Source organism: Lycorma delicatula, chromosome 9 (genome assembly GCF_047948215.1).
Source record: "Lycorma delicatula isolate Av1 chromosome 9, ASM4794821v1, whole genome shotgun sequence".
NCBI lineage: Eukaryota > Metazoa > Arthropoda > Insecta > Hemiptera > Fulgoridae > Lycorma > Lycorma delicatula.
This window is the reverse complement of record NC_134463.1, coordinates 76,970,060-77,114,238: the sequence shown is the minus strand read 5'-3', so window position 1 is coordinate 77,114,238 and position 144,179 is coordinate 76,970,060. Positions and strand designations below refer to the sequence as shown.

The following is a 144,179-nucleotide window of genomic DNA, read 5'->3' as shown; positions in this document are numbered from 1 at the left end:
TGCACAATGAATGAGAATTGAAAAGTTGTGTCCCGACAGTTACTTTCCCTCAGTTACTTACTGCTTACTTACTTTACTTACTGTCGACAAGTAGTAATAAGTATCAAGAGAAGGAAGAAGAACAGAGGAAAGAGAAAGGATTGGTCTACTAATAGAAACACTAAACAATTTTCACCCCCCCCCCCCCACACCTCTTCTTTCACTAACCTCAGCAATCATAAACTTCTTTAACGTGTAATCTATATACGAGTATATACACGTGTATAAACTTCTGTGATAAACTAATAGAAAAAGTTGGAAAATCGATAATAATGAGTAAACTTGTGATTTTATCAGCTTTAAGTTGTGCTTTATTTTATAATAATAATAATAATAATAAAAAATTTCAAATTATTTTACACTACTTTTAAAAATAAATTCCTGTTTGATCATACCACCATTTTATAAATTATTATTTTGTTAACTTGTTGTTATTATTATTCAATGAAAAGTATCCTTTTATATACTGATTTTTTTATTATTTACTAAATAATCTAAAAGTTCTTGTACATGGGAATAAGGGATGGATTTCTGTAGCGTACTAAAAAACTAATCTTGATCATGATTCAAACTTGGGATCTTTGACATAAAAGGTCAAAAGTGAAGTTACCATACCATCATGAAAGTTGGCAAAATAATAATTATTACTATTATTATTATAGTAAAATATATTTTATGTTTGATTTTTTCTATTTTTTGTGTGTTTTTTTTAGTATTTCCGTTTCTTAAATTACTTTCCGTAATTAAATCACAATAAATATTATTTTCAGAAATAATAATTGCAGGGGAGACATAAATAGAATAGATAAAGAAAAATAATTAAAAGTAGAATGTGTTATATTGAATCAGGAGGACTTTACCCCGTAAATATTTTAATTCTAAATTTAATTTTTTGTAAATCAGCGGATATTATAACAAAGTTCTCTTCTTAGAAAGATCCATAGGCTAGAAACTTCTTATCAAACAACACAAATACCGTAAAAGGATTTCATGTCCTTTGTAAGAATCGATTGGCAGATTAGTCAAACTCCACAAAAAAAAATTACCGAGGAGGGATAGATTAACGTTAAAGAAAAATTTAGATAATAAGAAAAGGATAATCTATAGAAGGACTGTGAAACGAGACAAAAAAATCCTTCCGCCCAAAATTTCCTCGGGAAATATTGTCGCGTGTTCGAACCGCGAACACGCGACAAACATTGAGAGACTTATAAACTAAAAATTTCTTATAAGTACAATTTATTACCTTAAGGACATAAAAACATGCTTTTTTTGAAAAACAGCGCTATCTGTTGGACGTAAAAGCAACACACGCTATACTAAATATTTTACGATTCCACTTCAATGTTTCCGATATGTGTGTCCGTTATAGACGAAAAAACTACTTGACCTATTTACGCGCGGGAAAAATCGGAAAAAGAGAAATCGAAAAAGGTAAAAGGGAAGTAGGGGAAATGGAAAAAAGAAAATGGGGTAAAGGAAATGAAAAGGGGAAAGGAGAAAAAAGAAAAGGTGGAGGGGATGAGGAAAGGGTAAGAGAAATGGGTTGAGGAAAGGGAAAGGGGAAAATGTGGGAAATAGAAAGGGAATATGGTAAAAATGAAAATGGGAAAAGGGAAACTGGGGAAAATTAAAGGGGAAATGGGAAAAGGGAAAAAGGGAGAGGTTAAATTTTGTGAAGTTCCGTAATGCTCATTTTGTTTGTTTCGTCAAACTTTCAATTGTGTTCACTGAAATCTAGCAAGCATTGCCTGGTCTGCTAATGATAAATAAAAATTAAAGCCTGTTCAATTTATAAAAGCCATCAGCGTATTGTAATTTCTTCAAAATAATTTGGTAGGCATAGGACCTGAAACTTTGAGTGATCTAAAAATGTGGGTTTAAAACGTCAGCCTCCATCTTAAAAATATTAATTATAACTGGTTACCCGTACTTCGTTGGAGTAAAAATGTATTTAGCGGTTATTAGCTTTACCCGACAAGCACCACTAGTATGTGACCGTAATTCGTTTCTCATTTTTTTTTTAATTTTTTAATTTTTTTAATTACTTTTATTTCATGTTTCTTAGTCAAGTAACCGGAGGAAGATGTAGTCAGTCACGTTTTTATTACATACAGTAACAGTGGCTGTATTGGTTGAACACCCCTTAAAAAATCGATATTCAAAAAAACCGAAAATGATTTTTTGGATATTTACCTGAAGAGTATTTGTAAACCTTAATCAAGTAAATTTTTTGTGTAGTTGGAAATGGCGAAAATTTGCAATCATTGTTCAGATTTTTTTTTTACCTTTCTTTACTCCTTTCATGGAAACTGGTTTTAGATATTTATATGAAAATTACTCGCACCAAAAATCAATTCAATATCTTCATTTGTTACCGAGAAATTTAAAAAATAGTAAATTTCGATGTTACTCTATTTTAATTCTTTAACTCTGAATTTAAAAAAAAACTCCTTTGTTAGTGTGCACCGTAAGAAGAACATGTAAAGAAAATTTCATCAATTTATTTTTTAGTTGTTTTTGCTGGGTGTTATTATAAATGACTCATTACGTGTTATTTTATGTATATATATATATATATATATTTTTTTTTTTTTTTCACGAATCGACTTTATAAAGGCCACGCAATTATTAATTATAATTAAGAACCACGCATATTATTTCAATTTTCCTTTTCTTTTCTTCCATATCTCCATCACTTTATTGTGATTTTCTCTTCTCTCTTAGACCACTGATGTTTCTGGTCTTTCTCTTCTACCACAAGTCCATCTGCGTTGTGTAGTATTTCTGTAATTTTTTTTTATCAAAGCAGTCTTTTTCTGATATTTTATATTTCTTCAGTTCTTCTTTCATTTGTTTAATACATCTAATTTATCAAAAAGGGTTTTGTTTAATTGTTTTGGGTACATCATGGACTCAAGATATTTAATTTTTTTTTTTTAAATTGTTCTGCCTAAATGTTTTTAAATATTTCATTGCTTGATTTTAATCTATAACCTTCTTTTGTCTTATTTGATCCATATAATTTCTACAAAATCTTCTTTCGATTTTCACTAAGTTCTCTATTTTAGTTATCTATTTCAATCTCATACGATGTGTTACTGATTCTATCACAATACATTATAACATTTTCGTAACGATTTATAATAATTTTCGCATTGCTTGAAAGATTTTTTTTGTTCTTCGTCATTATATATATATATATATTTCTAGACTAATTTATTTATTTTCTAAAGCTATTTTATCCACAATATAGTTCGTGATAATTTCACGGAGATATTAAAATTTTCTATCAGATCTATTTTTCTGTATTTTTGTTTTATATATTTTTTAGTATATTTTTTAATTGTTTCTGTTTTGAATACTGGAACCCCCAACTTTTCTGCTATTTAAGTCATTTACTTGAGAAACTTGTTCTCCTCCAGAGCCTGCTGAAAGAAACAGATCATCTGTAAAATATCACGTTCATTTATTTTCTATTATTGTATTTTCTAAAAAATTTTCATAATCTTATCTAGACCAGTTATATTTATTTACTTTGTATTTACTTTTTTTCTAAATATTACTTTTGTTGTTTTTCGTATTCTTCATTAGTGGTCATAAAACATTTCGGAGATTCTGTATAATGTAGGTTCAGACCATGGGGATGTCCTATGTAGAGTTTATTATCGGCCTCCAACAACAGCTAAACACATCTTCCTTAATACGAAATCCATCAGAAGAAACGCTTCTATTTCTTCTTCTAGAATATTCTTTCGTAGAGTTCAAATGTTCCTAAATCAATTGGAAAAGTTTTGATTCTTATTAGAGATACAAAACTGAAAAGATTAGGTTAGTTTCTTCAAGAAAGCCTTATAAGAATCATGGCTGAAGAGCGTTAAAGATTTAGCTCTGCTCATTTCATAATAATTTAAGAATTTTAAACAGTAATGGACAATCTAATTAACCAGCCAAAAGCCTTCAGATTAATATAGCTTCTATATAGGAGTGGGAATGGTTTGTTAAAATATTTTCAATTGTATTATTTTAACATTGATATTTCTTTCTAAGTTGTATTCTGTTTAAATAGAATCACTCACGGGGGACGTTTTCATGAAGCAAAATTTCTTTCAAGATAAAGAAAATCTTAGTAATTTTTATAAAAACAAAAGACTTCAACAAGCGTTCGTATAGAATTTTAGCGACAAAAATAAATTACTGGATTCTTTTTTAATCATTTTTTTTTTTTTTTTTTAAGTATATTATTACTGTTATTTCTACACCCACTGCTACGAAGTAAAGTCCCATTGTTTAACACAACATAGCACGTTGTTATAAGCCCTTGGTATTTCCTTAAGCACTATTATTCCCTTCTCTAACTTGTTATTTACTTCACTTGCTTAGTCAGTAGTCTGGTTAGTTACTTGCATCCAGTATAACGCTTGTGGTAGAATAATGTACCAGATCTACTTCAATGTGGTACTTCTATCTACACGACTAAGTCAAGCCAGTGTGTTTTGCAACGCAATCTGGATAATGGAAGTTGAACATAAAGGACCGTCCTTGTCTGCCCCATACTGTCGCAACTCCATATCTCAGATTAGTAGACACCGATCTATTGAAGCGGAGTAAATGGGGTTAACGGGTGAAATACAAGGACGCTAACAGTAAAGGTGGATTTTACGTAAAGTAATGACGGGAAAACCTTTATAATTTTCATTCTTACTATTGTAACAAAGTAATTCATAGCAGTTAGTTATATTTAACATATATATATATATATATATATATATATATATATATATATATATATATATATATATATATATATAATAAATAAAACAAATGCTCAAAGAAAATCCTCTAAAAGAATGTTATTTTGATTAGAAAAAAAAAATACTTTTAGCAGTTTTATTGTTATGATGACGTTGAATTCTACTTAGAAATATTTTACTTATTTCATGTTTTATAAACCCATAAATTAGTAACAAATTCTTTAAATATTTTAATATTTTATATTAGTAAATATTTTAAATATATTTCATCTAAAAAATGTATAGTATGACAAAAATTACAATGAAACAATTCTCGCTTCAACTACGAAATGTAATATGAATCATACACATTATTGTCAATGAGTTTGACTGTAAAGTATAGGCTGTCCAGGCTAAAGGTATCTAGCCATCGGGTTGGTCTAGTGGTGAACGCGTCTTCCCAAATCAGCTGATTTGGAAATCGAGAGTTACAGCGTTCAAGTCCTAGTAAAGCCAGTTATTTTTACACGGATTTGAATACTAGATCGTGGATACCGGTGTTCTTTGGTGGTTGGGTTTCAATTAGCCACACATCTCAGGAATGGTCGAACTGAGAATGTACAAGACTACACTTCATTTACACTCATACATATCATCCTCTGAAGAATTATCTAAACGGTAGTTACCGGAGGCTAAACAGGAAAAAGAAAAAGAAAGTCAGTCAAGATGTGCACTCCACAACAGAAGGGTCAGTACATACATTGGTTAGCGAAGTTTCAGTTAGTTACGCGTGTTCAGCGGCGTTTTCGAACCGAATGGAACATCGATCCACCTACATCCATGTGTATTCATCAATGAAGATACGACTTTAAGAAAGACCAGAGGCTTGGTTTCACGAACTGGAAATTATCCAAAAGTTTCAGTTAATAACGACATTGGATCGTATACGTGATGAATTCACTGCCAGTCCGAGAAAGTCAATTAGGCGAGCAAGTTACGAACTGCAAATTGCTCGTTCCACTGTTCACGATATTGTTCATAAGCGACTCCGTTTGCGAGCATAAAGTTACAACTCCTACATTAAACTAAATGATCTCCGCCTACGATACCAGTTTGCTGCATAGTAATGCATAGTGTCGAAAACAATCCTAATTATCTGGATACGTTGTTATGTAATGATGAGGTAATCTTTCGTACATGCAAGTTAACAGTCACAAATGTCAAATTTGGGTACTGAAAACCCCCCTTATAGTAACCGAAAATGAAAAGGACAGACTGAAAGTCAATGTCTGTTTAGGACTGCACAAAAATGGCGTCTGTTTTTTTCATGGAGCCTACTCTGATAGGACACACATACCTCAACATGCTTGAGAACTTTGCTGTCCCAGAGATTTCTGAAGGCTTCATTTTCCAACAGGATGGTGCTCCACCACACTTTCATTAAAATGTTACCATGTTCTTGAACAAAATTTTCCCCGGATGTTGGATCAGACAAGGAGGTTCAACTGCACGGCCACCTAGATTTTCAGATAACACTCCTTTGGACTTTTTTGCTTGGGAATTTATTAAAGGTTGTTGAACCAGAGAAAAATTCAAGATTTGGATAATTTAAAACAGAGAACTGTTGAAGCAGTAGGTCTAATAATCTCAGAGATTCTCCTAAAACCTAGCAAGTGTTAGATTATTGTCTAGATGTCTGTCGAGCTACAAAATGTACACACATCGAACTTACACTAAAACTAAACTACATTAAAACGAACCTACATTAAATACATTACCACTATAACATACATTACCATTATAACTTGATGAATTGCTGTGTTTAATTACACGTAAATATTAAATTATATTAACTGTTTCTGTAGATAGAAGCTGTTACTTTTGGATACCTTTAGCTCAGATACCCAGTATAGTAACTTGCCTTCAAACAAACTGATAATAAATACCATGGAATATCAGTTTTAATAGAGATCATTAATTGTATAATTCAAATTTGTCTCCAAAAATTTGAGAAAGAAAATCAAAAATATCATTTGAATATTTTTAAAGGCAATATGATTTTTCAAATACTGTGAAATGCCAAAAAAAAAATTAAAAATATGGTTTATTGACTACTAATAATTAATGTTTTTTTCTTGAAAAAAAGGGTATTTAAGGGGAAATTCTTTATGTTTAACATTCATTAATTAGATTCCATTGTAAAACACACCGACTTGACTTATTCGTGCAGATAGAATTGCTACTTTGAAGTGCATTTGGTAAAGTACTCTACTACACAGGTATTAAACTGGGTACAACTAACAAACCAGACAGCAGACTAAGCAAGTAAGCTAAGTAACAAGTTACAAAGCGACTAATAGTGCTTATGGACATACTAAGAGCTTTTAACAATGTGCTCTATTATGTTAAACAATGGCATGTTACTTTGTAATTATGGGTATAAAAATAATAATAATGTACAAAAAAAATAATAATTGTTAAAAAAAAAGTAAATTATTTTTTGTAATTAAAATTCTGTATGGCTAAATATATATATATATTAGAAATTATTGATTGTTGTGTAATAACATAATATTGCTTTAAATAGCCCAAGTTAAAAATTAAATGTTTGCATAAATTGATTCTAAACACTGAATATCACCTCTCAGACTAGTCACTATGCTTATTATTTTAAAAAGGTATACTCCCTCTCTCCCTCTCCCTCTCCCTCACCCTCTTCACCCCCCTCCCCCGCCTCTCTCTCTCTCTCTCTCTCTCTCTCTCTCTCTCTCTCTCTCTCTCTCTCTCTCTCTCTCTCTCTCTCTCTCTCTCTCTCTCTCTCTCTCTCTCTCTCTGTGTGTGTGTGTGTGTGTGTGTGTGTGTGTGTGTGTGTGTGTGTGTGTGTGTGTGTGTGTGTGTGTGTGTGTGTGTGTGTGTGTGTGTGTGTGACCTTACGTATTATAAACATGTGTTCTTCAGTCCAGTAAACTAATCTAATTTGCAGCCTGCCCCAACTTGTTTTTTTAATTAATCAATTGAATACAATAATTTAGCAAACACAAAATACTGATCACCAAATCATTATTATATTGTATAATAATTTAAAATTCATTTAATTTATTACTAAAATATTTTATTTTTGAATTAATATATTCAAATAAGATTTAAATTTTGATAATGCTCCTCAATTCATTTAGTATAACAATATTATGGGTTGGGCAAAATGTAACATCATCCAAGGATTACAGATCATGCTGTCTTTTGTGGTCTCACAAGACACCGCAGGTTGTGAATCTCTTCGAAGACACAGAGTTAAAGGGGTAGAATTTAGTAGAGGTAGTTATATAATAGCAGTAATACCAGTAACTGGAGCCATAGTTGAAGACACAGTGGATAGCATCGTCGTTAAACATTAATCTTTGGTACTGGTTGTGGTCACGTCAGACCAGACATTATATATATATACTACTAGACAGAATGCTGCATGTACTACCACTACAACAACATAACTATTGTTACAATCTTGTTTTCAGTGTTACCAACTTATTTAAACTAAAAACATTAAAGTCATACTGAATAACATAACAGAGTAGGGATTAAAACTGCTCCTCATCAAAAACATCTTAAACAAACAGTAAACTTTATAAGTAGATAAAAAACCTTTTCTTTTAAAATTTTATGAATTTTTACTTTATTATTAATAAAACAATTATAATAACAAGTGATAAATATTGAAAATTAAAAAACATGACTGTTGAAAAAAAAACATTGCTGACAAATATTGATCTTTAATATTAGATAATTGAAGAACATGCACATGACAATTTTGTATAAATCTTTTTTTCAAATTATATCTAAATCAGTTCAGCAGTTGAGCTGCTATGGTAGAACAAACCGGGTGTTTATACACCCTAAAAACATTACACTTCTTTTTGGGCAGTTGTGTAAAAAGGAAAAAATCACATTACAATCATTAGAACCTAATATTTCATCACACAAAAATAAAGTTTATATAAATTGATCATAATGTATGGTTTTTCATAATACTTAACCATTTCAAGAAGGAAATTAACTTAAAATCTCAATCTTTGAATACTTATTTGTTTTTTTCATGCTTCAGTTAAGAATATCAGAACTGATCTTAACTAAACTTATGATATGAATTAAAATTAAGCCTCAATTTAAATTTAGGCTATATTTAAAATTAAAAAATTTACTTGAGAGCAGTTACTCTTAGCAAAAATTATTTCTTTTATTATAACTATTTACATCCTACATCATAGGAGGGTTTAGATGAACAATTTAATAATTTAGTTGACTATTCATTCCCTCATACCACATAATTCCAGAAATGCATGACAAAATTTCTTTTGTTGTTATTAAGATAATAATTACTACCATTTTTTTTTTCTAAGATTGCTATAGTTTCTTAGTTGAGTACTGCTTACCTTTCTTAGCTTCATTCTTTTATCACCTGTTGACGCATTTCAGAACCACTCCATCGTCAAAACTTATTGTACGGTACTTTTAAATTTCTATTAATCTTATATAGCGTGTAGTCAATTCCCCTCCCTATATTTAACATTATGCCTTCTCTGGCCTTCTTGTTTATTTGTTATTAATGATTATGCTTATCTTTTAATTTTATTTATCTCTTTCATGTTTTCAATAAATTGAGGTTCTTTAAAAGAACATCACCTTGATTGTTGATTTGTTCATTTATGATTGTTTTATTTGTTACTTGTTAATTTAAAGATTTCTAAATTTTCTAAACTGTTCATTCTTCTTCCTATAACACATTTGTGAATTAATTTCATTGATACTTTCATTTTCATTGGGGTATGTGCTTCTTTTATTAAATGTACTGCATATTTGGAATTTTTTTTTTTTTTTGAAAGATCTCATACGTTCGTTATATCTTAATTTTTATTTTCTTTCCATTTGCCCATTGTATGTTGCATTGCATTTACATTTTATTTTGTATATCCTATTAATGTTGTATGTATCCTCTACTGTGTTACTATTAATAGTCTTTTTTAATGTATTATTTGTATATATAGCCATTTTTGTATTATATTTATTAAAGAATTGTTTAATTGGGTAAATTTCTTTACCAGTAAACGTTAATTTACTCCATTTAAATGTTTCTTTGTCATTCATTGTTTTAATTTCATTTAAGTTATTTCTGGTTTTTTTTCATTTTCTGATCATTTCTTTTTATACCCATTATTTTCTACTATTTGAAAAATAGTGTATAATTTTTTTTAAATGCTGGTTTCTTTAAGAGTAATTTATGTAATCTATCTATCATGTATCTCAAAGCCGTTAATTTATGCGCCATTGGATGATTTGAATCGTAAGTTATGATGTTATCTGTATAGGTTCCTTTTGTATATATTTCAAAATCTAAATTATTATTTCTTTTTATTGTTAGATCTTCTTTTCCTGTTTAGCTTCCGGTAACTACTGTTCAGATAATACTTCAGATATGTATGAGTATAAATGAAGTGTAGTCTTGTACATTCTCAGTTCAACCATTCCTGAGATGTGTCGTTAATTGAAACCCAACCACCAAAGAACACCGGTATCCATGATCTAGTATTCAAATCCGTGTAAAAATAACTGGCTTTACTAGGACTTGAACGCTGGAACTCTCGACTTCCAAATCAGCTGATTTGGGAAGACGCGTTCACCACTAGACCACTAGGTGGGTTTATTGTTAGATCTAAAAAAATTAATAGTTTCATTTTTCTGTTTTTCCATTGTATATTTAATGGTATGGTGGAATTTGTTCATTTCTTATGCTTCAACAAGCGATAAAGGAATGAAGCTAAGAAAGGTAAACAGTACTCAACATAGAAAATTTCTTTTCATAACCTAAGCTTGTTCTCAGTTGGCTTTTTAATTACTAGACAAAAATAAATTTTTATTGCAACATAAATTTTTAATCTAGTCATACAAAATCAATAATGTGTTATTATCTTGAATAAAATAAAATGAAATAAATACCTTTTGCCTTATTTTAAGAGCAAATGCATCACAACTGTTTAAGAAGGTATTCGGACTTAAGAATACAATTTTAATACTGTTTAACCCATTTAATGATTACTTTTTAAGAAACTTTCTTACCATGAATTAGGTATTTCTCCAAGTATTGTTGAATTAAATATCCTAACAAATTTCAGTATGGTATCTCAACTAGAATAAAATATGCAGGTATTAAAAATTTCACCAATTTCATTCCATAAAGAATTTATGAGAAAATATCTGTCCGTAGATAGTTTTGTACCCAATGGCAACATTCCTGCTAGGTTTCACACTCCCAGTTCTTATAAACTGGTAAAAACACTATTTTGAATAATTTTTTTAGTTTAGGTTGTTAAACAAATTTTGCTAACTTTTCCCAAAGACATCCTTAAAAATAACATTACCAAATGTCAGTATTGTAGCTACGTAAGAAATAAATGAAATGAATGACTAAGTAAGGGCTCTCCCATTTTATGACATATGAAAACTTTACTCTCCAATTTTATCTTTTTCATTTAATGTATTGTTATTCATACCACACAATGTAATCTTGACAATATACTTTTTGATATATTATTTATTGTATATATAATTCAAGCCGTTTACTATTTTATTCATTCTTTTGTCATATGTGTTACACAATATATATTTCAATTTTGATATTGCATTTAGATGATATAACAATGGCTGTCATGTTTGAATTGTTTTTTTTTAATAGAAGATAAAGTTTTTTTTTTATCAAAAATATATTCCAATAATGTTTATTATAAATTTATCAGTAATTAATTTTTTAGAAATGTAAATTAAATGTTTAAGCAACCAATTTAGAAAAAAGTATTATAAAAAAAATATTACAATATAAAAATATTTTGTTTTTTTAATATTGTTTATAAATTATTTTTTTTTTAAAGTTATTTTTTTTCAATTTTTTTTTCAACCATTATAAATTTCTTATCATTGATAAATATTTATCTGTAGATGCCGTTTACTATTTTATTCATTCTTTTGTCATATGTGTTACACAATATATATTTCAATTTTGATATTGCATTTAGATGATATAACAATGGCTGTCATGTTTGAATTGTTTTTTTTTAATAGAAGATAAAGTTTTTTTTTTTATCAAAAATATATTCCAATAATGTTTATTATAAATTTATCAGTAATTAATTTTTTAGAAATGTAAATTAAATGTTTAAGCAACCAATTTAGAAAAAAGTATTATAAAAAAAATATTACAATATAAAAATATTTTGTTTTTTTAATATTGTTTATAAATTATTTTTTTTTTAAAGTTATTTTTTTTCAATTTTTTTTTCAACCATTATAAATTTCTTATCATTGATAAATATTTATCTGTAGATAGATCATAGGCTTTAAAGTAAAATATAAATGTTCTGGATTTGACCCCAATTCCTTTTGAATGAAAGGAGACTTTGTGAAGTCTTTCATGAAGATCAGTGATGTGGTACTAAACTACACAGATAACTTTTTTTTAAATCGCATTAATTTAAGTTATTTTTTATAAAACCTATTCTAAATAGGAGCTACAACAGAAACAAATGTTTATTTGTTAAAGAAATATTTATTAATATTACATATTGTAAAAAAAATTAAATATAAAAGTTTAAGTTGTAAATCTATTTTATTTTCCTTACTATTTAATTTAATCAAATATCTTACTAAAGAATTGTAAATTCTTGTATACAATAGATGAATAAGAAATCTACATCTGAAAAGTATTGAATTAAACTTTCATGAATCATATCTTTACAAATTAACTTCGTATAAAAAATTTTGTCTTTTTATTTGTTATTACAATATACCTATTACATATATATTGTTTACTTTTTTGTTACAGATTGTGGATGGGAATGCAAAAACAGATCTTAGTAATAGAAAAGAACCAGGTTTATTTTGTGGTGAAACAGAGCAACCACAAACATTTATATCTGAGACAAGTTTTGTAAAATTATTATTTCACGTCGATAATTTCACAGATCAAACGTACTTCAGTTTTGATTCAAGAGCAGAACAACAATTTGATGTTTACCTAAGATATGGTCAACATCCTGAATTATATCCAAATAGGAGAGGTCAAGTAGTACCAGGGTAAGTTAACATAAACTGATATTTGGTTTTTATTAAACTATAAATATTATACAGAAAAACCAGTTATTACTAACAAATGTGATTTTTTTATTGATTTATAAACAGAATTTTTCAGTCCTTTTCAGTTATATTTATTTAATTTCTGCTTCAAGATTATAATGACTCAACATGCTATACATTCAATCATTTACTTTTCAACCAACAAAGTATCCTATTCCAGTATTTGTGTAACTTTTATTTGTAATGTTATATGAAGTACAAGTACATATGAGGATACGGCCTTGGTTTTTTTTTTTTTAGCATAAACTCAGAAAAAGTGGAACAATTATAGAAATAAAGACAGTCTCTCAGGCATCAAAGTGAACATTGATTTGCTAAACCTATGATAAAATGCTTAGGACTGTATTCAGTTTAAATGCATATAAGCATATGCACCTTGCTTCTCACACAAATGCTCAACAGTTGAAAAGTGAAATATAGGACATTTATTTGGCTAATCAATGATAAATGTATTTGCTTGCTTACTTAAACGTAGCTCTATTGCTTTTGATTAAATTTTCGTAACATGGCACCATTGGTATTTTATATACAAAATATAAATAATTACAGTTCAGCTTATCAACAATTAATTAACTCTATTGTTGCACAAATTAAATGCTGAGAGCAAGTGAATCGCTTGATGTAAACAAAAAATGTTTCCATTGTACTTAGCTTTGGATAAAATGGGAAGGGGTGAATAACACTTAAATGTATTAACATTAGTAACAGGTATCAACCCGCTAAATTCATTTAGCTGTGTGAAAATAATTCAAGTAATTTGAAAATAAATATTTTACTGACCTTCAGAATTTTATCAATTCTCATCACAAAAATTCACAACCCTATTTTACTAAGGACAATGAGAATCTAAATAAATGCATAAGAAATATGTAAACAATTAAAAAACACAGTTAAAATGAATCTCCTACTAAGTGATGCATTGTACATAATGCAATGAAAGTTTACCCAAATTTCTGTATTGATTATTATGCAATCAGTTTAAACTGAATGCGAATGTTACTTTACTGTGTTATTTCTTGTGTAGACATTTTTTGAGACTAAGTAAATCAAGGTTGGTCATATATAACTGATTGTAGTCTAAGAGATTTTAGAAAAAGGATTGAATTTGTGTAAGAATTTATTTAAATCAGTTCACTGTAGTCAATAACTTATTTGTTTTTAAACAATAATGCATACCATTTCAAACAAAACCAATCAGCTTGAATGGTTTCATTGATGAATCAATATTTTAATTTCCCGTTGGTATCTAAGAAGCTTAATAGTTATATTTTAGATATAAAGAGTAAACATTCAGTCTATATTGATGAAATTCCCTGTATTTTAAAAGTAGTAGTTGGTGCTATTATTTGCCTCTTACAAGTTTAATAAATGAATCTTTCAACTGTGGATTATTTCCTAGCTGCCTACTTCTGTTATTTCCCTTCTTAAGAAGGTTCGACATGTAATTTAGAAAACAAAAGGTCAATTTCATTATTATCCGTATTTTCTAAAGTGTTGAAAAAATTATGAAAAATAAAATAAATTTTTAACATTTCTTAAAAAGTATACCATTTAATAAACTATCAGCATGGTTTTATGAAAAACATTGCCTGACACTTATGAAAAAAGTCTTTAGCTCATCAGGCTGGTCTAGTGACAAACTTGTCATTGCAAAGCAGTTATTTTTCACATCACCAAGAAGGGATTTGGATTTTGTTTATATTAAAAAAATACTTTTCTGACAAATGTAATAATGTACTGTTTCTAAATAAAATTCAATTTTTTTTTAACCTTTCTCTTTATTGAACTAACTTATCATACATAATTTTATTCAGAATTAAATCCTGTACAAGTTTAATTTTAATGTTTTATATTATTTACCCATTTAACAAAGGTATTGTACATCAAACATAAAAAAACATGGTTTTTTACCCCCAATTTATTGGTTTTTATCCCTGATTTCTAAAAAAAACTACTGCAAATATGGTTCTGCAACCTATTCAATTCAATTTTTCAGGTCAAAACCCATAAGAATCAATCATTTTGCCCCTTAATTAACGTTCTAAAAATTTCACTATGACCTCTTTTCACCAAGGAAGCTGAAATCCAAGCGAAATCGTGTGTGTGTGTGTATGTGTGTGTGTGTGTGTGTGTGTGTGTGTGTGTGTGTGTGTGTGCACATACAAATAATCACGTAGTCAGATCAGATGACCGTGGAAGCCACCGCTATCAAGCTTTATCATTGAATTCATGCCGACCAATCCTGTAATTACAGATTCACATTTAGCAAATTTTAAAATACAAAAGGGATTTGTTTAGAAGTCACCATCTTTGCTACTGGCACTGTAAATAGGAAAGATAGTGAATCAATCTAAGGCCAAGCATAAAACTAAAACTGTCCAAGAGATATAACAGATTAAAACCCTGATATTCTTTTTTTTTACATCCAGTTATGTACATCCCAACCTCATAGGGGAAGACACCTGCCTTGTGACACTTCCGGTCGCCATACCACTCCCCCATTTCAGTTATGTACATCCCATGCCAAATTTATAATGTGCATGAGGAATGGTGTTTATTGCCTCTTTCATTGGGCCAAATATATTACTGCATTTCAGCAAGCCAAGCTTCTGATATTGAAAGTACAAGTGATACTTTCTGTTCACCATATGGAATGGCTGTATGTGTACACCATTATTCTCAAAGAGAGACTGGTTATTATTACTATGTTCCTCACATGCTTTACATGCATCACAGTTGCAATAATGATGAGAGATATTGTAAAGAACTAAATTAATACACCCCTTTTTATGAGGAGAAAAGACACACTGTCTTCACTCAGTAGTGGAAAACTACTAAAACTATGGGACTTTAATAGAACTTACAGCCTGCTGTGAAGGAGTATAACTTCATGTAAAAATAAAGTAAGAAATTCATATTGAAAATTATTTTTATTTTTAAAATTATTACATTGAATAAGTATTTTTCTTGTTTTTAACAGATGCTAGTTTTGATGAAATAGTATATTCAATTATGCAATTTATTTGACGTTATTGATATGGTGAAATTCAACTTTATATATTGTAACAATTAGAAAGAATGTAAACTATAGTTTTTCATGTTAAAGAAATGAAGTGTAGTGTAACTTAATACTGTACATTTATAAATTAATTTAAGTTAAATGAAGTAAAATAAGTTGCAGTATAAGAACAAACAATATTGTTTTATTTTTTATTAGTCACAAAATGGAAATAATAAATGGATGAAATGGAATAAAATGAGATTTGCTCATTCAGTGTGAGTGTAAAATGAAACTGGTAGAATATAGCAGTAATACTAAATTCTATAGAAGTCATTTAACAATCTTCTAATTAATCAAAAGTTTTCATTCTTCTCTGTTACTTTGTTACTTTACTTACTTCTTGGCAACGCAGAACATTGCCATTAGTCCACATTATATCCTTCTTTGACTTTATCCCAACAAAATTTTCTACCATTTATTATAAAATGGTAGCCAATATATAAGATTGCAGCCTTTTAATTTTTCTTTTGTTTTTATAATTTATTAACTTTTTTCTTTCTTTGGATAATTAATTTACCATATAAGCTGTTCCAGCTTGTGCATGAAATGGAAATTTTGTAGTATATGAAAGATGCCATGCTTGACTGGGATTCGAACCTGAAACCTCTGGATGAAAGGCTAAGATAATATCATTCCTCCATGAAGATCAACATTGTAATTTACATTAGATCTATATGCATTTTTTAATTTTATTTTAATGTAATACTAAAATAAATAAATCTAATCAATTGGTGGAGTATTAATCAGCATTTAACTAATTAAATAAGGGTAAGTAACTAATATTACTACCCTCTAGGAAGTTGTGTGATCCAGGTATAACTTCAATAAAAGGTATGATTAATTGTATCAGGATTTTAATAAGTGCATTATGGTATACTTGGGTCAATGATGTTCAGTTAGTGGTACTCTCACAGGATTTAGCTGTAGCAAGTTCAATTAGTACTGAGTCTTTGCACAACATCAAGTATGATGTTTTTAAGAACATAACTACTACAGCAGGTTCAGCTTGTCATATTTACTAATAACATAGCATTGTTCATAGTCATCAATTAGTATTTATAGGAGAATGTCTTACATGAACAAGAAGAGTTAAGATTGAACTTGCAAATCACAGAATGGGAGTTTTTTAACTATCATTAAAAAAGACAAGAAATCAGTTATGTTGATTCTGTGAAAAACATCTAAGTATAAAGTTATTTTGGGATGCAGATTGATACTAGATAACTTCAAGGAAGAGAACACCTCAGAATGGTGTTTGTGTGCGATCACTTACTGCAGGATGCCAGAGAAAACTCAGTGTGCTTTTCCCAGATAACATCATACAGAATTTGCTGTGGACAGACAGGTGTGGCATGCAGTGTCCACGATGTTGGTCAAAGTTATCCATATGAAGATGATGGAAGAAGTACATGGGAGAATAATTTCCTCAAATCTCCCTTGGGGCTGTATTCATATTAAATCAGATCCAGCCCTGAGCTGGTGTAATAAACAAAAAAACAAGGTAGTAACATCTGGCTTTTTGAAGATGATGGATATAAAACACCGATGTCCAAAATTATGTTTAATAAACAAGTAGTACCTGTAGATCGTTGAAGTCGAATTGTGCCAAGTATGTTTTCATTTTATACTGTTGGCATTTATTAGCGACAAAATGACTGTAATATCAATACTTGATGTGATGATATGATTGATAGGGAACATTCTTGCTTGAGAATTAATATGGGAGACCACAGTATTGGTGGTAAGTAGGTTCCCAACACTCATTACATCTTTCAAGTTTATAACAACCTCTCATTTTAGGTCCAGAAATTTAATTAACTTGGGAGCTGGATTACCAGAACTGTAGAACCTTGGCAGAAATTACAACTCTCACAAAAATGAACAGAAAAATCACTACTCAATATGAGTTACTTATTTGTAAACAGAAAACTTTTATTTTATGTAAGACAGATTCATTAAGACATGTATTTACTCTGTATAGAAAGGTAAACCCTACTAATGCAGTTTATGTGCAGTTGGAAGGCCTTTATTTTCAAATGTTGATATTAAGAAGTAGAGGATTTAATAGAGAACATGCCCTTAATAAGGAGATTCTAAGATGTACAGATGAGATCGAAAGTTTCTGACATCAAAAGACAAAACTTTTTACTTTAGTCATATGTATTTAGGAAATTAATATGGTTCATTACAAGGAAACTATATGGAAGTCAAACAATGGAAGAAGAATTATCTAGAATAATATTGATTAATGTCTCTTAAAATTAAAAAAAAGATAAATAATTAAGAAAGAATAATGGTTCTTTTTTTAACTGCATAGTTAGCTAATCTTCATATACTTTTTATTTCTTTTTTCTATTAATTCATGTGAAATGAATGAAGGAAAAGAGATTTTTATAAAATGGAAATTTTTGTACTCATACTCCTACAATTCAGACCCTAAGCTGCTAAAAAAAAAATGAGATATTCTTTAACTTTTCAAGGTCTCATTTTTTTTCAATTTGTTATAGAATGTATGGCATGCTTTTTACTGCATGCTTAATTTATAATTTTTTTTTTTAATTCATATGAGAGCTTATAGATCTAACCTAAATGTCATCATCATCATCGTCATCTTCAATATCTGGTGTTAAAATTCCACTTCCTCTAACCAGATGTACAAAACCAATTTCCTTTTCTTTGTATACTTTCCACATAAATGCTTTTTCTTCTTTAATCCTGCACATAACTTACTCATTCCTCACTTTAAGCTAAGTATAAAATAATTAAGAGTCAACCAGGTAGGTTTTCTATTACTAGATTTACTTACAGTTTAAAATTTCTACGTATAATGTTATATAGTCAAAATTTTATTTATTTAAATCTCTGTTACACTATTATGTGTATAAATTAATGAAGATGACAGTAATAATAATTTATAACAAGGTATGATGGCAACAATCACTTTCAATAAAGTGTAATGAAAATAATAACTACATAAGTTATTATTACAAAGTTACAAAGTTATTTCAAAATGTTCTCTACAGACTACATTAACATAAAAACTTAGAAATCAAGGAATGTAGAAATGGAAACTGTTAAAAAATCATTCAGCGAGTTGTAATGTGCTAATTGATAATGTTAATGTGCTATATTGAATTGATAAATTTTTTTTCCCATTAAAATCAGTTCATTTGTCTGAAAATATTATTCTTACCTATGCAATTAGCAGTAAGGTAAGATTTACATAACCATATTACAGGTGTTTTTTTTTTTTACTTTCCCTGTTTTCTGAAGTCTTTAAAGATGTTGCTTTAAAAGAAAAATTATTCTGCTCTTATTACTGTTGACCTATTTCCATTATAATTCTTGTTGAACTAAGAAGGTCTTAGTTCAATATAAGGCTTAATATAAGCCTTATATTTAGAACAAAATAAAAAATAATTATGAAAAGCAAGTATAACTAAATTAATATATTTTTACTTTTATTAGTTGTCTTTTAAATTTAGCTAAAATTAGCCAACCACTAATCCTAGATTAGATAAAATTTATTTTTGAATGAACTGTTTAATTATGAGTTCCATACTTTTCCAAAAAAATTTATTTTCAACCATGAAACAGCAATTTATTGAAGAATAAAAATCTACAAATCATATCTGTAAAACCATTTACAATTACTGAAAAAAAAATTATATATTTATAATGTATATAATGAAAATAAAAGCTTGTGTTGGAGCAGGTCGAAACTGCATTACTATTGAACCTGAAAACATCTACAGCCATCTAATAGGACAACAAGAATAACAACCGTTGTACTTTTATTTATGCACATTTAATTTATTACTTAACTGTAAAAACAAGAATTTTACTTTAGGTATATTTTTAAACTAAAAAAATCCTAACTAGTTTTTAAATGTTATTGTATTCATAAATACACTAAATCAGATGTTCAGTTCTCCTTGTTCAATATTTAGAATTTCTTCATACACACTGTAGTTAAATATTTTCAGTTTAAAATATTTAATACTTCACCAATGAATTTTTTTCAAAATATGAAATTAAAAGAAAGTAGATTTATCAAGTTATAATTTTTTTATAAATTAGAAAAGACTGAATGAATTGAAACAAGTTAAAAAGCTTTCAATTCAATTTATTATTTTATTCTTTTTTTACATACAAAGTTACACAAAACATAATACATTTTATTTTTACTGATGATAATTCTCTTGATTTTTTTTTTAATACTGAAAATGCTATTTTATTTAAATTAAATTCCCTGCAAATTTTATTCAGTATGAGTTTTTGCTTCTTTACATTTTGCTTCCTGTAAAATTTATTTATTTGCATTTATCTTATGGAATGGAAGCCTTCAGGAGGTTTAGACAATCACTAAAATTCAGAGAAAAAGATTTTAACTTATTTCAACCATTACAATTATATCATACTTTCAATTTTAATTAAAGGATTCAATAAACTACTCCCATTAAAATATTGTCTATCAGATGTTTTTGTTTTAGATTAGGTAACATCACTGTTTATAGTCACATGTTATAACATTGTATATTACAGAGGTCTTCATATATCTAATGCACCTTTTTTATCTGGGGCTGCATTTCTTATTGGTGTGTAATGATTGTAATTATAGCTCATCACTTTCATAGATTCCTTGGCTAGGATGTTATTATTCAAACCAGCAACATAATAACAACTGGAAGACAGTATTGAGCAGCCATTAGTATTGAAATTTGTGTGTGTGTGTGTGTCTCTGTGTGTGTGTGTGTGTGTGTGTGTGTGTGTGTGTGTGTGTGTGTGTGTGTGTTTATTTCTTCTTTGTACAAATTAAAGGAAGTATTGTGAATCACAAAAAATTTTGGTTTTCCAGATTTCAATGGAAATATCCATTTTGATCATCCCTGAATCCATTTTGACTAGTTTTGGTGTGATGTCTGTATGTACGTACATATGTATCTTGCATAATTAAAAAAACGATTAGTCGTAGGATGTTTAAATTTTGGATTTAACACTGTTGTAACATCTAGTTGTGCACCTCTCCTTTTTAATGCAATCGACTAGACCAAAAGTATCCAAAAAAGCCCAATTTATTTGGATTTTGGACTTTTTCCTAACTGCAGTATAATAAGCCCTCATTGAGAGCTTTTCAAAGATATATCATAAGTGATACTTATTTTCATTGGTTCCAGAGTAATAGCCAAGTAAAATTTTAATTAATGAAATATTTGGATCTTACAAGGGAAAGGCATATCGGTTTGAATCAGACTTCATCTCCTTCTTTTTAACTTTTTTTTTAATTTAAATATATTGATTTATTAATAGTTATTAACCTCTGATTGTAAACAAAAATTATGTTTTTATTTAATAATAATTCAATAACAACAAAAAAAAATATAAAAAATATCAAAGTTATTAATAAAATAAAATTTTATGTACTTTTCATTTAAAAAAAAAATGTGTGTATGTAATTTAATAGGTATACAAGGAAATTATGTGGTGTCCACATCAGATTTTAATTATCCATATACATATGTGTGAGTGTGCATGTGTATAGAACATTAGTAGCAATATAAATTAAGAATTAAGTTGTACTGATGGACCAGTAACTTTATTTTGGTCATTTTTTCAAGTAACTATTTGAAGAGCATCAAGTTTTTGTCAGTTTTTCATAATTTTATATGAAGTACTGTTTCCAACCTCCATTTTTGTTTAATAATTATTATTTATCATTTAAATAAAGTATATTTTAAGTATTAAATAACTTGAAGCATGTATACCACAATAATGCACAAAGGCTATTCCAGTTGGTTATTGAATAAACGAGTTTCTATAGCAACATATCATGACAGCTACTAGCAGTTTATAATCTCATGACAAATCCATTTAATCCTTTTTCTTCAGTGTTGGTAAAATACTGAAACCTTATCATTTATATACCTACTAATTGTGAAGTAAATAATGTGATTCACTGCATGCAGGCAGTAGGAATAGTAGGACCCTAAACTAATGAGATGCAGTGACAATTTTGTCATGTTTACATTTAATATTATTGTGAGTAACAGTGAAGTAAGAATAGTAGAAATTCAAAAAGAAGCATACTGGGAGGAAACACAACGCTCAACTCTCTGGCTGATGAATGTGTGTGAAATGTTTATCACATTATGAATGATAAATGTTGTTTCATATCAAATTCAGTGTATATTCAGGCCAAATCTTACCACTTCTTTCCTTTCCTAAAAATCTGGCCAACTAATCAGCCACTTTAAAAGCTTATAGATGGGAAAGTGGCTGGCTATAGATGGGTTGCAGCAGAGTTATTTAATAGAATCTTGCATTTCATTGTGCAGTTAGTGCCTGAATGTGGAAGGCAACTGTAAGAAATACTGTAGATTTATAGTAACTTATGTAACAGTTAAGTCTTTTTCTCTGTGTTTTTTTATGTACAAGACTTTAATAAGAGTGAATATTAAAACATCTATCCTCTTGTATTGAAGAAAATCCTTATATTTTTACTCCAAATCATTGTATCTCTCCAAAGCGCAGTATGACTTTACTTTTGGAGTACATTTTTATTTTTTTAATTTTTCAAAATAATTCCACCACATTATACACTTCTACTCCCTTTGAAACCAATCTTCAATAAAACTGTGCCATGTTTCATTGGAGATCTGGGCATAACCATTATCTAAGGCCCTTAGGAGGTCATCATCGCTCATAAAATGCCTCCCTTTCAGTCTGTTCTTCACGTAAGAGAGCAGTGTAAAACCACATGAATCAAGGTCAGTACTAGGAAGGGTGCTCTAAGAGTTTTATTCCAATGATGGCCAAACACTTGGAACAAACTTTAGAACAATGCACTGGAGTGTTAATCGTGGTGAAGAAACCATGTTTCCATCCTTGAGTTTGGGCACAGCTTTTTGAGAGCTTCGACAACTATATGCAAACATTCCTCAGTATACTGTTACCTGTAACTATTTTCTGAATTTCCAACTCAAAACAGCTTAAAACTCCTCTAACACTAAAAAATACAGCCACCACTCTCTTCTTCATTGATCTGTATTTTTGAACAGCCACATGGTCTCCTCATCTTCAAACATTCACAATTTGTTTTGAGCCTTGGTCAGGATATCGTAATAGTAAAGCTAAGTTTCATCACCTGTTACAGTGCCGTTCACATGGGGAAATTTCACATTTTCAGCATTTCATAGCACCATGAAGCACGTGCCATCTGATTGTCAGTCAAGTTGTGAAGTAACCAAAGAGTACAAAGCTTTTTGACTTGAAGGTGATCTCACAGAATAGCACAAATGGCTGGTGCATTAATCCTTTTTTACACTGCAGCAAATATTCCTTCAGTCACAGACGAAGAAGGTTAACATGACCTTGGAGCATCCTCAAGCCCAAAATTCTTAGCCTCTTTCAAACTCTTGGTACCTCCTTAATATTGTTGTACAATGAGGACAATCCTCTCATTCCTCTAAATGCTGATTAACACCTAACCCATGCGCAAAATTTCCCAGTATTTTTTTTACTACTGACATCATTACCTCTTTTCACTAATACAGCTAAAAAATAAATAACATTGAAACAATGACTAGAGCGGCTAGAGTGCAAGTTGGGACCTGTCTAAACACATACTGACTTGTAACAGTTTGTGATGATCCATTTCGTCATATCACAAAAAATTCCAAGTGCCTTTTATAAAAGGCATTAAGCATAAGCATTTCATCATATGCATGGTCTCCTTTACACTAATTATATTATTTATATTTGTATTTTATTTTTATATTTTGTATAAATTTATAATACTCTTTTCTTTTTTGTTGCAGATCATATTGTGAAAGAATGTTTAGAGATTGTAGATTACAGACATGTTATGTACAAAGTCCAGCATACCCTGGGATATACCCCAGACATTTGCATTGTTCATATCATTTAAATACTAGATTACCTTTTATAAAATTGTATATAGAAAATGAAGAATTCAATATTGATGGACAGCGTTGTGAAAATATTATGACATGTCCTATGAGACCAATTTCTTCAGGTATACCTCAATATTTATTTTATTCTCACTACTTTAGATCTTTTTAATAAGACAGTTTTATATATATTTATAGCTTTAGCACAATTAACCTTGGAATAAAATTTTAAATTATAAATCATTTAGTGTTGCATGATTTTACTAAACAATCATAAATTATGGTTCCTTAAAACTTTTACTGAAAATTTGTTAAAATCATATTTAAAATAACAAAACACTAAACTTAAATTGTACTTCTTCATTTAATGTACCAGTGTTATGTATTTATATATTTAATACTATTCAAATGTCTTAGATGTTGGTATTCCTCCCCTCACCAGAAAGAATAAAAAAAAATGTCTTAGATGTGGTAGTATTGGTGAGAAATAAATCAGCCTTCAGACTGGACTAATCCTTACAAATAGACAAATACTAACTGAAATTTTTGCAAAGGGCAAATATTTAATTTTTATCTCCCTCTTTTACAAAAAATGAACAAAAATTTTAGTGCTTGCAACTTAATATGCACTTTGCATTTAAATTCACTTTAAGAGTTGAATTTATGAACTGCGATGATACATTTTTGTGCTTTATGTGATGCTTTCAGTAATATTTTTGGAATATAAGCTAGAAATTCAAAATTCGTAATTCTGTTTCCCCTTCTAGATGATTAAAAAGGAAACACCATTTTCTCATGACATTTTTTAATTAGTATCTCAGCCAAACTTTTTGTTGCCAATCAGTGTGTTATAAATACCGATTGAAATTAGGTATGCCACACCAATTCTATTTTACTCTTCTACATATGTTTAAAAGGGAAGCCATAATTTTTTTTTGGAAATTATTGAAGTTACTTTCATAGCTGAATTTTAGATTTTATTCAGAACTGAATTATAACATATTATGGGTGCTCCGAATTAACTGGATGATCCGCGAGGAGTGGTCTATAGTGGCTGGTTTTCTTCACGCCCTTACAGTGTGTAGGTCTGCAGAGGGAGTTTAATCGAGGTATTTGATCATAGTAGGATCCCGGGTGGCTAGGGTTCTGACCTAGGCTAAGGATTGGTTGGAGGCAGGCGCATTGGCATCATGCCACAGTTATATTTGTATCATTTGTGATTCAATTTCAGGCTCCCACTGGCAGGGGTGGCCATGCTGCCAGGGTATGGTAGCTCATGCAACCAGGGGCATGGCTTCATCCTGCCAGTGGTGGTCCCCAATTGTGACTTGGTAATGCTGCATGAGACTCCATGATGGGACCGGGTGGGAGAGCAGAGTTTGTCCTCGGCTCCTGTGTGGACGAGAATGAGGTTACGTTGCCCTTGTTGGGTATAGGTCTAAATTTCTATGTTGCATAAAACATAATTTTGATTGGTATGAGTTTTAGCACTGATCTTACAACTTGTTTGTTTTCAGAAGCATTCACAGTTACGAATAATGTTGTCAAATTTAGACTAGACACAGGGCTTGCACTTCCGCGGTCTCGGTTAGTTAGTTTGAGAGAATCATGTTAGGCTGGATGTGAAGGTCTCTGTTTGAGACCTATGTGAAGGCAAAATTTGATTTGTATTTACTGATGTAAATGTCTGCTGAGGCATTTATATTGGTGGCATCCCAACCGAGGCCTGGCTTATGAGAGTTGTAATCAGTTAGAGGGTCTAAAGATGACCTCCGGTAAAGCCCCTCAGGGCTTGGAATGGAGAGGGTGGTTGGCGACCGGTAACATCACAAGGTGGCTGCCTTTCCCTATGGGGTTGAGATGCTGTGAAATATATCTTTAATCAACTTCAAACCTTTTGTTTAAAGGAAAAATCCAAAATTAAATTTAAGAGTGCCATTAATCTTTCTTAGGTATAAAGCAAATTGTCATAGTTTTGACTGTCAAGATTTAATGACAATTAAGTTATACATTCAATACATGAAAGTTGTTATGCAAATAAAATCATTAGTTTTTAAAAATAATGACAATATGAATGGATGGAGTACGGAATACAAGTATAAAGTCAACATTCACATTAAAAAAAATAATTTTTAGTTAAAAATAAAAAAGTTTTATAAAATAGCAGAACCCAAATTAATTCAATACTTCACTGAGGAAAAACCATTTAAATGATCTTAAAAACATGTTTTATTCAATTCCTTTTTACTTCAGTTCAATTCTTTTCCTATTAAACTTTATATATAGTGATAGTTATAGTAACAATAATTTGTATTTTTGTTACATTATTAAATTGACAGGATATGTAACAGTATAAATTGTTTGTTTTTTTAATGATATTATATTTTTATAAATTGCATGTTAATTTTAAAATTTTACAATTCTTCCAGTGTTTTCTTAAAAAGTGGCTTCACCACTTTTCATTCCTTCAGGGTTGATAAAAAAATATTCTTTGTTAGCAGTACCTCACTACCTAAGATTTTCATCCTTAACCAGAAAGATTTTAAATTCCCAGTTGTTCCAGTCTTTACACCTCTTATCAACCATTTTTTAATTTACCCTGTTAGTGGTAATTAATAAAAATAATTTTTACTTTTTTTCCTAAACATTCGTCAATAATAACCAAACAGATTTCACCTTCTTAGCTATTTGGAAATAAGGAAAAAATTAATGAAAATCTTTTCTAAATTTTTTCAAATCAACAAAGACGAAAATAAAATTCAATTTTTATTGATAAAAACGAATTAATTATAAATATTCAAGTTCTACACATTTAGCTAAGACAATGTAACAGGATAAAAGGATTAGAATTGAGTAATTTTGTACAATTGTGCAGGTGTTGTAACTAACAAACATTCAAATAGATAGCAACACATTTAGGTCTATAGAAATGTCCTCTTAGCAGTTGATATATGTGCAAAGCTATTATCTGTTCAGAGCACCTCTGTACACCTATATATAATAGTACATTGCATTTCATAGTTCCATTAAATACATTCACCCACACACATATGAACCATGATACATGAATTGAAATTTGGAAACTTCATCTCCTAAAACCTGCTAGAACACTACCTGACACACAATCTATAATCATTTCTAAATGGTGTATTGTTTATTACAAATAACAGTAACTGAGAAAAAATTTCTAACACTAGTTATTTTTTCTGGGCCAGTCTTTCAGCATCTAGTACAATAGAAGATTGTATTTATATCAAGTATTCTTATCAATTTTATATTGTATTCTTTATCTGGTTGATAAAGAATTATCCGTTCAGTTTCTCTTCTTTTTCTCTATCAGTTCAATGTTATTGAACTCAAAATAAGATTGTTAGGTATTTTCTGATTATATTTTAGGTATTTCTGTATTATCTTATCAAACTTACTTTTTTTTTTTAAGAAAGCTTAATCCTTCGGCTACACCGAAGCTTGATTTTTTAAAGAAAGCTGCCTTATGAAAGTCTAACTTTGTTATATTTTTTTTTTAATTTCTGATACTAATATTATTTACTTCTGTCTAGTTTTTTATTTTACCTTTTATGACTGTATAGGATCATTTTAGTCAGTTCATTATCCAAGTCTCTTAGAAGGGGCTGTTTAGGGCTTGCAGTCTTTCCAATACTTTTTCATATATTCCAATCTTTGTGCCCTTTCTGGTGTTGATGTTTGTGTTGTGAGTTTCTTTCTTCTGAGTGTGAACCAAGTGCTTTTGTCCTTGATTTTTTTCATTTAATCTTATCTTGTCTGTGGTGTCTCCTGGTGTAAGGCCAATCTCCTTCAGATCCTCTCTTATTTGTCTGATCCATCTGCATCCTGTCTTGGTGTTTTTCTAGTCAAGATTGTACACTATGTCAGCTGTTTCAGAATTCTCAAATCTTGCATCCTCATGATGTTTCCAAAGAATCATAGTCTCCTATTACGTACAGCATCAATTATAGGTTCTAACTCTTTGTTACCATTCACTTAAAATTTAATTTCCTTAAATATAAAATTTGTGGCTCAAAAATTTCTAAAACTACTGGATCAAGTTCATTGAAATGAATGCTACAGTAGTGTACCTGAAGTTGTGCATGTAAAAATTTGATGAAAATTGGTTAAGTCGTTCTTCAGTAACACTCAATTTAAGCTTAATAACAGACAACTTCAAATTGATGTTATGTTGACTTTGTATTGGTATATTTTTCATACGTGCTTATTCATTGAGAGAAACAGCAACAAGTAAGTTTAAACTTGATGCTTTTGTATAGGGTCTACTATTATTTTTAATTATTTCATCAAATTACAGTTATAATAATTTAATTTAATAATAAAAACATACATTTTAATATTAAATTTTAAAAAATATACCACTTTGGTTTTCTCATTTAATCAACAATTTATATATTCCTTTCACAAAACATTATAGAAAATAATTATTCAAAAGAAAAAGCGAAAAGCCAGTATTTTTGCACAGAACTACACAAGAATCTTTTTTAATTTTTTCTTGTATTTCTTATTTATTTTCTTTCACTTGACATATGTTAACACACTTCTGAGCCAACTCTATAAATGTTTGATATTTGCACCTTATATAATTGAGTTACATTACACTTTCTTGTTCAATTTGAATCCAGTCATTCCTGTACAGTACTCTAAACTGATTTTCGTTTCTATCACACATTTAAATGTGATATAAGTAAGACAATGCAGTCACAGATTCTATTTCTTAAAAAAATTTAAAAGCAGAATTCATTTATTGTTTAAAAAATTATTAATTTTCATCAAGTTTCAATAATTAACATTACCCTTTGCAACTGTCAACACCATTCTAAATTGAATACTATTAGAAAATTCTTTTTTTTATTTTGAATCAGATATTACATCATTTTAAAACCAATAATAGTTGTTTTTCAACTACAACATACAATTACATTATATCCATTTACAAACAACTGTGATTAATGTTAATTTTTTTTTTAGTGGGTCATCTACTGAAGTAAGTAATAGCCGGATTTATGGATGTTTTTTCTGCTACTCTTTTATGCTCTTTTTTTCCACATTTTATTAATCTGTTACCCAAAATCATTAAATCTCCCAGTTCTTAACGTTTGACTAAGAATATGGAAAGGGTCCTCTTTTTTCTAACTCTCCATATGAATACCCCTAGAAGGAGTGAGTACTGGATAGCTTCCCCAGATGTGTCCATACACTTCATTAATCACTGTCTTATTTATTGATCTATCAGCTAAACAGAATTTTCTTTTTAATTATTTTATTTACTCAAAGGTATCTTTATTTTTATGTATTTCTCATATTTAATATTTTACAATAAATTATGTAACCAAAGATTTTATTTATTTTTTCATCAAAGTTTGATTAATTTTTCCAACCTCAGCACCAGTTTCTTTGCACTTAGTTTACTACTTTAGAAGATTATAATATTTATATTTTAGCCTGTTTCTTGAATTATTTTTAATAAATAACGTGTGATAATTTTGACTTTCTGTAGCAAAATTCATGACCTAATCTATAGACAACCATTTCATTTTGTTACTTTCTAATATTTTATTTGTTAAATTATGGGCAAGCCAATACTGGACAGTACACTCAAAGCATATTGTACAATATTGTCAAATATGTTAGCCTTATATTTTACTTCACTGCTATACAATTATGTTGTATAACTACAGTATATTATATAAAGCAAATCAGGTCAAAGTTTTTATGGATCTTGACATTTCATGATCCTCTCTAACAAAAGAATAAAATTTTATCACTTAAAATTTCAAAAGGATGAATGTATGTATGTTGGCATCTTTTTTGCTTGTTCTCCATATTTAATTGACCAATTTGTATGAAATCTGGTCTGATGATTTTTTTTATTTGGGCATTGATGCCATTTAATTTTGGTCACAATTGGTCAAGGGGATAGGAAGATTGGTCCAATATCTCCAAACTTTTATCAAAGGGTTGGTAAATTTTTTCAAATAATTTAATATCCCTTCCATTAAGATACTTTCCGGTGATGTTCAGGTGGTATTTGATACTTACCAAACGCCATTAAAAGAATCAAATTGATTATTCAAATTCCCATAAAGAGATAGGGGTAAAAAAACATTTCTTATAAATTATACTTTACATTTTTAAATTATACTTCTTAAAGCACATTTTCAAATTTAAATTTGTTATATGTATGATTTTATATAGGAAAAATAGAATAAATATCAACTGAACTCTTCCAATGTAATGAAACGTTTTTGCTACCATTTTTATCACATTTGTTTCATTTTGAAACCAAATAATTTATATATATAATAAATATATCAGATGGTTTTGAAAAATATGGATAGGGAAAATGAACTATAGTTCATTTTCTCCATCCATATTTTATTTTTTTTATTAAATCAGAAACTAAATTTTTTTATTTAAATCGAATCAGTGCACACCATTAATTATATTGTAATTCCAGTCCTGCAGAATAATTATTTATATTAACTATTCCAGAGTTAAAAATTTATTTTAGACCAACAAATAATAGGCATTCTCACGAACAAACACACAAGTTCACATGAAAAACCATATTAAATAAATGTGACGAACATATTACTCAGAGTAGTGATTTTTAAAATCATCAAAATTTTCAGATAATCTGCATTCAAAAATAATTACTTATTGAACCAGAAAACTCTATATTACCAGTTCAAGAAATCATTTATTGGAGAATTATAGTTATATAAATTTAAATAAGTGATAAAATTATTGCAATTGCACTTCTCAAGAAGATGTAATATTTTGAAATTTAATTGATAATATTACATTAGTGACAACAATGGTACTTCTATTGCCCATAGTGTAGCATTTCTGGACATCTTGTTAGATTATAAATTCTCTTTGAACAAGCAAACAGATTTCATTTGCAAGAAAATCAAAGCTCACTGTTTAACTTAAATATTGTTGTTTGAATAAGACTAAACTTGTCATTATTAAATATTTAGCCAATTATCTCTGTTTATTCTCTTCTAAAACATAATATTATCTCTTGGATCTCTCTCAGAAAGACAGAACAAATTTTTAGAATATAAAATTGGGCTGTCAGATCATTATTTGGTACCCATGAATAGTCATCATATAGATATTTAGAAAATTTAAAATTTTAATTTAATTTACAAATTTATGTCCTTCCCAAAAAAAAAACGTCATTCTTGAAAATTAATTAGCATCCACCTCTGTCAAACCAAATAACTAGACTATTATCATGTAATATAGCGAAAATTTTCAGCCTGAGAAAATAATTATTATAATGCTTTTATTGGCATTTATTTTTAATAAAGTACAGACTCATTAAATTAGTATTAAAAACTCATTAATTAGAATTAAATTAGTAGTCTAACTAAGAACAAATCTTTTTAATTAGTTTTTAAACAATATTAATAAAAAGGAAGAAGAATTTTTTTATCCTTATTGTAACACATAGTGTAAAAGATATGAGCCCAAATAATTTCCATTAATTTTTTTTCTAATTGTTATTTCTTTGTAATGATTACATCTATTTAACATATTTGCATACTTCCTTTATAATTATTTCATATATTATTTATTATTTTTGTAAATTAATATTAATCTTAAACATTTCTTTTTTTATAATTAATTTTATGTTTTTACAGCTTCTCTGATTAGAATTTAATTATGGTATCATCGATCTGTGAAGGAAAATTCTGCATCAGTTTCTATTTTTAATAAATGATACAGCTGTAAATCTATACCTCCTACTCCTGATATAATTTATATTATGTGCCAATGAAGACAATTATTTGTGTTTAAATAGATGAATCATTTATTATCCAGTACTCTAGTTTTAATGAAATGATCCTATATTATTGAAGTAACTTTATTGGTTAAATTAATCTGATATACTTTGATAATATCAAGTGTTTTTTATATATAATTTATTATTTTCCTTTAAACATGACTAGAAAAGAGGCATGTTTAAAGTGTTTATGTTTCATTATGCATGATTTTGTTAAATGTTTTTTCCAATTGTAACTAAATATTGTTCATGAATTTAACATACTAACAACAACAAAAAGCTTAAAATCTTGAACATTTTTTGCTCTTTTTTGAATTGTGATTTTTTAGCACAGCTTAACCCCAATGTTTTCCTTTTTTATCACCAAAACACAAATGCAATTTTAGATAAATCATTGTTCAATCATTTAATTAATTATATGGAAGCAAAGAAGAACTTCATTCAAAATAAAAATGTGAGCATATGCCACAAACAAACCAACATAAAAAGCTTCTTGATATGAACGATAAAGGGTCATTTAATTTAATGTATTAAAACAAAAATAAATGTTAAATCTTGTTTAAATTTTTTATATATATATATATATATTTCAAATATATATACTATTGAATTAATAATATAATATATGCCAATATAAGCCCTTGGTAGTCACAAATGAAACCCAAATAAAGGGAACTTAATTTAAGAATAAAACAAAATAAAAATCATTAAGTAGTTGTTAACAAGAAAATAAAAAAAATAATTAAGACAACCAAAAAAAAAAATCAATAACATTTAAAAAATTCTTAATAAAAAAGTAAATAACTAAAAATAGTATAAAATTTCAAAGCTCAGGACAAAAAACTAATTTTTTTTTTGTTAACCAGAAATTAAGAACCAACAAGTTGCAACAATAACCACTGGTGTTAACTTGTAATATAAACTTATTCATTTAATACAAGACCTGCAATAACATCTGCACATGTGTTATGTATTATTTATTACATTTATTTATAAATTTATTACATTTATATAAAATATAATTTTATTTATTACATTTTTTATAAAAGTTTTTTGAGCATTTTCTCTTTTGTCAATTTTATTTCAATAATCAGTTAGTAAAGCCCATTAAGATTAAGATTCAAATTCTGGTTAGATATGAATTTTCACCAAAAAAAAAGTTCTTTCCATCACAAAAATATGAAAACTCCAGTAAGTAATCAGCCCATTATTTATTTAAGTGAGAAAGTAAATATTTTTAGCCCTAATTAATCTCTATTGAAATAAAAAGATATTTTGGGAAACAAGTAACTATCATCTTGTGTAAATATTGTTTGATTCAATATATTATGCAGCATTATTGAATTTAAACGACTAATAAATTAAATTTAAAGATTAATTAATCACAAAAGACATTTATTTGATATGTAGATCACCTGAAATGATGACTTTACTAGTTAGCAGCTAAACTTCCACAGACGACTGATTAGAATGTGTTTTTTGATTATATATTTTATTCTTATTTGTTAATGGTCTATCTTCATCGACACATTCTTAATGTAATGATTAGACATATCTGATTAGACCCCAGGTAATGGTGTAAATATTACATTACCTGGTTGGTGTAAATATATCTAATCAGTACATTAAGAATGTGTCGATGTAGATAAACCATTAAAAAATAAGAATAAAATAAATAATCACAAAACTTATTCTAATCAGTAGTATGTGGAAGTTTAGCTGCTAACTAGGAAGATCTACATGTCAACTAAATGCCTTTTGTGATTATTTAATTTAATTTATTAATGGTTTTTACTAATTCCCAAGGTTTTGCATTATATACAAAGAACGAATTTAAATGAACTTTGGGAAAAGATTTAAATTCATAAATTTTGAAAAAATATTTTATTACTTTCATAACATTTATTACCTAGTATAAAGCTACTGGTTGGTAGATAAAATCTCTGTGTACTTGTGTGTATAGAATATGTGTGTTGTGATGCGGTGTTAGTTGTGTGGAAATCTAGCTACTAACTAGTGAGGGTTGGTTGGTATGGTCTCAGGTGGTCTCCCTTCCAGAATTTAAGTTAAGCTACCTCAATGCCTACTTCCATACTTCATCCTCTCAACCTTACGTTCACCTACTCCCGCTTTGTATACCGCTTGTATTCATGAAACCTCTCTCCTTCTCTGTCTCTCTCATATTGCTTAAAGGGGTTGCTTATTATATGATGCCTTATTCAAATTAACGACACCTTTAACCTAAGTTATGATACCCTCTCACTACATATTCAATATATATTATTATCTACCACATCTGTTTATTAATGGCTCTCTGTTCTCCATACACTAGTGGTAGTACTACCTACCATAACTGTGTGGTTGAAATTTGCTTGCAGCTCTTGAATTAATTTATTCAGGCTTTGCTTTATGAGAACAATAATTAGTAACTCATGCATAACAGTAATATATAAGTTATGTTTTAATTAATTATACCCATTGAATTTAAGATAATATTGTAATGTTATAAACAGTAATGTTAACCAATTTTTCATTTAAATTTTAAATACAAATTTGTTAGATGTGAACATTTTTTTTATGCTTATCTGAAAATAAGATTGACAACAAACAACAGCTCAGAAGGTAGAAAGGCACTGTTAGTTATTTTGCATATATTTTCTGTAATCAAAGTGAAAGTGTTCTGTTATTTCCTCTTTACATAGACTTTATTACTGTCAACAAGAGTGAGATTGAAATAATTTTCTTCTTTTTTTAAATTTATTAATAAATATACAATATATGTTATTTTTCTAATAATTTTTTAGTCTTGTATAAATAAACATCCAGAATAAAAAATATGTTCCATTTGAAGTATCATATTAAAATTCCAAAAAATAAAATTTCCTCTCTTCAATCCCACTCATGGGACGGAGTTTGTTTTAACAATACATTTATTGCAGTGAAATAGATAAACTAATAGAAATAAGTTTAATCTAATTTTAGTACGAGAAGGAATACACATTTTAGTGTATAATAAATTTTTCTAAATGATTTTTGAAATAAGTATTAGTCTTTGAAACAAAATAAGAAATTTGGGTTGTTACCAAATTTTTTGGAGGATTTCATACGTAATGATCCCTAATAAAACAATGTTTTAGTACTTATAAAAAACTGTAAAATACTGCATAATACTGAAACTGTATAATACGTTACTTTTTTTTTTTACATACATATGATTTAGACATACAATTTATTTACCAATAACTGCATAATCACTGTGAAATCAATATTTAAAAAAATTATTATTTATGTGTATTTATTTAAAATTTGTTAAAATCAACTAAATTTTTATTTATTCATACACAGATAAATTGAAGTTCATTATTACAGTTTTAAAATAACAGTTTCTAAAAGTCTAGATCATAGGAAATCTCTTTAAAATAACAGTTTTTAAAAGTTTAAATCATTGGAATTTCCTTACCTTTAATTTTCAAAATATGTTGACAAACCTTTTTGCTTGTACAATGTTTGATCAGTTTCTCTAAACAAACACCAATAATAGTCACCCATCATTCCAGAATCCCATCTTCCTTGGTACTGATGCTCCATGGTCAGAATATCATGATAGAAACGCTTTCCTTGCTCATCACTGACAGGGTGCAAAATTTCAGGAAAAACATCTAGGTGCGACTGTAGGAAATGAATTTTTAAGGACATCTTACATCCTAAATGTTTGTAGTTTTCTAATAGCTTATTAACCAAAAAAAACTTAGTTTTCATATTTTCTGTTGCCTAAAAACAACCAACAACGTCATTGAAGGACTGCCATGCAGCTAGTTAATATTTGCTAAGTTTATCATCAGAAGTTGAGTTGACTTAAGCAGTTTCTTGAATTTTTTTTTTTTATTTAATCCTGCCTCCCAGAATCAGATCCCCAATAAAGCATGAACACAATTCCAGGAGGTGCCTGCACCTCTAGCCACCAAATGAGAGAAACGACAGGACTGACTATACCATTCCCGGCTTCCATCACCCAGCAACCGGGACTCGGTCTTTATGCTTCACCTCTAATGGGGACACCCCCAAAAAAGGATGTTCCTGCTGGGACTCAGTCTTCTAACCCAGGGGCTCAAGAGTCCTCGCACTTTATCACCATCGCTCACCTGTGCAAGCATGGGTAAACAGCAGCTCTGTACGCTGCTGTCCCTTACCCCCTCGCTTCCCAATATTTAGTAGCTGTATACTACCAAGCCAGTGAGGTCAGCCCACACAAAGCCTCTCTCTGATTCCCAGTCGACCACTGGCACACTTGGCCGCACTAGATGTCCGATCCACCATCCGGCAAGGTCCCCCCCACCATCTCCTTGTTCAGCTCAGATACCAAGATCATGTCTACCGTCTCTTGCTGAGCCACCTTCCAGCACAGGTCCATGGCCTGTCTACACCTGTTTGCATTGAATCAAGTTTCCTGATTTGCAGACTGATAAATTACCCTCCTTCAGCTTACCTTCACTCAATTTAGGAAAACTTATTTTTAAATCATTAAATCCTGGTCCATCTTTTCCTAGTGCCTTTAGAAAATTTTTCATGATTCTTGAATTTTATGTAAAGTGGCAGCAGTTTGGTTTTACCATTCTCAATTAATGATAAATGCTTTACATTTTTTTCACCAACCACAAAGTTCTGCTGCAATGGCCAGTTCTTTACTTGGTAATGACATTTTGTACCTCGACTATCCCAAAGACAAAGAAAGCAATATTTTGTAAACCCATCTTGTAAACCAAGAAGTGATGCAACAACTTTCAGATCACTGCAAACTTATCACATAAGCTCTTCTAATTTATTTCTCCTATTTTATTGCTTCTGATATTGATGCCATAGTTTCATTTGTTTCTTTCATGTTGACTACATGAGCTAATGGAATGGATGACTGTTTGTTACCATTACATAATAAAACTGCTTTCATGCTAACTTTAGAAGAGTCAATAAAAAGACACCTTTTTTCAGGAATATGCTAAATTCCAAGCTCTTTCATCAGGTCATCGACATCAATACAAATGCACAATGAACTTTCATAGTAAAATAAGTTGAAAAGAATTTTATTTTGTGTTCTAAACATAGTAACTTTTGTTTTTTCTGTTAAAATATTCCACTGTTGCAGTCTAGGCCCCAGAAGTTCAGCTTGCTGCTTTGATAAATTTAAATTGTAAACCAAATCATTAAGTTTAGGGTTGTTGAATTAAATGAGGAGATTTCTTATCAGATACAGGAAGAAATTCTTCAACATCCTCTAAACATCTGCTTCATTTTCAGATTGTTCTAGTAGTGTCAGATTAGATTGTGGTACAGGTACAGATAACTCCTATCCATGTAGTACTGGCTCTACATACAGCTGCATATTTTATAAACTTTCTATTTTTGAATGAAAATTCAAATATATTTGCCATACAGAAGTAGCAGTCGGTGAAATGGTCCTTAGGTTCGCGCCAAACCAGTGGTTCAGCAAATGGCATGGTCATTGCTTCTCCTTCAACCATTCAGTTAAGAGTTGCTGAGCATGATATGCAAATAACATGAGGTGCCAAGATTTTATCTTGATCCCAGATGCACAATCAAAATAAAATTTACATGCTGTTTTTATCAATTCAGTTTATATCAATTATAGTCTTTCTTTGAGATTTTGACATAAATTTACCATAAACATAACAAAAATTGTCTGGGTGATTCGAATATCCATGAACCTTTGCAGAAGCCATGTTGTAGCAAATAATAATGAGAAAAATCACTTTTTTATTATAAAGAATTGATAAAAATATAGCAAAACACTAATAAACTCTGTAAAACACACAGTATAGACAAGTGAAGCTAGACTGAATAAGAATTTAATCTCTGTAGTCAACAACAACAGATGTCTGTATGATGTCATTATACAGACATGTTTGTATGAATTTACTTCTCATGATGCATTATATATATTTATCTATTTTTTTCTTTATTATGCATATATGCACATTGTTTAAAAGCAAAAATGCAGAAACTATTCTTAAATGTAACCATTATTTGAGCAAAATGAGTTTATTATAAAAACATTTTACAAACTTACAATATACGTAAAACCTTTACATGGTAACACAATTTCAATAGCATATTTGAAATCAGCACCCAAATTACAATGAGAAAAGTTGTATAACATTATAGATACAAATTTTATGTTGACTAGTGTTATCAATGAGCAAAATGATTATTAATTGGAATTGAAATATATTTATCTTTTAACCTAAAATAATTTTTTTTTAACTTTTGTATCATTACAATTACTAACACTATACAAATTCACCAGAAAATTGATTTTATTCATGAAATAATTATTAAAATTGAATAATTTCCTGACAGCAATTTTTTTAAATTCAAACAAATTTTAGTTTTATTTTTGTTTTGATTTAATTGAAAGAGGTCTTTTAACAATTTTAAATCTCATATATAGCATACGGTTTTAATTTTAATTTTAGTGTGTAATTTGCAACGACTGATTTGAAAAATTATATAGAGCAACTGATATTGCAAGGTACTCACAAAAGTGCTGTTGCTTGGATTACGGAGTAAGGTAGGTGTCATCCTATTTTATTTTATTTTATTAATTCTGTACTTGGATTGATCGGATTAATATAATTTGTATAGTGCCGAAGAATATGATTCCTGAAAGGGTCGATTTCAGAAAAATATATAAATAAGATTTATTAGTAATTTTATAATTATTTTATTTACTTGCACCATTTACAGGTTCTGAGCACTGTCCATATGATTATATTAGAATATACGATGGTAAAGACGCTAAAAGCCCTGTCATTGGAACTTTCTGTGGCATGGGAAAATTTCCATATTCAATTATTGGGACCAGTGAAGATTTATTTGTTGAATTTGTTAGCTCACCAGCTGGTAAGAAAAAATAATAATGAAATTTTAATAATAATAATAATAATAATAATAATAATAATAGTATTAATACAATGGTAATAATAATTATTGCTATATTTTACATAATCTTTTGATAATATGCAGGACTCCCATACCACCCAGAAAAGATTACATTTGTTGAATCAGAAAAGACAGTGCAACAAAATAGCCTAAAAGCCTTTATATTCATAATCATCCCTAAATAATCTGTTATTTAATCTGTTTGTAATAAATTGATTAATCTGATAGGTATAATTGGCAACAAGTGTCTTTGTGTTGTAAATAAATACAGCTGTCTTTCTGAGGTAATGTTCCATAAATTTTCTACTAGGCCTACTAAGTTAAGAAGTTGAAGAATCTTGCGATCTGACATTTTCTTTCACCTTTCTTTTTTGGTTTCTTTTCTTTTTATTTCTTTTTCTTTTTTGTTTTTTTTTTATTTGAAAAATTTACAAAAATTATAAAATTTACTTGAAATTTTCTTTACAAATATTTACATTATCAGCATATAAAATAATGGTATTCCACTATTCCACTAGAAATATTATTAATAAATAAAAAGGACACAACTAATAGTAAGGTAATTTAATGAAATATGTGTATATATAAATTCAGTATTATAATCAATAACAGCATAAAATCTTTGGAATCCAAGGAACTATGAAATAATTTATTAAACTAAACAACAGTAACTATTTCAGTTAAACCCCATGTTGGTAACATATCTGTTTGAACTACTGATTGCCTCTGAATTAATATCAATGACAGCTGTAATTTTGACTGAGTAAAGGTATTAACATGTGACAAACTGAAGTACTAGATTACATCATTATGACATAAATTTGAACAGTATTCACATTTGTCTCACTAACATTCCATCTCACTTTCAATTCTGAAATTAAATAGAAACTGTATTTACATCTATACATTCCAGAGCATGTACTTGTGCCCTTCTCACACTCTCTCTCTCTCTCTCTCTCTCTCTCGTGTGCGCGCACACGCACGCGCACACACATGTATGCACAGAGTTAGAGTGAAAGAGAATTCTATTTATAAATTATTATTATCACTAAAATTACAACTCTGCAGCTTCTGATGAGAATTCTATAGAGAAATTTAATCAATCTGAAATAATACGTACCTCTTTCCCAATTAGAAATATTTTAATAATGATACAGTACTGAAGGAGTAAAATCAATACTATTATTACACATGTTATTATTATCATTATTAATATTACTGAGCAAATTACTATTGTTAATTATTATACTTGTTGATATTACAGATGTGTACTTATAAAACCAACAATTATTATCATAAAGTAAAACAAATCATAGTAAATAAATTACAACAATACAATCATAAAACATACAGACGATAATTTTAACAAAATTCTCTATAATGATACTTACGATACTTTGTTATTATGAATTAATCAATCACTAATAGAATCAATAATATAAATAATCTAGAGGTAATTACAAATGAAAAATTGTTTCTCATATATTATATTACCATGGTTTCTTGAACCATAAGAGATTTAGGGCTCATTATGAAGAAGCCTTCAAGCATCCAAATACAAATTTCAGACTATTTTACATGATATTTGCCCTTATTTTATAATATTACTCTTTTGTCTTGAACTCTGAATAGTCTAAGCTAGCATAGGAGATAGAGGAGTTTAGAGAAAAAAATTACACGTAACCTATACAAATTACAGAAAACACCTAGTTGCATGAGAATTCATATCTGCTTTCTTTAAGACTTTACAGGAACGGAATGGAATGCAAGAGTATTGGAGGATATTTTATACCTCTATTCATTACAGAGCCTGGACGACAGTTCCTTGCACACATCTTTCTAATTTAATTTAGTTTTAAATTAATTTTTTAAAGTTAGTGGCTGTTTAATTTTTTTTAATTAATTTAGATTTTTAGAAATCTAATTTAATTTTTTTTTAGTGGCACTTATATATATTAGTTTTTATGTTAAAATAGACAGAGTTTTAACATAAACTGAGTTCACTATTGTGATGACTTTCTTGCTTCTTTCTTCTTTTTCCAAATTCTCCTTTTTGTTGTTTGTAAATATTTACAATCTTAACTTTAGAAAAACCTTTGAGCCCAGAGAAGGTTATCACAGTGGAGAGTGCAGGCCTCTCCTTGTCTCTGTTGGATTTCTTCTCCATGCTTCGTTACTGCCTTTTGGAAGTCTTCATTTTTTTTCTCCATTAGTAGAATAAAGATTGCAAGGAGGACTTACAATTAATATTAAATCAGCTTGTTCGCATACCTGAGGGTGGCAGCAATTGGATGTTGTTGAACTTCCACAGAAAAAGAAAATACCAGCAAAAAAGTACTTACATAAAAATTACTATCTGGGGGTACACTAAAGAGGATGTGTATATATACACACACACAAGTATATAAGGTATTTCTAAACTAGTTATACAAAACTAACCTTTAATAATGAAAAAAAGAAAAGAAAAATAAATAACTTATAGAATTGTTTGATACATCACTGAATACAGTATATCTTCAAGTTTCACTTTCGCCTGACACTGTTAGTTACAATGTTCTCCCTAGGTGGCACACACAAATGAATAATTCCATCAGTCATCATGGAGTCATATACCACTGTAGAACGTGCAACACAGTTGTATATCAGTGCAGAACGTGCTCAGTGTTGCTTATCATTTCATAAATTCAAATTGGATACTACCGTTCAGAGACAATTCATAACTAAATATCACAAACAACCATCTCAAAGACAGTTTGTTATTCCATGTTACAATCATTTTTCAATGATTGTAACAGGTTGTGCATCACACAGGACACCAGGTCAGGGTAGACCTTCAGTTTCTAAAGTGACAATCAAACAAGTGTGGCAAATATTCATTCACAGTCCAGGTAAATCAACAGGACACACCAGCTTAGAACTGAATATTCCTATAATTACATTATGGAGGGTATTGCATAATCGACAGTCACTTAAACCCTATAAATTAAAACTGATACAAGCTTTGACTGAAAGTGATAAAGAAAAACGAACTGAGTTTTGTGTAAACATGTTAAATAAAATAGAGACTGAAGATAATTATCTTAATAGAATTGTGTTCAGTGACAAAGCAACCTTCCATATCAGCAGTAAAGTAAATCAACGTAATGTTTGAATATGGGGTGAACAGAATCCACATTGCACAATTAAACATGTTCGGGACTCACCTTAGCTAACTGCTTTTTGTGCTGTAAGCTGACACAAAATTTACAGCCGACGCAACTGTAACTGGCATATTATTCCTGGACATCCTTGAACTTTATCTAATGCCACAATTACTACAGGATATGGGCACAGAATTTATTTCCCAACAAGATGGCATGCCACCACATTATCATCATGCAGTTTTCGCATATCTCAATAGCAAAGTTCCAAGTTAGATTGGATATGGTGGAACAATTTTCTGGCTTCCATGATTGCCGCATTTAACTCCATTGGACTGTATATAGTTACATTAAAGACAGAGTTTGTTTCTCGACTTCCAAGAAATGTCGACAAGCTGTGCACCAAATAACAAAAATAGTTGCGACCGTAGATCAAGAGGTGCTTCATAGGATTTGTCAGGAAATTGATTACAGATGGAATATCTGCCATGTTACAAAAGGTACCCGTATTGAAATTTGTAAATTAAAATTGAAGATTTTCTGTATTCAGAGTTGTATCAAACACTATAAGTTATTTAATTTATGTTATTTACATTTTTCATTATTAAAGTTTAACTTTGCATAACTAATTTAGAAATACCCTATATTTATTCATATTTAAAGATATTGAAGAGCTTATCACACTCATGGGCCTTAAGTTCCCATATGAAAACATTTGTTTACAGGCAGTTTTATTATACAGATGTTTTATAATTATGATTTTGTTTTTCTAATTAAGTGGCATTCTCTTGTGTGTTTTTTTTTTTAAACTTCCAAAATTACTATATATATTTTATAAATAAATATATATTTATATATATATATATTTCATCTGTTTAACAGCTGACAGTGGACCAGTGTACTTTGGTGATTGGGGTTCAATTAACCACAAATCTCAGGAATGGTTGGTCTTAGTCTGTACAAGACTACATCTCATTTACTTGTCATACATATCACCTTCATTTCAATGGGCCATTTGTTTATTTATCACATGTTGAACAAATTGCAAAGAACACATTAGGATTAGAAAATAATAAGAAAAAAATCATAAAGAAAATATAATTTAGTATATAATAGTTGTATATTATTTCTAGTAAAAAAAAGGATTAAATTTGATTTAAAAGTATCCAATACCATCTAAAAAATAAATAAGTTTGAAAATTTACTCAAGACCATCAACCATGAAAAAATAATCTGGAAAAAAATGTATAATTTATAAAAATTTATGATTTTATGATATATTAGTACATAATATATACATTGTACACTAACTGGAGTAATATGTATTACATACACACTTGCATTTATGTAAATTTGTTATATGTAGCAACCTGGGAGATGTTGGCTAAACTTAGGGACTGGCTGATTTATGGCATCAAAATAAACAAAAACATTCACATAATCAAATGACCTATCTTGCTTCATTTTCCCTTTGGTCCATCATGTTGTGTTTTTCACAAAAAATTGTTTTAAGACAGGTATTTTAATGAAATTTGATCTAAAGGTATCCAATACCATCTATAAAATAAACAAGTTTGAAAATTTACTTAAGACCCTAATTCAAGACCAAAATAATCTGGATCTAAGTAATAACTTAAAATTAATTTACATTATGATTGTTGCATATTAGAAAAAAAATGTATAATTTGATGTAATCTCTGTTTTAATATGTAAGTATCTTTGTAATTTGTTGAATCTGCTGAAAAACTTATCTTGAAACACCAACAAATAAAATTTAATTGATTGGACTATTGATTCGATTCTACTTCAATAAGGTTTTATATCTATTCAAGTTCTATTTTTTATACCAGATTGAAGTACTATGACTTTGTTCATATTATGGACAAATTAATACGTTAATCAATACATAAAAATGACTACTAACAGTTTTGAAAAGTTGACAGTATAATAGAATTGAATTGTTTACAAGTACTTTAAAGTCCACATTTTGATAAACGATAAATATTCTTTAAGAGCTTGTCTAAGCAAGTTTAAAGAAAAAACAAGCCATAATTCTTAATTAAAAATTATCTTTATAAAATTTTTGTAACTATTTTAGACATTTTGTGTGTAAAAAAATAATTCTGTTTTTGTACACAGGACCACTGCTCAATACAGGATTTCATTTCAATGTCGGCAATTGGCCAGGTCATGTTGAAACAGCTGGTAGCCGTAATGGTACATGTGACTGGTTATTAACAAGTCAAGATTTAATGGCTTCTGGAAAGACTGAAGGTATATTTTTATCAGTTGCTCATTGGTATCCACCTCATACATCTTGTACTTACCTTATTCAAGGTAGCACTGATCAAATTATACGTCTATATTTTCCAAGGTTTGTACATAATTTGTTGTATATTTTATAATTATTGATTTATTTATTGGAGTTTTCTTGAAGATAGAGTTACTTATACAAACAAACAAAAATTTATAATGATTTTATGACTGTTTATCTTTGTAAACTTAGTGATGTTTATTTACATGTTTTAATGTTTGCAATCAGATGCAAACTTTGGTATTTTAATCAAGCATGTAATGAAAACAAGGTATTTACTTTAGATAGTTGATAAATTCAGGTATTTTAAATTATAGAATCTTGATAACACTGGTCAACATGATTTTTGTCTCACGAGTACCAATAGGTATACTTAATGCAGTTTTTTATCCTGTTTTCAAATACGTATTTGGAATTTCTCCATCACCTACAGTTTTTTTTTGTTATTTTATTTTTTTTAATATTTTAAAACATTTTTTCATCCATTTATCCACTGTCAAGTAAAAGCTCCTAGAGCAATATAAATATGATGGAGCCAAATGAGCTAACTCATTAAAGGGCTACCCTTTAAGGGGTTATTCTCGATTGCCCCAGTAGCAACGCTATGTTGCTACTATTGTGCAGGTTCAGACGTGTATAGACATGTACAAACGTGATTTAGTGTAACGCACATTCATCAGAACGATGCCTCCACAATAGTAGCAACGCTATGTTGCTACTATTGTGCAGGTTCAGACGTGTATAGACATGTACAAACGTGATTTAGTGTAACGCACATTCATCAGAACGATGCCAGTTGTGAGATAGAAGTGAACCAGTAAACATATCATTGTGAGTGCTTTGTGTGTCTGAGTTATTGTGTATTACATATTTACAACTTTATTTCTTTTAATTAGTCGTTAGTTACAAAAATGAGTACAGTTTGTTGAAATCTTACGAATAATTTTTTTAATGTATGTGATGAAGTGACACTCAAGTCCTAAAGGCAAAATCCCAAAGGCAAAACATTACTCCATTAGTAAAAAAGTGTTATGAACTTTATTTTGGGTGTAAATTTGGGGACCAAAGAAGGGCCTGGGCCCCATATATCTGTTGTTTATTGTGTTCTAGGCTTCTCACCGCATGGAAAAATGGCACACGCACAAGCCATTTACTATCCCTATGATTTGGAGGGAACTCAAAGTTCACTCTTCTGATTGCTTAACAAATATTACAGGGATTATGTCAAAATCAAAACATACAGTTGTGTACCCTAACTTTCAACCTGCAATGAGACCAGTTTCACGCTGCGAAGAATTGCCCATACCAAAGCCTCCAGAACATGTGACATTAGGTGAGGTGAAGAGAACTCAGAGTCTGATGGAAGTAAGAAAGAAAAAGAAACAGATTCTGGTGATACAACTTTTGAACAAAGCAGTTCATCTGAGCCTCATTTACTGACTCAAGAAAATCTTAACGATCTCATATGAGATTTAATTATCCAAAAAACTCTGAAATGCTTGCTTCCTGGCTAAAAGGACGGAATCTTCTTCAAAAAAATACAAAGATATGCACTTATAGTAATTGTCATTCTTAATTTAAAGACCATACTTCTGAACAAAATGGTTTTATATTGACACTTCTTCTCTTATGGAGACAATTTGTAATGAACATAACCCAACAGAATGATGCTTGTCCATTGATTCCTCTAAAGTTAGTTTAAAAGTTGTGCTTCTGCATAATGGCAATAAATTCCTATCAGCACTTGTTGCTCACTCTGCTAGTATGAAAGAAACATATGAAAACTTTAAATTTATATTGGAAAAGCTTCAATATACAGTGTAGTGTATTAATGAAGAATTTTGTCAAGGCCATGGACAATACTCCTGCTTTCATGTAATTAAAACAGAAGTTTCCTAAAATTAGTGATATTAAAATTAAAGAAGGAATATTTGTGGGTCCACAAATACAATCACTAATGCATGATGAAAAGTTTGAGGTACTATTGAATCCACTGGAGAAAGCATCTTAGCAAGCATTCAAAAATGTTACTCAGAGTTTTTTGGGAAATCGAAAGGGGGAAAATTACCATGATATTGTCAACGATCTTATAAAAATTTGGCTTGTAATATGTCCTAAAAGTACACTTCCTGCACTCGCACCTAGATTTCTTCCCGGAAAATTTTGGCACAGTGAGCAATGAGCATGGGAAACACTTTCATCCGGAGATTTCAGCTATGGAAAAGAGGTATCTAGGCAAATGGAATCCTAATATGCTAGCCGATTATTGTTGGGCCATCAAGAGGAATGCTCCACAGGCGAAATATAGCAGAATATCGTCATTTCTTTTTTTCTAAGCAAGTCAAATGTTAGAATATTATATAGTTAAGAATGCAGAAAGTATTAAAATGTTTGAAATCATAAATGTCTCTCGGAAACCTTGTGTGTTGGAGAAAAGATTGTTATAAAAACTACACCACGCTTTTATTTAACTAAATATTTTCATTACTTTTAATTTTAAAATTTAATAATTATTACATTTATTTATTGGTTATCTATTAGATATTTATATAATTTATTTTTTACTTTTCAGTGCATTTTTATATTTGTTAATATATTATATATTTTGTTTAAAATTCTCAATTTGATTTAATTCTTATTTTTTTACTTTTTAGAGGGTTTTTCTAATTTGTTTCCTTTTTTTATTAATGTTAATATTAATATTAGTTAAATAAAAGCTTTTTTAAAAAATAATTTTTAAAATTGAAATTATAAAAAAATTAGATTAGATGTACTTATTAAAAAAAAAAAAAATAGAATAAATAAAACTTGGAATGGCACCACATATGGCCAAGGATTAGAAACACATTTACAATATTTATTTATTTTTTATAGTATTTATTTATCAAAGCTAGGCACAGAACTTAATGGATCACTAATTCATAGGGCTATATGTGCATCCACCTTTCTTTCTAAGTTGCAAAATAATAATTTTGTTCTGGAAATTTATTTTACACCATCTTATAATATTGTACAAGTAAATGAAATAATGGTATATTATTCATATCATATAATATTATTAGAGATTATTTCAAAAGAATCTTTATTCCTATTATTATTATTTAATTACTTTTATAAATTTTATTGAAATAATAATCTGTGCTTTTTTCAGTTTCCGAATTAATAGAATTGAATCACCAATAATGCAGTTTGATGGTGATTGTGGTGAAAGTTTAACGTTGTATGATGCATCATGGCCTGATGATTCACGAATTATTAAAACATTTTGTGATACTTTCTCTCGTGCTATGGAAAAACATGATTTTGTATCAACTAGCAGTGCTTTATTCGTGCGTTTTGAAAGTAAAACTGGTAGCTATTCAGGGTATGTCGATTATTAAAAAATATTTGTTTATTATGATTTTTTTTTTAATTTAAATTTTGTTTTTGTTGACTTGTTAGTAGTAGGGTCCATTATATTTCAATTTTCCCATATATTGTAGGAGTTTTTTTTATATATATAAGATGACAATTAATTAAGAAATAATCTTAATTGACTGTGATATTCAATTTTGTAAAGCTAGATCTTCTAAATCCTCTTTGTTGTAAGCTAGATCTCCTAATGTCATTAATGCTCTTTGTTGTAAGGTAGATCTAATTTTATAGCTTTGGTTGAAATGAAAATGACAATAATGATGGGATCAGTGATGATTGAAATGTTAAACACAATCAACATTAATGTAAATTGTGAAATTTTCTGTTCGTCAGTGAAATTAATAAAAAATTTGAATGCATTGTATAAAGATTTCTTGGATAAAGATCCAAGAAAAATATAGTAGTAAAAAAGTTATGCTAAAAGTTTCTGTTATAACTAACATAAAATAAATGTTTCAGTCATAAGAAAATAAATGTTTGTGAATATTTTCTCCATCAATATTTGCTTTGTTATTTATCCTTTAAGAATCATCAACTAATCAACCCAAGAGTTAAGATACCTTATACACATCACTAAAAATGCAAGTGAGAAATAACCAGTCAGCGAATTTGTTATTTCCTGACTGGAGCACTTTTTATCCAGTTTTTATAAGAAAAAACAATTAGTTAAGGATCCTATTGGATAAACCCAATCATCGTACAAATGTACATAAGTAGTACAAGTTTTATATGGATCAAACAAAAGAGTACGATCGAATGTCTGATATAAATGTACTCCTTATATATTCTGAAATACTTAATAAACAAGTAATCATAAAAAAGCAGATATCAAGGTAAATACATAATAAGCCTAAATCTTTTGTAATTTATAAAATTGTAACAGTTTAGGTTATATAAACATTGATAATTATTATTATCTAATTATTTTATAATTCTTAAACATTATTTGTTTATTATTAAGGTCTTGATTTGTTTACATTAAATTGTCTGTCCCATTTCATCTTATGGATATGACACACAACAATTTTCTCAATACATAACAATTACATATCTTTACATAACAATTTTCTTGAGAGTAACAATTTTCTCTATACATTCCTTATGAACAAAGTGTATGGCTGAATACAAGTGATCTTCCATTTCTATTGGCTTCTGTATTAATGTACAATTTGGCTCAGAAAAAAGACAGTGGGAAACAACATTCCTTACTTTACTTCGTAAGGCTAGCATATAATGCTTGTTCTTGAAAATAGCAGTATCTATAATTTTTAGGTGTAATTTGCGATTTATGTCAGCATGCAAATAATTAAAAATTATATTTGTAATTCCTATAATTATTCTGCTTGTGTGATTTAATAATACTAATAATTATTTTCTGTTATTCTTGCTGTTATTTCTTTCATTTCAGGTCATCATTGTATTATTGGGCACATTATGATTTTTTTAATAATACAAAATTTGGTCGACCAATATCAGATACTGAATGTGATGAAGAATTTGTTAGTTGGCAGGCAAAATCAGGATATTTAAGATCACCTTTGAATACTCTTGTATATAAAAGAGGAGAAGGTGCCGGTGATTTACATTGCCGTTACAGATTTATTACTGATCGACGTTTATTTGCTAGAGTAATTCTTACGATTACAAACACTAATTTTAAGGTAATCAATTATTCTTGAATTTTTTATTTAATAATTCCTAAAATATAAAATACTTTAAATTATTTAATAAGTTCTAGATTGATCAGATTTACAGTAGATAAAATATTTCAGATGTAAAATGAGGTACTTTATTATTTCATAGACAAAGACCATTTCTCTATGTATGTACACTAGTTGAATTCCTGGAATAAATGTATAATATGTGGCTTGTAAATCTGTCTCTTAACTATACTTTTTCAAATGCTTCTTTCTTTATCAATTTGCCACAATACTTCATCATTTGTCACTTTATCCACCCATCTGATTTTTAACATTCTCCTATAGCACCACAATTCAAAAGCTTCTAATCTTTTTTCTCAAGTACTCCAATCATCCAAGTTTCACTTCCATATAAAGCTACGCTCCTAACATATACTTTCAAAAATGTTTTTCTGACATTTAAACTAATTTTTGATGTAGCAAATTATATTTCTGACTGAAAGCTTGTTTCACCTGTGCTATTTGGAATTTTATATTACTCCTGCTTCATCCATCTTTAGTAATTCTAGTTCCCAAATAACAAAATTCTTCTACCTCCATTATCTTTTCTCTTCCTATTTTTATATTCAGTGGTCCATGTACATTATTTCTACTACATGTCACTACTTTCTCTTTGTTCTCATTTATTTTCATGTGGTAGTTCTTGCATAGGACTTCATTCCTGTTATTCATTGTTTCTTCTAAATCTTTTTTACTCTCAGCTAAAATTATTATATCATCAGCAAATCATAACATCTTTATCTTTTCACCTTGTACTGTTACTCTGGATCAAAATTATTTTTTAACATCATTAATTGCTAGTTCTATTTAAAGATTAAAAAGTAATGGGGATAGGGAACATCCTTATCAGACTCCCTTTTTTATTATAGATACTTTCTTATGTTCTTCAATTATTGCTGTTACAGTTTGGTTCCTGTAAATGTTAGCAGTTGTTCTTCTAACTCTATACTTGAACCCTAAATTCTTTTAAATGCTGAACATTTTATTCCAATTTACTTCTTAATAACTTCTTAAAAATTACAAAATATTGAAAAAATTATAACAATGTATTATAGTATGGTTAATAGAATAAAACTTAGTGAATGTTACTTGTTTTAATGTTGATCACTGTTTACGAATTGTAAGATCATGTAATCATTTTAAACAAAGAATCTGTGTAGAATCACATTCTTTTTGTCACTCCAACCAGTCCATAGCAAATATACAAACATTCATGAGCTTTTTCCTGTCTCTAGTTGACAATCTAGATGGTAATCATTAAATGACTTTTTCATTGTTCATGCTTGACCAATTAATGTGTTTCCATCAATATTTTTAGAAGCTAATTTTATAGTTTCACATATCACTAAATTTGTGTGCGTTTTACGATACATGAGTTGCTAAACCGTCAATTAAAAACTCAGTAAAATAAGTGATTAAAATACATTTCCTGTTGAAGCAAAGCTTTACTTGAATAGGTTTTTAAATTTTTTAATTAATGTACTAATTTTTTTTTAAATTGTATATGCAGATGAATGCAGTCCATATGGTTGGGCATCTCAAAAATCAGCACTTCACTATATATTCATATGTTGCAGTTAATTAATTTATGATCAACCTGTATGGCAGAGTGGTAGTATTTGTGTCTTTCATCTGGAGGTTTATGATTTTGAACCCCAGTCAAGCTTGGCATTTTTTCACGTGCTACAAAAATTCATCTCTCATCATTAACAGTAACTAGCTGGGGAAGAACTTCTTGAATAGATATATTACTTATTCCTGAGTGTTTCTAAGCATGTAGATTTTACTAAACAAATGGTTTAAGTTATGAAGTTAACACAAATAACCTATATATCTTATCTTAATTCTGTCAAATCTACACAAACTTTAGACCTAGTATGTAAAGTTTGTTTTTTTACTCTTTTTTTTAAGTTCTAATCTATCGTAAATCTACTTCAACTATTTTTTTTTTCTGAAAATGGTAAAGTAAGGTATATTGAAAGAAGTATTAACTTTCCTGTAAGGCAGAAGGTAAAATTGGATTTTTTTAAACAGAACATGTTAAGCAATATCCAGTGACCTAACTAGTGCTTACGTTTAAAATGCTAGATAAAACTTACATTTACTACAAGTTTATAGCATTGTTTCTCCAAAAATATTTTTTTGTATTTTCAGATACTCTTTCACAACTTGAGTTCTTTTATATTTTGAATGAGTTCTTAACAAAACATTCATAACAGTGACTAGGAAAGAGAGAATTATGGAGTTTTTAGGGAATTATTTCTTTATATAATTTTAAGAAAAAGCTGTTGTGCATGAAATTAATTACTACCCAGATATCATCCTTGGAGGAAAATTGTTTGTTATATAATGTTAATCTTGTATGTATTCTATAACATCCTTGCAGTATGTTTTGATAATTATTGTTATATTATTTAACTTATATTTAATTTAATTATTTAGTTTTCTAATAATTTCTTTTTTCAATAGGACAATCCATTCAACACCTCTCCATGCACAAATTGTTGGGAAAGTAAATTAGATCGTCTTATTATCTGGGAACCTAGTATTACCAATCATACTGATTTACCATCATCAGGACAATCTGGCGGACAGTGCCTTTGTAAAAGTCCACAACAGAATAAAGCAATTAGTGTTAAAAATCCACAACCAGTTGCTTCAGTTATATCTTCTTCTGAAACTCTTAATTTAGAGCTTATTGTTGATTCTGCACATTCTGCATCAAGTTATTTTAAACATCCTGGTGCTTTATTTGAAGCCAGGTAACATGTTATTTTACATTATTTTTTTTTTTTACAGTATTTAATAAATACCATTTCCAATTTCAGGAACTATCAGTCTGCTTATGTTTTAATTTATTTTTAAAAATCATTAATTTTTGTAATTTTTTATTTCTTTATCTTAATCAGCATGACTGTCAGTCTTTAGTTGGTATTTAACACTAAACAACAGCAGCAAAACTACACTTGCATTGTTTAAATTTTGTAATTCTACGAAACTGGTATATCAATATTAATGAATTAGTTATAGATAGTTAGTAACTCAAGTTAAAGAATAAAAAATATATAAATTAATAATTAGAAACATAAACTTCATAGAATGTAGTTAGGCCTAAATAAAATTTAATATGACTTTTATAAGAAATATTTTTTAAGTTCACACCCTTTGCATGGGTGAAGATGGGTGTTGCTGCAGTCAATAATAATGTTATTTAAATTTTTTAAATAAAGTCAGTTAAAAGAGTGCCAGTTAAGTAAAAGGTTATTTTAATAAGGAAAGTGACAGACAAGAACTCTAAATAACTAACACAACTTATACCTTCCCTTTTTTTCTAGTTTGACCAACTAAACACCATGTAAAGTAATATTTTTCAGTCATTTCTCTTTTTCAGGTGTTTTCTTTCTGATCTTCTTGTAGTTCTTCATTCTTTCACTTCATTTTTGCCTTCTCTCTTTTACCCAGATGTTATAGGTTTCTTTTTTCTTCTTCTCTTGGAAACTATTGAAATCTCATATTAGTTTTCTGATCACTGTTCTCGTCTATATTTCTTTAGATATTTCAATTTATTTTGAGTCTTTTTGAAGTAATGCGATCCATTGATTTATATTCTGTTTTTGTAAATGCGGATGAAGATTTTTTTGTGAAATTTATCATTCATTCTCATAAATTGGCTGAAGAATTTGGCTCATCTTTTTCGAAAAGTTTCACTGTACTCATACAGATTTTTATTACTTCTGAATTTGTATTTGTTTTCATCCATTTTTATTAGTGCTAGGATTTTTCTCAAGATTTTCCTTTCCTTTACATTTATTTCACCTGATTCAACTTGAAAAGATATTCTGATGTCGATAAGATTTGATTACCTTATTTTAATGCCTGATTCTGGATTTTAGAGATGCTCTTTTTGATGTAATTATCCTTTGTTATTTGGCACGTCAATTCCATTTTTCTTATTCTTATTTCGTGATTGGCTTCTTAATTTAAACCTTTAATTTGAATTATTAAAATTTTTTAAATGTCATAAGAGAACTTTAAAACTTTTGATTTCATTTCTTTTTCACCATACACAATCAAATATAATTGAAATTCCCTTAATTAGACACTTAAAATGTTAAATTTTTTGAGATGGTAGTAATTTTTATGGTTAATTAGTGACGTATATTTTATGTTTTTCATTTATTCAAACCTTACAACTCATGATTTTTATTTTTAAAGCATTGATTTTTATTTATTTTGAACATAATAGTGAGAAAAAGATCATGGAATCAGCAAATCCATACGATATAAAGGTAACACTTCCTACAACACTAAACAAAATGTACAAATTAATTGTTCTTATTTTTACATTCTAAAGGTAAATTTGTATATTTATTTAAATCTGTATGGAACTTCCAGCAAAAGATGTTTAAACATTTTTTGATTAAACTGATATTTTACCTGCTAGATGACCTAGATGATGCTTGACTCAAATCAGAATAAAAGAAGTTAAATACAGATTGAATGAATTCTCTCTTTACTCATATACTCAAATAATTTCACAAGTGTGAAATTATTTTTTTGTAATGAATTTGTCTATCCATTCTATTTATTACTTTGTTTTTGAGTAATTAAAAGTTATATTTTTAAAATCTTTCTTATTTTTATATACATATATTTTTTCAGGCATGAATTAGGTATTATTAACTTACCATAACAATGAGGAGAAGAACCACAAACCTGCACAAAAAAATTAAGTAATAAGAACAACCTTAAAAAAATCCTTTTTGGCACGCCAGAAGGTGAAGATAGATTTCACCGGTGCTAAGTAGGGGATGAAAAAGATTTCCATCTTAAAATTAAGAAAAACTTCAAATTTATTCAATATGACAATGGTTCCATATGAAAAAAAGTTTCACATGTTTAGCATATGACAAAGCCCCATCTTCTTACAATTCCAGCAATATTTTGGTCATCCTTTGCTGTAAGGGTTGGACATATCAAAAATTGTTTCAGACAAAAGTTTTAGGTAATGTTTAGAGGACTAATTACCACTTTAAACTGATTTGATACCATGCCTATTAAGGAAGGTATGATTTTTTTGTCTTCAAAATCCCATTTCTTCCATCCCTTGGGCCAATGGTTAGTGATATCAAAAAACTTTAATTATATAAGTTTTTGGCCCTAATCCAAAGAATAGTGGGAACTTTAAACAAATTCAATATTTTACTTAATAAGAAAGTTACAGCAATATATATATTTTTTTAAAAAGCTTCTCATTTCCAACCCCATGATCTGATTTTGCCCATTAAGTTTGGGTCATTATATTAATTTGAAAGTGATTGGCACAAAATTACAGCAATTATCGTGTCCACAAGAAAGTGAAATACATATATAGATATATGATATATAATTTTAAAATACAGCTTACCAAATTACACTTCAATTTCCTCAAACACTTTTGACTATTCTGCCATCTTCAAAAGTAATATAATTATGATTAAATTATAAAACTGCCATAATTGAATTATGTATATAAAACAATTGATCGTCATTTTATTATTCGTCAAAAGTTAAAGATTAAGTCTAAGAGACTACGTCTGAATTGTAATAGTTTCTCAGTTTTTGTGCTTATTAATTATTATACCAAACGATGCCATGTTTGAAAAACTAAATATATATATATATATATAAATGTAAATTTAAATAAATATATATAAATGTAAACATAAACTTTTGAACTGATGGAGGTTTTGGGGGTCTGGGTGATGTGAAACGTGAAGATATGTAGAAATTTTCTGGAAGTCAAATCATGGTACCCATTACAATAGATAGCTTTCTTATGAAATCTACCTAAGAAATAATAAATTTTTACAATCACCACCAAAAAAAATCAAGCATGACAAAAATCTTATAAATATCATACTACATACCCAGATGAAAAAACAAAAAAAGAAAAACTAAAAGATCTATACTCAACATTAAATCCAGAAATCAGCTGATTCACCTTCAGAAAAATCAAAAGGAGAATATAGCCCATTATAGAGACACTTTATTTACACAGATGTCATTAATGTAAATACAAGTGAAGTGAAGTAGTACCATCATAGTAAATAATTTATCCATTTTTTTTTTTTAATAAAAAAAATCCAAATTTAAGCATATTACCAATCATCGTTACTGTTCCTTGTGTTAAATAAAATTATGAAGATGGTGTTTTTATTAAAATTCCATGTTCCAGTTTTCACAAATAATGAATGGCAGGCCTGAAATTATTGATATACTTGGATTTCAAAGTTTAAGAACTAATTATATTTTTTTAGTACCTGATTCTCTGTCCATCAATTTTCAATATCACAATTACTTTTTGCAAAAGTTTGAAATTATTTTGAGTAATTAATTTTTCAATCCATTCTACTTAAATTTACTTTTTTTTGAGTAATTAAAGTTATATTTTTAAAATCTTTCTTATTTATATATATATAAATAATGTAAATATAAATATATATATATTTTTTTATATATTTTTTTTTTCAGGTATGAATTTGTGCATAGCCCATTATGTGGTCCTGCCATAATACCAGCTACAGATGAAGGTGAACTACATTTCCCACATTATGAAGCATTAGGATACACAGAACCACCACGTTCAATAAGATGTATATGGGATATTAAAGTCAATCAAGATAGAGATATTTGGGTTCATTTTGACAAAGTTAGATTTGCAACACGTGACTGTCAAGATGGCAGATTAGAAGTTTATTTACCATCTAAACCTGATCATCCATATCTTTCTATATGTGGTCATAATGTTAGCGGTAAAGAAATTCCACCATTAACTTCTTTAGATTTGACACCGCCTGATAGTCATACTGGTTACATACCGTCACCATCTGTTAGAATACAGTTTATTGGTTCAACAACGCCAGCTCGTGCAGCATTTAAAATTGCTTGGACGGAATTATTTCATTTACCACGTAATCCAGATGGAACATTAATGACATCACGTTTGACCGAAACAAATACAGTTGAACCTCAAAGTGAGTGTGAATTTTTGTGCCCTGGTGAAACATATCTTTGTATACCTACAAGATTAGTTTGTAATGGTATTATTAATTGTCCTACACCTAATAATATTATAAATAGTAATTTAAATATAAGTTCAATAGATTCAGGCGATGAAGCACCTGATATATGTGCAGCTCGACGGACTGACGATCCTGATATTAATTGGGTTATGATCGGACTTGGTGCAACTGGTGGTACATTTCTTGCCATTGCTTGCTTAATTTTATTATGCCGATGTTGTTGTTGTTGCTGTTGTTGTACAAAACAACATGACGATGATGATGATGATTACTGATATATAACAAATGATGTCTCGTTTTTTACATTAATGGACAGATAAAAATAAAAATATAATTTTTTCTAATAGAATCTAAAATAAAAAAAATAAACGAGACTGACATTCTATTTTTGTGAAAAAAATAACTTTTTAATTATAACATTTATATAAATAAAAAAAAATAATTCAAAATAATGACAGTCAAGCAAATTATATGTATAGGTATGAATCAGATACAGAGAATGCATTGTATATAATAACACATTTATTTAAAACATATACATGTAGTAATGTAATAATTTCATACAGTAGCTATAAAAAAAATTTACAGTTTTAAAAATTTTATTTTTTATTTATAGTAATGATGTAGAATTCAGTAATAGAATTAAAATTGTTTAATTTTAAGTAAATATCCATAATTAATTGCATAAATAATGTAAATTTATGATATAAATAGGTTAGTATTCTAGATAAAATTTTCAAAAGTATTTCCACCATAGAACAGTATATTACTTGTGTTTAGTGATATTTTCATACACTTAAGATTTGTATATTGTAGAACAAAAACTACAATTCTATATAAATAAATTTGAACATTTTGAGATTGGATCCCAAGCTAAACTTAGAGTCCTGAGTAATATGAAAGTCAGACTTGGACATTACATTTTTACTAAATGATTCACTATAAGAAATAAAATGTTAAATTAATTTAAAAAAAATCAATATCATAAAAAAAATCTTTATATCATATTTTGTTTACATAGAATATGGTCTGCCTGAATGCTCAGCTAATTATGAAATATTAGAAAATTTTTATATTATAAAACATACCAAGATACAGTAGTAATTCAACATGCTTTTCAATGGTGTGTTGGTTAATATAGGTGGCTGTTATTCTCGAGTCCTAAGTTTAACTTTGAATTTTAATGTAAAATTAAATTAAATTTTTAAAAATTTATCTACAGCAGGTCTAATATGAAAGTTTCAATCAGATGTCTTATTTTTCAATAAGGGTCTTATTCTAATACCAATACTCTTTTTATAGGGGTAGGAGATCTTATTTTTGCTCAATAAACAGAGGTTATTGATAGATTGCAGAGGTTTGTTGTAGAATCCAACAAAGAGCTTTTTTGGTAGAGAGAGAGAGAATCTAATAACAAAGCAGTACCTCCATTGAATACTATCTCCCCAGCAGTGAAGTTGGAACCAGTGTGAAAATTCACCCAATTTCCATCCTTGAACCTGTTATCCAGCAACAAGGATTTAATGATAAGAAAACTGTAATGATGAATGGAGGAAATCATAATACTATCAAAGGGCCTACCAGCCTCTTAAGAAGTTACAAAAATTCTCCATCTTGCTCAGAAACCTGGTTTTTATATTTTTACCCAGGTCAAATACAAAAAAATATTTTAAATTTTATAAATTTAAGAGCTTATTTAATATGAGCTCAAATAAAATAATAAAAAACATATAAAAAAAACATTTTCAATTGAGTAATTGCAAAAAAAAATTAATTTTACTGCCTTCACTATAACTCTGTGTATTAAGTTTTATGAGGTGGGAATGTGCCTGCATATTTCAGATGTGTGCTTGACGATAAAGATTAGCATTTGGGTTTGTAACTAACAGCTTAAGATCTATAAATAATACAGAAAAACACTTATAAAAATGTTCGTTATTGAAACACATAATTATCTTTTCCATTGAATTTTATTATTTACCAAACCAGTTTAATAGGTATATAGACAAGTTACTTACTCTTAACTTAAAAAACAATATTTCTGTAAATTAGTAAAATTTCTCATCCTATATTTTTTTAAACACACAAACCCTCAGGTGTTTGCTTTGTTCAAAAAAAGAATACATGCTTTTTTCAATGGTGGAGTGGTAGCATATAAGCCTTTTATCCAGAGGTTCTGAGTTCAAATCCAGGTCAAGCATGGTATATTTCATAAGCTATAAAATTCCATTTCCATATCCCATGCACAAGCTTCAAGCTTATGTGGTGATATCATCAAGAAGAAAAAAATATATATGAAAAGAAATAAACAATAAAAAGACCTTAATAAGATTGTTTTTCTCTCTATTTTGCTTAAAATGTTAACAACTCTTTCTGGGATTTTGTTTTTTATTGAAATCTGTATAATTTTTCAATCTATTTTTAAAAGGACACTGCTTTTACTTTTTTTATAAACATATTCATAATTTTTTTCTAATTAAATCATCATTTTCTGATTTGAAATGTAAAAAATGAAATCGCATATATCATGAAAACAAGACTGTTGTTATTAAATGACAATTACAGTTTAATATGTACTATACAGTATACTTTCTTTTTTTTCTTTTTTCCTGTTTAGCCTCCGGTAACTACCGTTTAGATAATTCTTCAGAGGATGAATGAGGATGATATGTATGAGTGTAAATGAAGTGTTAGTCTTGTACATTCTCAGTTCGACCATTCCTGAGATGTGTGGTTAATTGAAACCCAACCACCAAAGAACACCGGTATCCACGATCTAGTATTCAAATCCATGTAAAAATATCTGGCTTTACTAGGACTTGGAACGCTGTAACTCTATACAGTATACTAATGCATTAAAAAAACAATATTATAATGATTAAAAGAAAAATTATATAAATAATACAGCAGTATATGCAAAATAATTATTTCTTTATGCTGGACTAATAGTAAGAACACTGTCTCCAGTAAAATTTTGAGTGGTTGATATAGACAAATGCCAAGTTTGTATTGAGGCACATCAGTACCAGAACAAGAACAAAAGAATGAAGCAGTAATTAAACAACTAGCATAGCTTCTTTAATCCAATATAAACTAAGATTCTGGCACTAATAACTCAAGGTCAAATAATATTTCACATTAAATTTATAAAAATCAGTTAAAGACAAAGTTAAGTACTGTTTTGTTTGAGATCAACAAAAATGAAAATTATAAAATTTCTCACTAGATATTGTCTAATGATATGTGTCTGATTTGCTTATTTATTTATACTGGAATTTTCATTTACATTTTTCATTTACTGTCTACTAGATTGTAACTGATTTACTATTATAAATCTCTATAATTTGTCAATAAATTTCATTATACTCATTGAACTACTCTATAAATTGTGGTAACAGTTAGAAATTATTAAAATTAAATGATTTATTTTCAAAATACAACTATTTCTTCCAAAAGATCTTTCAGAGCTAGTTGACAACACTTTTTTCAATGGATTTACCAGTAGTATTGTTAATTCAGCCTGTACTGAAAGACATTCTGCTAATACAATCAGTAAGATCCTGTAGAAGAAAACAGTAGAGTATTTTTAAACTGAGTAATTTAATATTTAGTAGTTTTTAATTTCACTCTATTAAAGATTTTTAGCTTGCAAATATTGCATCTTTTCATGCTCTTCAGCTTTCAATGACTTCTCTAACTGATGAAGAACAAAAGTACATTTAATTGAATGACACAATAATTATTATTATTACCATCCTGAAGTCAGATGTGATCTTCATCGGTGTAACCATAAAGCAAACATAATTCACTGGTAAGGGTTATCAGATATCCTATTATTGGATAATGGTCAGCTCCTTTCTCTTTATAAGTATTCATTGAGAAATGTTGATTGAAGCATTAGCAGAAAAAAGGTACACAAGTAAAACTGATATTCTAGTGTTTCAGTGTTGTTAAAGAACCATTAAACAATTACCCAAGAGCATGGTTTGCAGGATGAACTTTTTAGGTACAGAGACTTCAAGTGTACTAATCATCAGTTTGAAATTTTATGCAAAGTAATGTATTTATTCTATAAAGTATTTTATATAGAATAAAATATCATCTATCATTTCAGAATTTTATAATTCAGCATTGTTACAAATGATAATATATCTGCACTATAGAATGATTATTTGGTTAATGAATTGGTATAATTAAAAACAGTTGCTAAGAATGATCAAGTAATCTACTATCACTTGTAAAATTATGTTCAAAAATGTTGATGATAAATCAATAGATAGGTATTAGAACAAAAAATGTTATATTTTGCAAGTCACAAAAGTTAGTACTTAACATTAACACTTTCTAAAATTAAAATGTATCATACAATTCTTATAAATTAAGATATAACACAGACCAAACATTTCTAAATGATCTCATAAAATTTTAAATCTCTATTTTTATTTTTAAATGAGCAATTACAACTTTTCCATATGATCAAAGGTCTTAGAAACATGTAAGTTTAATTTCATCTTTGTCTCAGTAATTTTTTATTGCAACTCCAAGTTTATCTTTATTCTTAATAGCATATTAGAGTTTAATTCATTTTTATTTAATTTCACTCTCAGTTTCAGATGTTAATCATAAATCTTTCAATGAACTCATGACCAACACTCTTTTAACAGTTTACTTTTGAACTGAGTATACTTATTAACAGTACTGATTGTGAAAAGCAACTTCTTACACGTCACCATATGTAGCACTTACATATTTTAGACACTGACATCATCACCAATTGTGTTGCCTCATTTCATAAATTATTTAAATAAAAAAGTAGCTTTCATTAGAAAATAAATATCACTTTCATATAACCAGTTGTTTATCCATAAATAAAAAAATTAAGCTCAAATTTTGTTGTATACTGTAAATAATATATTTGATTTTTTTATATAATTGACTAAGTGTTTATTAAATGCAATACTTTTATTTTATAAATTGTGTAATATATTGATCCAGATAATGAAAGATAAATTTTTTGTAGTTTTAAGATATTATTTTTACAATTATATACAATATGTTTGCTTCAGGATTAATTGAATCCATTTGTTACTAGTGAATACTATATAATAAATAAAACTTTAAAAGAACTTTTTTCACTGTGTATGTATCATATAAATTCATTGTATTATAATAACATATTACTATATTTTAAGGTAATAAGGAATTTTATAGAACATTAACTAACCATTTTACTGTGCTACATACATAATAGTGTAAAAAGTAAATAAAAAATATGATGGAAATGTGATAGTTGTATTGACTGTAAAATATATAATTTTTTAGAAGAAAAATATATATATTATATTGTATTGTGAGTTATAAATTGTAATTACATTTGAATTTTATATACTCTAAAAATAGAAATATTTATATATTATATAATTAATTCAAATTAGTAAAAAATCTAATTTGGACTTAATAGAATACGTGGTATGGTGAAAATGAAAAATATTGGTGGACATAATCCACTTTCTTAAAGCTACATGGCCTCAAATGACTATGACCTCCTTTAAACAAATCTGTAGTCATTCAGTTACGGATCATTAATTAAAATTATATTAAAAAAGTTAAAATTAAACATATATTTCAAGGTGAATGACAAAACTACTTTCAAATATGTTTAATTAAACTGTTGGAGAATAGCGAATAAACTGTTTATTAATTGTAAATTAAAATTAACAATTTTACTGTCTTAGTATCAAGTTGATAAGAGCATTGCAAATAGCTAGAGTTCAAACAAAGATAAAAAAACTAACTTATGCAAGAATTAACTATCAGTGATTGAACCATATAATTTGCTTATCACAACTTTAATTTATAAATAAACTGTGGTTCCACTAATGTAATATTAAGATAGTGGCAAATCTTAGAATAACTCATGTTAGAACATATACAACAAGATTGGATTTCATTAACACACTGTGTGCTCTTTGTTTTTACTACAACTTTGTACTTTATTAAAAACAAATTAATGGCCTGTTAATATAATATCAGTACAGCCATATCATTTGCAATAAATTGAATTAGAATGTAAATATCAAAATCTAACGTATATCAAAATGTTTGTTTACCTATTACTGCCATTTTACTATAAACTTTATTATTTAAAACAAATTAAGGGCCAAAATCTTTTAAGATAGTACTCCACTACGATATTTTAAGTTAAAATGTAGTTAACAAAGTCTTTCATGCACAGTAATTTGCTATTTTATAAATATAAATGAATTTTATTTATAACTGTAACTTTTAAGGAAAATTAGGAATAGTTAGCGTATATAGTTTACCCTTCTTTTTAAATTGCATAGTAAAATATGAATGTAATTCATAACTCTGTGAGTCTTTCTAGTAATTTTTTTTCTTAATATTTAATTTAGACTTAAATAATATTTGTTTTGAAATAACTTTAATAACAGCATGCTTTTTATAGAATGAACTTTTATGATTATTACACACTTAAGAATTTTGAAACCCAGCTTTACAAACTGATACCTCATATACAAATATATTTGAGACTAATTCCAATACTATTTAGCATGTGCTAAAAATTAAACTGCCCTCTTAATCTTGGTGATCTATAGGAAGTAGTTTATTAATCCTAGCTTCAATAAATGACATTTTACTCTTATTTTCTGGCAAAACGATACAGATTCTATTCTGTATTTATAAATAATTTGATTTATGTAAAATTTAAAAAATTTTGGAACTTAATTCATTAAGTGTCTACAGGTAACTACATCTTTTAATTGTACAGTGATAATGTACATATTGAAGTTTCCAGAACAGGATATGTTCTTAATTAAAACCCATATAATAAATAGTCAAGTATAAGATAATATGACAATGATATTATTAAAATGTGATTCATTTAGTCAGGCCTCCATCTGAAATTCATGCTAACCCTATTCTGTAGAAATTCAAGTGCTTGATAGTTTCATGAATTTATACAGGATAATAATTTCATACATTATAGCCTTTGAAAGTAGTTTAACTGCTACCACTGGTATGACACTACATGTACTTCAATAAAATTTTGATTTGTGCTGCATACATTCATTTATATCTTATCCATGCGCAATTTTTAATGCTGTAATTCCATAATTTTATATGAGTGTGTATATATATATACACTCATGTATATGCCTGAATGTATATATATATATTATATATATATATATACACACATTCAGGATTCAAAAAATTACAATAGCAATGATGACAAAAATCCTAATCACCATAGAGGACTAATCAGTAAAAATATTTATTTTCAAACAAATGTTTATTTTTCAAACATGAATCACTTTCCAAGTTCAATCTTAATTTTAAACATTATACAACTTTCTTTTAAGAACATTCTCAATCATTAAATGTCATGCACTAGAGGAAAAAATAAAACAAGCATCCTTTATATTTTTGATAAGTATGAATACATATTTCATTATTTAAATTCTTATCAAAAACACGGAACAAAATATTTACAAGACCTACAAAGAATTTAAGTATTGTAAAATTGGCTCTAATTTAAATATTCTAGAGGGTAAATTAAGTTTAAATAAAACAAAATAAAAATTAATTTTCTAAATCAGGAGTGTCTTACTTTAACTCTACATATGACAAGATAAGTAACCCATCAATTATTCATATTTGCCTCCACGTTTATTCTTTTGGGCCGTAAATTCTAACTTGATTACATTGTATAAATAATATATTTCTGGGATCTGTTTGTAAATATATTCAAATAAAAATAATGTAATTTAGGATAAATGTTTTATATACATATTTATCACTGCCTTTTTAAGTGTATATGATTTTCTTACTAAATCTATGTAATAACATTAAAATGAAAAAAAAAAAACATTACTTTCATATTCTGAAGAAAATGAATGTATTGTGAGATACAGAAAAGAGAAAAACTTGAGAAAAGACTCATTTGACCTACTCCATTTCTTGGATATATATATATATATACACACACGCGCACACACACACAATTTTTTTAAGGGATGGTATATGTAATCTTACCTAACCTTAAAAACAACAGCACTGATTTTTTATTATTCTCAGTAATCCTTTTTTTTAATTAATATTTCTAGACTTGATAGGAAATTAATTAATACTGATTAATTTATTTATGTAACATTACCTGGAAGATAAATAAATATTTTATTCCAATTAGAACATCATCTCACATTGTATAGATCAACTCAGACTGGTATGAGTATTGTTATGTAGATAACAAGAAGGAACTGCTCCAGCATTTTTACAGAAGAATCAAGGGAAATGTGGAAAAACTTAATGAAAGCAGCATCACAAAATACAAGATTAATGATTAAAAATGAAAATTAATTATTTTTCATATTAATTATGTAACATGTTAGTGTGGGATGATATAATATTCAATTCATTTATTAATAAATGTCTGTGTTAAATTAGCATATAGGAAAATGAAGTTTATCTAATGAGTATTACTTTGAAACTCAATATAAAAATATTGTTTCTCTAAATGAAAATTGTTTAAGTAGTTTTAAATAAATTGGTGAGAAGATCTTTTAAAACATTAGTTAATTTATTCAGAATGAAACTGAAACATAATAGGTTCTTTGTCAACAACCATTGTGTTAAGCTGTGTCACATTAGAATAGTTCTATTCTCTGGTTTGTTATGGGTAAAAACTTATTTTATTTTTAGAAATATATCATTTTTTATTATATCAAAGGTTGCATATTTATAAATGCAAACGCAAGTAAGTGTTACAATTTTAAATTTATTAAAAATATTGGTCAGCATGAATCATACTGCAGCACCAGATGACATTCTCAAAGGATATTTTATATCGTAAAAACTCAGTTTGTCATAATGAACTGACCTTGAGCTATAATATTATAGTTTAAGTAAAAATTCATTTTTAAAGATAGATCATTACAACCCATACAAGAAAATGATGCTTTGAACTACTTCCACATAATTTTCTAGTCGTTTTAAATAGCTGTCTTTGGATATAAATAAAGTTTTATTTGAATAAATATCACCAATAGTGACTGGTCTAATATTTTAAGAAGTATCATTTTTTGTAATCATTAAGAAAAATAAACAATGCTAAAGAAATTGGTTAGAATTGCGATTGGTGGTAAACAAATCATGTATTAAGATCATAAAAAGTGTTATATACCATTTCTTTATGTGTTTGTGCATATGTCTACTACAGTATATTTATCAATATCACCTTGGTAGTGATGAATCAAATACCTCCGAATCATATAAGAATAAATTTGTTTCTATTTGATTTTTTCTGTTTAAAAGTTCTTTAATTTTTAACGTGTTTGTGGTGCGGCAGATGAATTTTTTGTAAGAAAAACTAAAAACTTGACTATTTAAATTTGTGTGATTTTACTTATGAAATAAACACATTATCTAACTCTCTTATTGTATATTTGTTGGTGAGAAAATTGGAATAAGCCAAATGTTGAAGATGAAGAAAAATCATATATCTCTTTTTCTTTATTAAACACCAAAGTATTTTTTGAACAGAATAATATTTCTTCTTTAACTTTTTTTAATTCAGTTTTGTTCCCTTAAAATCTAAAACCTTATATCAGATAATTTTGACTAAAATTATCTCTTCATTTTGGGAAGTATCAATGAAAAATTATTTGTTTGCTTCAATAAAAATTTCTGTAACAGTAATTGGTATGATGAATGGTATAAGAAAATAAAGCTGTGAAGAATTCTCTTTTTTTTATGAAAAATCAAAAGTATATTTGCAAAAAAAAACATAATAGAAGTCACTTTTTAACTCAATAAAGAAATATTGTATCTACAAAGTCTATTAATCCAAGTTTAATGTAAAAAAGACATTTTATCTTACAATAAATTTTATATCATCACATTCATTTTTTAACATGATTTTAGAAAATGGAAGTAATAAATTAATGAATGAATGAATGAATGATTATCCTGTAATAAGTTTTAAAACTGTACACATGTTTATTAAAAAAAAAAAGAAAAAAGAAAAAACAAGAAGAAAGTTAAAATATAGTGAAATATTTATTTTGTTTGTTATTTTTTTCTAATAGTTGTTCATATTTCATTATTGCAGTATACATCATCATATGTGAAGTTATCACATCAGGAAGGCTGATTGACAATTATAATTTGTTACTGGAAAATTAAGCCAGTACTGAAGATATTATTATCATTGGTAGCTTTTTTTTACAGTACAATGTTTGTTACAGGATAAAGATTACTAGTATCAGATAAAAAGAAATAGTTGCTGATACTTATTCATTTTATGGGTACAATGTAACATTTTTCCTAATGAAACATACTGCTGTGTAGTTGTATTTAGGTGAATAAAAGAACATTTAATTCATTGTTATATATGTTTATTTCAATTAGTTGCTTTTCTCAACATAACTTAACTGAATATTCTACAACCTTTCATTGCAACAGGAATATTGGAATGCCATCTTTCCTACCGATTGAAATGTAATAAAATGTTATTTTATAAATTATAAATAAGTAGTAAATTAATTATTAATAAAGGAAAAACAGAAACAAAACATAAGAAATAATTTTCAAAGCTAATAAATCTAAACTATAATAAATAGTTTAGCAAATTACATCCTAAAGCAGAATATAATTATTTATAAAATTAATTTTTTTAGTCACTTCTTTATTTTTTCTTCCATATTCACAGAGATCTGTGCTTTATTAGAAATTTTTGTACTCATTACTTAAAATATTAAATATTAATTGTAGAAAGGTATATTTATCATTTCGGTCAATGTTAAAACATGAACTATTATTTCATGAATTCTCAAATGGATTATTTAAGAATAATTTATATTTTATTAGTAGCTGAGATGACAAACAAACATGCCTTTCTGAAATTTTAATCATTATTTTTCATTTAATTCTTAATAAAACTTTCTAATGAAGCAGAAATCTCGCACGTGGAAGAAAGAAGCAGAGAATGAAAAATTAATTTTATAAATACCAATCTCACAGCAAATTAGAAATGTTTTAGAACATTTCAAAATAAATGAGCAGGAAAAAGTATGTACTTAGTCTTACCATATATCAAATCTATCTTACAACAGTTACTGAACAGAGGAAGCAAAAATATCAGGGACCAGTTGTTAACGCTAGATGGGTAAAGTACTTGTGCAACATCTGAAATCCCTAGGCCATCTGAAATACTCTGAAAATTCTATACCACATTTTCAAACCCAAGGACCAGTAAAGTGTCTCAAAAATTCTATGGATCTCTAAGTTATGTAGGTCGTTTTTACTTTCTTGTACAAAGTAAAGGAAGTATTGTAATCGCAAAAAATGTTCATTTTCAGATTTCAATGGAAATATCCATTTTGACCAGTTTCAGCATGACATCTGCACATATGTACATACGTATGTATCTCGCATAATTCAAAATTAGCCATAGGATGTTGAAATTTTGGATTTAAGACTGTTGTAACATCTAGTTATGCACTTCTCCTTTTGATTGCAACGAACTGGACCAAAAGGTTCCAAAAAATCCCAAAATACAAAAAAAATTGGATTTTGTACTTTTTCTTAACTGCAGTAATAAGTCCTCATTGAGAGTTTTTCAACGATATATCATAAGTAGTACTTTATTTTCACTGATTCCAGAGTTATAGCCATTAAAAATTCTAATTAATGAAATATTTGGTTCTTACAAGGGGAAAGCACATTAGTTCCAATCCAACTTCATCTCCTTTTTTTAAGTTTTTTTATCAATTAAATATATTGACTTAATAATTATTAATAATTTCAGATTGCAAAAATATTTTACAATAAATAATTCAATAATAACAATAACAAAAATATGAAAAAATATCAAAAGTTATTAATGAATTTAATTTTATGTACTTTTCGTTTTAAATATGTGTTAGTTAATAGGTATACAAGAAAGTCATGTGTAGTCCACAGCAGAGTTTTTGCCTATGTGAATATTACCAACAATCGGGACATGTGTCATTTATAACATGATACATCTAAAAGTATGTTTTGAATACATATGAAAAATAATCAATTAAACTAGAAGTAAACTATTAAAAGTGAATCATCATTCAACAAAAATATTATGTTTATTAAACAAATAAAACACATCATATAATATTATAATACTTTTAATAAGATGTTTGAGCTAGCTGACCCTAGCAGAGTTCCTGGATATCTGGCTCAAAATATTGGTCAACTTCAGTTGAAGATTGACACCCAAATTAAAACAATTCTTGATTTTATTTTTTATTTGAAAGAAGGGTAAAATCCGTTTTCACAAAGATAGCTTGTCAAAAACTGGATTCCATATCATGTGTTTAGATATAAAAACATGATTGTGCTTTTTTAAAAAGAACTACAGATATCAGATCTATAGAATGTACCATGGAATTGCATATACATATCCTATTAGGACATTCATCGGCTATCCATGGATACTCTGTGGATAAGGGAGCTTTAAGTGGAAGAGTATATATATATAACAAGCTTACTAATTTTACAGTACATTAATATTCCTCCATCCTCCTAATATAGTCCTGTTCACTATTTGATTCCAACATAACCAAAGGCATGGTAAGTGAAATACTACACACCATTCAATGATAAAAGAAAAATTTAATACATGCATGTTCATGAATCTCTTACCTCTAGCAGTTGTTGTACTTAGAAAACCTGGGGATGAATTACTCCAGGAAATGGTTTCTGAATGTATCAACAGTTACTGCGAACAAATTCAGTCAAATACAGCTTGATATGAAGATTATATTAGCTTGATATTACATAGCATTTTGTTGTTTTATACTTAGAATGAATGACAGCTTCGTATCTGACGTCTTACAATCGACATTTATTTAATTATTTATCTGAAAAGTAGATCTATTCCCATGAGCATTTTCATTTATATACATAATTATGAAGAGTAGCACATGAACATGAATTGTAAGTCTCATTTATATTAAAGCTAACCTAGTCTTGAAATGCCAAAATTAAATTGTATACCGGAAACAAAAATTACTATAAACAGATATACTACAGTATTTATTTATAATTATTTGATTTGAACATTAAACCTACATCATTACAGCACTGGTATTTGCTGTTTCAAAATTGATACATATCAATTTTAGCTATAGTATAGTACAGTTGATTTTAAGACCAGTACCTGTCTTAGAAGAAGCCTAATTGTACACATAATATTTTTAGGCGAAACTACATTGTCTTACCAGTAGACAATATTGTAGGTACCAATTTTCACTGATTTTATTTTCAAAATGTTTATATAATTTTTTTTTTCTATTCCTAATGTGTACATTGCAATTTGTTCAACTTGCTAACAATAAGCAATTGTATGGTCCAATGGAATGAGGATGATATGTTTGACATGAAGATGAAGTCTAGTTGTGTAAAGACTTAGGTTAAACATTTCTGAGATGTTTGGTTAATTGAACCCAAACTACCAAAGCTCATTCAAATTTAGTAACCAAATCCATATAAAAGTAACTTATTCTTTACTAGGATTTGAAATTCAGAACCTTAAAGTTCAAAATTAAGCTATTAAATAGCTGACAACAACTTTACACTAGACTAACCCAGTCGGTTTTTAAATTTTAGCTTGGAGTTCATTAACAGCTGTTGTCAGAGAAAAATCTCATCAAAGGGAATCTTATGACTTCTACAATTTTTGTTGATTTATTCTGAATTAGTGAGTGTCATGAAAAACCACTCTGCCATAAATTGTTTAGAATAATGTTGTTGAAAAGATTTTACCTTGAGTAGCAAATTTTATAAGCTTCACTTTATACTTTAAAATATCATTTTGTAATAAAATTAGTCCTGAGCACATATATCCGAAAAATAATTTTTCACTAATAGTAGATGCTGTCCTGAGTTTTTTCTATTAATCTTAGAGATTTTACATATAAACTAATTAACCAAACTACGATTTACGTACAGCATTGATTTTCTGTTACAATTTAAAGAAAACTGCTGCAGAATTATTGCATCAAATGCTTGTCGAAGCTTATGGTAAGAATGCTCTTGGTAAATCACACTGCTTTGTGTGGTTTAAAAAAAAATATTTCAAAAGTGGCAATTTTGATGTGAGAAACGAAGAATGTGGAGGACAATCAAAAACGTTTGAAGACAACGAATTGCAAGCATTGTTGGATGAGGATGATGTTCAAACGCAACAACAACTCGCGGATCAATTAAATGTAACAGGAGAAGCCATCTCCATACATTTGAAAGCCATGAGAAAGACCCAGAAGATGGGAAAATGGGTTCCACATGAACTGAATGAAAGAGAGCCAGAAAACCGAAAAACCACTTGTGAAATGTTACTCGCTAGGTACAAAAGAAAGTAATTTCTTCATCAAATTGTGACAGCTGATGAAAAGTGGATATATTTCAAGAATCCTAAGCGTAAAAGATCATGGGCAACTCTAGGCGAACCATCAACATCGATTTCAAGGCTAAATCACTATGGAAAGAAGACAATGCTCTGTGTTTGGTAGGATCAGAAAGGTGTGATCTATTATGAGCTGCTAAAACCCGGCAAAACCTTTAATACTGAACGCTACTGACAACAAATGATCGATTGGAATCAAGCATTGTGTGAAAAATGACCAGAATATCAAAAAAGGCAATACAAAGTGATTTTGCTTCATGATAATGCACCATCACTCACAGCAAAATTGATCAAGGAAACAATTGAGGCATTCAGTTGGGAAATACTTTTGCATATGGCTTACTCAACAGACTTTGCTCTGTCCGACTACTATTTATTTCCATCAATGGGACACAGACTTGCTGAGCAGCACTTCACTTCTTATAAAAATGTACGAAAAGGGCTCAATGACTGATTTGCCTCAAAAGAGCAACAGTTTTTTTGGTGTGGTGTTCATAAATTGTCAGAGAGATGGGAAAAATGTATAGCTACTGGTGGACAAAACTTTGACTAAAATATTTTTTATCATTTTCATTCAATAAATGTGTATTTTCTATACAAAAATTCCGGTTTCATATTTACTCACCTGGTAATGTATGACATTACTCATACCCACCAATAAAATACACCACCATAATTTGCAGTGATATATAATTCACTGTAAATTATAAACATAACAAACCATTTAACTTTCTTGACTTCACCATATCCAAAACAACATACTTTTAAAATATATAGAAAATCTAACATAAGTTACACACTTATCCAAAACATTATAACTACCCTGTACAGCACAGACATGCAATTTTTATAAGCTGCATATAACACATTTGTACATTATTACTTTGCTTGGAAAATTCAATTGTAATAAAATTTCTGCACAGATTTTTTTTTTTTTAGCCTTCAGTACCATCATTGTTAGATATTGTTTCGGAGGATGAGATGAAATATGTCCTTTAAAAAGAAAACTTTTGTTATTACTTGAATATGAATTTTTAATCATTTTTCAGTCATTTAAATATAAAAAATAAAGAGATACTATCCTGTTATGCAGATAGATGAAGGTATTTTTTTTATTTAGGAAAAAAGGTTTGCCGAAATTAAATTTTATAGGACAATGAAAGGTTGAACTCACCTCGATAAGATTAGAAATATGAACAATAGCTAGAGTTAGTAGAAATTTATTGAGAATAAAAAATTACTGTTATAATCAGGAATCTGTGCAGAAAAGTTATTTACCTTGTTTAGTATTCCTTCTTACTATATATAACAAGTTTGATATAAGAAGTCCTAAGATTCCGTATCTCATTTCCTTGGCATTAGGTTGCCCAAGGAAAAAGTAATTTTTTTGAATTCACAGTGTTGACTAAACTGTAAAATGAAGAAGTAATCTCACATAAACCTACAACACATGTATCAATATTTTGAGATGAAATTGTTCAAGTTAGCTGTTCATAGATAATTAAAACATATTCAATAAAATTAATATATATATATTTTTTTATAAATACTTTTTTCAAATTATAGATAAAGATAAAAAATCTGATGTGGACACCACATGACTTCCTTGTACATCTATTAAATTACATATACACAATTTTTCCTGTTCATTTTTTTCCTGTTCACAATTTTTGCAGTTCATTTAAATTATTTCATTTGAGAGTGAGATACAATCATCCAATTCTTTATTAAAGTAGACAATTACACAATTGCTGAAATATTAGTTTTTATTAACATCAAATATTTATATAATTATTAATTCAACAGTCTTATATGAAATGTTAGGATAGAGTAAAAGTCCCTTTATCACTCATATTACTAGATCAGTATTATTCGTATCTTTGTGAGTTGCTGATTAACAAAAGTTTCAGATTTCTGATGTGTCATATATATAAAAGTTAATAATAATTAAAATATTCCGTTTAGTGAACTCCTGTATACTTGTTACAAAAGTTACTTTTGACCTTACAGTGTAAAACATTCAGTTTTTATTATTGGATTATTTGGTGAATATTCAAAAATGAAAAAGAAACAATCATACAGGAAAAAGAAATATAACATGAAGAAATATACCTCAAAAAATGACAAGAAGATGAATATGAAGAGGAAGAAAATGTTAAGAACAAGGGGAAAATAAAAAAAATTAAGAGAAAATGGTAAATATAAAGAGGAAGTAAATGTTAAAACCAAAGAATGAATAAAACGATTAAGAGAAGATGATAAATATAAAGAGGAAGATATTGTTAAGACCAAGGAAAGAATAAAAAAATTAAAAAAGTTTGATGAATATAAAGAGTGAGAAAATTTGAAAACTAAAGAATGTGTACACAATTAAGATCAGAAGAATTATATTAAACCAAAGAGCAATTAAATGAATGTCAACAAAAAGAAATTGAATATCCTCATGTCAACACAAAGAGCGCCCAAAATGTTAAAGCGAAGGTTGGTTATGTCAGTGATTACCTCCTCAATGCTGTATGCTCCACCAGTGTGGAGGAGTGCATCAACAACCATGAAACAGAATTTAAATAGAATGCGGAAGGTTCACAGAAGATCGTTGTTGGGGGTATAGTATCTTCTTACCGTACTGTATGGTACAAGGCAGTATGCATGGTTGACTCTTTACCACCAACTGAGCTTCAAGTTCAGGAAAGAATAGATATCTACAATGGTGTTCCCAAAGGCGAGGCAAGAAATAGAACACTGGATGACTGGAAGCAGAAGTGGAGAGCAGATGAAGGTGTTGCTGCATGGACCAAGAGACTAATATATCATTTGCATGCTTGGCTTGGCAGAATGCACAGTGAGACCAATTACTATTTGACATAAATCATTACAGGTCATGGTAATTTTGAAGAGTATTTGAAGATGTTCGGGAGAAGGGAATCCTCCAGATGTATGTTCTGTGAACAACCATATAAGGTCAAACATACTGTTTTCATATGCCCAAGGTGGGAGGTTAAAAGATTCGAGACCAGTATATCAGGACTAACACCAGAAACTCTTATAGATTATATGATGAATTCTGTCGAATAATGGAAGGCAGTTGAACATTTTGTAACAGATGTGATTAAACAAAAGAACACAGAGGGAAGGTTGAGAGATTATTAGAGTCGGGGTGGATAATCCCAACAGCGAGGGCTGGTTGTGCGGTATGCCAATCGCAATGAACGGTTGGGGACTCTGGGGGGTTAGTGTAGATTGAAAAGACCTGAACCGGTGAGGGTGTCTTGGCATCCCTCATTTGAGCGGGCAAATAACACCCTCAAAAGAGCTGAGCGGCAAGCTAACTTGCCATGCCGAACATACAGCCGGTAGGTGGGGAGGCTCGTTAGAGTAAAAAAGATACAAAATTACAACAAATTTTTGCCGTAATTCGGCTATTTGTTAACCGATTTTAAATAATAAAATGTCATTTTGTTCAAAATAAAAGGCTTAATATTTTAGCAAAACATAAATTTTGATAAAACTAATATTTATGGAGATATAACGGATTGAAAAATAAACATTTTGTAATTTGTGAAGGTATTTTAATTGCTGATTTTTTGCTAATTTTAAAACTTTATTACCAAGACGCTTACCAAATATTAATGTTTTTTGTCTATCTGAACTTGAGATATAAATTTTTATATAAAAATAGCAAAATGGTGGACAGGGGGAGAACAAAGAAGAAATCGCCATTCTTCCTAAGGATATTTTTTATTTAGTTTTACAAGTAGAATCCAAAAAAGTATAGCCAGCCCACCATTTTAGAAACACTCTGTGTATTAACGGCTTTGATTTCTAAGACTTATGTGAACTTCAAATAAGTTGAAGCCCTCCCAGTAATGTTAATTTATAAAGCGGAAAAAGTTTAAATATTTAAGGACAGATGTAATAAAAATTCTGCAATACAACTGTCTGCAATACTCATGAGAATACAAGATTCTTTTTAAGTACATTAAAACTGCGTGAATTTTATTATCATTCTGAGTGTGAAAGAACTGTCAACCATTTAAGGCTCGCACACAAAGATGATGGTTCACTACTGTAATCGATAAGTAGTGTTTTTATAAGAGAATAAATTTAGAGAATATTATATACAGTTCATATCATAGGATAAACTGCCCTGAAATCGGGCATACTCATTAACAATATGTTTAAATATCTCCACTATAAACTTTAAAAAAAATTGTTTAATTTTTTATGTAACTCAACATTTATTTTAATTTTCTTAAGTATACCCAACATTTCTATGGTCCTCCAATTTCATTATTTCTTTAGTCTCATACCCCACATATACTTTTGGTCCTAATGGGCTGGATCATTTCTGTGATTTTCCTTTGCCGATCCTACATGCATTTTTGGTCAATTATTATGTATATTACCAAAAAATTACGAGTATTATTAGATTATCTTCATAAGCCACCTTTAATTTAATTAACTGAAAAATAATTTCACCAGGACCGCCAGAGGACTTCCCCTACAAAATACAAAAGATTCATTGAAGTTGATAATTTTCATGAAGAGTAAAGCTTGAATATTAATATATATAGTTTTTACATATATATAAAACTATATATATATATATATATATATATATATATCAACTAATTTTGTATAAGTAATTTATAAATACTTTATATATACATAATGCTTGGGGTTTAAATTGTAAACCCTCCTTATTTTGAAGTAAGTTGGGAATGAATATTTTAGTCCAAAATGACTAGATGTTCTAAATCACTGTAAATAACCTTATATAATTTATAAACATTAATAATAATAGTTTATAACTAAACTTCATTAAAATTATTATTTTTACCATATTACATGTTACCATATCAGATAAATAGTTGTATTATTATTTATTTTTGGTAAGCCATCTAACATTAAATCGCATATATTTAGAAAATATAATTTTATATTTTATACCTATATGTAAATAGAAAACATTTTTTCCTCTATAGAAACAGAACAGTATTATGTAAATCATAATACAAACCACTTTACGTTATACTGCATCAGTCATATACCATACTGTACTATTAAAATATTTAATAGTATTTTTTCAATGACCTGGTTATAATACCATTACTATTAACCTTAATTTTTGTATTGTAATTTCAAGGTCGTTTACGAAGGAAATTTATTGTTTATATTACTTTTAAAATTACCGCCAAATCAATGCATAGAACCAGATCTTAAATATATTCTAATCTCAATATATCAATTTGGAAAATATAGTAAAAGTAGCAAACTAACAGCAAATTAGTCATAAAAAAAATTTCTGCAGCAGGTAAATCTTGTATAAATTAAATACAAAGACGAATATGACAATCGGTGATGTTTTTACAATTTAAAAAATATATATTATTTCATGAAAACTAGACTTATAAGGTAAAAGCGAAAAAATATCTTAATTTTAAATAAGGAAAATGCGCATAAAACATTGTTTTAAATAATTAAATGCTAATAGGGGAAAATCACTACTTGTAAGTAACAACCTGAGTAATGTACATGATCATCTGTTTCCGGAAGTTTTGTTAAGAAATTTGGTGTGTGAACGGAATATATCAACGTTTGTAGTTTAAATAAAATTAATTCCTGTAAAAAAAATGCCAAAAGGTATATCTACATTTATTAATTTGTTAATTATTAATCATTTGTTTTTCTATTGATGTCTTTTATTTTATTATGTGGACTTAGGTTATGTCGAAACGGGGATAAAATTAACTGTATTATTTATTATTTATATGTACATATTTTAACTGTTTAAGTTAACGTGGTATTGAAACTGCCTTGCGTGTCACTTTAAATGTACCTGATGAAATTACTTTTATTGTTGAATAAGTTTTGTATAACTTCGTAAAATAAGTTAACAAAATTGAATCTACCTTTTCTTATATGTAAGGATTATTTTCCTTTGTTCGTTAGGTGACATAAAAATGTTTTATAAAATATAAGGGTTTTGTTTTGTATCTGGCAGTTTAATTTTATTATTGAACGCCTGTACCACTTGTTTTTGTCCATTAAATTCTTGTGGATAGAGAGTTTTCAATGAAAACATTTTTAATAGTTGTTAAAATACCATTATATAACTTGTATTTTATCTGTACAAGAGGTTTTAGTTATCTTTGGTTTTTTCCTAATATATATATATATATATATACACATATGTACAGGTATGAAATGTGTTCTTGTTCATGTTGTATTTTGATTCTGAATATCAATTAGTTATCTGTTTGTGCACTTAATTATATAAAAAAAAATTGTAATTGTTTTTATTTCATTTTATCTATTCGTTTGAATTATTTTTTGTTTTTATTTCAGTTATAATCAGAAATAAATATCAATTTTAGTTGGTTTTTTTTTAAATGCTATGATCTGTACCCATATTTTGTTGCTATAATTTATTTCTTTTGTTTGCCCCTTTTCATTTTGAACTTATATTTTAATTAGTAATTATTTTACATGAAAATAACTTTTAACTTTTTTACTTTCTTCAATAGTTTTATTGGTTATTACTACTATCATAAATGTGATAAAATTGCATTTGTTACTGAATGCATGGAGATAAAGAAGATACTTCTTCTGTTGCTTATTGTAAGTAATCACTTTAATAATTCTGCAGGTTTGACCTTGTCAACTACTAGTGTTAGATTATCATAAACTGTATGACCTTTTATATCAAGTGTTACAACACCACCAAATATTAATAGAGTATAATTATAAAAGTATGTTCTGAAATGAAATAAAATCTGTTCTTCATTTCCTAAGTTTCTTTCTCTTGTCAATCTTATTCTGTTCCAGTACTGGAAATTACATATTCCTCCCCTTTTAAACATCAGTTTTTATTGATGTTTGTAACAAATCTTAGATTTTGTTGACTTCATTCCTATTTGAGTTTCACTGTTGAAAAGGTACCTCTCCTTGGTTTATTTAATAATAAACTTTTAATAATACTTTAATAATAATAATAATAGTAATACAACAATAAAATTTCATCATTCCAGTCCCCAAAAAAGAAGTTGCAGGTAACCTTTTTATTGCTTGTACATTCTTCAATGGAATTTCTTTTAGTTTCTTCCATTTAACTTAGTAAACATTGGCAAATAAAAAAATAGAAAATCGATTTTTAACATTTTTATGAACGTTTTTGCGTATGATTATTTTTCCACTATGTAAATAAATACCCTCTTCCAGGAAAGTATTACAACTTTGTTATAATCTTTTTTTAATTAAAAAATCTTATTTTAAAAATTTTATTAATGTTTTTGTTTGTTTTATAGGTAGGTTTCTTAATCACAAAGGTAAAAATCGTCGGTTCACAAATCCTGAAGAATTAGAAGAGCAACGTCGAAGGGAAGAGAAGGAGCGACAATGGAGAGTGAGTTGATAATATCATACAGTAAATACTGTTTAATTGATATAAATGGTGACAGATTATAATTATATCCCTATCACAAAATCTATAAGCTTCTACAAGATTTTTCCAGGACTATTGCCCATTCATTTCCTTAACAATGTTGCAGATAATACTGCTGTTAATTCTGGTTTAAAAATAGCAGTTTAAAAAACTTGGGTGATTAAAACATTTGCAAAATATGTTGTCAAATAATGTATTTTATTTGTGTTATTTTTGTTCATTTTGGTGTAGACATTTTTGTTGTTAAATACATTGATTTCATGATTTTTTCTGACTATTATGAAATATGTATGTTATTTGTTGTTTATATGTCACATTTAGAATTTGCAAAGATTGATTCTGTATTCTTTTTGTCTTTATGGGGAGCTGCTTGGTTTGTTGCAAATTTTGTTTGATGAATGCTGGTTTAAAACTCACAACCTGTTAACCAGAGCCAAATACTTTTGGCTTTCTTTTATTTATTTTATCTGTTATAAATTAATTAACAAGACTTATAATTTTCACAATTAACTCGAAGTTTAATTCAGTATGTTATTATTGTAGCAGCCTTTAATCAAGTGTTGAATAAGGTTTTTAATAATTTTTTTTTAAATCTGCATTGAGGAAGCAACCATTGTTTTTCTACAAGAACATGGAAGTCTTCCTTCCATGTGTAATTATAAATATAAGGCATGAAATAAAGCTATATTTGGGCAAAAAAATAATACAGATGTACTCTAACATGTTATGCTATTTAAAAGCAAATACATTAGTAAAAAAATTATTTTGAAAATTCATGCATTCCATTTTTAATTTTATTTAATTTAATTTATAATAGAAATAAAGCTGTAAGTATCAGCAAAGAATTCAAGATTATATTGGAAATTAAATTGTAAAAGTAATCATACAACATGTTTTAAGGAAAAATTAGTGGTAGTCCTGAAGTTGCATATTAATGCCGTTCTTGTATCGTGAATGAATGAGCACCTCATTTGCCCAAAGTTTTATTACATTTAGATAATACAATACAGTTGTGCAGTATTATGTAGTATTTAGTTAGTTATTGTAGTTATATTTGACCTTCTAATGTTTTTATTAGTCAAATTTATGAGTAAAGAAAAATTATATTCTGATATCTTTCGACAAAATGCCTTTTCAAAATCACAAATTCAGTGGGTGTGTTTTCATTAAAGCTCAGTTTTATGTTTGAAATAATAGCTGTTAAAAAATATCCTTATACAGAATTATAAAGTTCGAAATTATATTTAATGTTTAGCCACACTGGATTCATAGGATTGCCTTTTTACTGATATGAAGTAGAAACCACATGGAGTCTCAATTAGTAGCAAATGTGTTAATAAGGTTTGTTTTACAGTTTAGTAATAAGAATATGAATAAGTGATTTAATTAAATATTTTATACACTACTAATCAAAGTTTAGAAAGCTCAAGTGTAAAGTGAGGATAAATTGCTTGACCAGCGACTGGCCTCCTGTTCTATAAACATTATTTTGCATTACACTATCTCCTCTACTACACTATTAATAATGCCTACATTGCTTCAGATACCCCAAGTAGAATTACCATGCATCAGTGTGTTTGTACTTATTTAATTTGTGACAAATACTACTTATTTATATATTTTACTGTTTGTTTTTACAGCAAGAAAGGGGTGAAGAATCGTCAAGTGAGGAGGAAGAGGCTGGTGATAAGGAAAAAAATAAGTCTTCATCTTCTGACAGCGAATCTGAATCTGAGGAGGAAGAGGAGGTGAGATTTTTTAAAATGTTTAATGCATTCTTATTAACATATTATCAGATATTGATTTAATAAACGTTTAATTTATATAACCTATAATAATAATAATAATAAGTTAAATAAAAATAAGTTCATTCATACATTTCATCATACATGTAGGTAAAATGCAGATCATAAATTACACCTGGCTACTCTAATATTACCTTGGATATTGTTTGTGTTCCTGATGTAAAAAAATCTTTAAAACCTTTTATATAAACAAATATCTAATGATAAAATTTTGGCGTCCATAAATAATGGAAAAGTACGTTCTAATCTTTGCTTTTTGCGGAGTAAATGTGTAATCCTTTTTCTGGTCAATTATCAGAGTTTTAATCCTTGTTAAATATGTACACTGCTACTGCAGTCCTATTAGTGTATGATAAATACATTTTAAAACATTCTGGTATGTAAAAACATAAAAATTATAACATTCTAAGATTTTTATTCATTTGAATTTTCACTTCGTTAATATTGTTGTGTATTCACAACGTGATAAGGATATTGAGAGATTGACAGTTTAGAATATTTATATAATTGCAGTTTATTGCTTTAAAAACATAAGTTAAACAAGACAAATCAATAATAATGACAGTGGTCATAATAATAATAAGCGACAATAATAAAGCAATTAATGAAAAATAGTAAATAAACAAATGTTAATCATAGTGATCACAACCACATTATTGATCAGGATAACAGTAATAAAAATAATAAATAATAAACAAAAATTTCACAATAATAATTAGAATAATTATGGCATTAATACTGGTGGCATTGTGGCATTACAAAATCAATTAGATATTAATGGCAACAGTAAATAATAATATTACATGTCAATAACAAAAAATCAAAAATGTCAATCATAATAATAAACAGAAATTATATACAAACAGAATTTAGTGATCAGGATTTGTTTACAGGAAGATAAATAGAATGGAAAAGCAGAATTCAGTTCCATAGCATGACAACTATTCTTTAACACTTTTAACCACTAGTCTTGTGTTAACAAACAATAGTACAATAGATAAGAAAAGTTAAAGTTCTTTTACTGCAGATACCTTTACTGTTCACCAATAAAACTACCCTAATAGTTTATGAATGAAATTTAGTACATTATCTCTTTCACTTATAGTCTTACAGTAACTCACTGATAGTATTTCTTGTTTACTGGAATTACTTGTGGTGTCACCTTAATCATATCAAATTTAATTCACACTGGAAGTTTGCGCCATCACTGTCCTCGCAGAATGCTTTCACTGACTGACGTCTCACAGACTCACACTGCAGCCTCTCCTCGCTGGACTGATGTCGTAACATCTTGCTGGACTGGTTCACAGAACTGATTTTTAGGTGGTCTTCCCAGGTGTATTTATACCCCTGTCTTCTTTAACTGTTGGACTGCACCCAACTCGAAGCATGAAAATGATCAACCGAGTCTTTTCATTCCTTACCTTGATCCGGTAACTCTTCTCATGGTACAACTATTGGTTTATTGTGTGTTAATGGACAGCATTACAAAAGACGACTGTTAAATTACCTGTTACCTGTACTAAAAGGGTTTCTTTTAGCCCCTTTCTGGATTCCTCCCATTATTATATTTTCTACTACTTCTTAATTGGCAGGAATCTGTTATTCAGGTCCATTATACTGGTTTTGTTACAATATGATTAAACCATGAAAACCTTTGGTCAGTTATTTAGCCTAAATACTTCACAGTACAGTTAACATTATTAAGTGTATTTCTATACAATCATTTTATATGTACGTCAATCACATCTTGTGTGTGTGTGTGCGCACGCACGCACGTGTGAAAAATATGTCCTGACTGACATAATTAATGCCCTGCAAAAACTGCTGAAGATAAATGGATAAAAATTTGTATACATGTTGTTATGGGAGTACATTAAAAAAAGATTTTTTTGAAATTCCAAATAAAAATAGAAAAGGGTTAAAATGGAGGAACAAGTGCTTGAATGCCTGATTTTAGTTTTCTTTTGTTTTATAAACTTTTAAAATTGATAATTGAGAATGTGAATAATTAACAAAGTAAATTAAATCTGAAATGAATCAAATGTTGTTACATAAATGATGAGAAAATGTAAATTAAAAAAGATATTACGTAAATGATGTTGGAGATCAAATTGCTGCGACTCTTTATTGTAGTAATTTGTTGAATACTGAAATTTTACATGAAAATTTTAGAGCATTAACATAATTCTTATTTGTTATTGGCAGATTTTAGCTAAGGCTTCATTCTTCAATGAAGAATGTAAATAGTTCAATTTTTTAATATTAGGTAGATAAATCATCGATTTAGTAAAACAATAACTATATTAAATTAGTGCTGCAACTCGTATTACATCTCACCTCTAAATAAAGGCATATTAATGAGTTGTAGTTGTATTTATTTAAATGTTGTATTTGAACTAAATTCTTGATTAGATGATTTTTTACTATTATTTATTAAATGTTGCAATTTGGATTCTATAGTACAAAAGTCTTCTTAGACTTGTATATGATCCGAAGCTAAAATATCATTAAAATGTTGCAATTCAATTTCTGATTGAATGGTGTCATATTTGCTTTGCAATTTAAGGAAGGAGATTCCTTATTTTAAAATGTAAGGTGGGGATATCACTTTGAGAAGTTTTATAATTGCGAGTAAATGTGCCAATCCTAGTTATAGCTTTTACTAACCCTCTTTGTCTAATTAATTTTTCCCTATCCATAATAATATTAATAATTTAAATTAACAAAAGAAGAAATACAAATGCAATATGATATAATTTTTTTACTGATAACTGCAAATATTAAGGAATATAATTATTTCCTTTTCACTCTGAAGCAGATTCACAAGAAAGTGCATGTGAACCAATTTATAGATTTTTTTAATTCGACCTTGGAAAGGGTGAAGAAAGGTAAAAAAATGTCTTAACTATGATTCCAGATTTTCCCCATTTCCAAGCTATTCATTCATTCTATTTGGGCTAGCAGATACTCTTCAGATAAATGTCTAAAAACCATTTCTGGTACATAAATTGTTTTTTTTGCATTTTTCTTGTTTTATGTGACCACTGTTGAATCAATTTTTGAGATTTGGTAACATTATGATGGTAATTTTTGTTTGTATGTCTGATTATGTATTTTGTGAGCAAAGCTGCGATGGGAAATCTAAAAATCAATAGTGGGTCCTGTACTGACTAAATTGTTGCTCTGAAGAAATTACAATAAACTGATTATTATTAAAACAAGGATTAGTTTAATGAACACAGGGGTTCCAGGGAGCAGAGCTCCTTGGCTAGACAGAAAACTGACCAGCTAAACACCCCCTAACCATGATGAGATATGCATTAACCATATAGTGCGGGTAAAGCCATGATGGGGATACTAGTCTGTAATGTAATGGTTCATCAAATTTGGTACCTATACTTACATTGAAAATCATAAATTTTGTTTTAAGCTCCATACAGTTAGCATTAAACCAATATCTTAGTTCGTCTAGGTCTCTCAACAACTCAATTCCAAGTTCCCTCACGGAATGTACTGTATAACTATAAACAATATAATTTACAAAGACTAACAGAAAACTCTCATACTTTCCCATACATATATTATTTATAACTACCAGAAACAAGCTACCTCCAACGTAGACCCTTGCGGAACATCACAAGTCACCACAAATTCCAATCTATTGACAGCTGAACCCATCTGAACTTTTTCACTTCTCCTCTTTACCAGGAATAAGGAATACTATAATGATGCTTGCCCTCCACATATACTTTAATAACATTTTATGATTGACTGTAAGTGCCTTTTTATAATATCACACACCAGTTACTTTGTTGTCATTCAGACTTTTACACACATTGTAATAGATTCAAGAAGAGCATCTTTAGTACTCCTACTCTATCTAAATCCGTACTGATACTTAAAAAAAAAAAAATCTTATATTTCAAAAAAGGTAATCTTCAGACATTTTTCAATAACTTAGAGTAAACTGGCAGCAATGATGTAGGAAAATAAAATTACTGATGGCAGTATTTTCCTCTTTTTTAAAAATTGGTTCTTGCAGACTTTAAACAATCTAGGAAAATACTGGTTTCTAGACTTATTAGTTAAATAAGATGTTTAATAACAAATTGTTTAACATTTTTTAGGATCCTTTTATTAATTTTTATTCTACTGGTTGATTTCTTAACATTTAATTATTCAATATGCCGACCACTCTATTTCTGAAGTAAAATGATATGAATTTTATTCCTAACTGTTTGGAAAAACCCATCATACCCCTCAATTAAATTCAGCATCATTTGTACTAATTTTACAAACAACATTAACAAACAATTCATTGATTTCGTTTGCTATATTTACAGGCTCTCTCAACATTAATCCAGCATTATCTCTAGAAGTAATATCCACAGAATTTCATTATTTCGTTTATCAAATATCTTATTCACTATATTCCAGTTTGCTGTGATATTATTTCTGCATTCATTAAATAGCATTAACTAATAAATAAATTTGTGTAGCTTCTTTAAATTACTGGATAATCTCTATATGATGTATAATACCTCTCTAATTTATTATTATAAGATTGGTTTTTTGAATTTTTTAAATAGTAAATTATTTTTTATTATTCTTTAGTTTTTCTAAAGCTGCAGGTCAATCCATGGTATTTTAATGGTGATTTTCCTAGCTGTTTTTCTTTGTATCAGCATTATCTATAGAGCAAAGCTCTTAAATTGAACATGAGAACGAGTAGCACTAGTTTCCTGAAACATCTCTCCCCTCCCAGTTATATTTAGTACATAAATCCTCTAATACTTTTTACTTTTTGTGATTTTTTTTTTGTCCTCCACATCAGAGTTTTTGACAGGCTTACTTAGTTATTTTTGAAATTTAACTGCACATATAGCCAATTTGTGATCAGATATGTCAGAATCAAACACATCGGGGTCACACATTGCATATTATTCCTATTCTAAAAAAGATATGTTTTATAAATACATGAAAGTTCATATTTTCTATTATCTCTAGTTTACTATATGCTTCAAATCATAAAAAGAAGGTAATTGTAGATATCTGTCTACTACATTTGTTTTTTTTTTTTCAACAAACACAAATTAATTTCTCCAATTAATATTAAGTTCTTATCAAATATACGTAATAGAATATTTTCTAAAAAATATCTTTAGAACAAAAACTTAGCCTGTTTACAGATAACACTGTTAATAAAATTGAAGCATTTATCTTAACAACTTTTAGTAACTGTATTTAATATAATTTCAAATGGTGAAGCTTTTTATCTGTTATCAACATAACAGCCAAACCTCCAGCTTTGTAATTATTATTAAATTTAGAATTAATAGTTATTCTGTAAAAAATTAAAGTTTTATTTTTTCCTGATTTTTCCATATCCCAGAAAAAATTATAATGATATCTGGTCTGCAATTAACAGAAATTATAAATATCAAAAACTGATCAAAATTTACCCTAAGATGAAATATTTTGATGTAAAATAAACAACTCACAATCATTGCTTTAAAGCTGAATTATATCACTGTAAACTTCTGACATTTAAAAAGAACAAATAATAATAAGCAAAACAAAAATAATTACTTTTCTCTTTATAATATTATCTAAAAAAAGAGAAGAAAATTATAATTTGTCCTGAACATTCTGAGCCGAGTTATTATTTTAACGACATAAACACCATCATCTTTTCTCATTAGTATCACATCATTATGTACCCAAGGGCACTTGAAGTCTTTTTCTTTTTTGCATTTTTTAACTTAGCATTCTCCTAGATGAAGTTAGACTTTTGTTAATATGCCTGTGACTTCTTGAGAATATCCCAGGTCCCTTGTTGATAAGTAGCGTTGCACTCTCCATTTTGCAACTGTAGATTTTTCTGACCTTAAAAATTTTACAATAATTCCTGGAGACCTTTTTATACCCTTGTTAAGTGACTTCTATGACATACATTAATCATTTTGTTACTTAGCTGCAAATCCAACGCAACTCCAATCCAAAATCCAAATCCACCTTCTTGGTCACTTGTAAAGTATCCTCACCATTCTCATAAGGCACTTCTTGTATGTCAGTCATATTGGAACTAGAATACTGTTCCATATCATTGATTTATTTTCTAAAGTCTTGATTTTGTTTTTTAGACTTTTATTTTCATTCCTAAGCTGTGGCATCTTTTCCAAACACTCAATTAACATCTTAAAGTGTTCATCAATTATTGTTTTATTATCTTTTACAACACTCATTATAGATTGATTTCCATGTAATCGTATAATTTATATGTTAGTGTCATATTAATAGACAACATAATCTTATGTTAGTAAATTTTTATTAATAATTGTGGATTTAAATTAAACACCAGTGTGTATTACTAGAAAATTGTAACTATTCTATGCAGTTTATTTTGAGGAGATTTTATCACAGATTCCATTAAAAATAAATATTCTTGAGTAAGGTTTAATTTTTGGGGTACCCTACATACTTAAGAGTTTTTATACCATAACAATTTAACTGATTATCATAAGCATAGTAATTGTGAAATATATCATACTGAAAGTAACTTAAAACTTCATTACTTTCACTAATAACTACTGTTCTACTAAATTACAACACTATTTCTCAATATCTCTTTAGTATTATTTATCATTTTATTGATAATTTTAAACAAACTATGTAAAATTGCTATAGGAAAATATCAGTTCTGTAATTTTCTTATCTGAAGCCATAATAATGCGGCTTAATATTTTTGAATAGGTTAAAAATTAGTTTTCCAAATTTTTAACAAAGAAACAACTAATGAAAAGAAAATTTATTACAAGGTTATTACGATTCAGAAGAATTGATCTGAATTTTCCTTCTGGCCTTATTGTGTGTGACAGTGTTTAATCACTGAATTATTATTTTTGCCAATTAAGCTTAGTCCTGACTTAAGAAATCAATCTAGCTTTCAGTCGATAGTTTGAAACAGTTCAAATTCATGTTCAGGAATTCATGAAGCAATCTTAACTGAAAATAATTTTTTTGGAATCTTTTATGAACTTATTGTGGGTATTTCCAACTTAATGAAAGATTTGATGTTACAGAGTTATTTACTAATCTTTCTACCATAACTTACTTGTTTTCTAAAGTGTATTTAATTATAGACCCACCTGACTGTGGCGCATTTCCAATGCTAACTATATATTTTCAAATTTTATGTTTAGATAATGCAAATAATAATTTGCAACCACTAAGGTCAGTAGTGAAGAATTAAGAAGTTTATGTAGTATTCTTTATGGACAGCAGCCATGTCATTATTTTTCTACCAACTTGGAAGCATGAAACTCTGAAGTTTTAGTCTTCTTTGTTTTGTGTACTTAAATGTGTTATTAATACTGATGATTACATCTGTATTAATACGGATGGCAGAAAATTAACAGATAATTTTAGTAATATATCAGGTACTTATTGTAAACTGTAGTAAAACCAAGATTTTTTAATCTAGCTTTGAAATTTGTAAATTATACACTTTTTTCAATAAAATTTTGTTCTCATAACCAAGTTACTGTATCAGTTGGCAGCTTGAGACTATTCAGCTCTTGGATTTGAAGAAAATACACCTATTATTTTCTATTTCCCTGAACAGAAAATTTCAATGCGTTAGATCACATGAACGTTGTGCCTATTTAATTTTTCTCAGTGGCCTATCCATTCAAGAATACTTGATTTGAGTTGGTATGTGATTTTGAAGAGCATATTGAAAATATTGCTCCATTTTTCTGCCAAACACAATTTTCTTTAAGAGTTTGGTAATAATAATAATAATAATAATAATAGAGTAAAAGCACTTATAACGTCAAAAATTAAAAAATTGGTTGATTTCTTGTATTATTAATGTGGATGACTTCTACAATCTTTGAAGCTAAAATTCGTAATTGGGACTGCGAACTGAGAAAAAAGAAGAGAAAAATTTTACAGCTAATTGATAACTATTGAGCACACACCAGTACTGGAAAACATCACTAACATAAAAATTGTATTTTTGCTTCCAAACTATTATAAAGCTACAGTCAATGGATCATGGTGTTATCCATTCTTATAGTTTACTTCTGATGTTTACTGGTATTGCAATTACTTGACTGCTTAGAAGAAAAAAAGAGAATTTAATCCAGATGTTGTGGATGCCATCAGAGTAATCAACAGAGGATGAAATAATGTATCTTTAGCTACAATTCAAAATTTTTTAAAAAATTTGGTTTTGCTACAGTTGCAACTAAACTACCAATCACTCTCTGAATGGATTTGAACTATTGATTCTTGTGTGTATGGATGATTATTGAATGCTGATGATGATGTGTGAAAATGACTTGAGAATCCAATCATTTACATTGTGCGGCTCAAGAAAGTTTAAAACTGATTATCAAATTTTGTGAAAAAAATAATTCAGTGATGAGTTTATAGAACAATTAAATAATTTAAAAGATGGTTTTAACGACTCAGGTATAAAAGAAGAAAACAAGCAACTATAGACAATTTTTTTAAGTTAGGTTAAACGATTTTACATTTAAAAGATGTAAGCCTACAGTATTGCATGTACTGATTATATTTGTGAAGTTTCTTTAAGTGGAGTATTAAAGTGTAAGTTATACAAGTTACAGTGTTTTAATTAAAAAATAACATCCTCAACAAATTCTTTTTGTGTGTACAGTAATAGCACATGGGCTTAGTTTTGTACGGTATAATTTTAGTTTTTATTGTTAAATTTAGGCAGATTTATATAATGTTGAATTCTTTAATTTTGAGTATCAGTTGTTTACTTGTTTAGAGGGAAAGATTTTTTAACTTGTTTATTCATAAGAATGAGCTTATGAATGTTGATGAGCTTGCTTATGTGGATGAGTCAGTACTGGAGAATTAGAAAATTCATATTGAATTCGTCACAGACACCTGTAGAATCATCTTTATTATTATTATTATTATTTCGCACCAACACTTTAAGTACTAAAGCTGCTTTTGCTCTACTTAAAGTGCTATTTTTCTTAATACCAAATGTATAAAAAGAATATCAGGGTTTAATTTGTTATAATATCTCTTGGATGAGGTGTATGGTGTTGATTTAAGGCTAGAATCAAATAGCAAAAAGTAGGATTTTAGTTGCTTTTAAGGTTGTATATTGATTCCCTGGTTAGTGCCACTATTCTGAGTGATTCCACTTGACAGTGCCACTACTAAAGACGACTCTTGAACAGAAAGCATTGTGTGATTTGTGGTTTGCTAAATGTTCACATAGAACTGTGCTTTCTATAGTTCCATGTGTACTCTGTAGAAAGTTTAGTTATGATCCTCCCAAGTGACATACCATCATTTGTTGACCGTATAATCACTTATATCATATGAAACAACTGGATATTTGTGTGAAGGAAAGAGTATGGGACAACCATAGATGTCTGAAGAAAATGTTAAACATGTCAGGAAAACTTTAATGCATACTGCTAAAAAAATATGTTGGGAAAATCAGCTGAAAACTAGCAATGTCACTGATGACAGTATAAAATGTTTTAAGGAAACTCTTACAAATGTGTCTATACTATTTACAATTGTTACAGGCTTTGAAGCCTACCAACTAAAAAAAATTTGAAATGTTGCAGGACAATTTCCTTGATTGTATTGTGTTGATGAGTGATGAGTCAGCATTTCAATTTTTGTAAAAAAGTTAACACACTTAATGTCCCTACCTGGGGTCAGAAAATCCCCTTGAACTTTTTCAGTGTGAAAGGCACTCCCCAGAAATTATATATTTTCTGGGCTATTTCATGACAGCAAGTTATTGACCATTCTTTTTTGTTGAAACATGCATAACAGGAGTTGCTTATGTGGATATGCTGTGTGCGTACGTGGCTCCTTCCTCAGCTGTAAGATGATCCAAAGAATTTTATTTGGCAGCATGATGGTGTGCCTCCTTACCAAAATAACTGTATGAATTGCGTGATGATGTTTTTCTCCATTTGCTGGATTCATCAGCATTGACCGATAACAGAGCTTATTTGCAGTGGCCTCCAAGATTATCTAATCGTCCTATGTGATCTTTTCCTTTGAGGTTTTATGAAGGATCTTCTATTTGTGCCTCTGCTACCTGCTGACCTACCAAATTTGAGGTACTGAATTGAAGTAGCTATTGTTTACTTTATTTCAGATATACTGGCTAAAGTATAGGACAAACTCTCCTATTGGTTGGTTGTGTGCTGCGTAATAAAAGGTGCTTACATTGAATTAGTGCTTTCATTTATTTGTGATTCATTATTGTAAATCAAGTTATTTGTTGATATTAAATAGCTTTAAAACCCCAATTTTCTATTTTGTAACAACAGTAGTAATTTTTAGCATATATATGGCCCAATGTTTTTGCTGTTCATGTTCTATGTGCATCATTACTTAGTCAAATAAATACCTGTTGTTTGTCATTGACAAAGGAATATATATAACATACAGTATAACACCAATAAACATTGTACTGTAAGTTGATATGATATTTATAACTTTTTATGTCAAGGAAGTATGTCTTTTCTTCTGAAAATCCATTCATTATACCTATAAAAAATTGTCAAAGGTAATTTTTTGTATGCTATATAGTTTGAAGATAAATATTGTAATACTTTATATATTATAATATTAAGAAAATCATATTTTTTAAGTTAAATGAATAGATCATTATTCAGAATAACACATTTTTATCAATTGAACAATCTCCAATTGAGAATGGAAGTTGTATTTTTACTTAAAACAGGTCATTCTAGATATAAAAAAGCTGAAGTGGGTAGAAAAACACATCATATTCATAGGTCTGTGTATACTTCATTAACGTGTTTGGACTAGGAAATGTAAGGTTTAGTTTTAGATGGTGATTTGTTGCCACCGAACTTTCTGTTCACAGCGTAATTGGTTATCCCTAATTTACAAATAAAAAGAAATAACCATTGTTACTCCATTAACTTTGTAAGAAACCAGGTTACACTAGGTTTATGTTAATACTTATTATTAAATTGATATTTATTTCAGTGTTCTTTTTTAATTACAGAAATAGATGTTTCATTGATCTTTTTTTAGACATCATAATTCCTAGAATAAGCATATATCTTCTTTTTTTTCATTAGCATGATATCTTGAAATATTTCAAGATATTAATGTGCATGAGATAACTACTCAATTAAATAAAAAATTTTAAATATTTAAGTTGGCTGGATACATATGACTAGTGCAAACGCATGAAATTTAGATTTTTGTTCCATATTTTCCCATAAAATAGGTTAGAAAATTAGAATAATGGTAATAATATTAGATTATCTTGTTAGTGAAACTAAGAAACAACTATTTTTATATTTCACACTAATAACATTTTCATGCTACCAGTGTTGTTCTATATACATTCCCATGAAAAACTGGTTCAGAGTTTTTTCTTATTTTGAACATTTTAATTGAATTCTTTTATTTATAATTTTTTTTTTTACAGCATGTTAAAGCAAAAGGTGTGGAAAATTTAATTGAGGTTGAAAATCCAAATAGAGTTCAAAAGAAAACAAAAAAATTATCATCCTTAAATGAAAACCTTCAAAGTGCCAAACCAGAGCTATCTAGGAAAGAAAGGTTAGTGTACCTATTTATTATTATAAAAAAAAATAAATAAAAGTTTTCGTATGGATTTTATTATTCAATTTTTTTAATAGTACAGTAGAATCCGCTTATTGTAATCACTGTGCGACATGTAACTTTTGCTACAATAACCAATTGATAACATGAAGCAAAGGATAAAAAAATTACCTACTTCAGAATAATACAAACTTTTATTTTTACACAAAACAACATATCAGTAAAAAATTTTAAAAATCCAATGTAGACATCACATTACTTCCTTGTACACACCTATTAAATTACATATACACATTTTTTGCTGCACTTCATTTAAAGTAATTTTTCTAGTAAAGTAAATACAAAAAAAATATATATATATTTGAATTTAAATGTAAACAGTAATTATTAAAATAATTTTCAACAATCACTTTAAATTGAATACAATTAAAAAATGTATATTTAGTACCAACAGAACATTTATATTTTAATGTTCTATCAAATAATTAAATAATATGATTTTTTTAAAATAAATATATAATTTTTAGAAGATTTTGCAAAGTAAATCCAAAATTAATGTGATTCTAAATTATAATTTTCAATTAATGTTAAATAATCAGATATATACATGGTATAATATAACATTCAGCTTGGTCCAACATAACATTCAGTTATTCTAATTGTCGATTGTAATCAAAAAGGGAGGTACACAAGAGTTTAAATGGCTATTTTAATTATTTGTTTTTGATTTTCTTTTAAATAATTATTTTATTTTATTTTTTTTCTATCTTTATCTAGTTAGATAGATGCTACTACAGTCCTAAATACAAAATTTCAATATTCTACGCCTAATCGTTTTTGAGAATGTGTAAAAGGTAAAACAAGATAGGCTTTGGAAATAAAATTATTCTATAAACTAAGATTATGCTTAATGTTTAAAAAAAACTAGTTTTTTAAGCAAATTATTCCTAATTCTGAAAGGAAATAATTGTATTGATCTTTTTCTAAAAAAAAGTTAAATCACTGTAAGGTACCTAAGATCCATATTACTGTAGGCAACAAGGGGAAGGCACAGGCTTTGGGACACCGATTTGAACCATACTGCGTGTGTGAGTAGTACACAGTGACGTGTTTTCATCATAAAATACTAACGTAATATTCAGTTGTACTCAAGAAAAATGGCCCTGAAATGTCCTTATCATCATGTGTTAGTTTATTTATTAATTTTGTGTCACGCTGCTCAAGTAGATATGTGGTGTAGGCGAGAACATGTCTGATCCGTAACCATGTGACATCGGTTTGAATCTGATTTCATATACATATACTCTTTTTTTAACTTTTGTTTTTTTTTAATTTAATTATATTGATTTACTAATAATTATTAATCTCGGATTGTAAAATTTGTCGAATTAAAATGATAAGTACATAAAATTTTATTTCACTAATAACTTATATTTTCTTTTTCATTTTTTTTTTTTGTATTGTTATTATTTAATTATTAATAAATCAATATATTTAAATTAAAAAAAAAATAAATTTAAGTTAAAAAAATATGTGTATATGAAGTTTGATTCAAACCGAATTGCCTTCCCTTCCCCTTGTAAGATCCAAATATTTCATTAATTAAAATTTTATTTGGCTACAACTCTGGAACCAATGAAAATAAGTACCATTTATGATATATCGTGAAAATATTTAAATGAGGGCTTATTACTGCAGTTAAGAAAAAGTTGAAAATCCAAATGTTTCAAAATTGAAATCCCATTTTATTTAAAGGTCTGACTGTATATACATTTTTGGCCCAGTCGATTGCAATCAAAAGGGGAGATTTACAACTAGATGTTACAACAGTCTTAAATACGAAATTTCAACATTCTATGGCTAATCATTTTGAGTTATGTGAGATACATATGTACATACAGACATCATGCCGAAACTAGTCAAAATGGATTCAGGGATGATAAAAAGGATATGGATATTTCCGTCGAAATCTGAAAATCAAAATTTTTTGTGATTACGATACTTTACTTCGTATAAGGAAGTAAAAAACATAAAATCTATTTTAAAAGTTCATTGATAGTTGTTTGTATTTTATTGGGGTTCAACTCCTGAATTGTAGTCTTTATTACCCGTAATGTTTAGTAAAATTTGATACCATACATTGGACACCATGATGAAGAATTCTTGCATCTCTGTGTTAATTGTTAGAGCTTCAACTTCTTCATCCCCTGTTTGCTCATCACATTCATTTACTTTGTTGATGTGGATTGATCATTGACTTCCATACATCTGTCAAAGTCATTGTAGCTGTCATTTCAAAATTCTTGTCAATTTTGACCCAATCTTCGAACTCAACTCTAGGCATATCACCTGAAGTTTCAAATTGTATTTCATCCGAGACATGATCTACAACAGTAGAAGCTTCATCATGGATCTTTAAAAATCCACCTTTTCAGAAGCAGCTTACAACTGTTGAGACATGATGTCTGCGAGACATGCTTCCACAACATTGCTAGTAAATACGATGCATCTAAAAGAGAAATCGTATTTGCAGTTACATTTATATCTGATTTATCTTGAATTCCATCAAGCTCAGCTATAATTCTTTCTCAAATTCTCCTACAACAATAGGCTTTTATTGTCCATATTATACCTTAGTTGCACTGCTGGATTGTCAAAGTAGTGTTAGAAGGTAAGAAAATTATTTTTATGTTTTGTAAAGACAGTTTGTTGTAATGTGCTGTGAATGAAACTTGCAAACGATTTAAAACTTCGAAAGAGGGAGCGACAGTTCTTTGTTGTGCCAATATGATAGAAGAAGAGGAAGATCTTTTAGTTATTGGCAAAAGTAAAAAGCCACATTGCTTTAAAGACGTCAAAAATTTGTCTGTTGAGTACTTGGATGACAAGTACTCAAATACTAGACAGTATTTGTCTAGTGCTAATGCTTGGATGACAAGTTTTATTTTTGACAATTGGTTAAATGGCATCAAGAATTAAGGCGAAAAATCCTTTGCAAGTTTCATTTTTTTAACAAATAGGTATGCTCAGGCATCCCATAAAAATAAAGCCCAGTTTCATCTTCATTATAGATATCCTGGGGTGAACATAGGTTATAATTTTTGTCCACTCAGTTTTTATCCATTTACTAGCTGCTATGAAATCAGAATGTTTGTCTTCACCATGGAGTTGTTTATAAACTATATTCTCTCACCTATTTGTTGAATCATCCGTCAGTTGCAATGAAATATTGTTTGCACATAGTTTTCGCTAATTCTTCTTCTTTTTGACACATAATAGATCCATTAACCAGAGAATTCTTTTCACAAACATTGCTGAACCTAATTTTTAATGCTGACTCAACTTTAATGTCTTTCTCAAATCGATCCGTGTTTTGATTTGGAAATGTTTCTATACTTGCTCTATTTTTTAAGATTTTACATAAGAGCAGATGCAAAATATTTAAGTATACAGCTGCATTTCATTGACTCATTTTAGGCAGCTTTCAAAGTGCTCTAAAATTTTCCTCTTTTCTTGAAGAGATAAATCCACATGTTTTTTTTTCTTTCATCAGCCATGACAAGTCGGGTTATTTATGATGAACTTATATAGTCTTATAACTATATAGTTATAACTACTGACTGTTGATGTGAACTACGACTATAACATGAGTTATAGTTCACATCAACAAAACACAAAATAAATTAGATAATTTGCAATAGTACCAATGCACTATGCATGTCATTCATCTTCATTGGTAAAATGACAATTACCCACTGAACCTATTGACACTACGTTGTGTATCAATGCATACACACTATCCATTCAAACAACCAATGTAATGGCTATGCTTCAGCTAAAAACCCATTTACATACCTACCTGTTGTTTAAGAATTACATTGTTGGACTCTTATTTTAGAAAGTTTTGAACAATAGGATCATTTTGTAGAAATTCCCTAAAATTTACATCTTTTGTATCCATGTATAATTTATTATAACTGATTACAATAGCCGAAGTTTGATCACGATTTTCTGATTTATTTTTATGTAGAAGGTTTTGGGAGTGACTGACTATGATAACAATAACCGATTGATAACATTATTCATGATTCTAATATCCGGATTCCACTGTAATAACATTTTTGGGCCATGGGTATGATGTATTCTCTAATAATCAGTCTTTCTTTTGTTTGTGCTCTTTTTCTTCCCTCCTCCCCTTTTCATATTCTTTATTCCTTCTGGGATGAGCGCCATGGGAACTGGTCAGTTAGCTTCCTGATTCTGTGATATCACAACACTATCTCCTAGTAAAACTACAAGGCAACTTTTGTTTTATTAGGGGTTTAGTAGCATGACAACATATGACTTGTATGTAAGGCCTAACAAGTGCCTGTTTTTTTCCAAGTGGAATGATCCAAAGACTGTTTCTTTGATAAAGCTTCTACAAAATGCCAAAGTAGCTCCTAAGGTACCACGAGTAAAGCTACTTCTGTTTCTTAGTAAATTTAATATAATAATTAATTTTTATATATAATTAATTATTCAGTCAGCATGAATATTTACTTAGTAAAGATTTTGAAATTCTGCATTAATATCAATTAATTTTCATTTCATGGATAGTTTTCTTGTTTGGTACTTGATACTTTTCCTTTTTTTAATAATTTAATTAAAAGGGGCAAGGTAAGGGATGTAAGGAGGATGAGGTATGAGCTCCCAACCCACTTTGCCAATAAGTTCCAGCATCAGTTATGCCATATGAGGTTGAGCGTTGTCTTGAAGAAGAAACTTTCCTTTCCTCTGCCATCCTGGACATTTCCTCTTCAATGTGGACTTGACTTTGTTTTCAATCATGGCAGAGTAGTATAGGCTGATAGTGCATTGTTTCTCCAAATAATTACAGAAAATCGAACTATGGGTTCTCCAAAAGATGGTTAACATGATTTTACCAGCGATAGTTGCGTTTTGAATTTCTTACAGACAGGCGATTCAGATAATTAACATTATTACCTTTTATAAAATTTTTTGGCTTATTCATGTTGTTCATCTCTGGGCTGCTTTTTTATCACTTATTGTGCTTTTAAGTTAAAAACTATAATCAAACTTCTTCTGTTATTCCTGCTTCTTATTCATATTTTCCAAAGATTTCTCTTATCAACATTTCTTTTTCTTGATCTTGTATCAAAATTTTCCTTCAGTATTTGTAATTTAGTAATTTTATTTTATATAATTAAATAATAAAATGAGAATGAGATTTCTTCGCTTATTTTATATATTTCAGCACAATTAATTAATTTATTTTCGTATTAGCTGTAAGGACCAGCAGCTTTTCAACTTCTCTTTTTCTAGGAGCAAATATTTTTTAATTTAAAGGCTATTAGTTCTGTTAATTTAACTCAAGCCTATATCTTGCACTTTTACTTAATTTTTTTAGTCTTTCTTATGTACTAATGACTGAACATTAGAACATATCCAATCTTTTGTAATCCATTATAATTTTTTTTTTCCTGTCATTTTGATGGGCAATTGGTTTGGGCTTCCTCACCAGATTAGAAAATTAAGAAATGCATTTTATTTCTCAGCTAAATAAATTTAGGCCATTTAACATGAGATACAGTTGCATTTCATATCTCTCCTAATCTCTCTAATCTAATAGAGAATGGGCTTTCCCTTACCATTGTGGCTTTTGATGCCATTGGTAAGGGAAACTGGTGGCTTCAAATTTTTTATACTCACAACAACATAGAGCAACACTTTTATTAATTTGGGAAAAACTTGCCTTCGCAGAGGTAATTTTTTTGTTTAAATAACCTTTTCTTTTTCTGTTTAGCCTCTGGAACCACCGTAAGGTACTTCAGAGGATGATATGTATGAATGTAGATAAAGTGTAGTCTTGTACAATCTCAGATCAATCATTTCTTAGTTGTGTGGTTAATTAAAACCCAACCACCAAAGAACACCATATCCACAATCTATTATTCAAATCTGTATAAAAGTAACTGCCTTTACTAGGATTTAAACCTTAAAACTCTTGACTTCAAAATCAGCTGATTTGCGATGACGAGTTAACCAGTAGATCAGTTCGCTGGGCTTGTTTAAATAATTTAATTTTTACATCATTCACTTCTATTTCAGGGAGGAATTGGAAAGACAAAGAGCAACTGCACATTATCAAAAAATGCATGCTGAGGGGAAAACAGAAGAAGCTCGAGCTGATTTGGCTCGATTGGCAATTATTAAGCAACAACGAGCTGAAGCTGCTAGGCTTAGAGAAGAAGAAAAGAAACGTGAGTACCATTTTGGTTTGTTAGTAATATTTATATGCTTCATTAGCCTTATATTATTTCATTCCTTTTTTTTCTTAAAAAAAGTAATTTTAATCTTTGACTTAATACTTTTTCTTCTATTCGAGTTGTTACACAGAAAACACCAGCTTTAACACAGCTTTAGAACAAAAGTTTTATGATTCTCTACATAAAATTAATTTACTCAATAAAATTGTATCATATTCACATTAATAAATGTGTTTTTGTTGCATTGTTTAAACAGACTGATCTGAACTAAAGTGTAACTTCTATTATTATTATTATTATTATTATTATTAACATGTCTTATTATTTGTGTCTTGCCATGTACAAGTAAAGTGATGAGAAATTCCTGTATGTAGATCTTTATTTAATAAGCTTGTGTTATTTTATTGGCAAGGTGTTATTATTTACGTCATATTTGAGATTACACCATTTTTTTTTACTAGGACGGTATACTGTTTATATATCTATTGATTGCCAATTACATTTTCTTTAATTATAATTAAAATTGTGTCTTAAAACCATTTTACTTGTGACCATATGTACTGCATATGATGAAAATATTAGTTGATTACACAACTGTGATTATATTAGTATTAAAATTTTATAAATGTTTGTGGTTATTACAGTATTTATATTAAATAAAAGTTATATAACAAGGACTGAATTTTCCTTGAATAATAGTAGGTCATCTAAATAAATTTATGCACACACAATTATAATTATTAAATGAAATAATTTCTTCTTAAAGAAACATGCCCTGATATCCTCTCACTAAATACTGAAATCCTCTCACTAATATTCCTCTCAACTATTGAGGTAACAGCTATTTTCATCATAGTAAAGCATTTTTTAGACAAACCATTAAAAATGCATATTCTTAAAGAAGTCTATCTATCTTGCTTTAAAATACAAATTATTTTATTATTCTGATTAACGTACGCTATATTTTACGTTATAATATTGTGAAACCATAATTGTAATATATATATATACTTATAAACTTTATATTTGTTTATAATACTTTTAAACAAAAACCATTTTCAGATTAAGAAAAATCAACTTTTTACTGATATACAGACGTACAAAAAAAGGTACAGAAATAGGGTTTTAAAGTTATTTAATATCTCATAACTTTGACTTATAGTAATGAATCACAAATATAATGAAAGAGTACCTAGTGTTTTTCCCAATAAGTGTTCATCGTGTGTGCCTTTCATCATGCAGTTCATACCCAAGAGATAGGAGAATTTGTGCCATATTTTAACCAGCATGTCTGGAGTAATGGAAGCATCCACTGCTTCAATTCTTTGCCTCAAATCTGGTAGACTAATTAGGCATATTAGTCATAGCATAGCAGAGTAGATAGTGGAGGCACATACACAATATATTGTATAAAATCCCAAAGGAAAATATCACACTGGGTTAGATTGAATGACTTGCAGGCCTCTGCAAAAAAACTGTTATCATTTCTGTGCCAACCGTTCCAACAGCTGGGGAAAACACCATTAGAATAGTCCTGTACAGAGTTATGTTTGTGAGGAGGTGCAGCGTCTTACTGCCAAATAAAATTCTTAGGTCCATCTTCAGTTGAGGTAGAGCCATATATGTAACTTATCTAAATAAGCAATTCCTGTTACGCTTTATTCAGCGAAAAAGAATGGCCTGTAACTTTCCATATAGAACACTAGTATCACCCAACATGACTTTTTTCTTGTGATGCTTGTCCAAGTGGTATCCATCTGCTTCACTCCACCATTTGAACATATCCCAATTGCAGAAACCTTATAGATAACTTCTTATTGGATTTAAGTATAATGTTTAATTCCATCATTTTTCTAAGTGCTGGACGTAAGTATGATACGCCCCAAGTGATTTTTGTTTTCAACCCATTATTTGCTTCATTCGCTACGGTTCTGTATCAAGATTGGACTTTTTTTTAGTTGTACCGAATACCTTGACCTAGGATAAAGCTACTTAGTTGCATTGTACACCATGAACTAGGACAAGGTTAGTTGGTTTTTCTCAAATTTATGAGAAATTCTCTAATTTTTCTCAAATTTTCAAGAAATTCTATAATTTTTTTTGCAAATTTGAGATAGATTCTTTAATTTTTCACTAATTTGAGAGCTCTAATTTTTCCCCAAATTTTTGAGAATTATCTAATTTGCAGAAAAATTAATTAATTTTTCTCATATTTAAGATAAAACTGGCTTCCCATATACTTTCATTTTGCCTTTCATTTTGTCAAAAGGTGTTATTAATTGATAAGTTCATTATCCAGAGAAAAATATATCTGGTTACTCTCTCATTTGAAAATTTGTAATCAAATTTTGAGTAATTTAGACTTGTTATCTGCTCAAAACTTATAAAGTTTCCTTTGATTATATTGGTCCTTATTTCATGACTTTTATCTTTAAGGTGTTTTTATTTTATTTATGCTGGTGTAGTAAAATGTTGCAACCAATTATGTTTCTGAATTATTGTTTTAATGTGACTTTTTTATTTTACAGAAAAAGAATTAGCAAAACAAGCAAAGACAGCTCAAACTCAGAAGGCACTTGGTAAAAAGAAAACTTGATTGTTTAAAAAACTAATTTTATTATTACAATTATTAAGAAAAACACATCTTTCATAATATTTTGTGTTAAAACATAATATTCTTTAACTATGTCAAAACACAAATATTATTATTATTTATTAATATGAGAATGTTTATTTAATTTTTAAAATTAAAAAACTCCATTTATGTCCAGCATTATAATTCAAATTACATAAGAAACCAATTATAATTTACTTATTACTGTTATCAATAAAAAAAATGTAGTTTATTTATTTGTTATTATTATAATATCATTATCACAGCTATGCACTTAATAAAGAAACTTGCTCCTCTTGCAGTTGGTAATTAATATTGTTGTACTATGCACATTTACATGGTTTTTCAATTAACTGTTTTGGATATCGTAAAAATTATAAAGTAATTTTATTTTATTTCTAATTCCATTATTTGTTAATAATATTTAATCATCTGTAATTAATGAGATTTCTTTTAGAATATCTAAAATAGTTGTCTTAAGGGAATTAAAATGCAGTTTATTTTCTTTTTTTTATCCAAATAAGGATTTCTTATGCAACTACTGTTTTCCAATTATGGTCATAAGTACCTAAATGCAATCAGTCAGTTTTTTAAATTCAGACAATTCCAAAAAATATTTTGGAGCATCTGTATGCATGACAGATACATTATATATTACACATTTACTACATTATATATTATTTTTGCAAGTATTAACTAAAGAGACCGATAATGCATTGTTTTATGAAATCTTTGTCCATGGCATATAAAAATATTTAATTTATTTTAAAAATACTTGAATTCTGGGTATCTGGGCACCAAATAAATAAATAAACTCTTTCTTTGATTTTTCTTATGTTGTTTTTTATGACTCATACCTGCATAGAAAAAGATCTCTACCATCTAAGAGGGTCCCAATGATCACAGTTTGGGAAACACTGGTATAGTTTTGTTTTGTTTTGTTTTTTTTTGTTTTTTTTTTTTTTTTTAATGTTTTATGTTAAATAGTTTGATTGTCTTATCATAACCTCTAAAATACAGAAAGAAAAGCATGGAACATTTTACCAATACTCGCCTCTTCTATCTGTATATTTTTTGGTTTATGTATATCTATAAATTAATATATTAAACAATATAATGGAATAATATGTATGGAAAATTAACTTAGTTATATATGTATTATATGGCTTTCTTGTATATTTTTGTCACTATGTGATATTAATTAATCTTGTTGAAGCAATTTCTTTTTGTTATTATTATGGTTAGTAAATTGATTAATTAAATATTAAAGTGTTTTTAACATATTTAATTTATTATTATATTTAATGTAATGTAATGATAATAAATGTGAAGATTTTTTTTTTGCAGTTCTTTTGTAATTCTTCCCTTTTATTTATTGTATTATATTTTTCTCTAGATATTATACAAAACATGCTTTTAAATGTCAGTTCATTTTGAAATAACAAAACTGAAAAATATGAACGAACTTCACCACTAGTGACTTAAAACTACATGTAATAATGTCATTTTCTAATTCATTGTCAAATCTTTGTAATACAAGCCACCAATGTTTAAGGTAAAGAAAAAGAAACTAATTGTAGGTAGCTAAGTCAGGTTTTGGGGTGGATGATTGGAAAAATTTTGTTAGAAAAATTTTCAGTCGCCTCACTGTCTGATTTCCCATGTGTTGTAATCGGGCATTGTGCAAAAACAAAATCCTGTAGGGTAGCATCCCACATCATTTGTTTTTTTATAGCTCTTCTAAAATTTTTTAATGTTTTTGCAGTATGTAGTGGCATTCACAGTAGTTGTGTGATTACTATATTCGACAAGCAAGACATCCTTTTTGTCCCAAAAAATAGTTGCTCTAAGCTTATCAAACATTCTTGTTTGAACTTCTTCAGTGTAGGAGATGATGAACTTACTCCCTGCCATTGTACTGACTCCTGCATTGTCTCGATATTCTAATAAAAAATCCATGTTTCATCTCTTATATCATCCATTATCATCGAAGCCAGCTGCTACAGTCTTCATCATAAACTTTAATTTGTCCTCAAAGTGAACAGCATCTCAGAAGATGTAATACTAACATATTAGTATTACTCATAATATTCAGTGTGTAAACATCACAAATTTGCTTTTGAATTTTACCCACAGAATTGTTTTTTCCATCAAAACTTGGATTACTCATACATCGCAATTGGTGGGATCAAAATTGTAGCATTCATAAATGGATAAATGTAAACAACTAACAACAAACTTACTGAACGACTGTTGCTAACAGCTGTTATTGGAATAGCTTAGCTACTACATTGCATGTATAGGTGACAAATTTATAATGGGTCTTACTTTAAAAATATACCTTGTAATTAATAATAGTCTCAACAGTTTATTATCAGTACAGATTGCCTTATAGTCAAAAGGTATGTGCAAATACCTTAACACAAAGACCTGCATTTAATTTTTAAGCAATATTTAAAAATGTATTGTAACTAAAAATAATTAACTTCATATTAAAATGAATTTTTACTAAATTCAAAATAGAATCTTATCCCAGAACAACCATTGTGTGACAAATCGATGAATCTACCACCTTGCACTTCCTCACATCACTTCATCTGATCACATCAATATGTTTCCCATTTTTAAAATTTGATTTATGTTTCAATATAGTTATTAGTTTGTATACCTCACCGACTGTGTTATTGTAATTTACATGTATTTTTTTGTTCATCAACAATTGTTAACTATGAAAAATATTTTTTTAATAATTTCTTCAGGGAAAAACATCAAGATATTATTTCCCTCATTGTGTCAATTCCTAATTTTTTTTTTTTTCCTCTTATGACAACATAGGATCAGTTTAGTCTATTCTGTATCTCACTGTTCTGGCCTTGCGGTCCTCCCGTTACTTTTTCATATGTTCTGATGTCTGTGCCCTTTCTGGTGTTGAAAATGTTTCTGTTGTGAGTGTGAAGCGAGTGCTTTTGTCCTTGATTTTCTGTTAATTTTATCTGTGTGTCTGGTCTTCTGGTATAAGACCAGTTTCCTTCAGATCCTCTTTTATTTCTGTGATCCATCTGCATCCTGTCTTGTTGTTTTTCTAGTTGAGATTGTGCTGTACTAGCCATTTCAGAAGTCTCGAATTTTGCATCCTCATGATGTGCTCAAACAATCCTAGTCTCCTCTTACACATGCTATCAGTGATGGGTTCTAACTCTGTGCACGACTTTCTGGTACTTGGTTTGTTTTTGTTTTTTGGTACTTTTGTCATGCAGGTTCTTTCAATCCTTCTTTTAATTTTGTAGAGTCTGTCAGTCTTTAATTGTTCATTCAGGTGGAAGAGTGTTTGTGCTGCAAATTTGGCTTCCAGTTTTATAACTGTGTTGTATGTCTTACGTTTGTGTTTATGGATAGACTTTTTTACTGTAGGTGTACCATATTAATTTTTGCTCTTAAGTTTGTTTGTTCTTGTTTGGATTGAAGATTTTTTATTTAGGTTATTAGTTATTTCTTCAAGGTATTTAAATTGGGTTACTTTTAACTTTATTGCTGTGTATGCTTACTTCTTTTAATTGTGTTGGTTTATGGGGCATAATTTCTGTTTTTTCTAATGATATTTTAAGGCCAATTTTATTTACAATATTTTGAACTTCTGATATCTGTGTTTTAGCTTCATCAATGTTTACTAGCATTATCGAGTCGTCAGCGAAACAAAGGCAGTTTCTTTTGTTTTTTTGGCTTATTTTTATTTACATTTATATCGATGACTTTACAAATTTTTAATACCCTCAGTATAATGCAATTTGTTTGACTCTTAAAATAATTGTCTTGACTTTATCATTTGAAGTCAATCTTTGTCAAGCGAGCATTCCTTCAGGTTTGGGAAGAGGAAGTTATTGCTGGGAGCCAGATCTGACAAATTTCGAAACACTTCAATATATAGGTGGTGTTTGCTAACACACACATTGCTCATAAGCAACACACCACTGATAATTTAAAAAAAATCAAAGCTCTGACTTTTTCTGCAGATTTTAATCATTTAGTATGACAATGTAAATTTTTGTGACAATTTTGTTGGTCATTTAAATTCAGAAGTCCACCTTATTGTTGAAAATGAAGGGGGAAGAATCCTTTAAAGTGAAATTAGGTCTTTTTCTGTGCTTGTTGGAGTTAAATTTTTAAAACAAGATAACTTTATAACTGCTAGAACTTCAACTTTATTTATTTTTCAAATGTCAAAATTTGCATGTTTTACGCAATCGCCACAAACAAGCAATTAAATGCATGCTTTAAACTTCACAGCTCAACTATCTAAATCTAAAGGTTCATACTTGACAAATATTATAGTTGTTTGGTCATATTTGTACCATTTCTGTATCAGGCCAAAAACTTTGCAAATACCCAGATAATAAATAATAACATTATTAAGAAATATGACTATGTCTGCTTCAGTTTATGCAAATCATATAGAAAGATACTCCTGGTGAGTTAAAGTAGTTATATAACGTACTGTTTTTTGATGGAAGGGATATATTGAATTAATTTTTTAAATTATATTTGACTATGTAATTATTTCTTGTGGCTCTTACAAAACAACAGGTATGAAAGATACGAGTCAGAGTTGCGGTTTTTAATGGTAATGATCTTCATTTTACTGTCAATCCCTGTTACACTTTTAGAACTTAATCTCCTACATTTTTCTTTTTATGCTATTATTTAGTAATACATTCGATTTAGCAAAGAAGCAAATAGGGAAACAACTTTATGCCTTACTTTCCATAATAAGCCTGTTGTAGAATGATTTTTTTATGTATAGCTTGTGATTCATACCAATACATTTACAATCATTGTAGTTATCACACATACCTAAATTTTTTTTTTAAAATGTATATGATAGAAAAATAAATAGATTGAATAATAGAACTATTTCATGTTTATGGTCATTCAAAATTTTAAACAAAAGTGAGCTAATTTAAAAATTACACTAACATTTAATGCTACTGCTACCAACTGTAGTAAGATGTTCAATAGATATTGGATAATAAATTCAGAATTAATCTCTTCTTTTTTCTAAATTATACTTTTGATGAACATAAATCTATCAAAAATATATTAAAGCAGATATTTTAATATCAGCAAATTTATAAAAATACACCCTGACCACTGTAGGTTAAGACTGTTCTTGGCCTTTCTCAAGATTGTAGAAATTCCTATTTCCCCACCATTCTCTCCATTCCTTGCCCTGATGAGCTTTACTGGAGGTCATCTTGTAGATCCTGTAACTCTAATTATATATCACAGTCATTAGTTTGGCCTTCATCAGGATGCCATTGATGCAAATGCCAAAATAGACATTTACATCAGTATTTTAACTCAACTTTTCTATTCAATGTAGGATTCTTGCAAACATCATCTACTCTAATTTGTAGCCCTGTCAACTATTTAACCGTTTCACGGAAGCGCTATCTCCATGCCTCTCTCTAACACAAAATAAACTTCAAAGGTAGACTGCACTAACAAGTATAATTTAATTTTAGTGACTGTAAATATCTAAGATTCAATTCTCATACACTTATTAATTCATCAAAGACAATTAGGAACAATTTTGCAGAGACAAACACTAATTCACTGATTGGTCCACTTTCAGCAGCAAATTCATTGCCTTTGTCCTCCCACATCACAGCTCCATCATAGAGACCTTGACACATTATACCTCTGGTCTGGTCTGCTACAGAAAGCGAGGTCAGTGCTGCTTTCACTCTTCTGAACACATAGAGGAATGAAATAAGCAGCTAAGCTATGTATCTTATAAAGGTTCATTTTCTTATTCTGAAAATAGGTTACAGTAACTAGTAGGCAGCTTTACTGAGTATTTGAACACTAGATCATGGATACTGGTGTTCTTTAGTGGTTGGGTTTCAATTAACCATACATCTCAGGAATGGTTGACCTGAGGCTGTACAAGACCACACTTCATTTACATTCATACATTTCATCCTCTGAAATTACATCAGAGGTTGAGTTGATTTTAAGGTATATTTTAGTTGTAAAATATTATAAAATAAAATGTTCACGTTAGAAGATTGAACAAGTACAAAATATACAAAAATAAAATATTTTTTCCAGTATTTTGGTTAACCATTTTTTTTCTAAGTTTGCACAAACAATTTATAAACCACTATACATTGTTTATGTGAAAATGCACATTATGGCCAGTATCAGCCAAATCTATTTAATTGTTTGTGGCATTTTTTATGCTCCCTCATTGCTTAATTTTGTATCTTTATTATTAGGAAAGATATTTATAGGTTTTTGTGTGAAACCTTTGGTGTTAGAAGAAGGGACAGGATTCACACTTTTGTGAATTGATTAATTTAGTAGTTGAGGTTTGTAATTTATGGTAGATGGTCATAGTTGGAGGAGGCCGTACAAAGGCATTTATAGGTTGTGTAAAATTACTGATGGAAAAAATATCTGCCAAGACTGCATTGGTGGCATCCTGACCAAGGCCAAACTGATGACTATGTTGAATTATAAAGTTAAGCGGGTCTAAAACATGACCTCCGGTTAAGCCCATCACAGCTAGGAACAGGAGGATGGTATGGCAGCTGGGAACACCACAAAGCTTTGTCTTTCCCTACGGGAGTCACGATGGATGGTATGTTTTGTTAAAAAATTTCTTGTATATTTGCGCCCATAGGGAAAATGAAAAGACTGAACGTGAAAATGAAAAACATTCCATCCCAACCAAGAAATACACTAAACTCATTTTTTAATTCCACAAAAATAAATCTCCAGTATAATTGTATGTTTTTGTAACTATTATTCAACAGGTTTAACTTTGAAGTTACATTGTTACTAATCGAAGATACATATAATGATAGAGAACACGATGACATGATTGGATTGGAGAGAACATGATTGGATATGTCAATCAACAATCATTTCCAACCTTTTTAAGGTAAAAGGTTGCCTTCAAGACAGCAACAAAATATACGTTATCATAGAAAATATTAAAAACTGTCGGCAACACATACTAAGTGAAACATAATGCATAATCCTTTTTGTTATTAATTTTCACTTTGTTTCCAGTGTACCCTAGTACATGAATCAAACTGCACCGTTTAAATAAATATCAAATTTATTGAACATCTATAGGCACTATGTGGAACAGTAAAATCAGATTTTGTAAATCCTGCCATAAAACAAAAGGGAAGCAGGTATTTCATGTTTTGTACATAAATTGTATTTAGTACATAAGTTAAGTATTTATACATAAATACTTAACATATTTGAAAAATATAAAATTCACAGACTAAAAATAATTTGAAAAAATATATAAAATGAACAAAAACAATATGACAGAATATTCACTTTCATATTTAGGGGTCTTATAGGTTTTTTCTTAAAGTGAATTGACTGAAACTTATTTATTTTAGGTGAATTTTTGACCAAATTTAGACAATTTTTTTTACTGTGTTTCTGGTGACTTATTCCCAAAAGGGTAAGAAAAATGTAGCTAATTGCATTTTAAAATAGTCGAATCCAAACATAAGAATGACAACAGAGAATGCAAATAATTTGATTGATGTGCAGAAGCATGATTAGCAAATCATGCCAGTAGATCTTACTATAACCATGAATACTGATATACATACATATATAATCCATGAAATATTACACACTGGTTAGATGAAATATTTATTTAGATAACATTTTATTAGAAATAGCAGATATATCAGCTATTAAGTTTGGCTTTGTATAACCAGATAAGAAACAATGATTGGACAGTTCCACAAGACAAAAAGAAAAGATCCTTGCCTAACTAAGCCCCACTAAAGCAGCTGCTGCCCAGCCATTATGATGTGGAGATGGAACTAGAGCAACAGCTGACCCAATTCCTATCATTCATCCAAGGAAGAGATGGAAAAGAGAGAGGAAGATCAAATGTCAAGGACTGCTTTTGATTAGGGTATTCTTTTCAGTATTATCTAAGATTCATGTGACAAAAATGCTAATATAATTTTTGGGCCATTCCAAAATTCACTTAAAACTTGTTAGAAAGTTAAAAATTGTTATTACGTACATAACCATCTAATACTAGATAGCCACGATCTATATATAGCCACTTACTAGATCTTGACATGTTTGCAGTATCTAGGGCATGTACCTATGATTTTGATGACAAGAGATTTCCAACATTCAAATCCTAGTAACTTTTGTATGGATTTAAATACTAGATCGCAGATATTGGTGGTTGGGTTTCAATTAACCACACATCAAAAATAATTGACTTGAGACTGCACAAGACAACACGTAACTAACACACTTAGATATTATCCTCAGAAGTAATATCTGACGGTGATTCCCAGAGGCTAAACAAGAAAAAAAAGGGCATGCAGCTAATTTCAAATGTCATGTAGGAGTTGCAAATAGGTTTCAAATCTCTAAATAGGTAGTCACATCTATTCTCCTGGATGAAGAAATGGTAATCCCATTGCACCAATTGTAAGCTGTAAGTTATCCAACATCAATTGGCGATCAGATAAAGAAATATTATTGATAAGTACTAGTTCTATTGAAACTCGACTACAGATGTACTGCATATTCAACCGCTGGAAAGTCGCATGTAAGAAAGTTAGATGTAATACTTAACAGCGGAATAAGATATGCGTCAGGCGCATTCCGTACAAGTCCGGCGACTAGTCTGATGTCCGAAGTCGGAATAATGCCACTACATTATAGAAGAGAGATCCTGCTACTAAGATATCCAGCAAATGTAAGGGCCATTTCTACCCTTATAAATAATAAAATTTTTAACAAATCCTTTGGCTGCATTATATGAACATCGTGCTACATTTTCCAGACCTGCTGGAATAATGTATTACGCATTGACAAGAAAATTTGAAATTACTTTACCAAAGACATTAGCAATTTATACAAACTAAATACTGCCATAGTTTTTACCAACAGTAAAAGCATCCTATGCTGTATCCGGTGAACTGCAAGGTTTTTCTCAAATGGAAATGGTTTTTTTTTCTGATTTCATGTCTGCTGCACTGCACAGAAAGGAACATCATTCTACAGTTCGCAAATGATCATCACATTGGGTCCTTGTGAATGATCAGAACTTGCATCTCGATATTCCAAATTCTTTTTTTTTGTCTTCAGTCATTTGACTGGTTTGATGCAGCTCTCCAAGATTCCCTATCTAGTGCTAGTCGTTTCATTTTGGTATACCCCCTAAATCCTACATCCCTAACAATTTGTTTTACATATTCCAAACGTGGCCTGCCTAGACAATTTTTTCCTTCTACCTTTCCTTCCAATATTAAAGCGACTATTCCAGGATGCCTTAGTATGTGGCCTATAAGTCTGTCTCTTCTTTTAACTATATTTTTCCAAATGCTTCTTTCTTCGTGTATTTGCCGCAACACCTTTTCATTTGTCACTTTATCCACCCATCTGATTTTTAACATTCTCCTATAGCACTACATTTCAAAAGCTTCTAATCTTTTCTTCTCAGATACTCTGATTGTCAAAGTTTCACTTCCATATAAAGCGACGCTCCAAACATATACTTTAAAAATCGTTTCCTGACCTTTAAATTAATTTTTGAAGTAAACAAATTATATTTCTGACAGAAGGCTCATTTCGCTTGTGCTATTCGGCATTTTATATTGCTCCTGCTTCGTCCATCTTTAGTAATTCTACTTCCCAAATAACAAAATACTTCTACCTCCATAATCTTTACTCCTCCTATTTTCACATTCAGTGGTCCATCTTTTTTATTTCTACTACATTTCATTACTTTTGTTTTGTTCTTGTTTATTTTCATGTGATAGTTCTTGCGTAGGACTTCATCTATGCCATTCATTGTTTCTTCTAAATCCTTTTTACTCTCAGTTAGAATTACTATATCATCAGCAAATCATAGCATCTTTATCTTTTCACCTTGTACTGTTACTCCGAGTCTAAATTGTTCTTTAACATCATTAGCTGCTAGTTCCATGTAAAGATTAAAAAACAACGGGGATAGCGAACATCCTTGTCGGACTCCCTTTCTTATTACGGCTTCTGTTTTATGTTCTTCAATTATTACTGTTGCTGTTTGGTTCCTGTAAATGTTAGCAATTGTTCTTCTATCTCTGTATTTGAACCCTAATTTTTTTTAAATGCTGAACATTTTATTCCAGTCTACATTATCGAATGCCTTTTCTAGATCTATAATCGCCAAGTATGTTGGTTTGTTTTTCTTTAATCTTCCTTCTACTATTAAACTGAAGCCTAAAATTGCTTCCCTTGTCCCTATGCTTTTCCTAAAACCAAATTGGTCTTCTCCTAACACTTCTTCCACTCTCCTCTGAATTCTTCTGTATAGAATTCTAGTTAAGATTTTTGATGCATGACTCGTTAAACTAATTGTTCTATACTCTTCACATTTATCTGCCCCTGCTTCTTTGGTATCATGACTTTTACAACACTTTTTTGAAGTCTGATGAAACTTCCCCTTTTTCATAAATATTACACACCAATTTGTATAATCTATCAATCGTTTCCTCACCTGCACTGCGCAGTAATTCTACAGGTATTCCGTCTATTCCAGCAGCCTTTCTGCCATTGAAATCTTTTAATGCCCTCTTTAATTCAGATCTCAGTATTGTTTCTTCCATTTCTTCCTCTATAACACCATTTTCTAATTCATTTCCTCCATATAACTCTTCAATATATTCCACCCACCTATCGACTTTACCTTTCGTATTATAAATCGATGTACCATCTTTGTTTAACACAGTATTAGATTTTAATTTATGTACCCCAAAATTTTCCTTAAATTTCCTGTATGCTCCGTCTATTTTACCAATGTTCATTTCTCTTTCAACTTCTGAACACTTCTCTTTAATCCACTCTTCTTTCGCTAGTTTGCACTTCCTGTTTATAGTATTTCTTAATTGTCGATATTTCCTTTTACTTTCTTTATCACTAGCATTCTTATATTTTCTACATTCATCCATCAGCTGCAATATATCATCTGAAACCCAAGGTTTTCTATCAGTTCTCTTTGTTCCACCTAAGTTCACTTCTGATTTAAGAATTTCCTTTTTAACATTCTGCCATTCTTCTTCTACATTTTCTACCTTATCTTTTTTACTCAAACCTCTTGTGATGTCCTCCTCAAAAATATTCTTTACCTCCTCTTCCTCAAGCTTCTCTAAATTCCACCGATTCATCTGTCACCTTTTCTTAGGTTTTTAAATCTGACACTCTCAGGTTTTTAAATCCCAATCTACATTTCATTATCACCAAATTATGGTCGCTATCAATGTCTGCTCCAGGGTAAGTTTTGCAATCAATGAGTTGATTTCTAAATCTTTGCTTAACCATGATATAATCTATCTGATAACTTGCAGTATTGCCTGGCTTTTTCCAAATGTATATTCTTCTATGATTTTTAAACTAGGTGTTGGCAATTACTAAATTATACTTCGTGCAGAATTCTATAAGTCGGTCCCCTCTTTCATTCCTTTTGCCCAGCCCATATTCACCCACTAAATTTCCTTCCTTGCCTTTTCCAATGCTTGTATTCCAATCTCCAACTATTTTTAAATTTTCATCTCCTTTTACGTGTTTAATTGCTTCATCAATCTCTTCGTACACACATTCTACCTCATCATCATCATGGGTGCTTGTAGGCATATAGACGTTAACAATCGTTGTCGGTTTAGGTTTTTATTTTATCGTTATTACAATGATTGTATCGTTATGCATTTTGAAATACTCTACTCTCTTCCCTATCTTCTTGTTCATTACGAATCCTACTGCCTGACCATTATTTGAAGCTGAGTTAATTATTCTAAAATCACCTGACCAAAAGTCGCCTTCCTCTTCCCACCAAACCTCACTAATTCTCACTACATCTACATCTATCTTATCCATTACCCTTTTTAAATTTTCTAACCTACCAACGTTTTTTAAACTTCTAACATTCCATGCTGCGACTTGTAGAATGTTCTTTTTTAGTTTTCTGGTGACCCCTTTCTTAGTAGTCCCCACCCGGGGAAACGGAATATTTTACCAAGGAAGGTGCCTCCATCATTGCTACATTCATATTTTCAATATAGAGATCCTGCTAATGGTAATCTTGAGGTCTTGTTTAAATTCCTACTATTCTCGGATACCTGTCGATAACCTGTTTGCGCGGATGTGAACGCTGTCACTTTTGTGGCGTAGCGACTTCAATGATGACAGTGAATTAATTGAGAGCTTTTCGGCACAAAATAATTGACAGATGTATAATGTACCTGGTGAGTTGCCCACCTAAGCAGGTATGATTATGGGCTTCAGATTTTTGTTTTGGTAGAACGAATTCATAAGCAGCCATGAATTGGAGAAGATAATGAAGAAGGGTTGTCCGCAGGGCAGTATGTTGGTCAGTTATTGTCAGTGGTGAAGTTTTATTCCCTTCTGCGGCTGAGGTTGGTCAGCGGGTCTTGCGTCGTGGCATATGCTGACGATGGTCTCCTGCTTGTCGAGGGAGGGTCGTGGACGGAGATTGAATTCCAAGCCAATCAAGCATGCAGGATACTCGAACTAAAGAGTCATCAACATAATACGTCGGTTAGCTCGGGAAAAACCACGATGATGGTTCTCAAGGCCTTGAGAAGCAAGGTTTTGCTGTGAGGCGGCTAGCCGGCGTTTCGATGTATCGAACACGAAATATATTCTAAGTCGTCACAGAGACTATTATAAGGGGAATCACTTTTTCTAATTTTATTCACTTCCTGTTCGTCCAACACCAAAACCCCCTCGGATCTCCACCGATCCGGTCCTGCGCTATCTCCTGACCTTAATAAAAAAAAACCAAAATTTTACCCCTCCCAAAAAAAAAGGTTCGCCAGGTCAAGTACTTCCGTTTTTAGCCGTTTCACGCCATTTCTCACTTATCCGACCCTTCAACCATAATACCCCACCCAAAAAAAATTGAAACGCCTACAAAAGGAAAGATTTTGCCTGGCGCAGGTTTTTTTGGATTTGAGGTCAGGAGATAGCGGATTCATGGATCGGTGGAGATCCGGAAGGGTTTTGGTCTGGCACGAACAGGAAGTGAATAAGATTAGAAAAAGTGATCTCCCTTATAATAGTCTCTGTGAGGACTTTGAATACATTTCGTGTTCGAGACATCGATACGCCAACTCGCCGCCTGACCCTTTAGCTCGACTATCCTGCAAGTTTGATTGGCTTGGTATTCAACGCCCGTCTACGAGCCTACCCCGACCAGCAGGAGACTATCGTCAGCCAGGTTATTGTCTTCCAGGTGAATTCTGAACTATTTTAACGTGTAAATCTGAGAGCAGGTTGTTTACTGACTTCTCTTTGTGTAAAGCCAATGAATTTGTAGATGTTCAACGTTTTTACAAATGCCGCCAGTTTGAACGCACAGCTGAACTGTGTAAACATCTGGCGGTAGTGCGGTTCCACTTTGGGAATGACAGACATAAACGAGAGGAGTATTCTACGAAGTCGTAGAGGCCTGCTTTTGATAACTGCAGACGTCTTCGGAAGGAACATAAGCACTCTCTAAATAATAAGTATTGTGCGTCTTATAAGGGGGCTGTCATAATGTATTATAATTGAATATCGATAGATGGTTAAAATTTGAAATTGAATACGTAGTGTGCTTAAATTTCAAAGAATGAACTTTGCGAGATTGCTGTGCGTAGGGCGTAGGATGTTGTCTTGGTACAGTATCCTGTGTACTGCCAGGTTTTCTCGTTGTTTAGCTCGGATAAGACCACGATGATGCTTCTCAAAGTCCGTTTGGTTGTGAGGCGGCTAGCTGGAGTATCGATGTCTCACTAATACCCCACCCAAAAAAAATTGAAACGCCTAGAAAAGGATAGATTTTTTAAATCCTATCTGTATATATTTTTGAGTACTCAACGCCTTATTTTGTTAGTGGTAGTGGGTACTACCATATGATTTCATGGGATGAGATCTTTGTGATTTCGGATGTGAAACTTATAATTTGATTGTGTGTTAGAGGCAACAGAGTTGTTTTGCCAACAAGTTAGGTGAACTTTGGTGAAAGTTCGGGAAATTGAACAACATGACAATGCTTTGTGGCAAGCCTGGTGAGGTGAGACAAAGTGCAGATGTTATAGGCCTGATCTCTATCTAGATGTTAGTTTGCTTGGGTACACCCGAACAAGTTACGTCATGCAATATCTTTCTGGGCATGGGCCGTCAAGAATATACTGCAGATGTTGGATCTGGTGGATTCTGGAATATGTCCGCAATGCGGGCATCTAGATGTTGCTTACCACATCTTAAACCATTGCTCTAATTATGAGTTGATGTGCACGGAAACTATTTATTTGTCGGCTCGATATTATTGGGTAGGCAGATAGATCCCCATGTTAATTGGCGAAACCAAGCCGAATGGATTGTTAAGTAAAATTATATGAATTACTTGGCGAAGGAAAGGATTGCTGCCGGAGTTAGGGTGCCGCTTAGGCTTTATCGCTTTTTGTTGTTTTTATGGTGTTTAATTTTATAGTTTTTGTTTTTGTTATAGGTTTCAAATCTCTAAATAGGTTTCACATCTATTCTCCTTGATGAAGAAATGGTAATCCCATTGCACCAATTGTAATCAATAAGTTATCCAACATCAATTGGGGATCAGATAAAGAAATATTATTGAGGCTGATAAAGTATTGGTTCTATTGAAACTCGACTACAAATGTACTGCATATTCAACCGCTATGTAAGAAAGTTAGACGTAATAATTAACATCGGAATTAGATATGCGTCAGGTGCATTCCGTACAAGTCCGGCGACTAGTCTGATGTCCGAAGTCGGAATAACGCCACTACATTATAGAAGAGAGATCCAGCTACTAAGATATCCAGCAAATATAAGGGCCATTTCTACCCTTATAAATAATAAAATTTTTAAAAAATCCTTTGGCTGCATTATATGAACATCGTGTTACATTTTCCAGACCTGCCGGAATAAGGTATCACGAATTGACAAGAAAATTTGAAATTACTTTCCCAAAGACATTAGTAATTTCTACAAACGAAATACTGCCATCGCTTTTACCAGCGGTAAACACAAGACTGATTCTCTCTCGGGAAGACATAATAAAATGCCAGCAGTAATCATCCAACAGGAATTTTTATCAACCTTCAGTAGTTACCAAGAACACACTAAAATTTACATTGACTTTCTAAAACCGGAAGTGCTGTTGGATGCTCCATATATGTACATGGCGAAGCCCATTTTTGGAAACTACCAGATATGGCCAGTGTTTATACGGCAGAACGTATTGCCATACAGCAAGCTGTTCGCTATTCGGAACTCTAATGCGAAGTGAGAGTGCTAATATGTCTGACTCTCTAAGTGCACTTACTGCAATTCGGAACAAAAACATTAAGGACGTCCTAATTGCGAATATCCTGTCCATTTTATTAGTTTTAAATCTACGAGGACAACGATGCGTATTTCTATGTACTCTAGGGCATGCTGGTATGGCAGGAAATGAAAGCGCAGACGAAACTACCAGAAAGGCGACAGTCTGTGATAACTTGGATGTAATTCCTTTATGGGTGGCAGATGTTAAAAATTGTCTAACTTATACAATAAGAAACAGGTGGAATACTGATTGGAGAAGATTAAATATAAAAAAACTAAACTCGGTTAAAACTAAAAGCTCTCTTGCCTAGGACGCCCGGGCTCGCCTGCATGCAAGAATAGGGGAGTCGGGGCGTATCTGATGATGGCATAGGGACCCTCGAGGGTGGACTGATGACGCGGGGCATAAGATATGCGCAAGGCATAGCTGGAACCAAGTAGGTCAAGACAGGAAAGGGCAGCCTCCTCGCTTAGAGGTTCTTTCGCCGTCCTGAATAGGAGGTCAAATTGCTCTTATGACCCGGAGGGGACCCCGATGGGTTACATCCTACGGGACTATTTATAGGAAGGAATCAACTACCATGGCATCCTAGAGCGACTGATGTGCTGCTTAATTTATGTTCTGGTTGCCTCGGGGGGTGCTTAAAAAAGGAGATATTGGTATTGTGGAACCTTTCTTTTCCATTTATATTTTTGTGTTTTATTTATCTTTAATTTTAAAATCGGGGCCCTTTACACCCCATAAGTGTTTTAGTGTTTGTGCTTTAATGTTCTGTAAATTTTGGTGTTTTTAAATAAAATGTAATGGTCCTTTACATTTCCAGTACCCTGTTGTTTTTCTGTTCAACAGTGAGGTTTTTTGGAACCAATTTTGCATAAACATTTTTCATGTCCAATTAGTTAGTCAAAATTTGATGGGCTGTGGTACGGTTGAAATTCAATTGTTCTGCAATCATTCTGACAGTTAATCGCCGGTCGTACCTTATCAAGTCGTCTCTGATTCGCTCAATAGTGTCGTCACTTTTTGACATTAACGGTCTTCCAGAACGTGAATCGTCCGCAAATGATTGCCGGCCATCTGAAATTGCTTTAAATCATCTAAAAACTTGAGCTTGTGACAGAGCGTCATCTCCATATGCCCTTTTCAATTTTGAAAAAAATTCAGTATCATTCTCATAGAGTTTAACACAAAAACTTTATTGCACAACGTTGCTCTTAATTAGTATCCCTCATTTTTGTAACGCAAAACAAAAACTCGTTTCACGAAAAGTTTGTTTACTTCTCACGTGGCAACAATAGACTAAAATTATTAATATAAATCAATTAATTATATTAATATAAATCAGCTGTTCAAATAATCATACTTTAATAATAATTTTACAGTGTTGTCACTTTGGCTGCCAAAAAAAACTAGTCTCATTACTTTATTTACAGGCCACCTACTATATACTATACTCCAAATATTTTTGATAATGTTCAGTACAAGATTTTTTATATTATGATATCTGACACTCAAATAGGGATTACATCCTTCTCATTCTTTTGTTGTCATTCCAGCAGCTTCATCTGCTCTTTCACATCCTGATTTACCAACATGCACTAGAGCCCATATAAACTCTTGTACACATCCCAACTCTGTATCTCATTCGATGTAATACATATAAATTGACAGGATGTTTGTGATAAGAGCATCCTTAATATTTTTGTCTCGATAACGTATATTTTGTGAAAGGATTCCCAAAAAAAAGAACAAGAACAAAACAAGCCTAGCAAAGGTGAGAAAACTCGTATAAAACGAAAAAGTACTGAAACAAAAAAAACATGAGATGGCAATAAGTGAAACTATTTATTGGGGTCCTATAGAGAACAGCATTAATTCTAAAAAAAAAAAAAAAAACATTAAAGAAATATCTTACTTTACTGTATTCCAAAAATTCATAACTCCATAGTGTCCTGTTCTAAAACTGGCTAAGTGACTTTTATTTTCCTTATTTATTTTTTACTACTTCAATATACTATAAATGTTGTAGATATTAAGATGCTAAAATCTTATAGAATGAAAAATAAAATGACATTCTGATCAAATAAAAGTTTAAAGCGAAAGGATATATGAAAATTATTTACACACTCTTTAAAATTTGTAAAAATAGATTTAGTCACTTTTGGAATTAGGCTACTCAATTATAAATTATTTGATTTGAAAAACTGAAATTTTGTATATAATGACCTTTTAAAGAAGTGCAATCTATTATCTTTATAATGTAAAAAAAATCTTTGATTAGTTTGTTTAAATTTAAATTAAAAGTATTAATAAATATTTTACATGTTATATTTAATTATTAACAAAACTGTACTGTAAACAAAGAAAATAATTTGTACTGTAATAATATTTATTTTACATTATCTCTAAGCTAATACCAAACCAATCAATGAATCATAAATAATTTAAGTGTGTTTGTACACATGAAATGTGAAATAATCACAGGGAGAATTATCACATATTAAATTTCTTTACCTTTATCATTTATATAACGTAATTATTACCAGTAAATAATTAAAATCATTCTAGCTGCTAAAAAATGGAAATATATAAAAATTGTAGTATACTTTTTTTAATTTTGTTTTTGGCTGCCAGTGGTACTGCATTACCTGGTAATTTACTTGCACTTGATTCACCTGTAATACCTCAAGAAAACTCAATAGCAAGTAGGTATTAATAATAATTTATTTATTATAATTGTAATCAAAAATTAATAATGTAAAGTTGAATGTTTGCAGCTAATTCACTATTATATTACACATAAATAGATGTTTTGTGAATCTATATACACCTCCAGGATTAGGATTTGGAAAGCATAAAATCAAGATTTAAAAAAAGTTTTGTTACTACATAAAATACCAGCCACCATTTTTATTTTGGTTGTCTATGGTGAATTAATCCTTTCTTTTATTCCCTTTTTTCCTAATATGTAACTTCTTAATACATTCCATGTGTCATGGAACCATCACTTGTAAAGAATGCAGTTAATTAGCTTATTTTAAATTCTGAGATATCTATTCTATTATAATGTAGCATTTCAGTGTATTTATGTCTTAGTATCAATAATCTAAATAATATAGAATCCTAATCTCTCAATATATTGATCTGTAATGTATTGAGAAATTTTGCTATTTGCTAACTTCTGGGTGATACAGTTTTTTAAAAAACTGTCAGTCAACTTCATTAGTTAAAAAATAACAGTAATTTTTCACTTTTTACTTCCTTGTATAAAGAAAAGGAGATACTGTGATCGCGAAAAATTACGGTTTTCAGATTTCAATGGCAATATCCATTTTAATCATCCCTAAATCCATTTTGACTAGCTTCAGGATGATGTCAGTGCATACGTACAAATGTATCTTGCATAACTCAAAAATGATTAGCCATGTTGATATTTTGGATTTAGGACTGTTGTACCATCTAGTTGTGCACCTCCCCTTTTGATTGTAATCGACTGAACCAAAAGTGTGCAAATAAGGCCAAAATCCCCAAAAAAATTTGAATTTTGACTTTTTCTTAACTGCAGTCGTAATCCCCCATTCAGAACTTTTCAACAATGTATCATAAGTGATATTTATTTTCATTCATTCCATAATTATAGCCAAATAAAATTTTAATTAATGAAATATTTGGATCTTGCACGAGGAAGGAACATTGGTTCGAATCAGACTTCATCTCCTTTTTTTCAACTTTTTTTTTAATTTAAATATACTGATTTGTTAATAATTATTAACCTCTGATGTAAAAAAAAAGTTATGATAAATAGTTCAATAATAACAACAAAAAATAAGAAAAATATCAGAAGTTATTAATGAAATAAATTTTATGTACGTTTCATTTTAAAAAAAATGTATATATGTAATTTAATAGGCGTACAAGGAAGTCATGTGGTGTCCACATCATATTTTTTTCTTTTCCTTGTCATGAATGATTTTGTATTGTATTATTAATTCTTCAGATGACTGATTTTAATATATACAGTATATTTTTTTATTATACAGTATACTTTAAATTAGTATTCATATTCATATTAGTAATTCTATAATGAATTTATCAAATTGAGCTCTGTAATGAAACTGAATAAATAAATTAAAATAATGTACAAAACATAACTTTCAATTATTAATGGTGGATGATTTGACCTGTCCCAAATGTAATTTTATTGCATTAACACTTGTTACCGTAGCCACTAGATATCATTAATTTTCATTGCAGTTCTAACGAAACTGGCATATATAAAGTATGACAATATTATGTTCTACAATAGACAAACAGGATGTACTCAACTGAAGAAAATTTGAAAGCAATATAGCCAACATGTTTTGACCACCTCATAGGTCCAAATCACAAATCCATCAATAACAAAAGCAACTGTAATATTCTAAACAAATGCAAAAAAGAACCCCATATTTCAATCAGATAGGGAAATAGATGTCAAACAGATAAAATTTGACAGACAGACAGACAAATTTTATAAAATACACAAAAATAAGAAATATACTATGTGACAGATATAATTCAAATTTTTTCAACCACATTTTCATTATGTAGCCTCTAAACTCAAAGTAGCTATTATAAAAATATCACCAGCTAAAAAAAAATTTATTGATGAGTTAAAGTATTCAGATTAGGTAAAAATGTCAAACCATCTAAAACTTGTTCACTTAAAGTATCTTCAAGTCTGCTGATCTTGTTAACTGGGTCTTTCATAATAAAAATAAATACGGTGGATAATTCATAACAAGTGCTGATTTGCCAAAAAAACAACAAACTAATTTTCGTTCTGTTCATGATGACATTAATGCTTGTATTGAAAATGGTGAAGAAAACCACCTTTAATGCTTATAAAAATCAAATTGCTAACATTGCAGTGAAAAATCAAGAGGCATAGAAACACCAGAGGTCATATTTCTGAATTCAAATCAAGATTATTCATCGTTTAGACTATCTTTAAAGGAAGAAATAAACAGTAATGAACTTGGTTTAAAGATCTTTGGTGTTGAGATGTGACAGATTTTTATTTACTAGCCTGAAGTCATGTGGTAGTGTAAATGTAGCATGTGATAATGTAGCTGTAAATTGAAAATTCCAGTGGACAATTGTTTTTTTTTTGTGTCACAATTCATATGAATGTATTTTAGTTCAAATTAAATATAATTCAATCTTTTTACTACTTGGTGTTGATAAATTCCACCTGGTTGTCATCTGACTTATTATTAATTTATTCAGTGAATTAACTACATAACTAAATAGTTCAGGAAATGTACAATTTATTTTACTGGATGATTTTAACATTCCTGGTTATAAATGGTTATCAAATGAATTGTCATCTTAGGCTGTTTGTTTTCATTCAGATGTGGATATTAGATATGCAGGTTGACATTTTTCAAGTTTTTGTAAAAATTATAATTCATTTTATTTTATATAAATTATAATCTTTAAACAAATGAATTATTTTTTTAATTAATAAACTAATAATTTTTAAATTATCTATTTAAAAAATAAATTATCTCGATTTAGATTTCTCTAATATTTTTAATGACTTTTTGTTGATGTATTGGATAAAATTATTAGCTGTAATTCTTTTCACTTAGCATTTGCATTGTAATCTGCTACTAGCCAGCAATTGGTTTTTAATAATTGTACATACAATTTGAAAAACTCAAATTATAAATCTGTATTGCATGATCTTTAAAATAACCTTAATTTTAATATTGATACTGATGATAGTGATAGATATTGATTTATACAGTAGTCATATTGAAAATGATATTTCTATATTAATTGAAAAATTTTTGATCAAAATGGTAGATTTCCTAAATGGTTTTCTTTTAGTTATTAAATTATTTATAGGCAAAAAGAAGTATCATGAATTATATAAGTGCTATAAATTGGGATTCTATTACAATTTTTTTACAAAAGGAACAATCTCATTGTAATTATCTAAGTAACCATGCTTTCTCTTTATTGTGTGATTAGAATTCATTAAAAAGTGACTAAACATTTTTTTATGTATGTAAATGCTACTGATAGCAGCAGGTCTTAACCATCATGTATGTATTATAATGATAAGTTTGTCAAAAATGGCATAGATACTGCAAAGTTTTTGCATATAAATTTATTAGTCTGTACACAAGTGAAAACTTAAGTGATACTGAAATAACAACATTTGGATATTCTGACTACTTTAACCAAATAACTGTTTCTTTGAATGAGTAATAAATGACTTGGATGTTTCATTTAGCCATGTACTTGTTAGAATTTTTTTTAAGTTATTACTTAAGAATTTTTTTCTTTTTTTGCACCCTTGCTCTCTAAATAATTTAATACATTTTTATCCTCTGGAATATTTCCTAAATTAAGGAAAACTAGTTCTATTAAACCATTATTTAAAAGTAGTGATAATAAGAATTAATGACTTCCAGAGTAATTAATAAATGCAAATTATTAGCATTATTACGCCATTATTACTAAAAAATATTTTACAAAAATCCAACAAAACCAAAAATACTGATTACTTAAAAAAGTAAATCAGCTCATACAAACTTTACTGTATTTTAAAACATAAAACTGAATCTTTAAATAATGGTTACATAATTGATTCACTTTTACATGATTGTTAACACTGAGTTACTAGTTAAAAAACTAGCAGTATTTGGGTCCATGGTTCTTAATTAATATGGTTTAAGTCTTTTCTCACTGATAGACTCCAATATGTTAAATTCAATAACAATAAATCAAAACCAATTTATGTAATCTCAGGTGTTAGCCAAGGTATTCATTTTGGTTTACCGTTTTATCTTGTTTTCATTAATGATTTGGCTTCAATGATTAAATATTATAAAACTTTTATTATTTGCGAATGATGCCAAATTTTACAAAATGATTGATGATTCTTTTGACATATTATGTTGCTAAAGCTGATTTTGATGCTTTGATAAATTGTAGCAAGTTAAATGGTGTCAAATGTAATTTTTAAAAATGCTTTCATAACTCTTTTGGAAATACTCAGATGTTCAGTACAATTATTATACACTTAACAATTCCTATACAAAAGTACACACGTGTTAAAGGTCTAAGCATCTTTATTGACAAATTAAAATTTCACTATCATATTAATTACATAGCTTCTAAAGCTATAAAAAAAGTAAATTTCATCAAAAGATATACAAAACATTTTAAGAATAAAGATTATTTTAGAACTCTTTACTTTTCATATATTCACCCAGTTTTAAAATAAAGTATTACTCAGTTATTTAGAGACCTAAGCTTTCAACTCAAATTAGCTGACAATCCTCATCATCTTTTTCTCAGATATTCAGCGTATAAATTAGGAATGTCTATGAATCACAATAATCACTGTTATTGTGATATATAAAATTTATTGAAAATTCCAACTTTAAGTTTGACGATGGATAGGAGAGACTTATTGTTTACTGATAATATAACTACTAATGTTTTGACTCATCTGAATTACTTCAAACACTTTTTATTGTATGTTTGAAATAGAAATGTAAGTTATAATAATTGTTATAATTGTGCAAATCAATTCACATTCCACATATCCTATTTCATGTTCATCTAATTTATCAAATATTAATGCAGACTGGTTTGATTCATATAATTTATAATTGCATAATAACAAAATTAAATTTTTTAATTTGTTATTATATTTAAAGGTATAACATAATTATAGAATTACAAAATAAATACTATCTTATAGCATCTGTATTATTATAATTTGCACTTTTTTGTATAAGATTTTATCCTGTTTGTTTGTAAAAAATAAATAAATAAACAGTAACTGAAGAACACAAAAAACGCAATTCAAAACATTATATGTGAATTGTTTTAATGTTACAAATAACACTGGTTTGTTAAAGATTAATAATTGCTAAAATAACACTGATTTTCACTTAAAAACTGACATTTTACCAACTAAAAGTTTTATAAAATTTCTTATTTATTATCATCTATGGTTAATCTCTAAGGAACAAGACATGTCACATATTTCCAGTGCTGTATATAAAATATGACAATTAATATAACTTTTTGTGCTGAGAGTCTCTTTATTTTTTTAAATTTAGTATTTTATTTATTTCTAATAAAAGTTATTTATTTTTCTCAGTTCTTTAATAGATGACCTCAGCTGAGGTGGATCACCTCAACTGTAAAGGATTACTACATTTCATCTTATTATACTGTATTGCTAGTTTCAAAATGAGGCACTTCTACTTGCATCATTTTTATGAACTTCTATATTGAATACAGATATAATCTTTGGTTTAGAGAATTTCATTTTTTACAGTTCTTTGATTAGGTTTGGTAATTATTAAGTTATGACTGATAGTATATAATCCAGTATAATAAATCATTTGAACAATATTTAACAAAGAAATTGTAAATTTAGAGCTTAAATAATTATTTAAAATGGTTATACTAGTACAAGGCAGAACATCTCATTTTTAACAATTAAAAATAACAACAGCATTTAAAAATTTTTTAAATTTAAAAAGTTTTCAGCAGTAATGAAGATAAAACATATTAGAAAAATATTACATTAAATAATCTGAATTAACATATGAAATGTTAAACTATCCAGTAGTTTATGTAAAGGAAAATTAATTTCTCTTGATAAAATACAGCAAGTTTGGAAAGTTGCACTGGAATCATGGAACCATATTTACCTATTATAATATACCTATATACCCATATTTACCTATTATGATGAAATTTTCTTAATTATTACTTTGTATTTTTATTTCATTATTTTATATTAACGGTTATTGCAATAACAGGAATAGTTTGTAAAAGGTTTTGAAAATGACCTGCTCCAACATCAACACAACAATGCTACATTTTGATTTGTTTTCAAACACTTTAACCAGCTGATGTACTGGAATGTCTCGTCATGCTGTTAATGTAGTTTTTAGTTCGTCAATCATGCATGGTCTATTAAAATATACTGCTTGTTTCAATGCCCCCTATAGAAATTAATGTGGGGAGTCAGATCAAGCAATCATGTAGACCACAAACCCCTCGAAATGATTTGTTCACAAAGACATTTTGTAAAAAAATCATTGACCTGTTACCTGTGTCTCCATCTTTTTGGAACCAACCATGATTGATTTCTACTTCTGTTAACTGAATAATGAAGTTTGTTAAAACAGCACAATAATAATTACTATTAACTGTATTTTCAAATAATATTGGACACACAATGTACGTTCTGCTCACATCGACCGAGACTCCAATTTTTACTTTGTGTAAAGATTGTTTATGAAATTCATGGGGGTTAGTAGTCAACCACAGTCATGTATTTTGTGAATTAATGTACCCTCCCAGGTGAAACTGCGCTCCATCTTTTAAAAAAATGTAATATCAAAGATACCTACAGAATTTTTGGTCAATAAAACACTTAGAACATTGACAATACATGCTTTCAGTTCTTGAACCCACATTACTTTCTAGGGGAAAAGTTTCAGTTGTTTTCTTACAGCCTTATGTGCGGTAGCAAGTTCGATATCTTGTTGCTGAGCTAACTTAACCATTGACTTTGATGGACTTTCAAACATAGCATCCGAAATATCAAGCAGCTTCTGTTCGTTTAATTTAGATGGTCTTCTACTTCGATCAGCGTGTTCAACAGGGCCTGTTGTCTGAAATTTTTCGATAAGAGTTCAAACTGCATTCAGGTGAGAAACAGGAGCATTTTGAAACCAAATCAATATACTTATCACCTTTACAAAAGTTGTGTTCGACAAACATTGTTGTGGGTTCTTTGGTCATTACTCAGTAACGCCCAATGGACCACCTAATGGACAGGGCAACTAACCTAATGCTGAAAGAACAGAATGCATCACATAAATCTTGCACAGCAACTTCTGGAACATTTTGTATTAAGGAATAATTCAAATTGTGACTTAGCTGTGTTTGTTTTTTTGAGTCCTGTATTTCTTACCATAAAAACTGAAAACTATTGGTATCATTAATAAAAATGACACAATTTATTGAATAATAAATAAGAATTAACAATTTAATTTTTTTTAATGTGTTTAATTGGGATTCAAGACTGAAAGTCCCAACCAAAAGCTGTGTGTTAGATGGTGAGTTCTGTTTTATTAGCTAATTAAAATATATCATACTGTCATAGAACATATATAAATATAATGAAGCTGAGCAAAAAAATACTTAATAATAAATTTAAATGTTCCAGGCAGCCTACATAAACTATCAAAGAGAGCATGGTATTGTGAAACAATTTCATTCAACAGTGTGTGCAATAATCGTTGTAAAGAACACGGTCTGCAAGGGACATGTGACGCAAATTCAGGACGATGCTTATGTATATTACCAGATTTAAAGGAATAAGCTCATATTTTCTAGCTTAAACAATCAAATTAAAATATAACAAGATTAAATAAGTGCTAGTTAAAATGACTGCTATTAAATTAATTTAATGAATATTTAAAAAAGTAATTTTCAAATGTAAAATATTTTTTATACCGTGTTGAAGTAGTTCTTTATTCCAAAAAAAAATTAAAATAACATTTTATCCAAAGTATGTATCAATTTCTCATGGCTTTTTAATTCTTGTTGGAAACTGGTTATTTTATAGTTCTGAACCACAATGACCAAGGAAAAATAAAAATTTTTCTCTCATATATCTTTGTAACCTTTTTTGTTTCCAAGTAGAAAACATTATTCTTTATCATGGAGAAAAGCTTGATTTACTTGCATAATGGGCTGTTGTCTGTCAAGTAGTATAATAAAATCATAGTCAGACTAGTTAGTAGTTTCCTCAATGTATCTATTTTATATTCAAGGTACATATACAAGCACCACTCATGTTTACTTGCACATTTGCACAGCTCATTCTATATGTACACATAACTTTATTGTCTTAGAAAACTCCAATAACATTTTCACAGTTAGTCTTGGGCCAACTAGCTTTGAGGAAGGTTAACTGACTCAAAGAAACTAAACACAACAGATATATGAGAATTCGAAATCAAGTACAAATCTAAAATCGCTTTCAGTTCTATTTTGGAACAGCTAAGACACTGACTGCAAATAACGCAATGGACAGGTTTCATCCATTAAAAAGGAAATACTGCAACACAATGTAATTATACATTTAATAGCTAGTAATTTAAAAGCAATAATTATACCTGGAAATGTACATATAATTAAGTACTAAGAACTCTATGATAGAAAATGTACTGACTACATTTTCTATCATAGAGAACTACAACAGTACAGTAACATTTGAATACAACAGATCCAACAAAGCATATATTCCAGATGCTAATAGTGGAAATCAGCTACTTCCTTTTATGTGCAGTTCAAGTATATACTAAATTTTGAAAACAAAAATTCTCTTTTTTTTAATTTCTGAAAATATTCTTCCTAATAATTTAATATATCCAATTCTATATTCCTGAGTGTGTGTACAAAGCAACTTGGGGAAAAAGTTTCTTTGTATTCTCTTAGTAATAGCTTTAGGGTCACATAACTCACATATTATTAATCAAATCTGGCAACACTTCTGTGTTTTTAAAGAGGCATACCATGAGTATATTTAAGTCTACCTAAAAAACACAATGCAACAGTTCTATCAATATTTAAAGGTAGAAAGTTATAATCCATCAAGTGAATAATACTTTTTTTTTTGCTGTTATGTACAGTTTTCAATTCCTTTTAAATTAAAATACTTTCAGATATGGATACAATTGTGTCATCTGTGAGAAGGATTACAAAGGATTCTGAAAATTTTGTACAAGATTTTATTGTATGCAGGTTGATGGGATCATTTTGTAAAATTGTGACATCATTTGTTGGAGAATTAGCTACAAATTAAACTTGTAAAAAAATTACTGTAGTTAAATTTTGTGGGTCTGCTATCTCTGTGTCAAATTATCAGAACCATTCTAAACATTATAGTTAGAATGCAATTATTAAGGTGTAACTTATATAAAAATTAATTATTTTACTAATTGAATTACATTTTGTAGTTTTTAAGAATGTAATTTTTTTTATCCCCAGAATTTATTTTCTAAACAAATTAGAGACCTACTAATTTAATATCAACATTGAAATCACTTATAATAAATCAAATATTATATAATATTATAAGAATATTGAGATATAGTTAGTAAAACTTCAATGTGTTTAAAAAAAAATAAAGTTAAGATACAAAAACGATTGCCCATTTCATTTACTGATTAAAAAAAAAATAGATTAATTCAGGCCCATTGCAGTTTGATAATTTATTTTAATCACATACGTATTTGAAGTGATAAAATTTGAAGTTAAATTAGAAACTCTTATTGTATTTTAAAAATTAAACAACCATAAATTTTTAATTTCACCTTTAATTTGATACTTATTTGTTAGCAATTTAACTAACAAATTTTCAAATCAGTCGTGCCAACTTGATGTATGTAAATATTTATTCTGACTTCTTCATCAGATATTCTACTTGGAATCTACATAGGAAGAAAAAACATGTAGTCTGCCACTTCTTGTTTATTACAATCTGGTATCACAATATAAAACATTATAACATACAAGATATAAAGACAGGTGATAATTTGACAACTTCTATTTTACAAACTCATACAAGTGTAGAGAGTTTTCTACTGCATCTAAATTTTCTAATGTAACCTTTCTTTAAATCATATTTCTTCAAAAGCTAAAAGTAATTTTTTTATCTAATGGGATGGCTATAAATATGAATAAAAATATGTACTTTTTTTGACACATTATTTCCTATATGATTTTTAGAGATATAAAGTTATTAAAAATTACTAATTTACATAAGTTTACAAAAAAAAACTCTCAACAACTTTTGATCACCGCTATCTTCAGAGTTAATTTATTTTTAATTTTATACCTTTCATAATATATTACATTAATGATAGATACATTTATGAAGTCAATGGAAAGCCAGTGAAAGCTCAAAATATTTCAACTTTTTTTAACGTATATAATTTAAATACAATTTTTAATTACTTCATATCTGACATAATATACTAGAGAACCATAATAATATGGTATTGACAGATGGTCAGTAAGTAATCATTTCACTGTTACTTTTTGTAAACTTAAATAAACATAAAATAAGTATGAAAAAATATAAAAAAGTTATGAAAAGTAAAAAACTCTTCAAGAAAAATATCTGAGGATAAATACAGATAAAGAAGATAGGAGTAAAAAATATGGCACTCTCATAAACAAAAAATTAAATATATAATTATTTGATTTCCCCAGTAGATTAAAAAACTACTAAAGCAGCAGCTGCACATCCAACAAATGAAGTATTGGTAGTGTTACAAACTGTATAATCCAAAAATTTGAATGAAACTACAAAGTACTTATCGAGAGCATATTTAACAGTATGAAGAAACAAACTTATTGGAACTTGACCACAAATATTATTTTTGAATCTATTTAGATATTGCTGAAATTTATTGGGATCTAAAGTTGAAATAGTTTTCATCGCATATTCGTCCAGTTTATAAATAGTCCCATTCACAGTATTAAATACTTTACTAATTATAGTGAAATTATAGATTTTACCCCAGTGACAGAAATCAGAGGAAATAATGAATAGATTTTCTTCATAGTTTAAATATTCTAGAAAAAATTTTGATATATCTTTCATCTGTAATTCATCTAAATCACCAAAGATTATCGGTACCAATTTAAAATGACGTCTACCCATCACTCTTCCTAAAAATGGAAGCACATTTTCTAAACTATGTTCTAATTCATCTTGTGCTTCATCCATGTACATAAAATGACCAGTTTTTATTAATTTTGAATAAACCTCTGTATCAATTTCGATGCTATTAAATGGTGTTTGATAATACAACGAAGGAGTCAATCTGCCTTCTTGAAACTGAAAATAATGTGATGGTCCTATTAAGAATACTCTTTTTATTATTGTTTTATCAATTTGTCTAAAAGCATTTCCAGTAATATTACCACATAGTCTTAAATCCGCATGCGGTACAATTATTGCTCTTGCTGGTGAATAAACTATAGGTTTACTGTTTACCCACTCGTCTATTTGTTTTGTCAGTTTCTTTTTATCATACTCATAACTTATTCCAGAGAAGGATAATGGTCTTTCTTTTTCTGTAAAACAAAATAAAATTCAGATTAATATTCACATAAATACAAATTTTTGTAGATTCTAATTGAAGAACTTCTCTAATACTCTCTTTTTCTGTTTAGCTTCTGGAACCATCATAAAGTATTACTTCAGAGGATGAATGAGGATATGTATGAATGTAATTGAAGTGTAGTCTTGTACAGTCTCAGGTCAACTGTTCCTGAAATGTGTGTTAATTGAAACCCAACCACTAAAGAACACCGGTATTCAAGATCTAGTAGATCTGTAATATGCTACTCAGTCAGTTATTAATCCCATTGTAATCTTTAATTAATTTTGTTAATGACAAATCGAATTAAATTAATTAATTTTTCATTGCAGCAAATAAACAATGTAGTCTCAATATTGCTTAATTACTTAACATTTTATTTAATTCTTTTTAATAACCTTCCTTTGGGAATATATTTATTATTATATTTGGATTAGTCTCATAAGTACATTAATTAGCACATTATTTTTTTATTAGAATGAGTTGCAGTATTTTCTACTTCCATCATCTTTAATCATTCTTAAAATGTAGTTTGTATTAAAAATATATGTAATCCCATTTGTGTAGGGATAAGGAAACAAAGCTTTCTTTCTACAACGTATAACAAAGCTTTTGTTATAAATTATTCATGTATTTTTATTGCCGTGGGGGGGTTTCTTGCTAAGTGAAGTTTTTCGTGTAGTATCAAGGACTATTTGCCTACCAGTAATATTTCAAGGGCACATAAGCTTCTGTTCATGGTGGCAGTAAATTATTATATATTAATTTAAAAAATAAGCAACAAAGGTTAATAATGTGAATGGCTTATGGTATAAACCATCTGTAAGTGTAGTTAGCATCTATTACTTTTGCTTTAAAATACTGGACTTAGAAATAATAATTATGTTTATCATTTATTATTCAGCAGATGTTACACTTTGTTTACCATTATATCACTATCAATAGAATAGTTCCCAGTGATTCTTTGCTAGTGGTGTCTTATTTATGCTTAGAATGCTAACAGAAGTACAACACTATAAGACAAGTCTGTCTTTTATTAATAGTTCCAGAAGCTTATTTATTTCTTTTGCAACAAAAGCCTGAAATCCAATAAAACTTACATACGAGGAGCAGCTGAAATGAAATGGACTCAAGAATGCAACAGAAGAATAAAATGCCACAAAAAGCAAATGTGATGCCATCTTAGAGTTTCACTCTCTACTTCTAACATTCAAATCCATATTTTATGGAATCGCGTATGTCAATACATCTGATACAGCTTTTAGTGATTGAATCTTTAATAGCAGAAAAAGTAAACACAAGTGGCATTCATTATTGTCCAAAAGCTGTTTATCGTGATGAAACTGTTGATCAAAGTACTGTAGGTGGGCGATAAAATTTATGCTTCAGAAACCAGTAAAGTGAAAATTATGGATGAATGTCATAGTGATCAACCAGTTTCTGTGATTGACAAGCCGGAATAAAGCACCCCACTTCCATTAACAATTAAAGATTAATATTAAAGGTTTTCATTTTACCAAGGATGATAAAGGAGGTAGTGAAGTCATCAACAAAGAAAGATCATCAGCATTCTTCATAAATGGAATGAGAAAATTGGTTCACTGTTGGTAGAAATGTGTACCGTAAATCGTGACTGTGAGAAAAAATAAATGTAAGTTTTTACATCAAATAAAATTTACTTTTATGACATATTTGTTTCATTTGACTAGTACATTAATTTACGAGTTATGGATGCCTGTGCAATACATTTCAGTCACTCCTTGTATGAAATTGAATTTTATATAAAATAAATACTCTGCCTAATGTGATCAACCCGGGTTCAAATCATAATCATACCTGGATTTGAATTTAGAACTTTGCACTGAGAGATAGATTATTTACCAATTCATATAGATATGTTTTAAATGAATTCATGATATAGAATATAAGAAATAGCTAAAAACTGCCTAGGGTAATATCAAATTAATAAAATTTTAACACAAAATTTAGAGAAAGAGAAAAGTTTTTTGTAATCTGAGAACGTTTCACATAACTGTGAAATGAGTAAAACCGCAAATACAAGATCCATTAGGGAAACAAATGACAAACATCTAATGGTCTATGCCTATTGTTTTTCAGTTTGTGTAGTAGAGACAAAAAGTTACATATACGATATTAACTTATATTTATTGTATTACATTTATGATCTTAATTATTTTCTTAACAAAAGAAGAGTAAAAGATGTAGAATGGGTTGTTGTATCAATAAAACCTTATAAAAATTAACAAAAAATCAATCTTGTGCTGTTATTCTTTTTTTTTAAATTAACGATTAATGACTTTAGTGGTTAATGACAATTTAAAAAAATAAAAATACCTCAATGTTCATTATTCTGAACAAAATATGATTATTTTAAATTTCAATCTTTTTCTAGCGATTCAGGTTGAAAATTATTTTCATCCAGACAATCCCTAATTAAAAAAAAATGCTTCAAAGTGAGAGGTCAAAACAGAATTCCTCTTAATAAAGTATTTATCTCCAGTGGAGATCTGGCTAAACAGTAAATAATTCAACTGGATACTTCTCTATGTCACATTATTCTAGGGATGAGAAAGGATTTTAATCTATTCTTGAATGCCTGTTTAATTTTCTGAAAGAATAGTAATTCTTGTTACAGTGTATATTTAAGTTGACTGACGCAAAATTTTGAATCAGTAATAATGGGCTGGCTCATCTGTTTAGAAAAAAATTCTCTGAATTCCCAAGGGCTTGCCCAATTCCTCAGGCTTCCCAAGGGCTTAGTATGAACACTTCTGCATGGAGGACGTTGACCTACCTTAGTCGTTATTTTACTGTAAAGCAGTGCTTCAAAAATAGACCATCCTTTCTAAACACCCACTCCTTTTCCTTCATTTTTTAATCTGTGGATATCGGTCTAACCTTGCTGATATTTGTAGAGCTATATAGTAAATTTTGCATCTGCTGTGAAGACACATAAGTTAAATGTTTACTGGGTAAATCTAGGCTCATTTATTTCAAGAAAAAAAAAGAATGGTAGTACTTCGATACATCCTAGCTTCTGAAAAAATTTTTAAATTGTGTCAACCTGATACTATGTCTTTTAAAGAAAAATAATTAAAAATTTCAGCTAATAGGTTGAAAAATTAAAAAGTTATAGAGTTACTAATTTTAAGGATTGGAATTGTATAACCACGTAACCTCAGGTACGAATTGAAAACTCTTTTCACCCTCTCATAGCAGCTTATTTAGAAAAGAAATTGAAGTTCGTAGATTAAAAAAGTTATAAAAATAAATGAAAATAATTTTTTTTTATGTGAAGACACATTAAAAAAATTTTAGAGTAAATTTTTAACAATACTATTTCTGAAAATTGTTTTATTATATTGAATGCTTTTTTTCAATAAGCCAACCAACACTAGAAAAACCATCAAGTTCTGTATTTATACATAATATTTCTTGCCACAATTATCCAATCTTTTTTTTTTTATCTAAAAGAATCATTTCCACTTTATAGCAAAACTAGTGCACCAAATTTAATGCAACTTGGTTAAACCATTTCTAACATTTAAAGCTAAGTAGAGGTCAAGCTCCCTAGGCACTGTGTTACAGGGTTGCTGTTAGGCACCTCCTCTTGAGTTGTCAAAACTGATACATATCACTTAAATTTTTAAACCGAAAAACACAAAACTACCTACTGCATATAGACTAAAAAAAAGTTTATTCTCCAATTTAAATGCGAATAGTATGTAAATGTTTTATTAAAACTTTATTTTAAAGGTTAGTGCTCAAACAGTTAAATCATATAATATTTATATCCACCATTGACTATATATTTACAAAATGTGTTTCTCATTTTTCACTTTCAGTTTATCTTCAATTACATCTGTTTAGCACCCAAATTTCAATATTTACATTACTTGGTGAATTTGCAGTGGCGGAATGCACCTCAGCTATCTTTGACCCAGGCGCCTCAACTCCTGGGAATGGACCTACTCTATATAATATATTTCAATACCCTACATTTGTAATATCACTTAATAAGTTGTGCAATTTAAATTACAAAATAATTCTTGTACCTCTTTTAATAACAGGCTTAGTTGCTCTTGTAACCCTTTTTCTAGTGTATCTCCGAACATTGATACGAGGTATTCTAGTCTTCCTTGTTCTTAAAGTTTCTGTAAATATTACAACAGTTATGAAAAATAATAATATTAAATTATAAATGTTTCGCATTTCTCCATTTCTATACCATTATTTACCAATTCTTTTATTAGATCTCACTGAATACTATCTCATTATCTTATCACTAAATCAGTACACAACTAATGTTCTTATCATATTCTTATCATAGAATTGATTTTATAATAATAAAATCTGTTTTAATACAACTGCTACACAATTTATAATTTATATTACTTAACAATGGCTAACATTTAAAAAAAATTATAATTAATTAAACTTTTATTAGGTTCAGGTTACATATAATCTATTTACTTTTAGTAAAATTATTAAATTAGTTTAATTAATGAAACAAAAAGACATTATTAGTATCAGTATGTTTTATTTATTTTTTAAACTAAACCTTAAAACACTTGAATAGTTATTTTTAATTGATTAATTATGAAATATAAGAAAAGTAAATTTGTTAAATAAAAAGTACATGTAGCCTATACAATATCATTATTAATATACCAATTATATATTTGATTAGTTGATCTATTATAATATATTCTAGTTAACAATTAAATTTACATATTATATACATATTCTACAATAAAATTGTAGTTTACATTTAAGTAAACAACTACAAATATTTCAAAGCATTCTTACATGAATATTTGTAACTTTTACTGTAAAGTAGGTCTATGTGTGTAGAAGCTATTGATAGTGATACCAAATAATACATTTTCATATTATTATAGAAATAGCTTTCTATACTATAGTTGTCAGCTTGGACAAGTAATTTAGCAAAATTGAAATTCAGTCTGTTTCTAGGTTTAGTTCCTAACATGTGTAGTTTTTGCTCTGCATTTTTTTAGGTATTTTTGGTGATTTTCTTGAATTAGTGGATTGAATTTTGTTGGTGGAAGATTAATGGACATGGACATAAAATTTGGTGAAATTTGGACAATGAACTGATTGGATATTAAGATATTTCCTATGCTATAACACAGGAGTTGGATGTATTTAACCAAATGATTTAGTTAGATTTATTCTAAGTTAAACTACAAGACTGTGCAAGAGTATCACACAATTGAAGTAAGCAAGGAATTTGTAAATTTTTCATCTTTGAGGTGAAAAATATTCCAAGTCCTCGCCAAGAAAATTATAAGGGAGATCAGTTTTTCTTTTTTTTCTGACTCCCTGTTTGTCCCAGACCAAAACCCCCCTCCGGGTCTCCATCAATCCAGGTCTCTGCTATCTCCTGACCCCCGACCCAAAAAATCCCAAAAAATACCCCCCAAAAAAAATCCTCGCTCGGCCAAATCCTTCCGTTTCTAGGCGTTTCACGCCATTCTTAACCTATCTGACTCCTGACCCAAAATAGCCCCCCAAAAAAAAAATGTCCGACCCTATTTTTGACAACATACAAATCACCTGCCCCCTCCTACCCCAAAAAAATTTCTCCCAAACCCTTATGCCAATGATGGGTTGCTGCTGGTTGAGGGCAACTCGTGTGCCGAGATAGGGCTCAGAGTGACGTAGGCATGTAAGGTTCTCAGGTTGTGGAGTCTTCAGCATAAGATGGTTTTTAGTGCGGAGAAAATCACTATGATGCTTCTTAAAGTTCGTCTAGCTGCAACCCATCACCCACAGGTTGCGATGGACAGCCTTCTGATTGGATATGTTACCGTTCAGAAGTATCTGGGTGTTATCCTTGATGAGAGGCTTCAATTCAAGGAGCGTCTCCAGTTTGTTGCAAAGATTGAGGCAGCATCAATGCCTTCTTTGATGTCTGTAGGGTCATCCATCCCAATTGGGGGTTGAATTATCGTACCATTCTTTATAAAGGTGTCTGTGAGGCCATAATGTTGTATGCCGCGGTCGTCTGGGCTCTCATCGTTTGCAATTCCAATGTTATAGGAACATTCTTTTGCGAGCCCAGCGTCTTCTACTGTTAGCTGTTGTCGGTGGCTACAGAACAGTCTCGAGAGAGGCAGTCTCTGTAATTGCTGGCATTAAACCCATTGACATTCTAGCTACGGAACGTAGCAAGCAGTACATTTCTAATACAGAAGGCCTTCTTACTTCTGGGTATATGCAAGAAATTGGAGACCAAGACTTTTGTATGGTGTTATTACCATAAAATATTTTTGAAATCTTATGTGTAATAGTCCCCTCTCTTGTCAGGAAATAATAACTACACACAATTTGTCAGACTTCATACAGTACTGTAATGAAAAAATTATGATAATTTAATTTGACTCGCTTCTTTAATAGTACACTTTACTTATTATTATTAAACTATAAAAAACTCTTTATCACATTATAATACTTTTAATAGTTATTTTAACTATTAATATTCTTAATAAATTTTAAACTGTATTTCGTTCGGCTGATCTATTAATATTTTTATCTATTTATTTTTTTTTTTGTAAATGTTGAAGTATAGCAACAACTGATCTGTGAAATTCGCATGTTTGTGATGTGATGGTTATCTTACAAGATAAAGCAGTGTGTACAATGAAAATAGAAGCTTATGTTGGAGAAAGTCGAGACTGCATTACTAGTCAACCTTATCTTTCTTTTTCTATTCAGCCTTCAGAATCACCAGACGGTGGAGAGAGATTTACAGACTTTACTTCTGAGGATGATATGTATGAATGTAAATGAAGTGTAGTCTTGTACAGTCTCAGTTCGACCACTCCTGAGATGTGTGGTTAATTTAAACCCAACCACCAAAGAACACCAGTATCCACGATCTAGTATTCAAATCTGTATAAAAGTACTGCCTTTACTAGGACTTGAATGCTGGAACTCTTGACTTTCAAATCAGCTTTTTTGGGAAGAACTTATAAATTATATGTATCATTTATAAATAAATATTGTGGAAAATCATGTAGCAGTAATTGTTTGATATTTTCAGAATAAATATTACTCATACAAATATCTCATTTGTTCACAATTAAAATATTAGTAATGTTTCAGTACAGCATCTGTTTTTGAATAAAGAATTTTTTTTTGTATTTAGTACAATTTTTCCTTCAGTATTTCCATGAACTGAAGCCCGATAATATCCAAAAATCATGATTTCATTTATATTATTAAAGAATCAAGGATCTCAAACAACAGCTTCCTAAAATAGTTTATTTTTTTTAGTTTTAAAAGAACCCAAAGTTTGAGGATTAAATTATATCAATAAATTTACTGATGAAATTATCTAACATCAAATGTAATTATTTTAAATGGTAGCAATATCAAGGTTTATTTCAATACAAATTAATAATTTCATGAGACTAAGATTTTAAAAATGGAATCAGGCTGGATGAAGTACTTTTCAGTAACACAAAAATATAAAATTTTGGGTTGTCTGTTTAGTTTCTTACCTTTGCTGAACAGTTGATGGAATTAGCTAAAGGGGGCCTATAATCAAGATGAAGAAGGGATTGATCAGGGAGCCATTTCTATTTAATCTTACAAGCATCTACACAAATCAGTATGTGTACTGTAACAAGCAAAAATAACACACAATATAATTTTCAGTTATCATAGTTATATGTTACTGTATATTGTAAAAACATTCTTATATGTATTATGGAATAAAGAATTATTATTATTATTATATGTATTTTTTAAAATATTTTTATCCAGAGACACTGTGAAAATATATTTTTAATATATGAAAGAATTAACAACACTTGATCCTTTGTATTACACATTTAGGGATTTAATTTGAAATTTCAAGTATTTGGGTATTATGTTTTTAATAAAATCAGTAATTTTTATTTTCAGTAACCAGCAGTAATTTTATCCAAAATTTATCTGGTACAGATAAAAATGTGCTGTTCTTAAATATTGTTATGTTTCTTTCATTGTTTCAGATTTGTTCCATTTTTTTAACTCACAAAATTCTACATCTAGTTAGAATTAACAGTCGTTATTTATGTTCTAATGCTGTAATGAAATTTTTTTTCCACATTTTAATACTGAGTTACAATATTATATTTTATATTTTTTTAACTTATTATAATAAGGGAGCTTGCTTTCCTGTGAAAAGTACTATGTGTTCATAAAATAAAGAAGAGGTTTCAAACATGGTTTTGGAACAAGGTAGAAAGATATGAAGTATAAATCAAAATGAAGAGAAACTCTTCAAGAACCTTACCTCTTCAATAGACTTTGTTTCAGAAGCTCCTTTGCTTATCCTATAGAAATCAAAATGATATTTAATCTTTTCCCACACATGACAAAGAACATTCAGTGTAATAGATGAAACACTTTCTGTGATGCATTTTTTTTTTTTAATGGACTTATTTATATATCTTATCTATATACATATATATCTTATTTATATATATCTTATTTGAACAAAAAAACATTTGTATATTTATATAATCCTACAAAATAAAATTCCATAGGGGTAAGATCTACAGACTGTGGAGGCAGAATATCCACTCTTCTCATCATTGACGAAATATTTTGTTTAGATATCCCACACGATTTTGGCACATTCTCAGTCTAACTGGTAAAGCCCTTTACATGAATTATTTCCCATAACAGTTTTTGCAACAAAAAGGAAGGGACCAATAACTCTGTCTTGTCCAATTACACACCACACATTAACTTTTGGACTAACATGTTAATGTTCCATTACAACATGTGAAGGTTTAGTTCCCCCATATTCAAACATTATGCCAAAGTACTTTTTCCAAAATATGAAACATAGCTTCATCATAGAAGATAAACTAACTAGTTATTGGACTAGTTAACTAGAATTTGGTAATGGTCAAATCTATTCATGTTATTTTTGTGTGATGGTTCTTCATTGAGTACACAACTGTATTCATACCTAACAAGTGTAAGTAGCTCAAACTTATCAAGCTGTAAAACATATTGAACTTTCATCTGCACTGTAATCATGGTGACTGATAAGCTTCTTGTGGCTAATGACCTTGTAATACCCCACTTGCGCTGGTGCTAGTATTTGTTTGTGTATTGAAAAATTGGAAGTTTTTCATTTTGACATACACTTCATACTTTGTGTTAAAACTATGACTGTTTGATACATTATTATTTTACATACATTGTAAGTAGCTGAAATATCAGGTGAACAGTCTTATCTTTGAGAAAACCAGACTAAAGAATAATTCCTGAAAATGGAAAGCAACCTTTTAAGCTGTTTTTAGGGTTAATTATTAATGTTACCTGAAAAGCAAAAACTTTAGAATTTCAAAGTTTGACTTCTGAAAACAATAGAAAACTACAGCTACATTTCTAAGAAATCTTTCTGTATTAATTTTCTCTTGTAGAGTGTAATAGTATTCTTTAATGTAAAATATTCTAGGGATATGATGAGTCACAATTTTCAGTTTTAAAAATTATGCAAGAAATGGTGTATACTTTCAACAATTTTGGTTTTTCCAAATTGTCATGGGCTAAGACACAGTTAGTTGTATAGTTAACATGATACATATATATTTATGGAAAATCTGTACTATCATTCTGGATTTATTGGACATAAACAGAATTTTGTCTTCACTATTTGTGTAGGAACATGAGTGACCTGCTGTGTTGAGATATTTATGGTGGAGATATAGGAAGGCGACAGATGCTCTAATTGCCTTGTAATTTGTATCTCTCTGGTCAGTAGTATCATGTCAGAGCAATTAATTTCATTGCTTGCATATTATAGTGAAATTTCTCACTAATAAAGATGTTAAACTCTCAAAAATTTTGACTAGACTGCGTGCTCATTTTGGGGATATGATGTCACATATCCAAGTATATGACTGGACCAACAAAGGAGGACATGAACCTGTAAAAAATGAGTTGCAATAGGTGTTCAAGGACAAGTGTGACAGATAACAACATTCAATCAATCCTTGTCATCATTGAAGATGATTGGCACCTTATGGTTGATGAAATTGCTTCTGAAGTAGGTATCAGTCATGAAGCACCTATAACACTATCATAAAGCTTCTTGAGTTTCGCAGTCTGTGAGAGTTGGGTTTCAAGGCTTTTGACCCAAAATCAAACACAGGCTTGACAGGAAATTTTCCAAAGGTTCCTGAATCGATTTGGTACAGGAATATGACCTCTTAGACAAAGTGAAAGCTGCCTACAGGAGCAAAAGGTGCCATCAGCTATTCAGAGATGCGATACTCCTTCACCTTCACAAAATGCCTGGCCCTATAGCATGCAGGATAAAATAGACAAAATTTACTGTGAATCCTTAAATCATCCTCCATAGCATCGAGATTTAAACTACTGCAATTTCCTTTTTGTTTGGGCAATTGAAGGAGTTACTGGGACATCAATTCCAGAGCAACAACAAAGTAGAGGAGTTCATCCACAATTGGCTCATGAGATGTCTTAAAAATTTTTATGAAGGAATCTACGAACTCCCCACACATTAGAAAAAAATGTTTAGTATTTCAGGGAGACTACGTAGAAATGAAATAAGTATGTTTTGTATTTTTATTCTTCACTAATAAGTGTTAAAAACAAAAGTCCAGTTATTTAAACATGTTATCTGATTACTTGGGTTAAAAATAAACATAACACAATTTTTTGTTAATTTTTAATATTAAGGCTTTTTTTAAATTATACAATACTTTTTTTACATAAAAATATTACATTTATAATATACATTAATAAATTAATTACATTGCATACATATTTTTCTATAATATATACCTGAAGTATGAAAAATTATTATTAGAATATGTATCTATTTTTGTAAAATTTAATTTGTTTTAAAAACAAAATTTAATAATTATACATTTAACATACTGAATGTCATATCAAAGAATAATTCCTTTATACAGCATATAGCTAAGTTTAGTTACTGAGAAACATTTTTATCTCATATGTAGTTGCCTTTTTATTTTGAAATCAGATTCATATTTTCAGTTTAGTTAATTGTAAAAAATATTTGAAATTGGGAATATGCTTAGCAATCACTACAGTATTTGTTTCCCAAAAGTTAGAGCATTATTATTTTGAAATTTTTTTTCTATTTTCCTTATTTTAAAATAATTTTTTTATTTTTTGTGTTGAAGCTGATTGTTTTAATTTTTGCAGTGATTGATCATTAAGCTTTCTTATCTATCTACTGCCATAAACAAATGAAGATTATTTTTTACTAAGATTTAATATTTATTTATAAACTAAATTAAGTCTCCATTGAATTTTTTTTTAGTTTTGAAAATATTATTTATTTTATTAAACATGATTGATTACTGCAATGTAATCTTTCACATGAAATTCTAATATTGCAGCAATAACTTGCACATTTAACTTCTTTCATCTTTTATAGCTAAATTTTACGATAGAAAAATAATTTAAATGCAAGAACAAACATTATTATTTTATTATTAATAATTAATGTAATAATCTTTTTAAAAAAAGAAAATAGTTTAACTGTAAATCAGTTTGTTGTTGGTAAAAAAACATTTGCAAACTTATTTATAATGAAAGATAAGTAAATCTTTCATGGCAATCAGTCTTAAAACAGTTTAGTATGTTATGTCTATCATAGCTAATTTCATATATTCAAGTAATTAAATCACTTTTCATATTATTGCAACAAACAGTTACTAACATAATTCACATAGATATTAAACTAAGAGAACCATGGTGGTTATTTATTTAATGAGCTTTATTTCCTTTTAGCTGAGGTAGTGGTTATTTTGGATGAAGTAGTTTGGTTAATGATTTAATATGATTTATAAAAAAAAACATAATGGTACTCCCAAGTATGTCCATCTACCATCATTTAAAAACAGTTATGAACCTTAACTTTCAGGTTTATTAAATTTTTGTTAATTTTAATGTATGTTGAATAATTATTCATAAAATTTTTCATTCTAAAATGACAGCTACTATATTTTATAGTCAAGAAAAAAAAGGAGGTACAACAGAAGAGAACATTCTATCTCTAGGCAACATTGTTGATATACGGATCACATGGCCTCTTCTCCACTCTTGATGCACCCTACATACTCCTGATGATACTCACCATTATAAATCTATCTCTTACTAGTTTCTTGTTAGATATTTCACCTACAAACCTTTGCCTTTAAGACCATTCTACTACTTTATAGTATTGTGCCTTTCTCAATGTATTATTAAATACTAAATCATACATTGATATTTGATAAATTATTTTTATAATTTTTCCTTTGGACACCTCATTTACAGTAAAATTTTAATACTGTGGAAGTAGTCATTAGCCAATGTTGTTTAATAACCTTAGAAACAGTGCTTGTGATTTTGATAAAGCAATAAGATTATTCTTGACATTGGCTAAACCTTCCACAGTTGCTTACAATCAAAAATTTAATTTTATGGTTTATTTTAATTTTTTTTTTGTTAATTGAGTTAATTTATAAAACGTTCAGTTTAGTTAAAATTCAATACAAATGCGTGAGGTCTGCTCTTCAGAAAACTAATTATTTAAAATTTTATTGGTTTTATATGATTTGTATATAAATAGTAAATTAAAAAAGATATTTTTACATATACCTGTTATGTAATGTTGCACAATGATTTTTTTTTACATTGGCTGAAATTAATCTGGAGTGATCTAGTTTAGAAGAAGCTTTGGCTTGGAAATTATAAAACAAACAAATTTTTTGAAATATCATATGAAAATTTTAAATCATGTAATGAATAATTCTAGAAATTTGAAGAATAAATAAGGAAGGGATTAAGAAATGGCCTATTTAAAGAAGATTGTATGTATATGCACAAATTTAACTGAAATCAATTTAAAAAACTCATTGATACTGTCACCAGTTGTTACATGAATTCTGCACGGCAATGAAAGATGTATAGTGTAGACAAGAGACATATAGTAGTGGTTGGTTCTTCCTGCTTAGAAAGATGCACTATTGGTTAAAATTCTCGAAGTCAATAAGCGCAGTAATTGTATTGCCTTTTGATGTGCTGTCCTTCTGGTAGATATGCTTTACATTATTTAAATTTATCCTTTTCTTGAAGGGCATAAAATTACATTTTTTAATTGTATTTACAATTTGCTAGGTTTGAGTATATTATTGAAATAGAGTGGGTTTGTTTTTATTTTACAGTACTTTTTGATATGTGTACAATAATATTTTTTTATTATCATGAATTCCTCCTGGTTTTATTTTATTTTATTAAAGTTATTTTTAATTAAAGTTATTAGCGACTTATCAGTGTACCGGTAAACGTGTAGTCTTGAACAAACTCAGGCTGACCTCTCCTGAGACGTGTGGTTAATTGAAACCCAACCACCAAAGAATACCAGTATCCATGATATAGTATTCAAATCCGAGTAAAAGTCTACCTTTATTACGATTTGAAGCTGAGAACTTCCGACTTCGAAATCAGCTAATTTATGACGAGTTTACCATTAGACCAGCCCAGTGGGTTAAAACAATAATTTTTTTTTGTTAACTTTAAATATCTGTTGTTTTAAACAGTTTTTATCTTGATTAATAACAACCCCAAGAGAAAAATAAAATAATTATTTTATTTGTATATTTATACTGAAACAAATGTAGTAATAAATCATGTGAAATTAATTTGAATTCTTAGGTTTATCTTTTGTTTTTATCTTTAAAAAAAATGAATTAATTAATAAAATAATAATATATTAAATCAGCCTGAATACTTTAATGTCATGATTCTAAATGACCCCTTCTGTCTTAGCTAAAATGCTGTCATACTTTTTTATTGAATATAAATTTTTTTGCATTAGTTGGCAGTCTCATTAGTGGAGTGATAGTGTCTACCATTCACTCTGAATTTTATTTACACTTCAGGCATAGAATTTTTTACGTGCAACAAAATTCATTTCTCATTCGTAATAAAACA

At 29.0% G+C, this 144,179-nt stretch overlaps 3 protein-coding genes across 3 annotated transcripts; 2 read left to right on the top strand and 1 right to left on the bottom strand.

Moving 5' to 3' along the window:
* The first annotated feature begins 12,757 nt into the window (after nt 1–12,757).
* Nucleotides 12,758–56,696, top strand: LOC142330040 (cubilin-like). The gene is made up of 8 exons (XM_075375051.1): nt 12,758–12,890; nt 23,829–24,046; nt 38,506–38,661; nt 43,980–44,214; nt 47,306–47,518; nt 48,977–49,229; nt 51,738–52,030; nt 55,782–56,696. The coding sequence occupies exons 2-8, from the start codon at nt 23,845–23,847 to the stop codon at nt 56,605–56,607; spliced, it is 2,178 nt and encodes a 725-aa protein (XP_075231166.1). The 5' UTR covers nt 12,758–12,890; nt 23,829–23,844; the 3' UTR covers nt 56,608–56,696.
* A 19,620-nt stretch (nt 56,697–76,316) lies between these two features.
* LOC142329911 (28 kDa heat- and acid-stable phosphoprotein-like) lies at nt 76,317–126,653 on the top strand. The gene is made up of 8 exons (XM_075374845.1): nt 76,317–76,439; nt 78,104–78,201; nt 79,881–79,988; nt 91,534–91,667; nt 97,782–97,933; nt 100,468–100,518; nt 118,585–118,655; nt 126,206–126,653. The coding sequence occupies exons 1-7, from the start codon at nt 76,430–76,432 to the stop codon at nt 118,629–118,631; spliced, it is 600 nt and encodes a 199-aa protein (XP_075230960.1). The 5' UTR covers nt 76,317–76,429; the 3' UTR covers nt 118,632–118,655; nt 126,206–126,653.
* A 1,846-nt stretch (nt 126,654–128,499) lies between these two features.
* LOC142330210 (protein MEMO1-like) lies at nt 128,500–134,457 on the bottom strand. The gene is made up of 2 exons (XM_075375342.1): nt 134,234–134,457; nt 128,500–130,131 (listed from the first exon to the last, which is right to left on the bottom strand). Exons 1-2 carry the CDS (start codon nt 134,388–134,390, stop codon nt 129,266–129,268), a joined length of 1,023 nt encoding a protein of 340 aa, XP_075231457.1. The 5' UTR covers nt 134,391–134,457; the 3' UTR covers nt 128,500–129,265.
* Nucleotides 134,458–144,179: the final 9,722 nt, after the last annotated feature.

What these genes read in the sequence shown, in the direction of transcription:
- LOC142329911 (XM_075374845.1), top strand. An exon ending in TAGAGAAGAAGAAAAGAAAC is followed by an intron (nt 97,934 to 100,467) that starts GTGAGTACCATT and finishes TTTATTTTACAG; the next exon opens with AAAAAGAATTAGCAAAACAA. An exon ending in TCAAACTCAGAAGGCACTTG is followed by an intron (nt 100,519 to 118,584) that starts GTAAAAAGAAAA and finishes TTTGGCTGCCAG; the next exon opens with TGGTACTGCATTACCTGGTA.
- LOC142330210 (XM_075375342.1), bottom strand. Translation starts at nt 134,390, where the DNA reads ATGCGAAACATTTATAATTTAATATTATTATTTTTCATAACTGTTGTA. An exon ending in TAAGCCTGTTATTAAAAGAG is followed by an intron (nt 130,132 to 134,233) that starts GTACAAGAATTA and finishes TTTGTTTTACAG; the next exon opens with AAAAAGAAAGACCATTATCC.
- LOC142330040 (XM_075375051.1), top strand. Translation starts at nt 23,845, where the DNA reads ATGTTTAGAGATTGTAGATTACAGACATGTTATGTACAAAGTCCAGCA. An exon ending in TATGAGACCAATTTCTTCAG is followed by an intron (nt 24,047 to 38,505) that starts GTATACCTCAAT and finishes CACCATTTACAG; the next exon opens with GTTCTGAGCACTGTCCATAT. An exon ending in TTACAAACACTAATTTTAAG is followed by an intron (nt 49,230 to 51,737) that starts GTAATCAATTAT and finishes TTTTTTCAATAG; the next exon opens with GACAATCCATTCAACACCTC.